Genomic DNA, 144,179 nt, shown 5'->3' with positions numbered 1-144,179 from the left:
GCACAACATTCACAGGGGGCTGGATTGTTGTTCTTCTAAAAGAGCCATTGGTAGAGTAGTGGGGAAGGAAAGGGAGGAAAGGAGTTATGGGAAATTAATACATTTACTCACTTATTCATTTAACAAATTGGGAAACATGGAAAACCGTTGCTACCTTCAAAAATCTACGAGAGAAACAGATAGTGGGGTGGGAAGGGATCATGGAAGGCTTTGAGAAGGTGGCTCCTGCAATAATTAGGAATCATTACAATGCAGAGGAAGAGGGCTGAGGTGTTAGTTCCCACAGAGGGGGCAGCACTGCAGAGGCCAGGGAGGGAAGACTGGGACAGTAGGCAAGGAATTACTAGGGAATAGTTTGACAAAGGAGTTGGAGTTTATCCTGCAGGCTGTCAAGAAAGTCCTTGGAAGGCTTTAACAAAGGAAGGAAGCGATATTCATTTTTAAAACGAATTCTTATTTTTATTATGTATGAGGAGGTTGACTATATGGATGGGGACATGGAGGGGGGCCTGCGGAACGCTGACTGTGTTTGTTAATGTAGGCTCTGGTTAATGGGTGTGTTTGGCTAAGGAAATTCATCAAACTGTATGCTTACATATGTACTTTTATCGGTGGATATTATACTTTAGAAAAAAGTTTCTAAGAAAAAATTATGTCATTAGTAAAGAGTGAGTTCGGTAAAAACAGGGTAAGAGTAGGGGTGTGATGTTCAGTTGGAATGTTATTGCTGTAATTCAGATGTGAAATAAAGAGGGCCTGAACTGAGACAGTAGCTGTGAGGATGAGGGAAAAAATGAAAGGAGGATAGATTCAGAGAGATTTAGGAGGCTGGTTCCTTTCTCCAGGAAGTCTTTCTGGATACCCACAAACATATATCCAGGGTAGTTTACATGGCCCTCCTGTGCACTGTCACACGTGCTGCATCGTGGGACATCCAGAGATCATGACTGTTTCATTCATAACTCCATCCTGAGCACCCACCATGGAACCAGGTATCTGGTAGTGTTCATCATCTCAATGAATATTTGTTGAATGAATGTATGCTCTTAAGGTATTACCAAAATTATCTGTTGGTATCTCTTTCCCCACTACACAACGGGAAGGTATCTGGAGATCTTGGCTATCTGAATGACTTGCTATGACCTTGAAATGTCCCTTAAGCTTTCAGTGGAAAATATTGTACATGTATTAAGCATAGTCCTGGCGACAGGCATCAGAAATGATATCAAATTAGGCTGCTCTCATTGGCCAAACCCGGAACGAGTGCTCATTCTTGAAGCAATCACTGTGGTCAGGGAATGGGTACGCTCTTTAGACCCTCCTCTGGAGCTAGAATCAGTCCCATCTGAGTAACAGATGTGGAATAATCTGTTATTCTTGAATAACAGTGCGGGGAGAGAAGTTACCCAAAAGAAAAAATGAGGTGGTATTACCTGAAAAAGAGGGAAAGAATGCTAGGTGGGCAAAAACATGTCTGCTACCCATGTGGAAGGAGATATTACTATTCTTTTTTTTTTTTTTTTTTTTTTTTTTTGAGACGGAGTCTCGCTCTGTCGCCCAGGCTGGAGTGCAGTGGCCTGATCTCAGCTCACTGCAAGCTCCGCCTCCCGGGTTCACGCCATTCTCCTGCCTCAGCCTCCCGAGTAGCTGGGACTACAGGCGCCCGCCACCTCGCCCGGCTAGTTTTTTGTAGTTTTAGTAGAGACGGGGTTTCACTGTGTTCACCAGGATGGTCTCGATCTCCTGACCTTGTGATCCACCCGTCTTGGCCTCCCAAAGTGCTGGGATTACAGGCTTGAGCCACCGCGCCCGGCCGATATTACTATTCTTATAATGAAGAGGCTGGACTAAATGAACTCTAAATCATCTTAGATTTAGAACATGGAAGAAGAGTCCATGATTCTTTTACATTTGGTGACAACAAATGATTCTTTGTGCATTTAAGGGCCTCTCAGTTTCCACAAAATATTGCACAGAAATAACTGACTTTCAGTAGCAAACATGAAGATGAGATCAGGCATGGAGAAGGATCTTTGGACCCTGAAGGTTGCAAAAGTAGTGTAGAAGAAAGCTCCATAATTCAAGACTCAATTTATGACACTGAATGAGCAATACACTCACAACATGCCAAAAGTGACGTATTAGTTTCCAAAATTTTATATTGGACAGAATTCTTTGGGAGCAAGAACTAGACCAACTGTGGTTCCTAAAATTTGAACTCATTCGTTATTCTTTCTCAAGGAAATAGTTCATTTGATAATACGACTATTCTAGTTCATTTTAAAGCCTCTCCCAGTGTTACTCACTGGAGACAGATTTGATGTTTCCTATGGAAGCCCCAGAATGGGTTCTGACTGCGGTTCTGACTGCCTAGCTTTCCAGGTGGAGCCAAGCTCTGTCAGCATAAACTCCCTGAGATTCAGGCTACCCTCAAATGGGTTGTTACCCTTGGTTGGATCTGAGATCTCTGTGTCTGAACATTGGCCTGCTAAGTATGTTTTAAATTTCTTTCCTTGAAGAGAGAAAAAAGCAGCTGAGTCCCTTTCTACATTGTGTACTTACCAGGAAATGCTGAGGGCGTCAGTGAGCAGGTGTGGTTGGAATGGCTAATCTGTGCGCAAATAGGTGGAGACAGTTTCCTTTGTCAGGAACAATTAATTGTTTAACCATGCATAATTGGACAGATAAGTATGGAATGGACTGTAGGTTAAAAATCAAAAATTGTGTACAATCAACGACATCCACAATCTATTATTCATTGTCCTGCTAAATCCTTTATAGAAAAATAAAACTGCTGTGAGTGGTGTCTCACACCTCTAATCCCAGGACTTTGAGAGGCCGAGGCGGGCAGATCACACAAGGTCAGGAGTTAGAGACTAGCCTGGCCAACATGGTGAAAACCCATCTGTACTAAAAGTACAAAAAAAAAAAAAAAAAAAAAAAATTTAGCTGGACGTGGTGGCGCATGCCTGCGGTTCCAGCTATTCAGGAGCCTGAGGCATGAGAATCGCTAGAACCTGGGAGGCGGAGGTTGCAGTGAGCCAAGATCATGCCACTGCACTCCAGCCTGACTCTGTCTCGAAAAAAAAGGAAGAAAAATAAACCTAACACAAATTTATAAGTGCTTTTCTTTTTATCTAAGTGTGAAAATGTACGGGCCTTAAAAGAAATTGTTATAGATAGTCAATATGGGAATTTATTTTATTTACACTAATGTGTTGTACTTTTTATGCACTCAAGTTCTTCCTGTACACTTACTTGACAGAATAGGAAATGCAAGAATTGTGGATGCTCAGAAAAATGGACATAGTGAAGTTTTGGTTAAAATCAGAAATGCAGTCGTCCCTCCATATCCATTTGCACAGAAAGAACTGGCTTTCAGTTGCAAGCATGAAGATGAGATCAGGCATGGAGAAGGGTCTTTGGACACTGAAGGTTGCAAAAGTAGTGTAGAAGAAAAGCTCCATGGATATCAAAATCTCTAGATGCTCATGTCCCTTATATAAAATGGTATAGTATTTGTATATAACCTGCATAATCCTCCAGTGTACTTTAAATAATCTCTAGATTACTTTATAATACCTAATAAAATGTAAATGCTATGTAAATAGTTGTTACACTCTATTGTTTAAGGAATAATGACCAAAACCAAAAAGGTGTGTACATGTTCAGTATAGACAGAACCATCCATTTTTTTCCCGAAAGTTTTCAATCCAAGTTTTTTTGAATTCAAGGATATGGAACACACAGATATGGAGGCTGACTGTAATTTCATGATATTTTAAATGTTTCAAAATTTTACCTCTACATTCTCGTTTTTAAACTACCTTTTCCTAAAATAGAGTTTATTTTCAGTCATGTGGAAAAAATTATACAATACAAGGCTTACACAAAATAAAATTATTTTGACATTGAGATAAACATGTTAACATCACACAGTGCAATGCCTGGCACATGCCTGTCAAATATTTAATACATATTTATTAAATAAATTAATAAATGAATGAATGAATAAACATCACTATTTATTTTACATTTCTTGAGGTACTAATGAAACAATGTAATTCCTGCACTTATGAAGATTTATATGAAAGAATTTGGACTATTAAATAATGATTAAGATAAATATTATGGTACCGAAGTATAGGGTAAAAATGGTAAGTATCACATCAGACTCTCCAGATCTAATCCACATTCACCAACACTGTTCCTTGCCACCATCCCAAGTCTACTTGAATCCTCAAATGAGTTAGCACAAATCCTGTACAGTTTCAGAAACTCAAATACATGTGGTCTGGGCTTACTGTGGTACCTGTTCTCAGTACTTCTATGTGGCTGCACCCTAACTCAAGGTAGCCAGAGTTTAACTCAGAGAGGTAGACCAACTCTCTTCAGATGGAGGAAGGGATCTTGAGTACCCTCTTCCTCCCCTTTTCTGGTCTCGTTTCTTACACAGACCCAGGATGTGCTTCATGGAAGAAAACAGAGAAATGATGTCTTTTCCTATAGGTAAGGTAATTATTTGACCACACCAACAGCCAATTAGCACAGAACAGTGGTTCTAACTGGGCTGGTCACATTACTTCCTGTAATTCTTCCTCTAAAAGGGCCTGGGGCACTTGTAATATTAAGAAATACTTGTTGGATGGAAGTGGACAAAATTAGGGACAGATAGTAGATTTTTGACAAGTATAGAAAACGAAAGGGTAAATGCATGTTACTTATGTTACAAGGAAGAAAACATGCCTGAAGTCGGACAGCCAATTTTATGGTTCCAGATCATGCTTTCTGTGGCCAAATAAACCACAGCCCAGAAGTCTTGCACAATGTATAACGATGAAATCACATTAATAATGCTGGCTATAATAAGATTAATTTTAACCACCCTAAAGAAAATGTTTGCTCTGTATTTAATCTTAGTAATGTTTAGTGCAAGTCAATAAACTTTTGGTCTTGGGCTGGGGGAGGGAGGGAGAGAGAGAGAGAGAGAGACATAACTGCATTGCAGGAATAACTGTTCTGGCAGCACCACCGGGCACTGCATGAACGGATAGCCTCTTTCTTGAGTAAGCTCACTGTTCAAACACTTAGTTTCCTGGATCATCCAAGACAGCAGGGAAATAGCGGCAAGTCTTCAATGAAAAACGTAGATGCATTCTGACCACCCATTCTCTGAGCCCACTCTTCATCATTTCCACCACTGAATAGCTGTTTAGCTTCCTTGGCTCCTTTGAAGCGCTCCCATTTCCCGATTCACAGTCTGAGAAATACTGATGAAGGTTGCTAGTAGAGATTTTGATATGATGACCCCAGTATTTGCTGAGTTACTTAAAAATATACAATATTTAGGTTTCATTTACTTTTATATAAAAGTAAATTAGCAGGCTTATGGTGCTATTTTCAAAGTGTTTCCAAGCAATACAGGACTGAGAATTGTTCTATGTTGATATTTGTAGGGGTACATTAGGGTCAGATCTTATTTGGGCTTACAAATCTGCAAAAGCTATAACTTCATTCAGTAACATTTATCGAATGCCAATTATGTGCCAGGCATATGAGGTGTAACTGAACAAACAAAAAATATCTGCCCTTGTGGGACATGCTAGCTATCATACTCAACCCACCCATTTTAATTATAACTTCAAAGTAATTCCACACCTGAGTCCAAAGGTTGATGTCAGAAGTTGTGCTTGTGTTAGACTTTCAGTAACCCTGACCAATTGCCTTTTGAAACCATATTTCCTTGATTGCCTTATCAATTCATCCTTTATGACTTCTGTATTGATCAAGTGTCATTGTCAGAGTACAAAATTAGACACTTGTCTTTGCAACTTTCTCATCCCCATTTACCATTTGTTAGGCAAGGCTTTTCAGAATGTAAAAAAAAAAAAAAAAAAAAAAAAAAAGAAAAAAAAATTCAAGTTAAAGGGAAGCAAATTTCCTTCCGGGGAAGGAGGTAGACATGAGTCCCTCCATCCAATCTTTTCCACTCTCCTTTAGTTATGGAGGCATGATGTGGAATTATAAATTAGAAGGAAGCTATTTAGCCCACAAACATGTGCTCCAAGCAAGAACTGTAATTAAGTCAGATAAAACTAAAGGTAGCTGTATTAATTAGGATTTTTTTTGGTTACGAACAGCACATATAGAGAAAACCACCCATCACAAGCCCTGCTCTCTAGACACAATGTTCAGCAGATCTCTAGAGCTTATTCACCTTGCACAACTGAAATTTTATGCTTTTTGACTAGCAATTCCCCTATTCTCCCCAGCAGTCCCCAACCCCAGCCCCTGGCAACGACTCTTTGCTTCCAAATGTTTTGACTGCTGTAGATACCACATATAAGTGGAATCATGTAGTATTTGTCCTTCTGGAACTGACTTATTACATTCAGTGTAATGTTCTCCAGGTTCATCCATGTTAACTTCCAAGCCCCCATCTCTGTGTGTGTGTGTGTGTGTGTGTGTGTGTGTGCGCGCGCGCGCATGTGTGTGTTGTTTTGATAGGAGCTGAAACATTCTGGAAACTAAGGAGGCATAGTTCTTAAAATGGACCATGTTGACTACAAAATTGATCACCCTATTTTCATCCAAAGTCCTACTGATTTCTTCCTTCCAGAGTGTAAACTTGCAGATTTCTGTCAGGATTAGGGAGAGAGTAATCTAGGCTATGAAGAACGCATAAGCAGTTTCATATGTGTTGTATGGGAGGAGGTGGAAATACTCCTTAAAATGTCAAGTTTAGAAAAATTGGATACAAATGAATGCTAATCAATAAGGCTGAGGTTAAGTAAATTTTGGTATAGCCATATCATGACATATAACCTATAAAATCGTAATTTAGACAAATATTTTACATAGGAAAATGATCATAATGTATGGCTAAGTGAAAAAACGAGGGCTACAAAATGTATATCATATGATAGCACTTTTATTAAAACCAAAAACCTCTTCATTTTATAATTTCTATCTCTATAAATATTTCAGTTGTAAGATAAAGGATGTGTTAATAAAATAAACCATAGGCTAGAGCTCTTTAAAAATGAGATTAAAAAGTTGTCTTTAAAAAAAAAAAAAAACTGTCCCAACAGATGCAGCTGTAAGAAAATAGTTTTCCCAATCAATTTGTTTTTTTATTTTCTACTTTTAATCTGTGTACTTCAAAGATGCTTTTGCCACGACTATTTGGCCAAATTAATTAGTGGGCTGTGGTCAGGCATGGTGGCTCATGCCTGTAATCCCAGCACTTTGGGAGGCCAACGCAGTTGGATTGCTGGAGCCCAGGAGTTTGAGACCAGCCTGTGCAACATGGTAAAATCTCATCTCTACTAAAAATACAAAAATTAGCTGGGCGTGGTGGTGCATGCCTGTAATCCCAACTACTTGTAGGAGTGAGGCAGGAGGATCGCTTGAGCCCAAGAAGCCGAGGCTGCAGTGAGCTGTGATTGCGCCAGTGTCCTCCAGCCAAGGCGACAAAGTAAGAGAAAAAAAAAGCAGGCTGTAAGCCCTTATGACACCAAGTTATCCAGTATCTGCAGTGACTGTTTCTGGCATGAATTGAGGAAACTCCGAGGAAACGGAAACTGAGGACCCTAAGACAGAAACAGAAACTGAGACAGAAATAGAAACTAAGGACCCTGAAACTCAAGGACACTGGAGCCAGGAGGCAGATAAAATGAAAATGGAAAGTGAGCAAGTTGCAAACATGTTTGGAAAAAACAGCATTTTTGTTTTATTCCAGATCACAGTAGGAGTGTTTCTAGGGTATTACATCATTAAGTATGAAAATGACTGTTGGCTTAAGATTGCTGTATATTTTTATAATGTTAAAGAAACCTCCTTGTAATTCTGCTTTATTAAGAGAATACTGATTGAGTTAAGAAGCAAAACAAAACAATTGCATCATATTATATAATAACTTTAAAAATCATCTCCTATTTTAGGCATTTTAGGTGGTTTCAGTTATTCACTATTATAAATAATTCCTATACGTGAATCCAGTTGGGAAAATACGCAGTGGTGCAATGAAGAACGGAATTCAACTACAAAAGGAACCAGGTCCCCAAAGTGGAATAAGAATGAAACTTTAACACAGAAACAGTGCCATGAGAACAACTCTAAGTAGTATTAGAGGATGGTCAGGAAAGGAGAGACCAATTCAGAGCACCCAGCCCAGGCAGCAAATCTGAAAATAAATGACAGGGAGCTTGTCATTGGACAATTGGGAGGAATATAGTGGAAGTGAGAAAGGAAATCCCTGAGCATGTTTATAAAGTCATACTGGGAACTCAAGTAAGAACAGGATATCATTTCCAATGGATTAACAGAAGTCCCCCACCCATTGCACTTTCTGTGTGACATCCTAACATACACGCAATGAGGTTGGGAGTAAGAATTTTTAGAAGCTTAAGATTTTAGATTTCTACAAATAGTAAATGCTTTGCCCTAACTCTAGGCAGTTTTGGGTGTTATATTTCTTGACCAATTTCAGATGTAATCCCTCAGTTTTAGGCATTGCCCTGCAACACTGTTTTGAAGTAGCCAGTGATGAAAAAGTTCCATAAACAAGGTGGTGGCTGGAGTTGGCTTACATGTAGGATCTCATCTAGCAGGCAGTAACTAAATGGAAATTTTTATATTAAATCTGGAAAGGTTTGGATCTTGACTCAAGATTACTGACTGTTTCACAGTGTAAATATTTTTAAGTAGGGAAGGGACATACTCAGTCAACAAATCTGTTGACTAGATTTGTTACATTAGAAACAATTATGAACTTGGGAACAGGGAACTGAAGGAAGTTTTATGAGCTGAGCCTAGAGAGGAAGGAGAATGAAAAGTGTATAACCAGAATACTAGAAAAAAATAACTTTGTAAGGGGTAGGGGCTGGGAGTGTAAACAAATCACAGCAGTGTAAGGGGTAGGGGCTAGGAGTGTAAACAAATCACAGCAGTTATGTATAAAATGAAAAATCAGAAAAACCCAAATATTAAAAAAAAGAGTAATAAATAAACAAGTTTAGAACAAATATATAAAGAATTTATGTAATTATTTAACATGATATTTTAATGAATGGGGTATTATGTAATTCAATAGTTGTTTCTGGAAATAGAATTGCAGATGACTTTTTTTCCGTTACATATCTTCATTTTCCAATTTATCTATATTGCACATATATTACTTCGACAAATGGTGGAAAGGGAAGGAGTTTTTTTCTTCTTTTTAACTTGGCAGTATTATTTAAATACTTTTTTTTTTCTTTTTGAGACAGAGTCTCACTCTTTCACTCAGGCTGGAGTGCAGTGGTATGATCTTGGCTCACTGCAACCTCCGCCTGCTGGGTTCAAGCGATTCTCCTGCCTCAGCCTCCCAAGTAGCTGGGATTACAAGAGTGTGCCACCATGCCTGGCTAAGTTTTGTATTTTTAGTAGAGATAGGGTTTCACCATTTTGGCCAGGCTGATCTTGGACTCTTGACCTCAAGTGATCGGCCCGCCTTGGCATTCCAAAGTGCTGGGATTACAGGTGTGAACCACCGTGCCTGGCCTAAATACTTTGCTTTTTTTTAGATCTTACCATAAATTTCCTGGCTCCCTACTATTTATTGAACAAGTTCTAGAGAAATGATTAGCTCTACCAAGGTTAGCATAAAAATGTTTGTCTCTGAGTCACAGACTTTTCTTCTGTCATTCATTTACTCACCATTATCTGTATCTGGATTTAGTTCTGTTTTTTAAAAATGGGCTAACACATTATGCTGTAGTAAAGGGTTAAGGTTTATAATGTTTGCCTTGAAGTAAATACTCAGTAAACGTGCCTTTCTTTCATCATTGTTTCACTTATTTAATAAAATAAGCTGAATTAGAAGCCAAATGAATTCTAACTGTGACAACTAAAAATAAGTATAATATTTTCCTTTATTGTTTTCAGGTACTTAGTGAACTTTACCAATAGTCTTTCATTACTTTGGATTAGTTTACAGATAGGTATTAGTACCAATAATAGTAATTACAGGCTATCATATTTTTTGCACACATCTTAAATCCTGAAACGAGCTTGAGTTTCTTCTCCGTTCTTCAGACATCAGCAGAAAGAGGTTCCTCCTTAATGGAAAATCTAATTCATCTTATCCTAGAGTTAAAAGAAAAAGTGAAAAAAAAAAGTGTTTTACTTTGGGGAGATGCTCTTTAATCTCACTCATTTTAATCTAAATTTGACTTAATGTTCCCATTTGGTTGAACAGAATGTAAGAGCCATACCCACGTCATCCCAGTAACTGGAAAAGCCACTACTCAGTCTTCCAAACTCTCACGACTGACACATAGTTTCCAGACAAGGAGCATCAGCATCACCTGGGAGCTGGTTGGAAATGCAGAATCTCAGAGCCTACCCCAGACCTATGGCATCAGGTCTGAATTTTATTGAGATACCACGTGATTTGTAGGCACATTCAAGCTTAGTACCAGACTAGACAACGCCTTTTTTTTTTTTTTTTTTTTTTTTCTGGCTTGTTTTATGGCACAGAATAAGAAGGAAACGATAAAAGGTTTTTTGTCATCAACCATTACCATTTGTTTGTTTGTTAGAGACACAGTCTTGCTCTGTCACCCAGGCTGGAATGAAGTGGCTCAATCTTGGTTCGCTGCAACCCCTGCCTCCCGGGTTCTAGTGATTCTCATTCTTCAGCCTCCCGAGTAGCTGGGACTAGAAGCGTGCATCACCCCACCTGCTAATTTTTGTATTTTTAGTAGAGACAGGGTTTTGCCATGTTGACCAGGCTGGTCTTGAACTCCTGGCCTCAAGTGATCTGCCTGCCTTGGCCTCCCAGAATGCTGGGATTGATAAAAGTAAATGAATAAAACCTCTTAGTGTGATGAAAGCAGTAGAAGATTCACAGTCTCTAATGGAAACATGCTTTAGAACTACAGTTGGACGATCATAATTCTAAATTTAAACTTTAAATGATGTGTATTATATGTTGGAAGAGTCCTAACTACCATGATCACATTGTTCATGAGAAAGAGAAAAAAAAAAAAAAAAGCACGAGTGAATTGTTTAAATTGACCATGAGATTTGACTGAAGTATCTAACTGAAGCATATTTTATGGGAGAAGTTCCTGGAAAACTCATTGTAAGCCACAGAAGACCTCTCTTTGAAAGTGTTAGTTCCAAGATGTATTTAAAATATATGCAATTTTTCATGATTCATACACTGAAAAGAGTAGGTTGCATTGATTGTCCCTCTATTGTTTGCATTTGGTTTAGTTTAGCAGTCTCAAGTAGAGAAAACAATATACTTTTGAGGGAGCGGGGGAGGTATGTGAGTTAGCAGCAAGAAGATTCTAAACCTAAAGAGGCATTTAACATATACTTACTGGTTCATTCATTCATTGGTCATTCTCATGACTAATAGCAATTGAGCACCTGTTGTACCAGGCACTGTGCTAAGTGCCAGATACACAGTGGTGAGTAAAAGACAGTCCCTGCCTTCATGGAGCTTGTGATAGTGTATTAATTACTACTGACAATTTTAGAAAATTATCTGTGGATTTTGTTCATCTATGATATTTCTGTGCCTAGCATCTTCCTTTTTTCACTGATAACGAGAAAGGTCTAATTCTTGGTTATCAGTCTGACATCTAGATTGATCAATTGTGACTGTACAGCAGATAGTAGCAGCTCATATGATATGACAAAAATGCAGCTGGCAACCTAAAGAGGTGAAGCTAAGCTATCTGTCAATAACAGTTACATATTGTAACATGACCACTATAAGGGCTTGGCACCAGCTGGAAGTAAATGGAGGGCCGAGGGCTCCTAGGAATGCAGTGTGGATGAGTAAAAATGAGCGGGAGCCATGAAATGTCTCTTAAATTGTATGGATGAAAGGAATGCAATTATGGTCAAAATGAAACCTGAATCTTTTATCATATGTCCCTAATCGATAAATTGGGTAATTTATTGGACTTATATGTCTTTAAATAAAGGAAATTTGTTATTCAATAGGTCTCATAATAGGCATGCAGAAAACCATTCATCTTTAAAACAAATTACTTAGTGAGTTTTCTTGGAATGATGGAATTACCTACGATAAGTGGAACCTAAGAAATTGAGTGGAAAGTTGAGATAAATAGCTTCCAATAGACAAGTGGCCCAGACTCTGGTTGAATCAACCATTACTGCAGGACACTAGTATCTTTGTGGATTATGAAGGTAGCTGCCTCCCAGATTCCTAAAACCCTGTGTTCCCATATCCCTGGCATTTGTACCTATTTAACCACAACACTACAACTGTTGCTTGTTGCACAGTGACTAGATTATCTGCCGTGATGGTCCAGTAGTCTTGGGCCATAGTCTTGGAACTGAGGGCATAGTCTTGGAAGCCAGATGGACATGGGTTTGTAGTTCGGGCTCCACTACCTCCTAGACATGGGATTGTAGGTAGTGAAGTGTCTCTATGCCTTAGTTTTCTTACCCAGAAAATGGAGATTATAATCCTCAACTCATATGATCATGTGGATTACATAACTATATAAAACACTTGCTGCCATGCCTGGCACATGATAAATGGTGGCTACTACTACTTTATCATCATTAAACCGAAGTCTTCCTAACTGGTTCCTGTTTGCTACATGAATCCCCTTTAGTAACAAGTTTTGTTTTTTTTTTTAACCTCTTGTCTCAGTTTCTCAGTGGCTGTATTTTCCCCCTTACTGAGCCCATATCCCAGAGGCTGCATCCCTGGCCTCCTGGGGCCCCTACTCCTGTGTGACACTTTTATTGAGCTCTCATCTCACTTCAGGTTTAGTAGACATCCTAGCTTGTGGGCACTTGGCTCAGAGACGCAGTAGTGTCTAGTGGTTGAATGCATGGACTTTGGAGACAGACTGCTTTGGTTCAAATCCCAGCATTCTACTCTTCTACTTGCTAGCTGAGCGACCCGGGGTACATTATTTCACCTCCCTGTGCCTCAGTTTCCTTATCTGTGAAATGAATTATACTTGTTTCATGTAATTGTTGTAGACATTAGATAGAATATTATATACTATTGTGTGTGCATATATTATATAATATATAAATATATAATACATAAATATTATATATAATATATACATAGTATATAATACATAAATATTATATACTATATAATTATATAATTATTATATAAATATATACTATATAATTATATAATATATAAATATTATATACTATATAAATATTATATATAGCATATAAATATTATATACTATATACATATATAGTATATATAGTATGTATAGTATACTATATACATATATAGTATATATAGTATGTATAGTATACTATATACATATATAGTATATATAGTATGTATAGTATACTATATACATATATAGTATATATAGTATGTATAGTATACTATATACATATATAGTATATATAGTATGTATAGTATACTATATACATATATAGTATATATAGTATGTATAGTATACTATATACATATATAGTATATATAGTAGTATATATACATACATATATAGTATATATGTATATCATATATAATATTTATATCATATGAATATTATATACTACATAAATACTATCTATAATACATAAATATTATGTTATACATAAATATTATATAATATATAAATACTATATATAATATATAAATATATACCACACAAATATTATATAATACATAAATATATGATATATAAAAATATATAATATATAAATACTATATACTATATAAATATATAATATATAAATACTATATACTATATAAATACTATATACTATATAAATATTATATACTATATAAATACTATATAATATATAAATATTATATAATGTATATTATATACTATATAAATAGTATATAATATATAAATATTATATAATGTATATTATATAATATATAAATATAGTATATAATATATAAATATTATATAATGTATATTATATAATATATAAATATATAATATATAATTATTATATAATGTATATTATATAATATAGAAATATTACATATATAGAAATATTATGTATTATATCAACATAATATATATTAATTACAAATTATATAATTATATAATATATAAATTACAAATTATATTATTATATAATATATAATTATATAATTATAATATATACTCTGTCACCCAGACTGGAGTGCAGTGGTGCGATCTTGGCTCACTGCAACCTTTGCCTCCCAGGTTCAAGGAATTCTTCTGCCTCAGCCTCCCAAGTAGCTGGGATTACAGATGCGTGCCACCATGCCCGGCTAATTTTTGTATTTTTAGTAGAGATGGGTTTTCACCATGTTGCCCAGGCTGATCTCAAATTCCTGACCTCAGGTAATCTGCCCATCTTGGCCTCCTAAAGTACTGGGATTACAGGTGTGAGCCACTGTGGCCAGCCTATTATTGTATATATTAAGAATCTAGACTAAGCAATGCTATATAGCATTGCTATTATGATTCATATCTTGGTTGAGTACCAAGCTTGAATTTTATCTACTTCTCCCTTTGGACCCAGGGTAATCTCCCAATTTTAGGTCTATTTTAAGGACTTATGTACCTAGCTGCATGACCCTAGATTATCTGGACACTGTGCTTCCATATGAAGACCTCTGTCTTCCCCACATCCTGCTACAAATGTTCCTGGCAGACACTGGCTATGACAGTGAGGAATGAGTAATATTTTGTTCCAAAGTTTATGTCTGCTGAGGAACAACAGTATCCTGGGCCCAGTCTGGTGGCCTCATTCCTGGAATAAGGTGAAACTAAGAGTGCCAAGCAAAGTAGCTGCCATGTTCTTCCTTCATTCCCTCATTTCCCTTTCCTCATTTCCACTGGGAAACAATGATCCTCTATCTAGAAGAAAAGACAGTGCAGGATTCCTCTTCACAAAGGCCGACTGTGTGCTAGAAAGTCTTGTGTAGATAGAAAGTAAAGAAAAAAGTCATAAGTGTATCCCAGAGGATGAACTTCTGTTGTATCCATGGGGGTAAATTGGTTAGATGAATTGTTACAGTTTGAGTTCCATAGTGACATAATATGGTCAAACTAAAAGCAATCCAAGAGAAACAAGTCAAAGGAAGGTTGAATTCTGATTGAGATCTTTAAACAGAGCATATACCACTTGTCTGTAAACTGCAAAGTCCCCTCAGGGGCTTCAGTGGAAGTCAAGGGCATCAGGGTCTTACTTCTCAGTCCTCCGTGCCTGGAATAGTACTTGGCTTGTGGCAATAAACTGTTTCTGCTCGGCAGTCCTGGCTTCAAGCCTTCCACAGGGAGATTCCTTTTAATGCTCCAAATCCCTTCCAGGGCCACTGTCAATATTTTTTAAAGCAAGAAAATAATTATTAGCATATTCTCTTTTTAGCACAGTATTTTAAAGATTTTAATTGGTGATTTTTTTTTTATTTATTTGGGTGTGGGTTTATTTGGTTTGACTAATCAAACCACCCAAATCTTTATCATTTGTTTAATCTTTTATTCCATTTCATTCATTCAACTATTCTCTATGCAATTAAACTTCTACAGTGCTCTTAGATCATTTAACTTGCCCCTAAACAAACAGATAACAGAAACATCCATAACAAAACAGAAAGGGATCAGGAATAAATAACAGTTAATAAATAGAATTCATTTAGTCAACTTTATCTGATTCTGATTTAATTCCTACAGTAAGAGAAAATATTTCTAAAGATAATAGGACCAAAAATCACTACATTAATTCATCCAATAGTTAATTCATCCAATAGATCCAAGAATCCTCTAAAAGCCACAAACTAGATGCTGTCTAATCTCCCCTTGAAAAAGAGCAACAATAAACTCACTGGATCCTGCGTTTTAAAAATCATTGCAAAATACCTGGAAAGTGATGTTTACCCATTGATAATTACAGTTCTTGGACCCTGATGCCTTTCAATAAGGTTTAGCAAAGATTGGCAGTTGGTTATCCTCCATATCCTAAAATCACCTGGTTACATTTTGAGACTCAGCAAACAAGCACGTGGTGAATGTCCACTGTGTAGAAAACTGCAACCCAAGTCTAGTAAGTTGGTGAATTTGGGTGAGTTGCCGTAAGTTGTTTTTCCCATTTCTAAGGCTGCAAATATTAATGCCAAACATTCTTCATAGATCCAAGGCTGCCCACTGGCGTCCTCACCGATATTTGATCCCTCTCTAAAGGGTTCCATAGCAAGTAATTACTAGCAGCATAGTCTCTGGGTTCAGAGGAGATCTGGGTTTTGATCTTAGTTCTACCATCTATCAGTTATTTGATTTTGACCAAGTTATGTAACCCACTATGTCTTAATTTCCTCAATTTTGAAATAGGGATGATAATATCTACTTGAAGGATTATTGTAGGATTTAGATGAGATGGCTGTAAAGTGCTTTGTACTCAATGAATGATAGCTTTTTTTTACAGGGAGAATGATTTTACTATCCAAGCATGGACTAAGATTCCGTGACTGAAGGTACAGTCATTGAACTGACTTGCCAAACTCTATGTCAATACCTGCCTCTCCTTTTCCACTCCTGAGTGGAGTAGCTGAAGTTATCTGTCGAGATTAGTTTCTCTCTTCTTCAAAGACCTTCAAGGAAGATTCCACAATCTCCTTCTGTTTAAGACCTTAGAAAGTTTAAGCTGTACCTTCTATCTAACCTAAATCTTCCCCTGCCATGCAAGCCAGTTTCCTCTTCTATCCTGTTCAGAGATACAAAAGGGCTGCTCCCGAACTGAAGGAGATAGAGACACAAACCACCCTTCAAAAAATTCATGAATCCAGGAGCTGGTTTTTTGGAAAGATCAACAAAATTGATAGACCACTAGAAAGACTAATTAAGAAGAAAAGAGAGAAGAATCAAATAGATGTAATAAAAAATGATAAAGGGGATATCACCACCAATCCCACAGAAATACAAACTACCATCAGAGAATACTATAAACACCTGTATGCAAATAAACTAGAAAATCTAGAAGAAATGAAACAGTGTGGTCATTCCTCAAGGATCTAGAACTAGAAATACCATTTGACCCAGCCACCCCGTTACTGGGCATATACCCAAAGGATTATAAATCATGCTGCTATAAAGACACAAGCACACGTATGTTTATTGTGGCACTATTCACAATAGCAAAGACTTAGAACCAACCCAAATGTCCATCAATGATAGACTGGATTAAGAAAATGTGGCACATATACACCATGGAATACTATGCAGCCATAAAAAAGGATGAGTTCATGTCCTTCATAGGGACATGGATGAAGCTGGAAACCATCATTCTGAGCAAACTATCACAAGGACAGAAAACCAAACACTGTATGTTCTTACTCATATGTGGGAACTGAACAATGAGAACACATGGACACAGGGTGGGGAACATCAAACACCAGGGCCTGCCGGGGGTAGGGGAAGGGGAGAGGGATAGCATTAGGAGACATACCTAATGTAAATGAGTTAACGGGCGCAGCACACCAGCTTGGCACATGTATGCATATGTAACAAACCTGCATGTGTGCACATGTACCCTAGAACTCAAAGTAAAATAATAATAAAAAAAAAAAAAAAAAAAGGACTGCTCCCCAGCCTCTGGATAATAAACTCTAAAACTTAGTGGCCCATGACATTTATATTTAATACCCCCAGTGCATGATACCCTGTGGGAGACCAAGGAAATAGATTTGGACTTGTGGTTGACACTTTGTGAAGATCCAGTATGTGGAAAGCAGTATAAAATCAGGAAGCAGAACCGTGCAGACAAATCACATCAAATTAGATGGAAGAATTGTACTAGTTAAGTGTAAGTGTGCTCTTTCACATGCAATCACAAGAATGTCATAGAGAAAAACAGCTGAAATATAAATGCCGATGCCCAGAAATGCATTAGAAACTCTCAAAGCAAAATATGGTTATGCATAAATATTTGCTATATTCAGGGATAATGGTTGCGGGAAAAAAATAATAGCCCTTCACACATGTGAAGTGATGTTTGGGTGAAGAAGTTCCAGAAGGTGATATATTTGACTGGATAAAAGCGGGTCTAGAAAAAACCATGGATGCTCTCTGAGGCAGCTGCTTCTTTTAAGAGAAACTTAACTCCCTCAGCTCAGGGCATGTGCATTCCAGAAGGAGGAAGGCAGACAAAGCCAGAAAGACTTCAAGTGTCGACTCCTCTCAACTGAAAAAGAAAAGGGCAGCAGGCACAAAGGGAGAAGCTAGAAGAAAAGAATCAAATCTGTTCTTGAGGCTCAGAATCCTCTAGAGATTCCTCTTCTCTCTTCCCTTCTCATGCTTCCAACACTTTCCACTCAGAAACCTTTATAGGTGTATTTTTATACTGAATTTTAAAATGACTAAAGCATGCCTTTATGCCCAAAATTTTAGCCAGTAGGACCTGGTCTGGTTTTATAGGGAAGGTAAGCTCACACCTTAAAAATATTTGAGTTCCTTTCAGCTCTCTCTGGACTGTAAATAATGAACATTGGAGCTTGAAAAGCCAGTTTAGAGCCATATCATCTGTACTTTTCTTGTGCAAACAAGGTCAGAGGTTTGACTAGAGAAAGAAAAATATAAGTACTTTTAATTTATGTCTGGCGACTCCTAGGCTCTATAATTGTCTCGACATGCCTTTGGTGTCTAGCAAATTCCTCCTATATTGTAGGTGCAGAAAACATTTTAATTGAATGAAATAATGAATAACTCGTGTCTAGTAAATTCCTCCTATATTGTAGGTGCAGAAAACATTTTAATTGAATGAAATAATGAAATATATCCACACTTGCTTGGCAACATTTTGCACTTTCTAAGCTTGTACTTAATATAGTAAATAAACTGGATTCAAAATTAAGTTTCCATGTATTAAGGCACATGTAGAACTCATTAATGTATTTGGCAATACACTTCTGAAATTCATTGGAAAAGGAAGTGTTATGTAAGGGGAAAATTAATAAGTTTATTAATCAAATTTTTCATGACTACTATAACCTTTGTAGGTTTTAGCCAGAAAAATACAAAAGCCCTTGCAACTTGAAAACATTAAATTAATACATCACTTTATTTCTGCAAAGTCCTTTATAGAATAGAAATGCAGAAATAGTTTTAAAATAAACAATACAATAAATGTACTAGTTCCATAATGAATGTCTCACAAGCCTACATTTTTCTTTTCTTTCTTTCTTTCTTTTTTTTTTTTCTTGAGACAGAGTCTTGCTCTGTTGTCCAAGCTGAAGTGCAGTGGTGAGATCTCAGCTCACTGCAACATTCGCCTCCTGGGTTCAAGCAATTATCCTGCCTCAGCCTGGAGAGTAGCCGGGACCACAGGCGCACGCTACCAGGCCTCAGAGTCTTGCTCTGTTGTCCAAGCTGAAGTGCAGTGGTGAGATCTCAGCTCACTGCAACATTCGCCTCCTGGGTTCAAGCAATTATCCTGCCTCAGCCTGGAGAGTAGCTGGGACCACAGGCGCACGCTACCAGGCCTGGCTAATTTTTGTATTTTTAGTAGAGACGAGGTTTCACCATGTTGACTGGGCTGATTTCGAACTCCTGACCTCTTGTGATCGGCCCACCTCGGCCTCCCAAAGTGTTGGGATTACAGGCATGAGCCACTGCACTCAGCCAATTCTACATTTTTGTTTTCGAAAAGTTGTAAGGAAAGGAAAATCTTCAGGAAATCACTGAGAATATATGAATGATGGACATTAGCTAAATTCTTCCTTATCCAGAAAGTTCTATAAGTTGGCCAAATTCCATTTTATCTGATTAAAAGATCTGATGAGAAAATTACACTCCTTTTTTTTTTTTTTTTTTTTTTTTTTTCAGTATGAGGTTAACCTTTTCAAGTAGACCCAGGTTGTTTGTCCTTATCTGATAGGAATGTGGAAAGCCTCTGAAACCCGTTTTACCTCAAATTTGAACCTGGAGGCTAAACTGAAACTGAACTTAGAGAAAACTAGCAACATTTCTTTTTTTTTAACTGAATAGAACACTATTTGCTACTAAATCAATTTCAAATCTCTGTTCTTCTCCGAAGGCATAATCTTATGTTTTAAAGAGAGATGGAAGAACCCAATGACTAAGAGCAAGAACATTAGCTTCTGACAAATCTGCATCCAGGTATCAGTGTGACATTGGACAAGTCACCCCCTGAGCCTCAGCTTCAAGTTCTTCAAAATGTGAATCAAAAGAGCATATATCTCACTGGTTATTGCAAGAATTAAAAGAGATTATTTGCAAAAAATGTATCATGTGCAGAAGAAACTCTGTAAATGATAACCATTATCACTATTATTATCACCATAATTCCCAACATCAACATCATCATATAAAAAGACATCCCTAACTCTCACCCTGGCATCCAGTGCTTCTAACTCAGCCCATGTATCACTGCATCAAGAGCCTACAAGGAATCAAAAGTCCACAGAAGGGAGGACAAGAGGCCTGTCAGCCCATTGTTTCTATTGTCACTAATGGCATTCCCTAGACCCAAGAATAGAGTGCAAAGTAACAACCACGTGAGACACCTTGTCCATTTCAGTGTCTTCACAGCCCTTATTAGCTGTAGTCACAATATGACCACAAGAACAAGTAGGACAGCTCATTCAGATAAGAGCCCCAGTCTGAACAACTCTTTCTCCTGAGTCTCACTAGCTGTGCAACCAATGGTATCCCCAAAGAAATATAATGTTCATTCTGTTCAACATCCATAAAACTCAACTTCTGAAACTTTTGATTTTTTTTTACTAATTTCATTCAACCAAAGGAGAAGAGAAAAAGCACAGAAATAAACACACGGCTTCTGGGTACTTCCATAATTGTCACTGTCAACTCATTCGAAAATAAAACATGCTATGATTTAAGTTGTTTACCTCCAGGACAGATTGCACTCTTAACAGACTCTTCAATAAGTTCACCTATGCTTTGCTACATAGCCCAGTATTGCAGTATTTTATCTATGGTTAAGGAAAATCCAGTCTGGACTCTTACTGAAGTCTCACCTTCAACAATCAATTACTTTGTTGTGAGAGTATATGGAGTTGATTGTCTTAAAATTCAAACAAACCCAGCTAATTCATACATAGCTACAAATATGCTGAGATCCATGCATATGTGTTGGGGTCCCTAGAATTTAGACAGGCTTGGGAATATCTGCAAAATAGTATGTAGTGTTTATCCAAAGTCACAAATTCAAATATACATAGGAAGAGGCCAGGCCAGTAATATAAGTAAAGCTGGCCAGGGGTAAGAAATAATTGGTTCTCCCAGTCTTTCCCTTTTTTACTACTTTTGATGAAGGCATCATAAAAGAGAAACAATTTTTTCTATTTCTACAATGAGAAGAAAAAACCTGCAGTGGGCACGTGAACATACATAACTTGTGATGTTTCCTACTGGAGTAGGGAACTTGGTGTAGGATGCTGAACAGTGGAGTGGGCAGGTCAGCACGGGGCATTGTAACCCAACCCCAGCCACTGTTGCCTGATGCAAATGGTGCCTTGGTATTGTCAAATCATCCTTTATCCTCCCTGCTCCATCACCACTCAAGAAAATCTAGACGTCTAGATTTGTATATAAAATTTCTATTTTAAAATATTGACAACTGGTTCAAATATTTAAAAAATATACTGCAGGGCAAATAAATATGTTTGCAAGGTGAACCTGGCATATGGGTCAACATTTTGGGATCTTGAGCCAAACTAAGGTACCTCTCACAGTCTAATTAGATGTGGAACATGGTGGTCTGGTGTGGAGATAGGGGATGGCTCTGTGGTTTTGCATTTGGACCTTAGGCCATGCTATTCATTGGGATGGGTGATATAAGGGAAGCAGCAAGTCGGGGAGAGGTGTGAGTTTTTTGTGTGTTTTTGTTTGTTTGTTTGTTTTAAGACGGAGTCTCACTCTGTCTCCCAGGCTGGAGTGCAGTGGCGGAGCTCGGCTTATAGCAAGCTCCCTGGTTCACGCCATTCTCCTGCCTCAGCCTCCCGAGTAGCTGGCACTACAGGCGCCCACCACTGCGCCCGGCTAATTTTTTTTTGTATGTTTAGTAGAGACGGGGTTTCACTGTGTTAGCCAGGGTGGTCTCGATCTCCTGACCTTGTGATCCACCCATCACAGCCTCCCAAAGTGCTGGGATTACAGGCATTAGCCACCGTGACCGTCCCAGAGGTGTGAGTTTTGTTTTGGTCATGTTGGGCCTGAGTTATCTTACGACTTATGGGATATCCAGGAAAAGAAGTTTACCTGCAGGGACACATTTCAGAGGCATCCTAGAGAGGCCATAGTGGAAAGTCTGAGAAAATCCCAGGAAACCTAATGGAACAAGATTACAAGACTGTCGGAAACATTCTGATAAACATCAAGATTTGGAGAATGGAGTGAATAAAAAGAGTGCTTAACAGAGGGTGAGAAAGGAGTAGAGGGAGAACCAGGACAGTTAAGTATCATGGAATTTGAGAAAGGAGCAACGTTGAAGGAGAGAGCCATCAACAATGTCAAATGTTGCAGAAAGCTCAAGCCACCTAGAGGCAGAACAGTATCCACTGCATTTAGCCATAACGTGTCACCAGAGACACCATAGTGAGTAGAAAGTCTATGGAATTGGGGGTCAGATCTGAATTTGGATCTGGTTGTGCTACTTAATGCATAACCTTGGGCAAGTTAAAAACCTCCCAAAATCTCAGTTTACTCATCCTAAGATGGGGATCAGAATATCAATATCATATATCTTTGTGAGGATTTGGGGTAAGCAAAATTAAGCCCCTATCCTCAGATAGCTTGTGTTCTAGTGGGACAGATAGCCAAAAAAGAAGTATATAAAGAAAGATGGATGCTCCTCGACTTACAATGGAGTTACATCCTGAAAAACCTATCATAAGTTGAAAAAAAATTCTAAGTAGAAAATGCATTTCATACACCTAACCTACCAAACATCATAGCTTGGCCTAGCCTACCTTAAACATGCTCAGAACACTTACATTAGAATGGCTAACTAGAAGCTGCAGCTCATGGCCACTGCCCAGCGTTGCAAACGAGTGTCATATGGCATATCGCTAGCCCAGGAAAAAAGCAACTTTCACACCATCACACTGAAAAATCATTAAGTTGAACCGCGATAAGTTGGGGACTGTCTGCATAAAATTTCAGGTAGCAATAGAAAACAGGAGAAAGAAGAAAGCAGTGTAAGGGATTAGAAGGTGACTTAGAGGACAGTTTCTATTTTGACCTGCTGGAGCGGAAAGGCCTCTCTGAGAAGACGGCATATGCAGTTGAAGCCTGAATGAAGAGAGAGGAAGACATCTGAATGTCTGGGTGACATTTAAATGTCCCAAGGGGTAAAAATGGGTTTGGCATGTTCCGAAATGTCAAGAAAGCCTATGTGGTTAAAGTGGAGTGGGAAAGTATAGGAGATGAGATCAGAGAGATGAGCTGGCCATGGAAGCATGAAATCTAGTCTCAGAATAATAAAAAGCCATCAGACAGCTTTAAGCATGGAGGTGACATGTAACAATTTATGTTTGTAAAAGATCCCTCTGGTTTCAGTGGAGAGAATTAACAGTAGCAGGGGCAGTAGTAGAGGCTGTTATAGGATGCTATTGCCAGGCCTGCAAAAGGTGACAGGGGCTTGGCAACCGTGCTGGTGGGGGATTTAGGATATATACTGAATTCAACAGAATTGGCTGATAGACTGGATATGGAGTTTAAGGAACTGACTTCTAGGTGTTTGGTGGTACCATCTCATGATATGGGAAAGACCTATGGGTTTTTAAAAGCCTGGGGGTAGAGAATAAGAGTTCTGTTCTGGACATCTTAAGGTTGAGAGGCCTATTCGACATCCAAGTGGAGAATCAAGTAGGTTTTGGGATTTAAAGGGAAAAGTATGGGGTAGAAATAAAAACTGCTGGAGTCATTAGCCCAATAGGGCTAGATCTCCCAAGGTGTGAGGGTAGGTAGAGAAAAGAGCCTGTGACTGAGCCCTCTAAATTATACAGGCTAGGAGGAGGGAGAGCCAGCAAAGAAGATGGAGAAAGAATAGCTAAAGAGGTAGGAGCAAAACCAGGAAATTGGAGCATTGTGACCTACAGGCCAAGCTAAGAAAGTGTTTTTAGAGGGAAGGAGAAAACAACTACATCAGACGTTACAGAGAGGTTGAGTATGTTGGAGGGATCATTGGATTTGACCTTCAAAAGGAAGGCTATTTGCAATCCTGGGAAAGAACAGTTTCCCTGGACCCATGGGAGCAAACGCTTAATTAGAATAGGTGAAGTAGCAAAGGAGAAGTAAAGGGATGGAGAAAATGGTTAACATGTACTTATATTTTAAAATAGTAGCTATAGGAACCACACAATTCTCTAAAAGTCTTATGCAAAATTCTGCATGTATGTAACAAGATGTGTCTTCCAGGAAAAGAAGCCATGGCTGTCATCAGATATATAAAGGAGGGGTCACTGCAAACTGAACTAGAAGCAAAGGTTCAATGACTGGCCTCTAGGCTCTGAGGCTGGGCTGGAAGAGTGTGGCACCCTCGCTAGATGCTAATTCCCTGTTCTGGCCAATCGTATGTGGCTTCTAGCCATGATATATATTTTAAAAAGAGCAGGATTTCCCACAAGTATATCATTTAAAAACCCAAATTTATAGAATCTATTCTCAGCATTGAAAGATTTTTCTAGGCTAAAATAGTACCTCTGTGCCACCTCTAGTGGATGTTATTTTAAAAAGCAGCCAGACAGTCTTCATTTTATATAAAGGATATTTGAAAAGATTGCTTAGGAAAATGAATTTTTATAAACCAAATGATACATCCTATTCACTCAGACTGTCTTACAATCTAATGTATCCAATAAGAATAATACAACACACAGCTAGTGTATAAACTAGCTTTTATATAGATTTTTAAAACAATGAAGATAAATCCAAAATATAACGGTATAGACTTAGAAAAAAATGTTAAACACCAGGAAAATAGTACATATAGGCAGGGCTTCCAGCTGAAATCTAGTAGGTCATTCCGCATCCATTCGTTTAATTCAAAATAGACTTTTTTTTTTTTTTTTTTTTTTTGGCGGAGTCTCGCTCTGTGGCCCAGGCTGGAGTGCAGTGGCCGGATCTCAGCTCACTGCAAGCTCCGCCTCCCGGGTTCACGCCATTCTCCTGCCTCAGCCTCCCGAGTTGGGAACAGGCGCCCGCTAAGATTTTTGTATTTTTTAGTACGGGGTTTAAAATGGTCTTGATCTCCTGAAGATCGTGATCCGCCCGTGGCCTCCCAAAGCAAAGGCTTGAGCCACCAAAATAGACTTTAAAACTTTCCTTGAAGATATTGTGGGAGCAAATTGCACTATTTTATTGGTCTCTCCTTTTATAAGAATGGGTCATACGAGAAGACCCAAAGGAGTTTCTATGTCTGCTTTAGAAATGTAAAGTGGGGTCGGACACGGTGGCTCACACCTGTAATCCCAGCACATTGGGAGGCCAAGGCGGGCGGATCACTAGGTCAGGAGTTCCAGACCAACCTGACCAACATGGTGAAACCCCATCTCTACTAAAACTACAAAAATTAGCTGGGCGTGGTGCTGTGTGCCTGTAATCCCAGCTACTCAGGAGAATGGGGCAGAAGAATCGCTTGAATCCAGGAGGCAGAGGTTGCAGTGAGCAGAGATCGTGCCACTGTACTCCAGCCTGGGTGACAGAGCGAGACTCCGTTCCAAAAAAAAAAAAAAAGTACAGTGGGCACAACATACATCATGTAATCTGAAATGATGGACTTCTGGTCCTGCAGCCTCTCTCTTAGGAATCCTTAGTGAATTGGGACCTCACTCGCAGGTTGACCAACAATTCTCCATAAAAAATGTCAAGGTCTCTTAATGAAGGAGTCTATGCAATACAATAGTTTTGTTATTTCTTCTAGCAACTGCTGATACCTAAGAGTGTCACAATAAAAATCTGATGATTGGGAGAGCATGAAATATACATCTAGTAATTGTTGAGAAGGAACCATGAAAATGAAGGGTGTCAGCAGTTTCAAACTAACATCTGGGATTCTGGGGCTCCTCGAGCATCTCTTGCACACATGAACGATCAATAAGAGCTATCAACGCTCAGATCCTCTGTGGGATGAAATCCTTGGATGATTTGACCATGTAAATGACTTAGGTTCTGCTAAGTCAGTGATTTGCAAAGTCGGGTACTGGACCAGCAGCATTAACATTATCCGGTAATGTTGTAGAAATCCAAATTCTTGGGCCTCACTGCAGACCTACTGAGCCAGATATGCCAGGGGTGGCGCCCAGCAATCTGCTTTTAACGAGCTCCCAGGTAATTCTGATGCAAATCTAAAGTTTGGAAACCACTGTTACTTGTCATACGTATATTGATAAAGATTAAATATATTATTGTGTTTTTCAGGCACTTGGAAAACATTGTACATGTCATTAAATAGAAATAACTCCACCAAGAAAGTGGGACAGCAAAGTACATATTGATATCTACTTCTTCTTTTTTGTTTGTTTGTTTGATATGGAGTCTCGCTCTGTCACCCAGGCTGGAGTGCAGTAGCAGGATCTCGGCTTACTGCAAGCTCCGCCTCCAGGTTCACGCCATTCTCCTGTGTCAGCCTCCCGAGTAGCTGGGACTACAGGTGCCCACCACCATGCCTGGCTAATTCTTTGTATTGTTAGTAGAGATGGGGTTTCACTGTTTTAGCCAGGACAGTCTCGATCTCCTGACCTGTGATCCACCCACCTCGGCCTCCCAAAGTGCTGTGATTACAGGCGGGAGCCACCACGCCCAGCCTATTTTTTTTTTCTAGATATGAAGGTTTATTTGGACATAAGCAAATTCATTATAAACTAGTTCAAGAACTTTCCAAAAACCTATTTTTACTTCAATAGTATGGTTTTATAATAAAATACTCTGTCATCAAATAGGCAATTTCATATTAATTTCACAAATATACTTCATCACTGAGATTACCTGCAGCTGGATTTTTAATGTGGCATTCATCTCTCTTAATATAAAGTTCTTCTTCCAGTACTTCCTTAATTCTCTTATGTGGTTCACAATATAAAAATTTCTTCCCTATAAAGGCATTAACAAAATCAATTACTTAGTATAAATTCTGCCCAATCTTCTAGCCATTATATCTATATGATAACAATTTTTTAAAAAGAAGACATGTTATTCCATACAAATATCAGACAATTTGCCCTGAAGGCTCTATCTTGGAAAGATCTCTTCCATGGGAACTTTAGGTTCTTTTGGGACTTCACGTTTTCATGTAATTCCTGAACTTGTAGAGTAAGTTTCAGGTACCTCTTTTAGGTGTTAGGAAGAAATACATAAAGTGTGACAAGCATTTGGCTAGGGGCTGAAGACAGAACAATGAATAAGACAGATGTGTGTATGGAGCTTACAATCCAGGTACAGAAGAGAGAACAAAATCTCAGCATTTTTAAATCGTCATTTTAAAAGAGTGAAACTGAATTGTAGTAGTGAACCACTTATGGACATAGGACTTTTCCCTGGCCTCTAAATCTGGACCTATAGGACATGACTACTATAGTCAAGGACTGAATTGTTTGTTCTAAACACCGTAGCTACATTTCTTCTGCTCAGTCCAGATGTCAGAACTCCAGAGAAACAGAAGAGCTCTGTGCTATTGGGCCTACCCATATCCGCAGTCTCTCCTGTCGGCCTCTCTCTCTTGCTCTCTGAGCTCCAGCCACATGGCCCTTCCGTTCATTCCTACCTTTGCACATGCTGTTTTTGCTACCTGAGCTGCCTTTCTCCTGGTTTTGCCTATATAACTTCTACTCAAATTTTAGGTCTTGCCTTAAACATTAGTTCTTTAGGGAAACTTTCCCTTACGCCACAATCTGGAAAGGACTTTTTATCATGGCACCCTACTTTATTTTTCATTTTACTTATTGCATTTTGGATACAGCTTCATTTCTTTATATACAATTATTTGTGTAGCTATTCATTTAATATCTGTCTTCTTTACCAGATCACAAAACCCATAAGGGCAGGGATGTTGCCTCTTCAGTTCATCAGAGTCTTAGAATAGAGCTTGATGTAATAATAAATGCTCAACAAATGTGTGTCCAGTTAGAACTAAGCACTGTGAAATTAGAGCTCTGACTAAAGACTATTCTGTGTGCATGTCTGTCAATGCAGTTATACAGTAACTGTGAATGTCAGTGAACCGGTAGTTCTAATCTCAGTACCCAAAAGCTCAATTCAAGGAACCATTGAAAACCTAAACAACTGAGTACTTTAGTTGTTTATGATTTGATTTTAAACTCCCATATATATGGGCAGGTATCTCATCTTTTCCAGACGAATCAATAAACAACACAAGTGAGTCAATTTGACGGGGATGCAGACTGGCACAAATGGGGCAAGAGACCTGCTGCTTCCGGCAGTGATCCCAGGTCATTCCCAGTCATGAAGATCCAGACACACCCTCAGACATGAAAAAGTTAGAATTATATACTTTCAGGGTCTCATTCTTGTTTCCCCAAAGTTGGAAATCATATGAATAAAATATGGGAACAGCATTACTGAAGCCTAACTTTGGTTTAATCTGTTAAATCATGATCTTCAAGCAGAAAAAGGGTTCACAAACTTGGCTAGGAAGAAAACTAAGCCTATAACAGAACAACAGAAAGGAAAAGATCACCTGCTGTCAGTTCAGGTCTCCTGATAAATTTCAGTCCTGCTGCTAGGAAAATGTACAGAAGAAATCACTAAAGGTGATTTGAAGAATTGTGGTAATTGGGAGAGTACTAAGGAGCTAGTACGAACAAATATCTCCTGCTCAGGAGAAGAAAGAAAAGGAGGGGAGAGAAAGGGAGGGGAGAGGAGAGAGAACTTTCAGGCAGAAAAAGTTTTCACAAACTTGGCTAGGAAGGAAGGGAGAGGAGAGGAAAGGAAAAAGGGAAAGAAAGGAGAAAGGAGAAAAGAAAGGAAAGGAAAGGGGAAAGGAAAGGAGAAAGGAAAGAGGAAAGGAAAAAGGAAAGAAAAGGAGAAAGGGAAAGAAAAGGAAGGGAAAGAAAATTAAAAAAAGAAAAAAGGAAGGAAGGGAAAGAGAGAAAGAAAATTCTACAAACTCTAACATAGCAGTTTGATGTTGATCTTTACCAGCATTTTGAGTGGATTTGTCGATAGATGTCTTGTTTATATAGACATGAGGAACTGTGATCACTGAGAAGGATAACTAAGAACAATGTTATTCCAGAATTTCTTTTGAAACAATATTATTCCAGGTTTTTGGGATTCTTTGTTGTTGTTGTTTGTTTTTTTGCTGAGAGCTAATAACAGTTGCATCTTACATATATTACTATTTCCCTTTCTCACAATGACCTATTGGCAAGTATAATTATTCCTGTTTTATAGTTGAGAAAGTAGCTTCCTTAAGTCATAAAACTAAAATCATGAAAATGAGAAGCCACACTTACCTGAGTCTCCCAAGCTCCTAGGGTTATTAAAAATTGTTTATAGTTTATTACAACCCATAGTTATAGATCCACTGCACTCTACTAATCAGTTCATACCTAGAATACAGGTTTCAGTGATTTGATACATTGGAGATTGTTGGAAGAAGTGGCCAGCCAGCCACGTTAGAGCACTACAAGTGATCTTAAAGGTGACATTGGCCAGGCACGGTGACTCACACTTGTAATCCCTGAATTTTGGGAGGCTGAGGTGGGTGGATCACTTGAGGTCAGGAGTCCAAGACCAGCCTGGCCAACATGGTGAAACCCCATCTCTATTAAAAATACAACAATTAGCCAGGCGTGATGGTGCATGCCTGTGGTCCCAGCTACCTGGGAGGCAAAAGAATTGCTTGAACCCGGGAGGGGGAAGTTGCAGTGAGCCAAGATTGTGCCACTGCACTCCAGCCTGGGTGACAGAGTGAGGCTCCATCTCCAAAAAAAAAAAAAAAAAAAAGCAAAAATTAAATAAAATAAAGGTGACATTAAGTCTATGAAAGATTTGGTTGGTGCTCGAATAGCCGCCTTTATATAATTCAAGGATGTTTACGTGGGAAACAACCACACTTCGTGTTTGAGAGCAGGCCTGTGATTAGGGAGTAGAAGCTGTAGAGAGACTGAAGACTTTTCCAATAATTAGAGACATTTGAAAATTGACTGAGTACTTTGTGCTTGTGCGAACAGCCTGTCTCTACTTAGGCTGAGCCCCTAAAAGGAGGTTCTGAGGGAGGCTGAGGCAGGAACTCTTTCATTTTCCCACTCCAACTTTGTGAGCTTGTGAAAGTTTGGACATCTGCCTTAAGTCATTAGTCCTTTCCCTGAAACTTGTCCAATGCCTGGCATGTAGTAAAGACTCAATATATGTTAAATTGATGAGTGAATGTTAATCCCACCTTTTACTCCTAGAGCCACAGGACGAAAGAAACTTAGATACTAGCATCTTTAATGGGGAAGTTTCCTGATAGAATTTGAAGTAGGAGGCCGGGCGCGGTGGCTCATGCCTGTAATCCCAGCAATTTGGGAGGCTGAGGCGAGCGGATCACTCGAGGCCAGGAGTTGAAGACCAGCCTGGCCAACGTAGCGATACCCTGTCTCTACTAAAAGTGCGAAAAAATTATCCAGGCATGGTGGTGTGTGCCTGTCATCTCAGCTACTCAGGAGGCTGATGCATGAGAATTGCTTGAACCCAGGAGGTGGAGTTGCAGTGAGCCCAGATCATGCCACTGCACTCCAGCCTGGCAACAGAGCTGTCTAAAAATCATAATAATCATAATAATTTTAAGTAGGAGTAAAGAATCTCCATTACCTAAATATACTGAATTTATGTGGGTAATCTCCATTACCCAAATATACTGAATTTATTAAATATATCTAAGCAAGGCCTCTGCATGCTGCTGATAATAACACAAGGAATGACGTTTCATAGTCATACTGGAGCTGATGCCCAGGGAAGAGGCCCCTTTCACCAGGAGGCAGTGGTTCTGTAACTCCTTGATGAGGTCTCTGGGGAGGAGAGTGTGTGGTCCACCAAGGGAGGTGCTTCGGCCCAACCCTCTCTCCTGGGGCCCGCCAGCGCAGAGGAACCGTGGAGAACCCCAGTCTGCTCTCCAGAAAGGCAATCAAGGAGGCGCTGCAGAAGGGCTGGAAACTCCTCTGTTCCTCTGGTCTATTATTCTCACCATCATTCCTTAGCACCTACTCAAGACCTGGGGTGCAAGAGGCTGTGAAATATCTGTTAATTCATGAAACAGTATGGGTGAGTAACAACCTGGCTAGGACCCAAATTACAGCCACTTGCACTGTGGCTGTGGGCCAGAACTGTCTTTACCTATTTGAATATTGTGTGTTTGGCAGGGCAGAGAGCAAAGAACAGTGCGTTAAAATGTGACCCATAATTATGAGATTCTAAAAGGATTGGGTAGTTGTAGACTGAGAGTCCAAGAGATGGAAGTTAAAAGTGATTTAAGTATTTCACCTGCACTGACTGACTGTGGCAAGTCACTTTCTTTCCTCTGGTCTAGATCTCAATTTCCTCATCTGTAAAATGAAATAACTGGCACAATGAGCTGCGTGTTTCTAAGGGTGTATACGCATGCATACATACACATACATATACATATATAAATGCATGTATAAAATGGTATACATATAAATGTGTGTGTGTGTGTGTGTGTGTGTGTGTGTAATTCCTTTCAGAATAATGCAACTACCGATTAAATCGGAGCTGATGTCCAGACTCTGGGTTCAGGCAGGCTATCGGGAAGGAGGGCTTGGAAAGATGAACCGATGCTTTCTGCCACAGTGCCATCATCTCTGGCTCTGTCAAAAGCAGCAGCTCCATCTCCCCTGCCCCAAACCTTCTCAGCCAGTTCCACTGCGGTTTCCCCCAGCTGCCCCGTCACTCGTTCTCCACGCCCCTCCTCCCGGTAGCGTCCGCGGCGGGAGCTGAACTCACACTGCTGGCGGTGCTCTACGCGGCCGCGGCCGGGCTCCTCTGGCGCCTCGCACCCCAGCCCTGCCGGCGGCGGAGGCTGCTCCTCTTCGCGACCCGCCTCGGGCGCCACCACTGCGGTCACCACCACTGCCTCCTCGCCTGTCATGCCGCAGCTGTCTTCTGAGAGCCCCGGGCACTGTTTCCTTCTCAGCTCAGTTGCAGGCCGCCCGGCACGCGAGGCGTCTCGGGTTGCCATAGTGACTGCCGATTCTCCCCGCCCCTAGCCCGCCTTCCGAGGCCCTAGGTATCTCGCGCGCCAAAGAAGGCGCTGAAGTTATGAGGCTGGGGTTATTATTATCATTGACCTAAGCAAAGGACTTTCCATTAATTTCTCGTTTATTTCTCACACGAGCTCGGCAAGAGAGTCTTCACTATTCCCAGATACAGAATCTGAGATTCAGAAAAAGCGAAGGAAACTGCATGAGGCCTCATAGCGAGGAAGCGGCACCGTTGGAATGTGGACTCAGAAGTCTGGTCCCAAAGCCGACAGAATAGATCACTGCCCAGAACAGAAAAGTTAGAAGTGGAACCGGTGTGCAGGTGAGTACAAGGCACCGTTGCTGGTTTCACGCAGCCTTGTGCCTGTCGCATCCCGCTCCCTGCTACACACACGCAACATGATTGAATAAGTAAATGCTGATGAATCCCAACTTTCACGTTGTAAATTATTACTATTATTAAGCAAATTGTAGTTTCCAAGCTCTTTTGTATTCACAAAACTAATAAACTAATAACTAACTTTACAGATGAAATCAAATTCAGCAAATTTTAATTTGAAGAGCAAGTAGAAAAATTCAGGGTTTTATTTGGAGCATAAGGTTGCTTTTGTCTTGGTTTTGGTTTTGCAGTCCTTAAAAAATGGATTACGTTGTGGTGTTAATTTTATGAAAGTTGAATGTGCATTGTTTTATAGTATTAAATCGTTCTACAAGGCTTGCAACCCAATACAGGAGACCTCCTCTGTCTCCATTGTACCCCAGAGCCAAACACTTTTAATACCAAATCCTTATATTGCTGCTTTTTATGTTTTTCAATTTTAGATATCATGTTGATTTTCATACTCCCTGTGTCACATATACTTACTGCTCCTTTATACTACTATTATAGATAAATTGAAATTTTGACTAGAGTAATATTTAATGTTTACATTACTATCACATTTATATTAGGCTAGTCTTGCATTGCTATATACTTGAAACGGGGTAATTTATAAAGAAAAAAGATTTAATTGGCTCACAGTTCTGCAGGCTTTACAGGAAGCACGATGCTGGCATCTGCTTGGCTTCTGGTGAAGCCTCTAGAAACTTACAATCATGGTGGAAGACAAAGGAGGAACAGGCAGCTCACATAGCAAAAGCAGGAGATCGTGCTCTCTCTCTCTTATTCTTTCTCTCTCTCTCTGTAGAGACATATCTATCTATATTTTATGTATATAGAGAGAGGCAATTGAAAGGTTGTGTGGAAAGGTTGTATTCCTTTTTTATATCTCTGTATTTTTGCACTATTTTCTGAGAGATTTTCTGAGAGATTTTTCTTAACAGGAGTTTCAATTTCAAACTGCTCCCCAGTACCCACAGTGTTTCTCCAGGCAGTTCAGGCACTCCTCATTCATTTAATACATATTTACTGAATGACGGCTTTGTGTCAGGAGCTTTTATATGTGCTAAGGATGTAACCATGAGCAAAACATACAAAAATCCCTGCCCTTATGTAGTTGAGCTCACATTCTGCATAAGATTTGATTTGAACAGAGTTGTTGATGTGTGTGTATGCGTGTGTATAACTTTCACCTAATATGTTTGGAGTGAATTCATCGCCATTCTTACCCAGCTATGTTACTGCCAACATGCCTTGGCTTTTGCTGAGCCCTTCACCTATCAGAAGTCCATATGGCTGAAATAATTTGACAGGTGAGTTATGGCAACTCAAATGGCAGAAATAATTTCCAAAAATTTATTCTAAATGACTTATACTCATTATATCCTTACCTAATATGGGTTTATATAATTTGAAAGCAAAAACACCTAGATTTCATTTGATTGACTCATGATGCTATTTTAACATTATATTCTTAATTTTTATCAAGAACCAATGGGAAAAAGTCAAATAAGAAATATTTCTGAATTTTAAGCGAAACTATTTTTAAAGATGCTGTTCATTCTGTCAACTATCATTTGTTAGTTTTCACAGACTAAACTTAAGATTAGTTTCACCAATATCAGAAATGGTAAATCTATACCTAAAGATCTCTCAGGCATTAAAAAGATAGGAAGATATTTTGAATAATTTGATGCTAGTAAATTTGACAATTTAAATAAAATAAATTACTTAAAAGGTTTCCAAAAGAGACACAAGAAAAAATATATCTTTAATAGAAGTAGTTATAAAAATATAACCACTAAAAATATGGAATTTAAAATTAAAACACATTCCACAAAGAAAAAGCCTCACTGGTACATTCTTCCAAACATTTAAGAATGAAATAACACCAATTCTATCTAACCTCTTGCAGGAATTAAAAAAAAAGTTAACACTTCCCAACTCATCTTTATACCAAAATCTGAAAGAACATTACTAAAAATGAAAATGATAGGTCAGTGTCTCTCAAGAAGATCAATTCAGATATTAAATAAAATATTAGCAAATGTAACCCAAATGTAACATGTTAAATAATGGATAATACATCACAATCAAGTTTTGGTCATTGCAGGAATGCAAGGTTGTTTAAAATCAATACTGTATAACTTACCACATTAAAAAAATTAAAAAGGAAGAAATGAAACTGTTATTAGCTGTCAACATGGCTGTATACATAGAAAATTCAGGCCAGGCGCGGTGCCTCATGCCTGTAATCTCAGCACTTTGGGAAGCCAAGGCGGGTGGATCACGAGGTCCAGGGATCAAGACCATCTGGCCAACATGGTGAAACCTCGTTTCTACTAAAAATACAAAAATTAGCTGGGTGTGGTGGCGCATGCCTGTAGTCCCAGCTACTCGGGAGGCTGAGGCAGGAGAATCGCTTGAACCTGGGAGATGGAGGTTGCAGTGAGCTGAGATCACGCCACCGCACTCTAGCCTGGCAACAGAGAGAGATTCCGTCTCCAAAAGAAAAAAGAAAAGAAAAGAAAATGAATGTACAGGTAAGCTATTGGAATTAATAAATTTATCAAGGCCAGTGGACACATGGTCAATAGAGAAAAATAAATGTTACTTTTATATAGTAAAAAAAATTAAAAATGGAATGTAAAAGACAGTAACATGTATAACAGCATTGAGAGCCAAAAAATACATTAAGAATAAATCTTTAAAAAGAGAGAAAGAATTCCAACAGAATACTCTAAAACATTATCAACAAAAAGTAATACCTAAATAAATGCGGAAATATATTACAGTATATTCAAGAACTGTAACACCGAATATTACAATGATGTTAATTTTCCTCAACTAGATCTAGAAATTTCATGTAATCCCAATATGAATCTCAGCAGGGTTGTTTAAAATAGATGTTGACAAGGAGATTCTAAAATTAGAAAGTAAATGTAGCACTTTGGTAGGCTGAAGCAGATGGATCACGAGGTCAAGAGTTTGAGACCAGCCTGGCCAACGTGGTGAAACCCCGTCTCTACTAAAAATACAAAAATTAACTGGGTGTGGTGGTGTGTGCCTGTAATCCCAGCTACTGGGGAGGCTGAGGCGGGAGAATGGCTTGAATCCAGGAGGAAGAGGTTGCAGTGAGCCGAGATAGTGCCGCTGCACTCCAGCCCGGGTGAAAGAGCAAGACTCCGTCTCAAAAAAAAAAAAAAAAAAAAAGGTAAATGTAGTGGGCAAGAATGGTCAAAACAACCTTGAAAAATAATAGTGAAGTTGGAATATCTACACTACCACATAATAAGACTTACGATAAAGCCAAAATATTAAAACTGGGGTATTGGGGCAAAGATAGCTCAATGAAACAAAATAGAGTCTAGAAACAGACCCAACTAAATATGATCACCAGATAAATGACAAAAGTTTCACTGCAATGTAGTGTGTGTGTATTTGTGTGTGTGTGAGGGGCTATTCCTTTTAATAAGTGGCATTGATAAATTGGATATTAATATGGGAAAATGAACTTTGACTCCTACCATGTGTCAAATGCAAATATCAACTCAAAATAGCACTAAAGGTAAAACACAAAAGGTTCTAGAGTATAACTATGAAAAAACCCTTCATGATCTTGGGGTAGACAAATATTTTTCAACCAGGAAACCAAAAGCACCAATCAAAAGAAGGCAATAGATAAATTAGAGGTCATTAAAATTAAGATATTCTCAGGCCAGATGCTGTAGCTCATGCCTGTAATACCAGCACTTTAGGAGGCCGAGGCAGGAGGATGGCTTGAGCCTAGGAGTCTGAGAACAGCCTGGGGCAATATAGCAAGATTCTGTCTCTACAAAAACAAATACATGAATTAGCTGCACATGGTGGCATGCACCTGTAGTCCTAGCAACTTGGGAGGCTGAGGCAGCATTGCTTGAGCCCCAGAATTTGAGGCTGCACTGAGCTATGATCACACCAGTGCACTCTAGCCTGGGCAACAGCACAAGACCCTGTCTCTATAAAGTAAATAAATAAATAAAATTAAGATATTCTCTTCATTAAAATCACCAGTAAGAGTGTGAAAAGGCAAGCCACAGACTGAGAGAGCATATATCCCAAAAATAACTAGTATTGAGAATATATAAAGAACTTGTAAAAATAAGAAATGACACATCCCAGAAAGAAAATGGAGAAAGATGAAGCACTTCATGAAAGAGGAGATCCAAGTGGTCAGTCAGCACACATAAAAACATTGCTTCACATCATTGGTCACCAGGATAATGCAAATTAAACTACAATGAGCTAATACTACAGGCCCACTAGAATGGCTATTTAAAAAAAAGAAATGAAAATCAACAAACCTGGCAGTAACAAGAGCCATGGGCATGTGGAGCAATCGTAACTCTCATTTCCTGCTAAGAGTGTAAATTGGTACAACTACTTTGGAGAAGTGTTTTGGCAGTTTTTACTAAAGTGGAATATAAGTACATCCTGTGGCTCAGCAGGCTTTACTAGATATGCACTGAAAGGTATAGTACGTACACCAAAACCATGTACTAGAATGTTTATGGCAGCACTATTCATAAAATCCCCAAACTGTAAACAATGCAAAATCCCACCAAAAGTTAACAATATCATGTATATATAAATTATTACATATTCGTATAACGGAATACATCAATAAAAAGAACAAAACCCTACTACATGCAGAAATGGACAAATCTCATAGATGTAATGTTGAGTGAAATAAACCAAATGCAAAAATATACATAAGTTACTATATTTATGTAGGCAAAACTAAATGATGGAAATAAAAGTTAGATTGTAGTTACCTTTGAGGGAACACTGAGCAGAAGCACAGAGTAGCTGTTGGAGGTGCTGATTATGTTCTAGATCTTGAGCTGGGTGATAGTTACATAACCCTATTCACTTTGAAGAATTCACGAAGATTTCTGAATTTTACTTTGTGTATGCTATAGTTCTATAAAATTATACAAAAATTAAGAATATTTTATTTAGAAAAAATGTCTAAAAATATTTTTACTCATAAAAATGTGGTTTATTTGATCAAATTAAAAAATATGCACAAAACAAACATAAAGAAAGGCTGGGCACCATGGCTCACACCTATAATCCCAGCACCTTTGGAGGCCAAGGCAGGAGGATTGCTTGAGGCTAGGAGTTTAAAACCAGCCTGGTCAACATAGCAAGACTCTGTCTCTATAAAAGAAAAATAAAAAAATTAGCTGGGCGTGGTGGCTTGCACTGTAGTCTTAGCTACGCAGAAGGCAGAGGCTGGAGGATCAGTTGAGTCCAGGAGTTCAAGGCTGCAGTGAGTCATGATCGCACCACTGTACTCTAGCCTTGGTGATAGAGCAAGACCCTCTCTCAAAAACAAACAAAAAAAAGCAATTACCGTCTTCCTCTTTTTTCTTCATTACCAAAAACCTTAAAGATAATCTATCAATTTTAGTAACAATATTGATTTAGGTGGTTTATTTCCTTCTTTCTCCTTCTAAATGGCTTTTGATTTTTTTTATTTCCAATCGTTATATGTGTGTCTTCAATTATATACCAATGCATATTCTCTTGAAAGAAGTTACTGATGCAAATAAGTATGAAAGGTACTGTTTTAGGTATGAACTGTGGTTTCCATTTTTCTCTTTTTAACTTTTTTTTAGGTTCAGGGGTACATTTGCTGTATGGGAAAATTACATGTTGCAGGAGTTTGGTGTACAAATTATGTCATCACCCAGGTAATAAGCATAGTACTCCATAGTTTTTCAATCCTTACCAAAAAAACTAAAAATGAACAACAAAAACAGAATGAAAAAACCCCAGGATAGTTGGCTTATCCTTTAAAAATTTCAATTACACATACGTCACTTAATGATGGGGGTATCTGAGAAATGTGTTACTAGGCAATTTCATCCTTGTTCAAATATCAGAATGCACTTACACAAACCTAGGTGGCGTAGCCTACTACACACCTAGGCTACTTGGTATAGCTTATTGCTCCTAGGCTACAAACCTGTAGAACATGTTACTATACTGCATATGTAGGCAGTTGTAACACAAGGAAAGTATTTGTGTATCTTAAGAAATCTAAACATAGAGAAGGTACAGTAAAAATATGGTATAGTTGACTTTAAAAGGTACACCTGTAGACTGTGTACTTCATAAATGGAGCTTGAAGAACTTGGTGTTTCTTTGAGTGGGTTAGTGAGTGAGTGGTGGGCAAATGTGATGGCCTAAGATATTACTGAACACTACTATAGACTTTATCAACACTACTGACTTAGGCTGCACTAAATTTATGCAAACATATTTTTCTTTCTTCAATAATAAATTACCCTTAGCTTACTGTACTTTTTTGACTTTATAAACTTTTAATTTTTAAAAACATTTTAACTCTTGTAATATCACTTAGCTTAAAATGCAAACACCTTGTATAGCTATGCAAAACTATTTTTTTCTTTATAGCCTCATTCTATGAGCTTTTTTGTATTTTCAATATGCATTATTTATATATTTTTTTACTTTTTAAACTTTTTTGTTAAAAACAAAGGCACAAACACATACTTAGTCTAGGCCAACAGAGGGTCATCATGATCACTGTCTTCTCCCTCCACATCTTGTCCTCTGGGAGGTGTTCAGGGGCAATAACACTCACGGAGTTACTCCTATGTCATCTCCTATGGTAATAATGCCTTCTTCTGGAATACCCCCTGAAGGACCTGCCTGAAACTGTTTTACGGTTCACTTTTTTTAATAAGTGGAAGAATACCATAAAATAATGACCAGAAGTATATTATAGTAAATTCATAAACCGGTAACATAGTTGTTTATTATCATTATCCAGTGTTATGTACTGTACATAGTTGTATGTAAATATGACTGGCAGTGCAGTAGGTCTGTTTACATTTAGCATCACCTCAAACATGTGAGTAATGTGTTGTGCTATGACATAATGACAACTACAACATCACTAGGTGATAGGATATATTTAGCTCCATTATAATTTCATGAGATCACTGTCAGTGTAGGCGATGCATCATTGACCCAAGCCTGACTGTAAATGGAAAAGACCAACATGACCACTAGATGGAGACAAAACCCAAGACTAAAGTTTTCTAATAAAAAGTTACACATTCATGTAAAAAAATGAAGTCTTAAAGAAATAAAAAGTTTTAGTATATTACCAGAGTAAATAGGTTACTTCATGTTACTTGTGCTTAATTCTATAGATCTAAAACAAGTCTCAAGAAATCATCTCAGTTTGTCTTACAGCACAACCGAATAAACAATGGAATGTTGAATGCTACCGTTTTTCTTCGGAAAAGTAGATGCTAAAACCACTTTGGTAGCCTCTTCTAGGTTCTAACAGTCCTGATTTAAATTAAAAGCCAGCCAAATCCTTCTTATATAGTAATAAACAATGGGACATTGAATGCTATCGTTTTTCTTTGGAAAAGTAGATGCTAAAACCACTTTGGTACCCTCTTTTAGGTTCTAACAGTCCTGATTTAAATTAAAAGCCAACCAAATCCTTCTTGTATAGTAACTAGCTATCTTTTCAAATTTCTTGAATCCTGCCAAATGGACTAATTATTTTAAAGCAATTATTTTGTTTCCCATTCTGTCATTTAATGGAGAGATTGCACCTTCTGATTATAAAGGATGTGTTACTAGGAATTTTAAAATTCCAGTGTATTGGTGAAATGTATTTTTTTAAATAACAGGCCCCCCCTGAAGATATATCCCTAGAATTTGAGGATGAGTTCATCTTATGCTTGCCATGGAAAATAATAAAAGAATAAAATGAGTTATTTCTGGATATCTATTTTTAAAAATCAACTTCATAAAAATATAATTTATGTACAAAAACCCTACATTACTCTTTAAAACCCAGTGACTTTGACAGTTGTGTACACCTGCAAAATCATTACCACAATCAAGCTATGGTGTATTTCCATCACCTCCAAAAGGTTCTCTCTGCCCTTTTGTAGTCCAACCTCTGTCCCTGTGACCAAGAAACCACTGAACTGCTTTCTGCCTATAAATGAGTTCATGTTTTTTCCAAGAAGATATTCAGTTGTTCCAGCACCATTTGTTTAAGAGAACGTCCCATTGAATTCCTTGACACCTTTGTCAAAAATTAATTGATCATCTATATCTGAATTTATTTCTAGACTGTATTCTGTTCTATGGATCCACATGTCCATCCACCAATACTACACTGTCTCAATACTGTTGTTTCATAGCTAGTCTTAAAATCAGGTTGTAAAAATCCTGATTTTAACGTTTTCTTTTTCTTTTTTTTTTTGACACGGAGTCTCACTCTGTTGCCCAGGCTGGAGTGCAGCGGCGTGATCTTGGTTCACTGCAGTCTCCGCCTCCTGGATTCAAGGAAAAGCAATTCTCCTGCCTCAGCCTCCCGAGTAGCTGGGACTACAGGGGTGTGCCACCATGCCCGGTTAATTTTTTTTTTTTTGTATTTTCAGTAGAGATGGGGTTTCACCGTGTTGGCCAGGATGCTCTTGATCTCCTGATCTCGTGATCTGCCCACCTCGGCCTCCCAAAGTGTTGGGATTACAGGTGTGAGCCTGTTTTCTTTTTAAATATTGCTTTGGCTCTTAGGATTTTCAACTACTAGGATTTTTGCTTATCTATGTTTGTGTGCCATAAAATGCAATTCTCTCCTTGTTGCATGAGTCCTCTTATATGAGGTGTCTAAAATAGTCATGCTCCTAGAAACAGAAAGTAGAATGGTGGCTGCCAGGATCTGGGGCAAGGGAAAATGGGGAGTAGCTATTCAATGAGTATAAAGCTTTAGTTATACGAGATGAGTAATTTCTAGAGATCTGCTGTACAATCTAGAATCTCTGTAATTCTAGAGATCTATAAGCATTGTGCTTATAGATAAAAAAATACTATGCACTAAAATTTTAAGAGGGCAGATCTCATGTTAAGTGTTCTTCACACAATAACAAAACAAGAAATTTGCACACATGTATGGAATCCTACATGGAAGGGGAATAAAATTAATAGATTTAGTGGCCAAGCATGCTGGCTCACACCTGTATTCCCAGCACTTTGGGAGGTCGAGGCCAGCAGATTACTTGAGGCCGGGAGTTCGAGACCAGCCTGGCCAACATAGTGAAACCCGGTCTCTACTAAAAACACAAAAAATTAGCTGGGCATGGTAGCACACGCCTGTAATCCCAGCTACTTGGGAAGCTGAGGCATGAGAATCACTGGAACCTAGAAGGCAGAGGTTGCAGTGAGCCGAGATCGTGCCAGTGCACTCTAGCCTGGGCAATAGTGAGTCTATCTCAAAAAGAAAAAAAACAAAAATTAAAAAAAAATTAAATAAATTTAGTTATAGCCGATGTACAACATATACTTTATATGTGGATAAATGGCAAGCATATTTAAAAGTAGATATAAGTAACTAAATTCAAAAAATATAAACTGCACCTTTAAAAGCAAACGCAGTTGCTTTTGCTCCTGATAGTAATTTTTATGTCCTCAAACCCTACTGTAAATAAACTACATAAAAATAATATTTAAGAAAATGGAATTTTGGTTATTATGATTGACAGACTAACTGGTGGTATATCGATAATATTCAAAAACACCACAGGTAAAAAGTTGTGATATTTGAACATGAGCTTTCTGGGAACGTAAGAAAATACACTACACATGCACCAAATGATGCATTCTTTAATCAACTTCACAAATACATGTCAAATACTAGTGTGTGGTGAAGAGGAAAGGTGGTAGAACCAGATAGACAAACCTCCATCATGCGCACATAGCATGACAATGGGCAATCCGTGTAAGTTCTATAAGCCTGATTTCCTTTTTGTACAATGATATGTATCTCAGAGAGTTGTTGTGAGGCTCACATGGTATCACACACGTGACGCACATACAGCATAGTTGGCCTACAGTGAGCACTCAGTTGTTAGCTATTGTCACAGAGGTTTGGTGTACCAATAAGAACGTTCATAAAGATCAGATGATTTCATTCATGCATTACATAAAAGATGACTGGAGGACATTGATAAACACATGTAGCTTTTTTTTTTTAAACAATATGATTTCAATGTATTTCATATTGAAATTTATTTTTAAAGTATTAAAGAAATTGACAAAATAAATTACACCATATGATTTTTACATTTAAATAACAAACTAGCCTACAACAAGATAGACATTATCCCTGATTTACATATGAGAAAATTGAGGTTTTTTTTTTTTTTGCCCAAAGTCACCCACAGGTGGCACTGAGGATTTGAACTCAGTTTGTCTCACTCAAAGTGTAATGCTCTGTGTAACCATCCTTCTTTGCCTCCAGGGAATGACTCAGGCATGTAGATCTGTGCTTTCAATGGACTAGCCATTAGACAAACATGGCTGAGAACTTGAAATGTGACTAGTCTAAATTCAGATGTGCTTTAAAATACACCCTGCATTTTGAAGATTTACTATAAAAAAAAAATCTGAATAATTTTAAAATATTTCTCTCATATTTTGGATGTATTATCCTAATATATATACATATAATTAATTTTACCTGTTTTTGTTTTAATATTGCTCTTATGATTTTCCACTTCTAAGATTTTTGCTTATCTATGTTTGTGTGCCATAAAATGCAATTCTCTCCTTATTGCATGAGTCCTCTTATATGAGGTATCTAAAATAGTCATGCTAAAAACATAAAATTACATATGTGGCCCACATGTTTCTATGTGTTGGCACTGATTTAGATCATTTCCATTTAGGTTCTGAGAAGTAAAATTTTGGAGTTTCAAAGGGAAATTTCCAGGAATTTAAAACATCAATCAGCTACACTTAATCCTTCTTGGTTTACTCTCTTCTGAACTTAATAAGCATAGACCTTAAATATCCTTTAGAGAAAGCATTTCATATTGAACAAATTGAGTGGTCATCTAGCAACCCTACAGATGGACTGGAGCATCTTATGATAAACAAATTACAGGAAAGACATAATCAAGGATTTGGTGATCTTATTTCGTAGGTAGTTGCATAAATTCCTAGAGCCAGTGCAGGTAGGGTCAAGATGGTATATGTGTTGATCAGGAATCAAGAGTTGATCCAGAGATTTCATTTTGGTATAGGACATAAATCTCAGAATAGTCTCTGGGCTTCTTTTGATCATGATTTTCCAGCATAGTGTTAGATAACATAATAGATGTCAAATAATAAAAATAAATGTCTTCATATTATAGTATAAAGACTTTAAATCCCACCACTGTGGTAGGCTGTGGGTTGGAAGGCTCCCTGGAAAAGCGTATTTAAGATTCATAAAAGCAAAGCCAACTAGTTCCACTTTAGGCCTAAGAATTATGATATGAACCTTGAACATTCACAAAAATTATCTCTTCCTCAAGCATAGGTTAATCAAAATTAAGCCCTTAGTTATGAAAAACTCAGATTTCATTTTTTAATAAGTCTTCATACAGGCTTTTCAAGATTAGAGAAAATTCTGTTTGCAAACTGAGCTATTTAGCCTGCCTACACTGGAAAGTAGAAGTAATCCTTTCAAAGCACAATTAGTAACTGCCTTCTGTGGACAGAGCAGTCTAGTAAATGTTCTGGAAAGTATAAATGAAGCAGACAATACAAATTCTGCCCTCAGGGGTGGGATTTGTCTTATATGTAGAATTTGCTCTCTAGCATCAGTGAGTGTTGAGGTCTGAAAACAAGGGAGTAGACACATCTTAGGTCCTTATTGGAAACAAGACTTCTTTGGCTTCATACTTAAATGGAAAGTTTACATGGAAAATCATGGGTGCAATCCATTCTCAAATGAGAAAGGAGCCATCAGCTCTGTGACTTTCAGGCTAAGCAGCCTCATTCAGCAGTCTGCTTGGATAAATAAGGTCTTATTCTATCATCACTGCCTGTCAGCTGTACCTGTCATTTGGTGTCACTAACTTAGGCCAGATCAAACAGAAAGCAACCTCTTTCTGCCACAAAGCATCTCCCTAGGCAGAGCTCACAACATAAACTAAAGCACTAACTCTCAAGAGCCTGTTGCCACGATGATTCAGTTCATGTATTATCTCTGACTTTTCTGAGATCATCTAATAAGTTCTAACCAAAAATAAATATTTAATATTTCATTAAATAACATTATTACTTAGTCTAGGGTGACTGGGTTACATAGGATGGCTTGAAAGAGATAAGCCTTGGTGGACATTTAAAAAATTAAACTGAAGTAAAGAGCAATTGGTTTAGTTCTCTTCCCCTAGAGTGTTCTCATGTTGAGAAGACAAAACTTTGGGAACAATCACAGAGGGGCTAGGTACACAATGCAAAATTGCTGCTGGAGAAACTGAGAGAGTAGATATTAAATAACTAAGTGCACGCTGGATGAATAATGTTCTGGATCCAAGAAAGACATACACAGGTAAAAAATGAATTCATGCCTTTTGTGTTGTTCAAAACTTCTACTTTATTTTTCTCAAATATTTTTACTTATGCTTTTTGTCGTTATCCACAGTGTTTTTTTTTTTTTTTAAGCCTGAGCCACTTTGTGGTTTTAGCCTCAATATAATCATCATCCCCTTACTCTTAGACTAATTCCTTTTCCCTTGTCACTTAGGCTTTGTATAGTTTGTAAAAATGAGGACCTTAGAAAATCAACATTTCCTGTGAACTTGAGAGACTATATGAGCAGTGCCCCAATCAGTAGGATTAGGCATGTAAAACCAGTTGGATAGCAGATATATTATGATCTGTTGGACAAAGGTATAGTTGTGTGCATGTCTACAAGGTCATTGTGATTTGCCATTAGCATAAGGATCATGTAGGTTGACCAGGGTGAGGTAGGACTATCCACAGGATTGTGTAAATTGTGGTAGGGGAGGCAGTATACAATATTCATGAATTAAACACCTAGCTAACTGCTTTCCTGAAAATGGTCTGTGTTCTAAAAGACAAAGATCTAGCTTTTTTGCTGTTTTTTTCTTTAACTTATGAAGATGCAAGCCACTAATACGTTACTTGCTCTAGTTTAAAGTGAAAGCAACTGGCTATGGTAAGGTAGAGAAGACAGCTAAATTGTATCAGAATATTTAAGACTTCTAAATTAAGTTCTGAGTTACCTCACCTTATAAAAATATATGTCAATATACTAAGTACTCAACAAAGATCCAGGATGTGGGATATTTAAAAATACATCTCTCTTGGATCAGCACCAAAAATATCAGTTTCTGTACAACCCGTGTCAAGTTTTTAAGTATACACACATTAAAATTAGTTCTGATAAAAAATCACGAACTCCACAGAAATCATTAAATATATATGCAAATTACTTTTAAATACATTCTGACATCAAAGTCAGGCAATTCACTTGGAAGAATGTTATAATGAATATCACTGAATTTTTGTAGTAAGATGTTTGACGTCAACTTTGATTATGGGAATACTTTACATCTCACACAAAGGAGGCACTGGTACTTAGAAACTTAAGAAAATTACTAGAATTGTTAAGACTGAGGTGAAGAATTTGTACAGCCTTCCACAATTTCAAAGAGGTAGTGATAGATACTTGTCCTCCTGGCAATATCACATGCAGTTTCTTCCAGGTTGTTTTTCAGCCCTGGTTTGACGTAACGGTTCATCAAGAGGAGTTCTAGGGTATCCTTGCTGTCTCTGTTTCCAGCAGCAAGATGCAAGGGGGTCAAGAGGCCTTTTGTTTGGGCATTGATATCTGCATCATGCTGCAGTAAGAAAGAAGCCACTCTGGTATTATTCCACTTACAAGCACTGTGCAGGGGCGTCCAGCCATCCACAGTCACTGCATGAACGTCTGCCCCCTGTGCAATGAGCTCCCGGACAATATCTAAGTGTCCACTGTAGGCTGCGCGATGAAGAGGGGTATACTCATCTTCATCCCTAGTGTTCACATGAGTGGCCTTTTCAGAAAGTAGTCTCCGCACTGTAGTCAGCTGAGAAGAAAAATGGAAATCTTTCAACTCAACTCAAACCAAAACAATAACCAAAACAAAATTTTCTTGTGGTGTTAGATTTAATTAGGTTGAATAAAAACTTGTTAGCAGATGACTTTAAAATGAAAATAATTTAAGATCTCTTTTTTGGGAGGAGAGGACTACTGGTGTGAGAATGAACAAGTTAGTGTTAACTATACTTTGTTGCTTCTAAGAATGAGATTCTCTGAATATCAAACCATACCCTTACTCCTGGTCCAACTAAGGTTCATTGCATAAAAGCTTCAGTCCAATGAATATCATAGGTTTTAATTGTATTTAATATTTTATATGTTATCTGTGAAGAAAACATAACTGCTTGATTTTTCTATTGGATTATCACACCAATATATACACTGTATGAAACTTTTAAAAATAAAGCTTTTAACAAAAGAATAAAGTATTAATAGGGAATTCTAGGGATTTAAGAGCTCAATTCCTTCTCAATACAACCTTAGAAACATCCTTTTAGGTTGTAATTTTTAGATTGTTCTATGGGCCTCTGGTTAAATGTGGCATGCTCTTGGGTTAAAAAGCTATTTAAAATGCAAGACCCTTTTAGTTATTAGTTTACTAAAACAGACATGGGGAAACTTAGTAAAATTAGGTGGAAGTGGCCAAGCAGAGGGAATAGGCTTTTGATGTTCATTCCACTTGGATGATCCTGGGCAAATTAATATTCCTGAATCTCAATTTCTTACTCTATAAAAGAGAAGAGTATTACTTATAGAGATACATGAGGATTAAATAATGTAATAAGGTACCTGGTATAGTTAGTATTTAATAAATGTTAGTTTCCATCCTCTTTCCTAAATGATCCTAATGACTTTATATAAATGATTTTAAAATATAGATGATTGCTTGCTATCTTTCTAGATAATTATCCTTAAACCCCCAAATAATACCTAGCATGACACTTTGCAGCTTAATATGTGCTTTCATGTACATTGTCTCATTTGGTCCTCATAATCAAGAGATAGGTATGACGGCCATAACAGTAAAGGCAGGCCTTCTGGCTTGAACCCAGTGCTATTCCTACTGTCACACTTCCTTCTGTAATCTTTTTTTTTTACCCGATTTTTTTCAGCAGCCCAAAGAAGCAATTTGCTTGGGTCTTTTTCCATTTTTTTTTCTTGCAATCGATACCACTCTTCATTTTTGTCATCTTGCTCCTCATCTTCATCAGAATTGCCTACCCAAAGACTTTGAGTACCAGTAGGAATAAGGTGTCCATGTGTTTCCAACAATTCAAGTTGGTTAAAGTGTTCAGAAAAATCCAAGGAATTCTCTTGGTCTGGTATTCCATCATCATTTCCTTTTTCTTTTTCCATTTTTACTACTATTCTAAATAAAAAGCATTTCAAATGCCAGGGTATAATCTTCCTAGAGATAAATTATGACTGCTTTATTCATCAAGACCTGAAAACACAAATACAAAAGTTATTAGTAAAACAATAATTCAGGCTTTATCAACTGCATAGATAAGTCTCGCAAACATATACAATTAAACCCTGTGTAAACTCTTGTTTTTCTTATGGTATTCCTTACATACACTAAATACTGGTGTTGACAGAAAACAACGAAAGAAAGAAGCGTTAGACCACTATTAGATCACAGATGATCTTTAGTGGTCTAACGCTTCTTACTTTCGTTGTTTTCTTCTAAGTCAACTATATTATTATATAACTATTATTATTATTATATTATATATATATTTTTTTGAGACGGAGTCTCACTCTGTTGCCCAGGCTGGACTGCAGTGGCCGGATCTCAGCTCACTGCAAGCTCCGTCCCCCGGGTTCACGCCATTCTCCTGCCTCAGCCTCCCGAGTAGCCCGGACTACAGGCGCCCGCCACCTCGCCGGGCTAGTTTTTTGTATTTTTTAGTAGAGACAGGGTTTCACCGTGTTAGCCAGGATGGTCTTGATCTCCTGACCTCGTGATCCGCCCGTCTCGGCCTCCCAAAGTGCTGGGATTACAGGCTTGAGCCACCGCGCCCGGCCATAACTATTATTTTTAATCTACTGGTTTAGGTATGATGGTATTATGCTAAGAGTGATGAATGCTTGAAGGTTTTGAAGTATAACTAATACAGTGAAGAAGGTGCATTCAAGATTTTTATAAACTAGACACACAGATAATATAGAGCAGAAATAAAAACTTCTAATTCCTAAAAAAACTACTTGGAAGAATCAGGGATTCTTGAAGATGTTAGCCCCCAAAAGGACATCTGTCCCAATCTCTCATTGGAGCAGATATCTTTATCACAACATCTACACTAATTATCCTATGTCTACTTTGATAATTTCAGGCCTAGGAAAATTCACTGCTTTAAAAAGTAGTCCTATTTATTGATAGGCAACTATAGTTCTTAGTTGGGTCCTTGTTTTCAACTGAATTTTGGCTGTCATTCATTCCTTCATTCAACTAATATGAATAGAATGTCTGGTATGTGTCAATTTCTGGGTACTGGGATTCAATAATGAGCAAGATCCTCAGGAAGCTTACTCTAGTGTAGGTGACTGGCAAAGACGTCATGTGACTGGCAAAGACAACATGGTAAGTACTACTACAAGACTTTATCTAGAAACCATGAGTATACAGGAAGTTCATAATTCCCCTAGTTCTAAGGGATTAAAGAAGGCTTCCTGAAGGAACTGATGTTTATTCTGTTAAGCCGTCATATTAATTTATAAACCAGTATCAGCTTAAAGAGTTACACAGCATATAAACCTTAATCAATTACAGAAAAGGAGAATAACCAATAGATAGTTTAAAAATACCAGTTCCCAGCCTCCCAACTCTATTTGTCGAAATCTTATCAGTCTTTCAAGGCTCTTCTCAGATGTTATCTCTTCCATTCTTTCTTGATCCTCTCATTTAGATCACTTTCTGCTTTCTACTTTTTTTGGTGCTACATTGTATTTCACCACTAACTTTGTTCTTGTTTTTGCCCCTTAAAAGATTATAAGTTTAAAGATAATGACCACATTTAACTTATATTTATATCTCCTACTTGTCTATAGAAGGCATTAAGTATGTGTAGCATTATATTTAATTAAAGTCTTGTCGCTTGATTTTGCCTGGAATGGATTCTGAGAAGTTCCAGAGTTAGGCATACCCCCAAGATACTGATTTCTGGTACCTAATCTCACAAGTTTAACAGTATACAATCTTAATGTGGTATTAAATTTTATTACTAGTGGCAATAGCACTAAACTCAAGTTTAAATCTATTACTCACATCCAGTAACTTTTCTGGACCTGTTACTTTATTGTAAAATGTAAGAATTTTACTAAAGTGTTGCTAAGGTCAATCCGGCTTTTCAGTTGCCCTTGGAATCAGGGACACCCAATCAGAATCGCTTTGTATTTTATTAATTCTCCTAGAGCTTCCACTTTTTCTTTGATTCTCAAACTAATTCCTGAACCTTGCAACACAAAAGTGACCATACATCAATTCATTAAACACTTAACAGAGGCTAAAAAATAAAAGTTCACTTGTAACTATATCAAATATAGTAACCTTATACCACAGATCTTATCCTCTTCCTCAACATGCTTTTCCTTTTAATAAAAACTCCCTTTATATAAATTTTGAGTTTACAGATTCAGATACAACAAATTATATATAAAATTTTACTGGTATATTTAGTTTAAAAAGCCAAACCTAGGCGCATCTACCCGATTCACAGTTAAAAACAAAACTGATTACTTGATGATGATATTCCTGATATTCCATCAGGAATATCAGGGTACGTTTCCTAACTTAAAGGGCATATCCTATTTTGAGAGAGATCCGAACTATGTCAACTCCTTACAAACAACTCAGTGATGGGGGTGGGGGGAGTATAAACCTTACAGATGAAGGAGGTTCAGATAGATAAAACAACTTGCCCTAGATCAAGGACCCTTCAGTGGAACTGAAAGGGCAGACGTTCTAATTCAAAAGTTCCACATTATTTTTCGCTGCACTATACATCTTACTGTTATCAGCACAAAGCAATGCAGCTGTGCTGAACTCAAGGACCTATGGGTGACACCTGTAGAGAGTCTGGCGAGTGGGAGGGAGGGAGAGGGGATCCAGCTTCGACACTCTGCCACGGGCCGGGAACTCACAGGCCCGCGAGCTCCGCCTGAGGCCTTCTAAATAGCCAATAGCGGAGAAGCGGCTTCAGCCCTACCTGGGGACCAGGACGCGGCCTGACCTGCAGGGCTCGGCCTGTGTCCACAGGCTACCCACCCGCACTGGCTCAGGAGTTCTTAGATGGCGCGGGTCCACCAGAAAGCGCGGTCCGGGACAGGGAGTAACTACCCACCTGACAGAAGGGAAAATCGCCGCCTTGCATCTCACTTCCGGGTTTGTCTCCTCGGCAGCTCAAGATTGGCTCCTGCGTGAGGGCGGGGCCTCGCCGCTACTTTCCCCGCCCCTTCACGGCGTGCGATAGCCAATGAGAACCGAACTGGACTTGAAGCGTCTACGTTTCCCATGAAGTGTCGCGAGAGAAACGGACGCCGTTCTCTCCCGCGGAATTCAGGTTTACGGCCCTGTGGGTTCTCAGAGGCAAGTTTGGACCGTGTTGTTTTCTTCTCACGGATCCTGCCCTTTCTTCCTGGAAAGAAGACAGCCTCAGGTCCCTATTGTGGGGCTTTGAAGAGTCCAGGAGTGGGGTAATTTAGGAATCGCATTCGTCTCCTGTTTCTGCAGGTTCCCAGGCTGAAGCCCAGAGTTAACTGGAACCTCGGAAAGAACGGGCCGAGTGGGCCGGGGAGGGGTCCTGGCGGGCTCTGCGTTCTGATTTCCAGGCGCCGGGCGGTGAGGGCGTGTTGAGGCTTGGAATCCCGACGGAATCTGGAGCTCCAGATGTGGTGGGGGTTGTCTCGCGGTGGCAGCCACTCTTCCCCAAACCTGGCTGTTTTCAGTCATCCTGCTGGTGCCTAAAGATGTTCCTCCGCAGACCACGTGTTTGTTTATTTGCACTCGCTTTAAACGCGGGTCCCTTCCCTTTTCCAAACTAGCCAGGTCCTTTAAAAAAAAAAAATCGTGTGTTTGAGCAGGAAATACAGGATTGCCTCCGTTCTCCAGAGTAACCTATGCCTGCAACTTAAAAATATCTGCACATCTAGAGTTGTTTGTGTGTTGAACCACAACCATATGTGATCCTTTTTGCCCATTTGTTTAGCATACATTAATTTCCCATAAGAGCACGGGAAAGGAAAATAGGAGTTTAATCATCCTGGTGAAATTAGGATGGCACTGGAGATGTATTATTTCTATGCTTAGTTCATTAAAAAAATTAAAGTATAATGGGTGTTTAGATGAAAATGAGACTTCTAGATTTGCCAGTCTGCTTAAGACGTCTGTACCTTGTGCAGCGTAAATCATGTTGGTTAAATACGTGCAGGCTTTTAAAAAAATGTGTTTTATAATGTAATTTTGTTTTTAGAATTTCTAGAATTTGGAATCGAGTGCATTTTCTGACATTTGAGTACAGTACCGAGGGGTTCTTGGAGAAGAACCTGGTCCCAGAGGAGCTTGACTGACCTTAAAAATGAGTACTGCAGATGCACTGTAAGCACCAGACTTCTGGAATCCCTTGTTATTTTGGGTTTCTAAAGCTCGTCAACTGTGATCACAATAAAATAAAACTTATTTAATAAGCAGTAAATAAAGAACCTGCTTATGAACAGAAATACTAGTCATCAAAAAGGATATTTGGAATGTTTTTAATATTTATCTGTTTAGAAACTAATATGCAGCGATAGATTGGAGTCTTGCTGTAATTTGATCTATTGATATAGTTTTAAGTTTATGTTCTTAGGCTTTGTCTTAAATTATTGAAGTTATTCAATTTTCCTGACAAATTCTTATTAGTCAATGCAGTTCTGTTTAAGATTTTTAGAGTAAATCCTCTAGTATTAAATAAGCTGGAAATGAATTTGAATGAAATGGGAATAAATAAAAGGACTATAAAAGTTATGTGCACTTTGGGAGGCTGAGGCTGGCGGGATCATCTGAGGTCGGGAGTTCGAGACCAGCCTGACCAACATGATGAAACCCTGTCTCTACTAAAAATACAAAATTAGCTAGGCACGGTGGCGCATGCCTGTAATCCCAGCTACTCAGGAGACCAAGGCAGGAGAATCACCTGAACCCAAGAGGTGGAGTTTGCAGTGAGCCGAGATCATTAAAAAAAGTTATGTGGGAAAGACTTTAAACTTGTAGTCTTTTATCCTAGTTTCAAGTCCTTGGACGCTACTAGCTGTGTGATCTTGGGCCAGTCAGCAATTCTCTGAGCCTTGCCTCAATTTTGCCATTTGTAAAACTGGAATAATTATACTTTTCTCAGATTAATTTTGAGGCTTAAATGAGAGAATTCATGTGAAAATACTTCATAAATTGCTACAGAAACGCGTAGTATTGTGATTTGAAAAGTATTCTGACCTACCTTTTTGGAGATAGCGGTCAGAACTGTGTGCATATCATTTTTGAAGTTTTTGAAGAGGAATCGTTTCTGGAAATATCTTTTATTTGTAAAGATTTGAATTTTGGAGATATATGCAGAGATTTTTTAAAAAATTCATTGTGGTTTATTGAAAATAGCCTGAGTTTTCATCATGGATTTTAGTCCCGTTTCTGTCACTAGTTATGTAATAAAACAGTTAATTTCTCTGGGTTTAGCCTTCTCATTTGTCAGAGATAATAATGCCTGACTCTTCATCTATGAGGGTTGAGATGAGATCATAGAAATAAAAGTATTTTATGCAATTAAAGTTAAGTTTAGTGTAACTTTAGTGTAAGTAGCAATGTAATAGTTATTATTATACATAATAACTATTACATTGCTACTTCACATTAAAGTACCTTTGAATATTACCAAATTCAAATTGAAACAATTCTGTTTTGTTACTTGGCCAACTTTTTTAATGAAATCTAACTCTGTAGAGAGTAGAGTCAAGCAAGTGTCTTCAGGGGCCTGAATGTAAGTTATTAGCGTATTAGTATAAAATTGACTTATAAATTTAGAGGAAGGCTTTTAAAATTAACTTTGATTTTCTTGGAAGAGTACAAAGTCAGGTAAATAACAAGTTTAGATATAGGTGTCAAAACCTCTTTGGTTTTCTAAGAAGAGGAAAACAAGCAAACTTTCGGACATGGGTTACATGAGTTTGTAAAACTGGTTATAACAAGGTTGTAAATTTTTGAAGCAGTTATAGAACCTTGTAAAGATTTATGTACATTTGTTCTATATTGAACTAGTGGTTAGGAAAACTAATGTTAATATATGTTGAATACTTCAGATTTTCAGATGAACTCTAAGGCTGAAAAAAAGATTTTACTCCATAACTGTTATTATTTATTTTATAAGTTTCAGTCTCAATTTGTTTGAATATCCTTTTAATGAATTATTAATATATTAAATGTTTTTTCTTTCTTAATATAGTGATGATGAAAACACATTTAAAATCTTAGTTGCAACAGATATTCATCTTGGATTTATGGAGAAAGATGCAGTCAGAGGAAACGATACGTTTGTAACACTCGATGAAATTTTAAGACTTGCCCAGGGAAATGAAGTGAGTGTGGTTTATATTTGTGCACTTTCTACCGTATTCCCTTGGTCAACAAATTATTTTTCCTTCTAAAATTACAGATTTGTTTTATAAGCTCAGGTGCTTACCTTGCCTGCTTGAGTATCAATATACTAAAAGCTCAAAGTTGATTTTGTGTGCTTTGTGTCTTAAATTCAAGTAGGAGCTACTTTTGTAGATAGTCTGTTAAATTTTACAAATTTTTTGGGGTGTTTACTGAATGCAGGATCCTGTGGCAGTGTCTACTTGAAATGTAAGGTCAAAACTTCTGCTTTCAGTGGACATAGAAGAAAACTAGTGTGAAAGACATATATCCACAATCCTCAGATGCAAGGTTGTATGTGATAGGAGCCCTAAGGAAATTCTAAGTAGCATTTCCTGTGAGTTTAGAGGCAGAAAAGATCACATTTAGATTATAGCAAGATGAGGGCTGGGCACGGTGGCTCATGCCTGTAATCCCAGCACTTTGGGAGGCCAAGGCGGGCGGAACACGAGGTCAGGAGATCGAGACCATCTTGGCTAACACGGTGAAACCCCATCTCTACTAAAAATACAAAAAAAATTAGCCGGGCGTGGTGGTGAGCGCCTGTAGTGCCAGCTACCTGGGAGGCTGAGGCAGGAGAATCGCGTGAACCTGGGAGCAGAGGTTGCAGTGAGCCGAGATCACATCACTGCACTCCAGCCCAGGGAACAGAGCAAGACTCCATCTCAAAAAAAGAAAAAAAAATAGCAAGATGAGCTTAATGAAAAAGGTTGTGTTTAACTTGGGCTTTGGGGGAAGGGTAGAGTTTTGGCCAGTGGGGAGCATAGAGAATGTACATCCATGTGAAGCAGGAGTGAAGACACAGGTAAGACAGTATAAGGTATGTTAGGGGCCCTGTAGTCAATTTGGCTCACCAGCAGGTCATAGTTAGCAAGCATGCTGAGAGACTAAAAGTAAAGATTTGAGCTACATTAATGAGGACTTCAAATATCAGATTGAGAAATTTGTACCCAGTGCAGTAGAAAGTCTTCTGGCAGCAGAGTATAATACCATGAATTAGAGACCAGTTTTTTGAAGTGTTGACCTTAGGGATGGGAAAGAGGAAGTGAATGCAAGAGGTACTGCAAAAAGAGGATTCGTGTACTTTGGTTAGTTGTAGCGTGTGGGGATAAGGGCAAAGGGGATGACAGTGACTCTGAAATGTGTGGAGTTTGGGTGAATAGTTGTACCAAAAATAGAAATAGGTAGATAGGAAAGAGGTACTTCTTTATGTGGGAAGGTGACAATTTCTGATTTAGACATTTAGAGTTGGAGACTACAATGGGACAATCAGGGAAAAATTTCAGCAGGCAGTTAACACGTCAGCCCAGGAGAGAGTTGGAGAATGAACATAAAAGTTGACTTGCAAATTAACACCTCCAATCTTGACTTTTCTGCAGAGTTCTCTTCAGTTTATCTGCTAGGTCCTTATTTCTTCCTCCCAAATATATATGGTGCCTCTCTACTACTCTCTTCACGCTAATAAACTTAGTCCAAAGCTTGATCACGTTTCACATGGCCTGCAGGAGGTCCCCTTCCATCTTTCTGCTTCCATTCTTTTTTGCTGCATCTACTCAGCATACATCTACTCAGCATAGCAGCCAAAGTGAACTTTTAAAATAATAAATCAGATCATGGCACTCTGTTGCCTAAAATTTTCCAAGTGTCATTCCATTGAATCTAGTATAAAATTCAAACTACAAGGTTCGACTCGATCTTTGCCCCTGCCATGAAACTTCATCTCCTACTACTCTCTGCCTGATTTACAGTGCTACATCCACACCGGCACATTCTACTCTGAGGCCCTTACATATCTAGTTCTTTCTGCTTGGAGCACATTGATCTTGGCGGGGCCTACTTCTGAGAGTTCAAGTCTTACATTTTTGGAGACGTCTTCCCTGATACTTTCAAGCACTCTTTTATCACATTTCTCTGCTTTATTTTTTTCATAGTGTATTTTTAATACCACTATCCGAAATAATTTATTGAATTATTTACTTATTTTTTATCTGTTGTCTTCACTAGAAGGAAAACTCCATGAGAGTGAAAATCTTTTGTTTGTTCATGCTATATCTTAGTGCTTAGAAAGAATCAGAAAGCAGTGGGTATACATATTTTAAGTTTCTTAATTAAGTGAGGCAATGGCTGGATTCTTTCATTTTAGGTTCAGGGGTACATGTGCAGGTTTGTTATATAGGTAAACTTTTATGACAGGGGTTTGTTGTGTAGATTATTTTGCCACCCAGGTATTAATCCTAGTACCCATTCATTATTTTTCCTCATCCTCTCCCTCCTCCTGTCATCTGCCCTCTGGTATGTCCTTAGTGTCTGTTGTTCTCCTCTTTGTGTCCATGTGTTCTCATCATTTAGCTTCCACTTATAAGGGAGAAGTGGTATTTGATTTTCTATTCCTCCATTAGTTTGCTAAGGATGATGGCCTCCAGCTCTATCCATGTCCCTGCAAAGGACATGACCTGGTTCTTTTTAATGGCTGCATAGTATTCCATGGTTTATATGTACCACATTTTCTTTATCCCATCTACCATTGATGAGATTTAGGTTGATTCCATGTTTTGCTATTGTGAATAGTACTGCAGTGAACATATGTGTGCTGTGTCTTTATGGTAGAAGGATTTATATTCCTTTGGGTATATACCAAGTAATGGAATTGCTGGGTGGAATGGTAGTTCCATTTTTAGCTCTTTGAGGAATCGTCACACTGCTTTCCACAATGGTTGAACCAGTTTACACCCCCACCAGCATTGTATAAGTATTCCTTTTTCTCCGTAATTTCACCAGCATCTGTTCTTTTTTGACTTTTCAATAATAGAATGTAAGGTGAATTTTTCCTTCCCTGAAGGCACAAAAACTTGTGGCCAAAGGTCTGTTTCCTGCTGGAGAATCCTGCATGTGCTCTTTCTTTTTTAACTCTTGAGCCCTAAAACAGAATCTTCTCCTGAGAGTAAGCTACTTACTTCTACTTTGCCCTTTCCTTCACCTCTGCTTCCACTGTTTCCCTTCCCTGCATTCCTTAGTCTTAACTGTTCCAGCCCCCATAACCCCTAGGGACTTCTAGATGCGTATTATGTTTACTCGTTTTCTTGATTTGTATTTAGTATTTCTTATTATTGAAGTCTAAATTCTTCCTGACTTTTAAGTCCCTTATTATGTTGGCCCATGCCCACTAACCAGTCTTAGTTCTGTTCCCTAGATTCTTGGAGTCTTTTTTAAAAAAATTTTTTTATTTTGAAGCAATGTCAGTCTCACAGAAAAGTTGGCAAGAATGGTGCATAGAATGCCTTACCTGTCACCCAGGTTTTCTAACATTTTGTCACATTTGCTTTATCCTCTCTTCACAAATACACATGATTTTTTTCCCTCAACCATTTGAGAGTAAACTGCATGTATAATCATGGAAAACCAGGAAAGTAGTATTGATTCAGTGCTATTATATAATGTTAAGATGTTGCCAATTGTTCCTATAATGTCTGTTATAGCTCTTTGGAGGCTGGTTGGTGGCATCCAGGACCCAGTCCAGGTTTACATATTGTATTTAGTTGCCATGTCTCTTTGTCTCCTTTAATCTGGTATGTTTTCCTGAATCTGCCTTGCCTTTGTTTTTCATGACCCTGATATTTTGAAGAGTACACAGGCCAGTAATTTTATAGAATCTTCCTCAAATTGACTATATGTGGTATTTCCTCATGATTAGGTTCAGATTCTGCACTTTTGGCAAGAATACCACAGAAGTGAGTCGTGTTCTTTTCAATATTTCCTAGAGTCACCGCCAGCCAGTTTAAAAAAATTTTTTTTAATGTTCAAATGATGGCAAAATATATTAAATACATAACATAAAATTTCCCTTGTTAACCATTTTCAAGTGTACAGTACAGTAGTGTTAAATATGTTCATATTGCTGTGCAACCAATCTCCAGAAGTATTCTCATCTTGCAAAAATGACACCCATTAAGCAACAACTTCTTTTCGCTCCAGTATATTTTTCATTTTTTTTTTGTTTTTGTTTTGTTTCTTCCATGCCTTTGATTGTGATCATTTTCTTCCTTTTACTCAAATAGTGTTCATTCTGGAAGGCCTAGCTTAAATCTCACATTTTTATTAAAGTTACCCTAACTACCATACGCACAGTGATCTATACCTTGTGTTCTTTTGTATGATTAAGCACTTAAGTTTCTTTAGGTGCATCGTATATGTCTTGAAAGCCTGTGTTAGACTTTTTCTGTATGATTTCCCTCCTTCACTGAAGTTATTCCTAGAATGTCCTCCTCAAAATCATTTATCTTTCCTAGTGCAACTAACATGCCATCATGTTAGTTCATCCCTTCTAGACTTTGTGTCCGCAAGCGAATTGTCCTGCCTTGAGTTCAAATTCGTCGTAGTGTCATCTCTGCTGCTGGTTGCTTACATGTCCATTCTAGTACACCCCAGAGTTTGACTTATGTTTAGATGTATAACAGTTTGCCTCTTCCATTAGAGTTTGAATATATTTAGGATAGGGATGATATTTTATTCATCATTGTATCCTCAGGACTCAGCAGAGGGTCTTGCATAGAGTCAGTATTTAATGAGGGCAGGGATATAATCTGTTTTGTAGATTGCTATTTTTTTAGCTTCTGGAACCTGTAGGAATTCTAAATAAATGCTGAATGAATTAAATGAATGATTTGGATTGAATTTGGTATCTCTTCCATACGTTCTGTTAAAGTGCTAAGTTTATGTTTGATTCGAATAATAGAAAAAACATGATCACCTTGTGTAGCTTGAATCAGAGACCTGGTGTAATTGGAAGAGGGCTTTTTTTTAAGATAGCTTAGTCAGCTAAATTAGAGTCAGATTAATTACCAGATTGAAAGTCCCTTTGAATAAATAAAATGTAAGTTTTTAAATTGCCATACATAATAGTGTCTTTTGTTTTTTTAATCTCTTTCATCTGCAGTTTATAAAAATGTTACTTGTAAAACATACTAATTTTAACACCTTTTTCTGTTGATCAGGTGGATTTTATTTTGTTAGGCGGTGATCTTTTTCATGAAAATAAGCCCTCAAGGAAAACGTTACACACCTGCCTCGAGTTATTAAGAAAATATTGTATGGGTGATAGGCCTGTCCAGTTTGAAATTCTCAGTGATCAGTCAGTCAACTTTGGTTTTAGTAAGTAAGTATATTTATTTACTTGAGTGAATGATTACTTGTGTATGGTATTTTCTGTATAAGACGCACAAACACACAGTTAACCATTTTGCTTTCCATATAAGCTATTTTCTTAGTAAATATATTCTTTGAATTTTTTGTACATCGTCATATTAATTTATATTTTCCTAATTGATAGTGGGACTGACCCAGCTACTCGGGAAGCTGAGGTGGGAGGATTACTTGAGTCCCAGAAGCAGAGGTTGCAGTGAGCCGAGATTGTGCCACTGCACTCCAGCCTAGGTGATAGAGCAAGACTCCATCTCAAAAAAAAAAAAAAAAAAAAAAAAAGTTGGGACTGAATATCTTCTCAGGTTATTGTACATTTTGGTATCCTCTCCTGTTCATATCATCTGCCTATTTTGAAAACTGAGATTTTTTTTGTTTGTTTGTTTTTCTACCTGAATTGCAGAAGTTACTTATATATTCTAGTTAGTAAACCTTTGTGATACATATATTTTTTCCCAATTAGTGGCTTGTGGCTTGTCTTTTAACTTTGTTTATGGACTCTTGTTGACAGAAATACTTAATTTTTATGTAGTTAAATCTATTGTTTTTTCTTTTTTTCCATTTGTGCCTTTGGGACTACTTATGATATTCGTCAATCCCTGTATTATAAAAATATCATGTGTTTTTTCTTTTTCTTTTTTTTTTTTTTTGAGATGGGGTCTCGCTCTGTTGCCCAGGCTGGAGTGCAGTGGCATGATCTTGGCTCACTGCAACCTCCGCCTCCTGGGTTCAAGCAATTCTCCCTGCCTCAGCCTCCTGAGTAGCTGGGATTACAGGCGCCCATCACCACACCTGGCAAATTTTTGTGTTTTTAATAGAGATGGGGTTTTTGCCATGTTGGCCAGGCTGGTCTCGAACTCCAGACCTCAGGTAATCCACCTGCCTTGGTCTCCCAAAGTGCTGGGATTACAGACGTGAGCCACCACTTCCAGCCCATCATGTCTTAAACATTGTACAGGATCTCACATTGCATTTAGTAGAAAAGTTTGCTTAGTTTCTTCAGCCCGTGTCAGGTTTTCTGTTGTCTTTCGTGACCTTGATACTTATAAAGAGGTCAGGTATTTTGTAGACTGTCCCTCAATTTGGGTTTTTCTCTTGCTTTCTATGATTAGATTGGGATTACAGGTTTCGGGGGAGAATATTCAAGAAGTGACCCTTTCAGTCATCACATCAGGAGGTGCATGACATCAACCTGATTTATCACTGGTGATTTTAACCTTGATCACTTAGTTAAGCCGGTCTCTGCCAGGTTTCTCCAGTGTAAAGTCATTATTTTTTCCTTTCCATATGCTGTTGGTTAGAATTGAGTCTCTGAGTCCATCTTACTCTCAAAGGGAGGGGAGTTAAGTTTCCACTTCTGATGGACATAAAACCACCAAAGTAATTAATAAGTATTTTAGGGGAGATATTTTGAGACTGTGCGACTTTTCTATTCCTCCTTAAATTTGTTCATTAATTTTAGATTCATCAGTGGATCTTACCTACAACAGTTATAACTGTGATATTCTAATTGTGATTTTCTATTTCCTATATTCTTTCTACATGTATTAATTGGGATTCTTTTGTAAGGAAGATTTGCCCCTTGTCCCACATTTGTTTATTCAATTTTCTATATCAGTTTATTCAGTTGTCTGTATCAGTTTATTCAATTGTCTGTATCAGTAGATACAGACATTTTTTTTTCTTTGGGTTATAATTTAATACTATCATAATTTACTTGTGTCTTAAATTGTTCCAGCTTTAGCCATTGGGCTCTTTTTGAGATTGGCTCCTGTATCCTTTTGATGTACCCCCATATCTCACCCTTTCTTCTGATTTTTTTCACTGTAAGATGTTCCAGGCTGATTTTGTACTTTCTCTTTCTTAGTTTCATACTCAACCATTTCTTCAAGGAGCCCTGGTTCCTTTTGGAGAATGGTATTTGGAAAACAAGATCTGGATGTTAGATGTGCACATTACTATTGTATTGTTGCTTCTAGGCTTTCAGTGGACAGAGCTAAGAAAAATATTTGTACATACTAACCCATGAGAATAGACATACTCATGTTTATTTATTTATTTATTTATTTAAATTTTGCTTTTGAGACAGGGTCTGGCTGTCTTGCCCAGGCTGTAGTGCAGTGGCATGATCATAGCTCACTGCAGCCTCAACCTCCTGGGTTCAAGCTATCTTCCTGCCTCAGCCTCCCAAGTAGCTGGGACTATAGGCATGTGCCACTGTATTAGTCCATTTTCATGCTGCTGATAAAGACGTATCCAAGACTGGGCAATTCACAAAAGAAAGAGGTTTAATGGACTTACAGTTCCACATGGCTGGGGAGGCCTCACAATCATGACTGAAAGCAGGAGGAGCAAGTCATGTCTTATATGGATGGTGCCAGGCAAAGAGAGAGGTTGTGCTGGGAAACTCCCATTTTTAAAACCGTCAGATTTCTTTAGACTTATTCACTATCACCAGAACAGCACAGGAAAGGCCTGCCCCCATGATTCAGTTATCTCCCACGAGGCCCCTCCCACAACACATGGTAATTATGGGAGCTACAAGATGAGATTTGGGTGGGGACACAGAGCCAAACCATATCAGCCACCACACCCAGCTAATTTTTAAGAAATTATTTTTGGTAGAGATGGGGTCTCACTATGTTGCCCAGCTGGTCCTGGGCCCAAGCAGTCCTCCTGCCTTAGCTTCTCAAAATGCTGTGATTGCAGTTGTGAGCCACCATGCCTAGCCCATATTTATTTCTTACTTATTTTTTAAAGTATGACTTTATATTGGTAGGTAAATTTTTTTTTGAGGTTTTGTCTACATGAAAATATGTTTACTTTCCCCTTGATTGCTAGTTTGGCTGCATATATAATTGAGTTTTAAAAGATTTGTATAATACTTCGTCCTTGTTTTTAAAAATTGTAATCAGTGTCTCTACCCTCCTTCTATTCAAATCTAAAACTCGAGACATTTTTTATTTTTTGAGAAGGAGTCTCACTCTCTCGCCCAAGCTGGAGTGCAGAGGCACGATCTTGGCTCACTGCAACCTCCATCTCCCAGCTTCAAGCAGTTCTCCTGCCTCAGCCTCCTGAGTAGCTGGGGCTACAAGTGTGCACCACCATGCCCAGCTAGTTTTTTTATGTGTTTTTAGTAGAGATAGGGTTTCACCAGGTTGGTGAGGCTGGTCTTGAACTCCTGACCTTAAGTGATCCTCCCACCTCGGCCTCCCAAAGTGCTGGGATTATAGGCGTGAGCCACTGCACCCAGGCGGGACATTTTTTGACTTTAGTGTTTTCTTTCTTTTATCTTATTTTTAAACTGCATTCTGTTTTGAAAACTGTTTCCCCACCCTATATACATGTTTACCTATTTCTTTGCTCACTGTCGTTTCTTGTATTTCATTTCTTTTCTGTAGATTCAGTTTCCTTCTTTCTGAAGTACAGTTTTCAGTAGTTTTTTCATGGAGTGTCAGTGGGTGGTAAACTCTTTTTTTGTCGTTGCTGTTGAGGAGTCTACTGTGAGTTGAGTTGCTAGAAAGTTTAGCATAGTGATTAAGAGCGTGGGTTCCGGTATAAAACAGTCTGAGTTCAAATCCTGGTTCTGTCATTTAGTAGTTGTAAAACTACGTTAGTCACGTAACTACTCTGCCTTAGTTCTGTCATTCATGACATGGGTAAGAAATGTGCCAGTCTTACAGAATTGAGAAGATTGAGGTGATAAGAAAAATGCTTAGAGTAGTGACTAGCATAAAGACAATACTCGGGTAACTATTAAGATTTTCTCATTGTTCTTAACATGTTGCAGTTTTACTTAGCTGTGGATTTACTTCTTTTTGTCCCGTGTGGGCTTTATCATATATTTAGTGTAGTATTATTGTTTTTCAGCAACTTGGGGGAATTCCTATTCATTATATTTTCAAATATTGTTTCCCTTGTCTTTCTGAATATCATTTATATATCATACTGTTCAAAAAGAATTGCCCATAACTTTACCCCTTTGTGTTACATTTTGGATAATTTCATCTTCCAGTTTACAGTTCATGTAGAAAATAGACAAAGATAGGGAAATCCCGAAAAAGAAGACTACTAAGGAGTTAGTAGCCAATTAGATTTGAAGTATAACAATGCTACAATAATTGAAAATGTGGTATGGCTTATGAATTGGTAGATAGGTAAGTGAAAGAGAATGGAAACTCCAGAAATAGCCTCAAATACATGTAGGAATTTAGTATTTGATGAAGGTCACTGGCTCATAATGTAGGGGAAATAATGGATTCAGTAAAACTACTAGGAGAAACTGTTAGACATATTTTAAAAATCTAGATGTTGGAAAGGCTTCTAAGTATGATACAAGATCCAGAAGCCTTAAAGATTCATACGTTTGTCTTTGCAAAAATAAATTTCTGTATGCCAAAAACTGCCTGAAGCAAAGCCAGAAGTCAGAGTTCAATCAGGAGGAATATTTGCAACCAATTGCAAATTAAGGCTGAATTCCCCAATAAGCAGTTCTTTCAAGACAATAACATTCATGAGTTAGTAAGAAATAAAGAAGATGGACATCCTTCACAGAAAAGGAAATAACATGACATTTAACCTTTTTTTTTTTTTTTTTTTTTTTTTTTTGAGACAGAGTCTTGCTTTGTCACCCAGGCTGGAGTGCAGTGGCTTGATCTCGGCTCACTGCAAGCTCCGCCTCCCAGATTCAAGCACTTATGCTGCCTCAGCCTGCCAAGTAGCTGGGACTACAGGCGTGTGCCACCATGCCCGGCTAATTTTTGTGTTTTTGATAGAGACGGAGTTTCACCATGTTGGCCAGGCTCATCTCGAACTCCTGACCTCAGGTGATCTGCCCACCTCGGCCTGCCAAAGTGCTGGGATTATAGGCGTGAGCCACCGAGTCCGGCCTAAATGTATTTTTAAAAGTTTGATCTAACTCATAAGAAAAAGAGCTATACTGAAATATTTTTCTCCTATCAGGTTGGCATAGGTCTGTGACTCTCAATCCTGAGTGCACAGTACAGTTACCTCAGAACCTTTAAAAATATGGATGCCCCGTCTCCAGGCCAACTGACTTAGAGTCTCTCTAAGTATGTCATGGGCATTGGCATTTCTTAAAAGATCCCCAAGATAATTCCAACATGCTGCTAGCATTGAGATCTACTAGCATAGATTTAAGAGCTGGATAATAGACTATGTTAGTGAGGTAGGGGGAAACTGTCCCTCTTGTGCATTGCTATTGCATTATGTGTAAATCTCTATGGTGGGAAATTGGCAGTGCCTATCAAAATTACAAATGCACATACTCTTTGACTTAACAGTTCCCTTCCAGGTATCCCTTTACAGGTTGACTCACAAGGGCAACAAGATTACTCACTGTACAAGATTACTTTGTACAAGATCATTCCATACAAGATTACTTTGTACAAGATTACTCACTGTAGCATTGTTTATAAAACAAGACTGCACAAAATCTAAATGTCCATTGGTAGGGAACTGCTCAAACACATTGTGGTAATCCATGTAATGGAGTACTGTGTGGCTGACAGAGCAGAAGAAAGGTCTTCATGTACTGATGTGGAATGATTTCTAAAATATGTTGAGTAATAAAAGCAGGATGTATTTTTGTATCATTTATGTAAGGAGGAAGAAAATCTGTTTGTGTGTATAGGTATAGGATCCTTTTGAAAAATGCACTAGGAATTGCTGACATTGTTTGCCTCTGAGAAGGGGAGCTGGATGGCTGGGGGCAGGGGCTGACAGGAGACTTTAATTTGCACAGGTAATAATTGATAGAGCTGGGAGTTTTAATTTACCTCTTTGGGATTCTAAAGTATATGGGTTTTCTTCCCTCCCCCCACTATGAATAAAAACCATATGCTAAGTTTTTAAAATTTTGAAGGCCTATTAACTTTTCATTAATTAGATGTACTACTCATACATACCGCAAGCACTGTTTATTATAGTTGGGGTTTCTTTAAAATGTAGTACTTTGAGATATTTTCAAACTAATTGAAATGAATTGTCACCTACGATTTTATTTTTTAAAGCTCTAAGCTAGTGATCATATGCCAATGTACATTATGCAGTTTGCCTATGATTGCATTAATATTTTGGAGGAGAATCTGAGGGAAAACAGCTTTTGTCCTTTGTAGAAATTTTAAATAACTTTTTTTTTTTTTTTTTTTTTTTTTTTTTTTAAGATTTCCATGGGTGAACTATCAAGATGGCAACCTCAACATTTCAATTCCAGTGTTTAGTATTCATGGCAATCATGACGATCCCACGGGGGTAATTATTGTTTTCTTACGCTTTGTTGGAATTTTGGAAATGATCAGTTTAGTTTGTCTGTGGAGAGCATGCCTCCTCTTTTTCTCTGTGTAGTAGTCAAATTGAGTTAAAAAGTCAAGTTGACTTTTCACATTCATACAAACTTTTATACTGCTTTTTAGATTTTTTAAAAAATCTGGAATAAGAATTAGTGTATGAGCGATGCTTTTATTTCATTAGTGCTGATGTTAACAGTAAGAAGCCAGGAGTAGGAGTGAACACCTAACATTTGTATAGCGCTTTACAGTTTGCCAGCGTTTTTATAACTGTCTTATCTCACTTTTAGGAAATGATTGTTTCATCAACATCTTTAAATCTAAATTAGATTATCTTAATTTAGATGATCTGTTAATCTAATCTTAATTTAGATGATCTGTTAGATAATCTAATCTTAGATTATCTGTTTAATATGGAGGTAAGACTAGAGATCCTACCCTCAAAGTATTTTTTCATTTTATCTGGTTATTAATATTATGAATCGCTGATGAGCTATGGTCTTTTTTCCCCAGGCTTTAAGAGGTTTGCTTAATATTACAAAGCTTTTGTCTCATGGCTGATTTTTATTTTTTTGTGGCCAAGACATCCTAAGTTTTGGTGAGATGTTAACCTTGCATTTGGCATGTGATTCCAGTTGCTGTAGGTGATTTGTAGTACAAAAAAATGTAGCAAATACTTTTACTTTTGTAATTTTGTTTTGAGAAAACACTGTCCTCATCTATGTTTTTGTAAGTAGTATATGGAGTATGCTTTTAACAGGTGATATGATACTCATGTAGATACTTTTACATACACACTAACATTCTTTGAAATTATTTTACGTAGGCAGATGCACTTTGTGCCCTGGACATTTTAAGTTGTGCTGGATTTGTAAATCACTTTGGACGTTCAATGTCCGTGGAGAAGATAGACATTAGTCCAGTTTTGCTTCAAAAAGGAAGCACAAAGATTGCGCTATATGGTTTAGGTAAGACAGTTTTATTTTACTCTTTATGTCCATGTGTGATTCTTCAAACAATTGAGAAGTAAAATTTTGGATATAAGTTTGTATCTGTTTGGAAAAAATGGGGCAAACCTTATTATTATTTATTGGTGACTATAAAAAATGATGGATGGTTTTGGTAAAAACTTTTGGTGAGAAAATGTCTTTTCATTACTATTTATTATTTTGGGATTTTTTAAGACTCAGATGTAGAATCCTGAATGTTAGAATTATAGAATAATTAGCACTTTGATATCTTGGAAGTCTTTGAAAGGTCTAATGCTTCACTGTACAATACCGCTAGCTTATAATTTTGTCAAGCTTTCATAACACCCCTGGCAAGTAGAAAAGCATCATGTTTATTTATATTTTAGAGATAATAAAAGTGAAATCTGGATATTATATCTGATTCAGCAAGTGATACAGCAGGAAGTGAAATATACTTTTCTAAAAAAAGCTATTAACAGTTGTTTTAATCACTGCAGTGTTATTAGGGATCCTATCTCCAGAAAATTGCCTTTCCTCCTCCATTCACACTAAGGACAGATTTCATTATGCCTCAGTCACCACCAGAAGCACATCTCCCCAGTCATCCATTTTCTCCCAAACTTTTATCTTATCCTGTTCTATTATACCTTCCTTAACTAGACTCTGTCTCTACCCTGCACCTCTCCTTGTCCCCCAACCCTTCATTATAAACTCTAGGAACTCTTTTTATAATTATCAGATTCCTCATTATTATCTCTTCTTGAATGTTGTCTCTACTTTCTAACCTTCAGTGAAGCCCAGCTGACCCCTGAGGTTCCTGTGTCCCATGCAGTTCTCTTACCCCTGGGCTTTTGGACAAAAGTGGGAATCACTGTTCTCCTTGCTCCACCCACCGCTTCCTTGTCTGCCTGCAAACACCCTGTTCCCTTTAAACTTCTGCCATCTGGCTAAACTGCATTGCTTTTTCTCTCAGACTTTTTACTACTTACCCACCTTCAATTTTGCCAGTGTTTTCAGTGTTTCAACACTGAAGTAGATTAATCTTCTAATGCCTTGGGCTTTGTGTGCCTTGACTTTTTTGTCTCCAGTTACATGTTCTGCATTCCACCTTAGCCATTTATTCCATTGGCCACTCCTGTGGAATTCTCCTTGGGAGCTAGGCCACTTCTAACTCCTAGACTTCTACATTGTTGGCTTTCCTTCTGAGACCCTCTCTAATCCGTATATAAAGTAGCAGTGTTGTCCACCCTTTTAATTCGATGGTGTTAATTCTCCATCTTAGCATCCTGGCTTTTTCTCCTTTCATAATATTTAATGTTTGTAACTATTTTGTTGACTTGTTTTTGTTAGTTTCCTTCACTAGATCAAGATGAACTTATGGAATATGAGAATTGTTTGAAAGTCATTTAATTATTTAAAAAGCACAATATATTTTATTTAAAACAATATAAGAATATTGTTTTTAAATACACTTCTATCATCCCTTTTAATACTTATTTCTACACATGTTATAATATATATGTTAGATCAAAAGAATATATAATTTATAACAAAGGGATGGTGAAAAATAGTATTACTAGAAGTTTTAATAAGAATTTAAGCATAGGAAACTCACATTTTTATTCTACATTTTGTTGGTTTTGAACATATATATGCCTGAAATGGAAATTTTTTTTTTAATGCAACTAACTACTGTTTATCAAGAACCTGGAACAGGCTGGGCATGGTGGCACCTGCCTGCGATTTCAGCACTTTGGGAGTCCAAGGCAGGTGGATCACTTAAGGTCAGGAGTTCAAGACCAGCCTGTCCAACGTGGCGAAACCCCATCTCTACTAAAAGTGCAAAAATTAGCCAGACGTGGTGGTGCATGCTGCAATCCCAGCAACTCAGGAGGCTGAGGCACGAGAATCACTTGAACCCAGGAGGTGGAGGTTGCAGTGAGCCGAGATCATACCACTGCACTCCAGCCTGGGCAATAGAGCAAGACTCTGTTGAAAAAAACAAAACCCTGGAACAGCCAGGCATGGTGGCTTATGCCTGTAATCACAGCACTTTGGGAGGCTGAGACGAGAAGATTGCTTGAACCCAGGAGTTTGAAACCAGCCTAGACAACATAGCAAGACCCTGTCTCAATTAAAAACAAAACAAAAAAAGATAAAAAAAAGAACCTGGAACATACCCATTTATAAATGATTCCAGAATTCAAATGTATCTGCCAACAGTAAAGTGAAATACTTTGAGAAGGACATAATTTAGAAGCAAAATAGATTCATTTTTTAAGCCAAAGTAAGAAAACAATTTAAAAATAATGTAATGTCCATTTCAGGATCCATTCCAGATGAAAGGCTCTATCGAATGTTTGTCAATAAAAAAGTAACAATGTTGAGACCAAAAGAAGATGAGAACTCTTGGTTTAACTTATTTGTGATTCATCAGAACAGGTAAAAGTTTTCTCTGAAAAAGTTTGAGCCAAGTGCTGAGGTTTCCCAGATCTGTTTCTGAACTCACCTATTTCAGTGAAATGCCCTTAATCTTTCAGTGTTGTCAGTGGAGGATCAGACAAAATATAGATTTGCTTTGTGTGATTTCATTTTGAAATTGTCTTTAGTATATATTAATACCTGCAAGAATATTTGCAACATACAGATGAGGCATACACCATGAATACTCCTCAATTTAACAAAAAGGTAGAATCTTTTTGTTGGATTATCCATTCCATTATCCCATTCCTTTTCCCTGATCCCGCCTGCTTCCCCTTATCCCAAAGGGAAGCATTATTAATTTTGAATTAATTATTTCATTGCTTTTTTTTTGCTGTTTAATCACATGTATACTCATATTATGCTATATATTTTACAGCCAACTTATTTTCAGCATTACATTACTGAGATTCATCCATTTTGATGCTTAGAAATGTAATTTATTTTTACTGATGTGCACAGTTATGCTTTGCCTCCTGTCAGTGAACAGGAGTTTTTTGCTTTTATAAATCTTGCTGTTATGAACATTCTTATACATGTTTCCTACTGCATATATGCAAGTGTTCTTCCAGAATATACAAATATAGCTAGATTACCTTTCTTTTGTTAGTAGTTTTAAGAAGTTTAATCTGTTGGCAGGGTATAGGATTGATTGAAAAGAAGACAGACTTGAAGAAGCAAGATTTATTATCTGATCACTGCAGTAAAAATATGAGGTGGTGACGGTGATGGCAATGAAGCAGAAATGGGAGGGACACACCTGAGAAGTTGTAAGGGAAGAACTCAAAGGATTTGGGGCCTGACTATATAATTTATTACAGTTGTCCCTTGGTATCCACGGGGGGTGTTGGGTCCAGGACCTAAAATCCTGGGATGCTGAAATCCCTTGAATAAAGTGGTATAGCATTTGCATATAACCTACATATATCCTCCTGTGTACTTTAAATAATCTCTAGATTACTTGTAATACCTGATACAATGTAAATACTGTTTAAATAGTTGTTATACTATATTACTTTAAAAATTTATATTTTTCATTGTTATTTTTTATTGTTTTTTCCCCGAATATTTCAGTCTTTGGTTGGTTGAATCCACGAATCTGCCAATACAGAGGGCCAACTATATTTATTGAACACATTTATTGAATGCAGGCTACTCTGTGCATTCAGTGAATGCAGACTTATGTTAAATACTCGGTAAAAGAAAGGGTTTAAGAGGCTGACTTGTGTTGTCTTATGTGTGAGTTCTTGAATAAACTGTGAGTTTCAAAGGAGGAGCAGGCCAGAGTTCAGATATGCGTGGTCTTCATATAACTTTGCACCACTGGGATTTGTTCCTTCTCTTCCATAGAGCTTCCCAGGTCTACCACTTTTTTGTACTATGTCAAAGTAGGGATGATGAGTTAAAAGGAAAACTCATAAGTAATTCTAAGAATTTAAGCAAGAATGAAAGGTAGAATGGCAGCATTGGTAAGGGGAATGGGTAGTCACCATATGATGTTGATTTTTCTCATTGCCCCTCTCATCATTTGATTAAGGGGATGTATAACAGGTGTCTCTCCTGTAAAGTTTCCATTTTCTACTTTTCAATTAATAAATATTTTTGGGAAAATACTTTGAGACTATGCAAATATCCCATTTCACCTTAAACTTTTACCCATTAATTTTAGCATCCATGGGTGATCTTATTTCCAATAATTAATACTGTGGTATTTTAATTGTAAGTTTTGATTTCCTTCATTCTTTCTATATTTATTAATGGAATTCTCTGTAAGGAAAATTTGTCCCTTCTCTATTTACTTATTTATTTATGTCATTATGGACTTGAAGATCCAGTACTATCAGTTTTTTAGTTGCTACTGTTCCTCAGATTGTTCCAGCTTTGACCATTGCGTTCTCTTTTATGTTGGCTGCTGTGTCCTTTCAGTGTCTCCCCACATGTTTGGGGGGATGACCTTAGCTTTTTGGTACCTCAAGATGCTCAAGGCTCTTGGCTCTTATAATGGCAAAAATCGTAATTACTTTTGCACCAACCTGATATTTTCCTACCTAGCCCTGGAATCAACCATTTCTCCAAGGTGCTGTGATTCTTTTTGTTGGAGAGTGGTATTCAGAAACCCACAAATGGGTGGTAGGTGTGCTTACTGCTATCAGGACTTGCTCAGCACTGAATAAACAGAGTTATGGAAATAGATATATGTGTGTATAGTAACCCATACCTACATACACGTCTATATATGTGCTTAAAAAACCAGTGATAAGTTCAGACTGATTCTAATCCAGCCCTACAAGGTCCATTTTTGTCTTCTCCCTTTCCTTACTTGTGACTTCTTTGTCTAACAGAAGCCTGGATCATATTATAAATGTATATATTTACTTATTTTTTCAATCCTGGTTTAATGATATTTCCAATTCTAGTATAATTTGAAATTATAAAGTAATTTCAAAATTGCTAACTCATATCCCTGTGCAAAACAACTTTCCCAACTAGGTTACAATGTTTATGTAAGTTATTTTAGTCTTTGGCCTTTCTGTATCTAATTGAAACATAATTTTCCAAACTAACTTAGCTCCTTTTCTCCCCACCCCATTCGCTGTGGTTATGTGATTCTTTGGTAATGCTGTTAGATTCATTTGTCACCGTGTGCATTCTTAAGATGCTTCTGCTTTTGTAAGAGTTATTTGAAAAAAAAAATAACTCAGATTGAGTAAGAATCTTGAGCCTTCTGCATTTTGCCTTGTTTCCCATTTGTTTCTCTACATCAACTGTTTTTTTCTCTTGTTTCAAAGAAGAAAGAATCTGAATCTGCAGATGACTTGGTCATGCAAAATCTTTCAACAAGGATATTGTTGATCACTTCTAGGTCACAAACTACAGTCAGCCTACCAGCATCATCCTCCCTTCTTCTAGGAAAGAACCAGCACTCAAGGCACAATGGCATCATTTTGTATTTGGGAATTATTCTGCTTTTCTTTAGTAGTTGTGATAATCTCATACCTTAGATTTATGTTTTTTACATAAAAACTTTCCTGGATGCAAAAGCCTGTGTACTCTTTGATTTTATTTTCTGTCTTTCTGCATTTATTCTACTTAGCCCTTCTGTTTTCCTTGCTGTTCCTTGAATTCATTGAACACATTCCCACTTCAGCACCATCTGCTCTTCTACTGCTTAGGACTTCCTTTCTCTGCGTATTGATGCTTCATTTCAGTTCTGTGCTCATTTGATGCTAGTCAGAGAGGACTTTCCTGACTACCCTGTATATGTAGAGAGGAGTATGCCACTTCTATGTCACTTTTCCCTTTATTTTTCTTTATAGCACCTATCACTAACTGACAAGTTATGCGTGTGCATACATACACACACGCATATACATATTGTATTACACCTTGAGTATCCCTTATCTGAAATGCTTGGGACCAGAAGTGTTTTAAGATTTTGGAATATTTGCACATATGTTGGGGATGGAACCCAAGTCTAAATATGAAATTTGTTTACATTTTTTATATATCTTACACACGTGGCCTTAAGTTAATTTTATACATGTTTTAAAATAATTTTGTGCATGAAACAAAGTTTGTGTGAAGTATCTATGTGTGGAATTTACCATTTGTGGTACCATGTTGGCACTTAAAATATTTTGGATTTTGGATTTTCAGATTAGGGACTCAACCTGTATTGCTTGTTCCCACAGTGGAACAAGGACTTTGTTCACTGCTGTGTCTTCCATATCTGGAGAAGCCTGGGACATCTGACATAAAGTAGACAGTGTTTGGGTAACAGTATTTGTTGGGTGAATGAAAGAATATTGGGTTGGATTAAATGAATGCTCGGGGTTAAAGTATGTGAACACTTTTACTTGAATCTCCAATGATGTAAGTTAATATTAGGGAAAACTATTCCTTCTTGTCTTCTCTCACCTTGCATTTCATGTATCTTTAAATAATAACTGATATATTTATAAGACCATAGTTTGCAAATCACTTATTTAATATTTGATATTAAAAACTCTTAGCATTTATGTGAGATTGACAGTTTTACTCCCATTATATTTATTAGTAAAAAAATAATGTTAAGAAATTACTGGACATATTTATACTTAATTTACTTTCATTTTCTGTATGTTTTCTCTAGTGTATAGTTAGACTGATTTATAGATTTCTACTATTGATAGAGTTCATGCTTTTCTGATTGACCAAAGGGGAAGTCCTTCCTATGTAAAACCTTTCATGTTCTTCCTCCAAATGTAGAATTGACTGCTTTCTCTTTTAGGGTTTCTACTTGTCTGTGTCCTATAAGTTTGTAAAGCTCTCAAGGTCAGGAATTAGTATTGATGATCTTTACATTCCCAATCCTGTGCACACTTTCTGGTACATAGAAGGATGCAATAAAATCTTTAGTGAATGGAGAAAGAAAGATCTGTGTAGACTTCATTAATATGAAATTTTTCTAATCAAATTTGTATTTTTCAAAATCTTGATACAGGAGTAAACATGGAAGTACTAACTTCATTCCAGAACAATTTTTGGATGACTTCATTGATCTTGTTATCTGGGGCCATGAACATGAGTGTAAAATAGCTCCAACCAAAAATGAACAACAGCTGTTTTATATCTCACAACCGGGAAGCTCAGTGGTTACTTCCCTTTCCCCAGGAGAAGCTGTAAAGAAGTGAGTGATTGTTATATATTTTGAGCCAATTTTTAAGAAATATTTGGTATAATAACTAATCATCTGATAGGTTTAAGGCCTATGTTAAGGTTACCGCTAACTGGCAGTATTGTAATTTATATGATAGATTTATTTTTGAAAATTGATCTTCCTATGTAGTCTTATTGTTTTTCCAGATTTTAAGCCATTTTCAAAAAGAGAGCATCCAGTTGGTGTTATTTTGCTGCTCATTAGGCAAATTCAAGATGCACATTTTTATTATATTTCAAGTTAGATGCTTTAGGTTGATGATTACCAATTTCACAAAGTTCATTTATAAAAAATTCTCCTAAAACCAATTAATTGAAAATTTTCTGATTATAAGTGCAATATCGTGTATCTCATTTTAAAAACATTTTTGGGGCAATAATGTGATTTTAAGAAGTAGTTAACAGTGATTAAACTCAATTTTTATCATGGGCTTTATCCTTTGAATCACTTGTTCTGATTGTTATAATAGGGTTAAGGAATATGGTAGTAGAATCTATGTTCATTGGTTTTTTTTCTTCATGAGTCCACTGCAAAATCATTTTGTCTATATGTGTACATGTATGTACATATACATAGGTATATAGATGTAATACTATAGTCTACATATGCTACCATCATAGTCCTGATATCATTTTATTATACTTATTATGTCTGTCTTTCCTTATAAGACTGACCAGACAGGAATAATAATGGATGAGTTGATTTTACTCTGGGGAAGGAAAATGTCTACCATCTTTTCCTGTGATGATAACATTAAGGTTAAATTAGCAGAAACATTTATTTTTAAGAGTATTATTTTATGAAGAAACATTTTGTAGAAACTAAGAAATATGGAAGCTTTCACATGCACGTTTTCTTGAGGAAATTTACACTGTGACGCGGTGTTCATTTCTCTCCATTTCAGGCACATTGGTTTGCTGCGTATTAAAGGGAGGAAGATGAATATGCAGAAAATTCCTCTTCACACAGTGCGGCAGTTTTTCATGGAGGATATTGTTCTGGCTAATCATCCAGATATTTTTAACCCAGATAATCCTAAAGTAACCCAAGCCATACAAAGCTTCTGTTTGGAGAAGGTAATTCTTTTTGATAAAGTCAATGAGATCTACTTTAGTTGAAGAATTATTCACCTTCAATTAAGTAATTTAATAGAGTAGAGGGAAGCCTTTATGTTGATTACATTCTCCTGAAGCCTGTAAGGACACTGTTCTTCAGTGAATGTGTTTAATTGTGTCCAAGATTTTTTTTTAAGTCATTGAGGGAGGAATACTGGATGTTAAAAAAACCTTTAATTAAATCTCTCTCCTGGTTTCTTTCTTCCTTTTCAAAAACATAATACATAATCTTTTCTCCTTTTTAATCCCAATTTGATGATTTGTTCATTTTATTTATGAAAGCAGGCAGCAACTTTGATTGAGGAATGAGGGACTATCATGTGTGGGAAAAGCCTTAGCTTCTAATAATCTGTATTAGGCGTCCCTTTCGCCCTGAAAACTACCCCAAATAAAATGTGAAAAATGTGTTTGCTGTCCACCCTATTGCTGCAACGCAAGTCCCAAACCTCCCTCTCTGTGCACATTGCCACCCCTAAATCTCTGTAGAAAATTTCAGCCATTACTGAGGTTGGGTGGATTAATGCATTTCATAATATGTGGGTTGACAGCTTAATTAGCATCACTTGCTGACACTCAGTTCTTACTCTGTGTCAGCTGTCCTACTATGTTTTATTTTCATGAAAAATCATGTAATATAGTAACAATGATAATAATTATGACCAGTGATACCGATTTACTGTATGTGATGTGCACTGTTGACAGCATTTAATCTAGCAGCCAACAATGCTGTATGTGAGTAGATTCTACCATCTGTAGTTTAGAAGAACTGAATCTTAGATAAGGTAATTCATTCAGTGTCACAGCTTTTTGAGCAATGTGTAACTCACGTAACTAAAAGTGTGCTTGTTTCAAGATGATTGACTCCAGAAACTTAAACGTAGGTTAAGATTCTGGCATCCCTAAATCCAATCTCTCAAGGCAAAGAGATAGAAAATGCATTACTTGCTTTTGCATTGATTGATCCAGGCCTGAGTCATGTGCCCTTCCCTGGAGTCAGCCCTGCGTTTTTCAACCTTGGCTTAGTTGACATTTTGTACTAATAATTCTTTATTGTGGGAGGCAGTTCTGTGCACTCTCGGATGTTTAGCAGTATTCTCCCTGATTTGTACCCACTAGATGCCAGTAGTACCCCTTCTTTTTTTTTTTTTTTTTTTTTGAGACGGAGTCTCACTCTGTCCCCCTTGCTGGAGTGCAGTGGCCGGATCTCAGCTCACTGCAAGCTCCGCCTCCCGGGTTCAGGCCATTCTCCTGCCTCAGCCTCCCGAGTAGCTGGGACTACAGGCGCCCACCACCTCGCCCGGCTAGTTTTTTTGTATTTTTTAGTAGAGACGGGGTTTCACTGTGTTAGCCAGGATGGTCTCGATCTCCTGACCTCGTGATCCACCCGTCTCGGCCTCCCAAAGTGCTGGGATTACAGGCTTGAGCCACCGCGCCCGGCCAGTAGTACCCCTTCTAACTGGTCGTGACAATCAATGTTTACTGACCTTGCCAAATGTCCTTAGAGAAGCAAAATCACCTCTGATTGAGGTCCACTGTATGAACTTCACCTAAATCCTGTGGGCTTTGGTGACATGAATCCAGGGAGGAAAGTAGATGCTGGTGACGTTAAAGTAATAGAGGTTCATTTTAAACACCAGGTGTGCACATAACTTTCTGTTGTCACTGTATTTTATGTACCTTTCTATTATTGTACTTAGTTAAGTTATATTATTATTTATAAGCATGTGAGTCTCTTCTGAACTCTTTGAGGACAGGGCCCATGTCTTTTCTGTCTCAGCACTTGTCCTAGTACCTGGCAAAAAGATGCTCTATAAATGCTTGTTGGATTGAAATAATTGACCTAGGAGATCATGTTCTTATAGATTTTCTATGTGCTGTCTGATATGGTAGTCACTAGCACATGTGGCTGTTTATATATAATTAATCACATTTAAATTTAAAATTCAGTTTCTCACTTGTACTAGCCACATTTCAAGTAGTCTATATCCACATGTGGTTTTGGCAGCCGTGTTGAATATGCACATATAAAAAATTGAATGTGCACACATAAAAACATTACAGAAAGTTCTGTTGGACTTCATTGTTACAGACAGTTTAAAGGACAAGATTATAAAATCTTAGATGTGAAAGAAATCTGAGTACAGAAACACTTGTTCTGTATTGTTCTTGAGATCAGAACCAAGTTATAAGAAGGCAGTTTTTGTTCCAACACAAGAACTTTCTGAGAACTAGAATTGTTCAACTATGAAGTTGGCCATCTGAAGATATCTAATCACTATGCACACAACCATTTATGAAAAGAATCTAATACTGTCTCCTTGTAACTTGGTTTTCCCCTTAAGAACAATATAGAACAAGTGCTTTTGTCTTCAGATCTCTTTCAAGTCTAAAATGTTATAATCTTGTCCTCTCAGAGTATGAGACAACTCCAATATTTGAAAACATCAGTCTTATTTTCTTTTACCTTGAACTCTTCCAAGATAAATAATCCAAAGTCCTTGCTTATAGATCCCTAAGTCTTCTGGTGAGTCTCCCATGGATCATATGACTGCAAAAACTAGACTTACTTGGTTTTAAGTTGGTAAGATGAGGAAAGCCTTATTGAAACATGAGTAGAAAATTGAAACATGAGTAGTAATATTTTAAATTTTATTCTAAAAGAATTACTTTAGAGATTGAAAAATTATAAAGAATTTTCATGAAAGTAAAACATTAAGGAATAGTATTAAAGGAGCATTACAAGAAGGTATATTTGAAAAGGTGTCGTAAAGATGATTATGTAGTTCAGAAAAATTCCTGTGGTAATAAGCTGCTATTCAACCAAGCTAAACTCAATTTACTATTTTATTTTTTAATCTTTTTAAAATTTTTGAGATTGAAGAAATGCTTGAAAATGCTGAACGGGAACGTCTGGGTAATTCTCGCCAGCCAGAGAAGCCTCTTGTACGACTGCGAGTAAGTCCTATTTATACAGATTGAGTATTATTAATTCTCAAAGCATAGTAATGTACAGTTTACATGGTTTCTTTGAAAAGTAGTGAGGAGAATGCTTATAGTAATCAGAAGAGCAATCACCATTGGAGGCAAAAACAAAGGTATAAGGATTTGAGTTAATCACAGTTTAAGTGATAGGTTTGGTTACTTTTCTCATTTTCTAAATAATTTGTTGTTATATTTAATAGATTGGCTGAGCTCTCTGACTTCATCTTTAACTACCTCCTCTACTCACTTCATTCCAGACACCTTGGCCTTCTCGCAGTTTCTTGGGCATGTGGCATGTGCTCTTATCTCCCTTTAGTCTGCTTCCGTGTCACCTCACTAAGGCCCTACCATCAAGATTGCAGCCCCTACCTTCTCTCCTGAGTGAAATCAGGAGAGTGGGAAGACACTTCCCACTTCCACTGAGTGAAATCAGTGCTCCTGATTTCACTCACTTTCTTCTGCTTCCTCTTCTTATTTTTTTTTCCCCATAACACATCCTTCTAATCTATGTATAGTTTATTTATTTTGGTTATTGTTAGGATTGTTTCCTGTGCCTATAAATCTGCTTATCCTTTCTATCGTGTTATAAACAAAGAAACAACAACAGACCTGTTCTTTACCACTATGTTTTTCCCTTTTCCTAACTCCTACCCCATGTTGCTTACTCTCTTTCAAAGCAAAATTATATGACCTATATCTCTCATCTAACTTTCTCTTCTTCAGTTCACTATAACCAAGGCTCTGACTTCACCATATCCAGTGGAAAAGATGACCTTTAATTGTTAAATCCAATAGATCATGTCTCATCCTGCTGAATTACCTTTGGACATTCTCTGAGTTATCTGTATCCCTCCCATCTCATAGTTAGCTGTCTTTTCAGTGTAGGCATACAGCTTTAATGACCACCAGTAGAGTGATGACTTCAAAATCTTCATGTAGACTTCCTTGTTGTTCTATACCTCCGGGCCCCTGAGGCCTGGTACCGAGGAGTATAGTCTTTAAACCAGCAATGTTGTTGTCACCTGGGAAATTGTTAAAAATGCAGAGTCTCAGACCCTGCATCAGAACCCACTGTATTTTAACAAAAATCTCCAAGAAATGTATAGGTTCATTAAAATTTGAGAAGTCCTGGGATGTAGACTGTGGAGGTAAAGAGTATAGTCTAGAGCCAGACTTCCTGAGCTTCATTCTGGCCCAGCAACTAGTTGTATGACCTTGAGCAACTGCATCTCTTATCCCTTGGTTTGTATTAGGTTGGTGCAAAAGTATTTGCGGGTTTTGTCATTGAAAGTAATGGCAAAAACTGCAATTACTTCTGCACCAACCTAATGCTTCATAGATTTATGAGATCTAAATGGATTAAGTAGTGTCTGGTGCACAGTAGGTAATCTGGTCCCGTTTCTTTATCCCACTGTTGCTGGCATAGTGAAGCCCTTATTAACACTTCCTGGCCTATTGCTGCAGCCTCCTACCAGGACTCTGCCTCCAGTCTCCTTCTGTCTCCAAACTAATGCCAAAATGATCTTTGTAAAACACAGTTTTGCATGTCTTTTCTGCTAAAAATAACGTAATTGTTCCCTAGCACTAACAGGAAAAAGTCTAAACTTTTTTAGGTTAGCATTCAGGGGTCTACATGATCTGATCTAAACCAAACATTTCAGCTCCTCCTTTTCCTTCCATCACATCGAAAGCTCAAGTCTCAGTGGACCAAAAGCTACTGTTCCCTGGGCACAGTGGAGTTTATTTCACCAGAACCGTTGTCCATGTTGATCCTGCTGCATGAGACACACTTCCCTTCTCCTTTCTCTATATCTTCTTCAGCACTCACCTAAAGCTTCCCTCTTCAAAGAAGCCTTTCTTGACCTCCCCACAGAGAACATGCTTCTTCCTTTGTGTCCTCATTCAACTTTGTTCATACCTTTTATAGCACCACTCACTCACATTCTGCTTCCAATGATCTGTTTACATGTTTGTCTTCCCAGTCAGTTTGTAAATTTCTTGGCAGCCAGGATTGTATTTATTTATGGTTGTATCCCTGGCCCTGAACAGCATACCTAGAACGTTGAGGAAATCCAATAAAATTTGTTAATGACCAAACATTTATAAATGAGAAGTTTGAAGGGGAGACCTAATAGCTTTAGCATTTAGTATTTTCTTTTTTATAACATGGTAGCTGTAGAGATGATCTGAGTAAGGCTGGGCATGGTGGCTCATGCCTGTAATCCCAGCACTTTGGGAGGCCGAGGTGGCTGAATCATCTGAGGTCAGGAGTTCGAGACCAGCCTGAGCAACATGGCGAAACCCCGTCTCTACTTAAAATACAAAAATTAGCCAGGTGTGGTGGCGCATGCCTGTAATCCCAACTACTTGGGAGGCTGAAGCATGAGAATCGCTTGAACCTGGGAGGCAGAGGTTGCAGGAAGCTGAGATTGTGCCACTGCACTCCAGCATGGGTGACAGAGAGAGACTCCATCTCAAAAAAAAAAAAAAAAAAAAAAGAATGGTTTGGGTCATATAAAAATAATTACTTTAAGGGAATCACATAGTTCTTTTCATTATGGCAGACGATCCCAATTTTCTCATCTGTGTCTGCCTAACAGCATTAGAACTAACCAGACTTTAATAGAAAATTGGCATTTCTTTTCCTAAGCACAGTAAATTACGAATTCATTCATAAAACAGCACATACTGTCATATAAGTAATATTACAAAACTGCATTGTACTGACCAAAAGACATTCGTGAATTCATTGACTAAATCCTGTTGAGTACCTGCTATTATGGATGCTACAGGATACAGGGATGATAAAACAGATGAGGTTTTGAATTCGTTGAGCTTATAGGAGGTAGAGATGTGAAGAGAGACATAATACACAAATATCAAATAAATGAACAAAAAACGTTAGCGATAGTGATGATGAGTGAAAGCAGGAGCACTTCAGTTAGGGAGCAGTCTGGATAAGCTGTGAGGTGGTGCAGTGCTGGTCCCCAGAGCGTGCTTTGGGAACAGCTAGTTTAGAAGAACATATCTCTGAGAAAGAAAGGTGATATTTGTCTTTGTAAAGGTCTGTTGACTACTACAGACTTCTGTAGAAAGAGCCTACCTTGAGAAAAGTTCTCAGTTTCAGTGAGATACCATGTTTTGGAGGTAGTCATTTCTCAAGGCTCACAGATTTGATTCTTTATTACCTGGATTTTCCTAGCATTCGTCGTTACTGTGAGGCACATCTCTAAGATGATAGACCAATTTACTAATGTATCTAGGGCTAGTATTTTATTTTGGTGTGTGTTTGTTTGTTTGTTTTAAAAGTTCAGAGAATTGTTTAGAAATTCTGTCTCCTTTTCAGATGGTTTGCCCGGTAGGTACCTAGACTATTAGTGTTATCAGAGGGAGATGTAATTCTGCATTGTGGAAATTATTGCAATACCTTGATTCTGTCGAACAAAGTATTTTGCTTATGCTTATAAACTTTTCAAACATTAGTTTCTCAATAGGATAAATGATATAGCTCCACCATGAGCTACTGTAGAAAATTAATTCATAAATTTGAAAGTATCAAGCATAAACACTGAATACTGAAGGATTAGTATGTATTTTTAAAATTGGCAAATTGTTGTTTCCTAGCCTTCATAGATTATTCTGTGTTTTCAGGTGGACTATAGTGGAGGTTTTGAACCTTTCAGTGTTCTTCGCTTTAGCCAGAAATTTGTGGATCGGGTAGCTAATCCAAAAGACATTATCCATTTTTTCAGGCATAGAGAACAAAAGGAAAAAACAGGTAAGCTAGTTATTTTTACAAGTTAAAAAAAATGTTCTTATAGGATTTGTGAATGAATCTTTAGGAAAATCTGTATCACAGTAATGGAAGATGTTTTAATATGATCGTAATGTCTTAAATTGACAGTTGGAATAATTCTCTTGTCTTCTGAAAATTAGATAGCAATCTTTTTTTATTATTATACTTTTAAGTTCTAGGGTGCATGTGCACAATGTGCAGGTTTGTTACATATGTATACATGTGCCATGTTGGTGTGCTGCACCCATTAACTCGTCGTTTACATTAGGTATTTCTCTGAATGCTATCCCTCCCCGCTTCCCCAACCCCACGACAGGCCCCGGTGTGTGATGTTCCCCACCCTGTGTCCACGTGTTCTCATTGTTCAATTCCCACCTATGAGTGAGAACATGCAGTGTTTGATTTTCTGTCCTTGCGATAGTTTGCTCAGAATGATGGTTTCCAGCTTCATCCATGTCCCTACAAAGGACATGAACTCATCCTTTTTTATGGCTGCATAGTATTGCATGGTGTATGTGTGCCAATTTTCTTAATCCAGTCTATCATTGATGGACATTTGGGTTGGTTCCTAGTCTTTGCTATTGTGAATAGTGCCGCAGTAAACATACATGTGCATGTGTCTTTATAGTAGCATGATTTATAATCCTTTGGGTATATACCCAGTAATGGGATGGCTGGGTCAAATGGTATTTCTAGTTCTAGATCCTTGGAGAATCGCCACACTGTCTTCCACGATGGTTGAACTAGTTTACAGTCCCGCCAACAGTGTAAAAGTGTTCCTATTTCTCCACATCCTCTCCAGCACCTGCTGTTTCCTCACTTTTTAATGATCACCATTCTCACTGGTGTGAGATGGTATCTCATTTTGGTATTGATTTGTATTTCTCTGATGGCCAGTGATGATAAGCATTTTTTCATGTGTCTGTTGGCTGCATAAATGTCTTCTTTTGAGAAGTGTCTGTTCATATCCTTCACCCACTTTTTGATGGGGTTTTTAAAATTTTTTCTTGTAAATTTGTTTAAGTTTTTTGTAGATTCTGGATATTAGCCCTTTGTCAGATGGGTAGATTACAAAAATTTTCTCCCATTCTGTAGGTTTCCTGTTCACTCTGATGGTAGTTTCTTTTGCTGTGCAGAAGCTCTTTAGTTTAATTAGATCCCATTTGTCAATTTTGGCTTTTGTTGCCATTGCTTTTGGTGTTTTAGTCATGAAGTCCTTGCTCATGCCTATGTCCTGAATGGTATTGCCTAGGTTTTCTTCTAGGGTTTTTATGGTTTTAGGTCTAACATTTAAGTCTTTAATCCATCTTGAATTAATTTTTGTATAAGGTGTAAGGAAGGGATCCAGTTTCAGCTTTCTACATATATCTAGCCAGTTTTCCCAGCACCATTTATTAAATAGGGAATCTTTTCCCTATTACTTGTTTTTGTCAGGTTTGTCAAAGATCAGATGGTTGTAGATTTGTGTTGTTATTTCTGAGGGCTCTGTTCTGTTCCATTGGTCTGTGTCTCTGTTTTGGTACCAGTACCATGCTGATTTGGTTACTGTACCTTGTAGTGTAGTTTTAAGTCAGGTAGCATGATGCCTCCAGCTTTGTTCTTTTTGCTTAGGATTGTCTTGGCAATGCGGGCTCTTTTTTGGTTCCATATGAACTTTAAAGTAGTTTTTTCCAATTCTGTGAAGAAAGTCATTGGTAGCTTGATGGGGATGGCACTGAATGTATAAATTACCTTTGGCAGTATGGCCATTTTCACGATATTATTCTTCCTATCCATGAGCATGGAATGTTCTTCCATTTGTTTGCGTCCTCTTTTATTTCGTTGAGCAGTGGTTTGTAGTTCTCCTCTAAGAGGTCCTTCACATCCCTTGTAAGTTGTATTCCTAGGTATTTTATTCTTTTTGTAGCAATTGTGAATGGGAGTTCATTTATGATTTGACTCTCTGTTTGTCTGTTATTGGTGTAGGAATGCTGTAATTTTTGCACATTGATTTTGTTTTTATTTTTATTTATTTTTTTTTTTTGAGACAGAGTCTCGCTCTGTCACCCAGGCTAGAGTACAGTGGTAGGGGCTTGGCTCACTGCAAGCTCCTCCTCCCGGGTTCACGCCATTCTCCTGCCTCAGCCTACCTAGTAGCTGGGACTACTGGCACCCACCACCACCCCCGGCTAATTTTTTGTGTTTTTAGTAGAGACGGGGTTTCACCGTGTTATCTAGGATGGTCTCGATCTCCTGACTTTGTGATCTGCCCACCTCAGCCTCCCAAAGTGCTGGGATTACAGGCGTGAGCCACTGCGCCTGGTCTGCACAGGGATTTTGTATCCTGAGACTTTGTTAAAGTTGCTTATCGGCTTAAGGAGATTTTGAGCTGAGATGATGGGATTTTCTAAATATACAATCATGTCATCTGCAAACAGGGACAATTTGACTTCCTCTCTTTCTAATTGAATACTGTTTATTTCTTTTTCCTGCCTGATTGCCCTGGCCAAAACTTCCAACACTATGTTGAATAGGAGTGGTGAGAGAGGGCATCCCTGTCTTGTGCCAGTTTTCAAAGGGAATGCTTCCAGTTTTTGTCCATTTAGTATGATATTGGCTGTGGGTTTGTCATAAATAGCTCTTATTATTTTGAGATACATCCCATCAATACCTAGTTTATTGAGAGTTTTTAGCATGAAGGGCTGTTGAATTTTGTCAAAGGCCTTTTCTGTGTGTATTGAGATAATCATGTGGTTTTTGTCTTTGGTTCTGTTTATATGATGGATTACGTTTATTGATTTGCGTATGTTGAACCAGCCTTGCATCCCAGGCATGAAGCCAAGTTCATCTTGGTGGATAAGTTTTTTGATGTGCCGCTGCATTTTGTTTGCCAGTATTTTACTGAGGATTTTTGCATCAATGTTCATCAGGGATATTGGTCTGAAATTCCCTTTTTTTGTTGTGTCTCTGCCAAGCTTTGATATCAGGATGATGCTGGTCTCATAAAATGAGGTAGGGAGGATTCCCTCTTTTTCTGTTGATTGGAATAGTTTCAGAAGGAATGGTACCAGCTCCTCTTTGTACCTGTGGTAGCCTTCAGCTGTGAATCCATGTGGTCCTGGACTTTTTTTGGTTGGTAGGCGATTAATTATTGCCTCAATTTCAGAGCCTATTATTGGTCTATTCGGAGATTCAACTTCTTCCTGGTTTAGTTTTGGGAGGGTGTATGTGTCCAGGAATTTATCCATTTCTTCTAGATTTTCTAGTTTATTTACGTACAGGTGTTTATAGTATTCTCTGATGGTAGTTTCTATTTCTGTGTAATCGGTGGTGATACCCCTTTATCATTTTTTATTGCGTCTATTTGATTCTTCTCTCTTTTCTTCTTTATTAGTCTTGCTAATGGTCTATCAAGTTTGTTGATCTTTTTAAAAAACCAGCTCCTGGATTCATTGATTTTTTTGAAGGGTTTTTTTGTGTTTTTATCTCCTTCAGTTCTGCTCAGATCTCAGTTATTTCTTGCCTTCTGCTGACTTTTGAATGTGTTTGCTCTTGCTTCTCTAGTTCTTTTAATTGTGATGTTAGGTTGTTGATTTTAGATCTTTCCTGCCTTCTCTTGTGGGCATTTAATGCTATAAATTTCCCTCTACAGACTGCTTTAAATGTGTCCCAGAGATTCTGATATGTTGTGTCTGTCTTCTCATTCGTTTCAAAGGATATCTTTATTTCTGCCTTCATTTCGTTATTTACCCATAGTCATTCAGGAGCAAGTTGTTCAGTTTCCATGTAGTTGAGCGGTTTTGAGTGAGTTTCTTAATCCTGAGTTCTAGTTTGATTGCACTGTGGTCTCAGCGACAGTTTGTTGTGATTTCTCTTCTTTTCCGTTTGCTGAGGAGTGCTTTATTTCCAACTATGTGATCAATTTTGGAATAAGTGTGATGTGGTGCTGAGAAGAATGTATATTCTGTTGATCTGTGGTGGAGAGTTCCGTAGATGTCTATTAGGTCCGCTTGGTGCAGAGCTGAGTTCACATCCAGGATATCCTTGTTATCCTTCTGTCTCGTTGATGTGTCTAATGTTGACAGTGGGGTGTTAAAGTCTCCCATTATTATTGTGTGGGAGTCTAAGTCTCTTTGTAGGTCTCTAAGGACTTGCCTTATGAATCTAGGTGCTCCTGTATCGGTGCATATATATCACTGATACCCTTTCTTCCACTTGATCGAATCGGCTACTGAAGCTTGCACATGTGTCACATAGTTCTCGTGCCATGGTTTTCAGCTCCATCAGGTCATTTAAATTTTTCTCTACACTGTTTATTCTAGTTAACCATTCATCTAATCTTTTTTCAAGGTTTTTAGCTTCCTTGCGATGGGTTCGAACATCCTCCTTTAGCTCGGAGAAGTTTGTTATTACCGACCTTCTGAAGCCTACTTCTGTCAACTCGTCAAAATCATTCTCTGTCTTGCTTTGTTCTGTTGCTGGCAAAGAGCTGTGATCCTTTGGAGGAGAAGAGGCGCTCTGATTTTTAGAACTTTCAGCTTTTCTGCTCTGGTTTCTCCCCATCTTTGTGGTTTTGTGTACCTTTGGTCTTTGAAGATTGTGACCTACAGATGGGTTTTTGTGTGGATGTCCTTTTTGTTGATGTTGATACTATTAATTTCTGTTTGTTAGTTTTTCTTCTAACAGTCAGCTGCAGGTCTGTGGAGTTTGTTGGAGGTTCACTCCAGACCCTGTTTGCCTGGGTATCACCAGCAGAGGCTGCAGAGCAGTGAATACTTCAGAACAGCAAATGTTGCTGCCTGATCCTTCCTCTGGAAACTTCATCTCAGAGGGGCACCCAGATGTATGACGTGTCAAAGGGCTCCTACTGGCAGGTGTCTCACGTTAGGCTACACGGGGGTCAGGAACCCACTTGAGGAGGCAGTCTGTCCATTCTCAGAGCTCAGACTCCATGCTGGGGGAACCACTGCTCTCTTCAGAGCTGTCAGACAGGGACTTTCAAGTTTGCAGAAGTTTCTGCTGTCTTTTGTTAAGCTATGCCCTGCCCCTAGAGGTGGAGTCTACAGAGGCAGGCAGGCCTCCTTGAGCTGCAGTGGGCTCCACCCAGTTCGAGCTTCCAGGCTGCTTTGTTTACCTACTCAAGCCTCAGCAATGGTGGACACTCCTCCCCAAGGCCACTGTACTAGCAGTGAGCAAGGCTCAGCGGGTGTGGGAGCAGCAGAGCCAGGCGCAGGATATAATTTCCTGGTGTGCCATTTGCTAAGACAGTTGGAAAAGTACAGTATTAGGGTGGAAGTGTCCCGATTTTCCAGGTACCGTCTGTCACCGCTTCCCTTGGCTAGGAAAGGGCTAGATAGTCATAATTTTTCAACCTGTGGATATCAAAAAAGAAATGGAAGACTTTCTCTGAAAACTTTTTTTTTGTTAAGAGGTCTATTGTTGTTTCTTTGTTTATAACATGATAGAAAGGATAAGCAGATTTATAGGCATAGGAAACAATCCTAATAATAACCAAAACAAATAAACTGTACATAGATTAGAAGGATGTGTTGATTCAAATAACAGCTGCATTTGATACCTATACATGATTTTCTGCCTTCTTTGAAAAGAATTAATTGCTTTTTCTCTATGTGTTATATTCTCGAGAGCACTTACCACCTTGTATTATAGTCATTTTTCTTATGGGCAGGGATCCTATGTTTTTACATGTAGACATTTAACATGCATTTACCTGACAAGGGTTATTGACAGAGCAAATACTGGACTCTGTGCTTCCTAACTTCCTACCGAGTGCTCTTTCTAGTCTGTGCCTACTGTTTTTGAGACAATCATCTTGCTTAGTAATGCAGCAGAAGTGCATTAAACATACTTCCCCTTTGTCTCACAGGATGTTAAAAAGATATGTGCTCAAGGGCTGAGATTTAATTAAATTAATAATTTTAGCTGTTAAATCAGAGACATTCTTAAGTGAAAATGGTGTTGTGTATTGAGCTATGAGTACATGGTCGTGTCTACTGTTCATAGTAGAGTTTTATGCTACTACCTTGACCCATCACAAGGCACTAGCAGTACCCACGATTGCTTTTTGCATCATCAGTGTAGCAATGATGGCAGGTGGCAAAAAGGCAAATAACATCTTAGGATTATTATGAAAGTATTTTTGACGTTATTACTTCCTGAATGGGTCTTGAGGACCTCCAGAAGTCTGTGCTTCACCCAGTGAGAACAGCTACAAGACACCTATCTTGGAGGTATGGACAAGAAATACTGACTGTGGAGAAAAGACTGTGGCTATTAACAAAAATGGCTTGTTTTGCCTCAAAATTTACCATGTTGAGCAAGCTGGCAGTTGATAAAGTTTGGCCTTACCTTCTCCACTGTCAACTGCAATGAGTATGGGCACTTTAACATTATGATAGAAGCTATTTTTTGATATACTTCTTTTTTTCTAGGAGAAGAGATAAACTTTGGGAAGCTTATCACAAAACCTTCAGAAGGAACAACTTTAAGGGTAGAAGATCTTGTAAAACAGTATTTTCAAACTGCAGAGAAGGTAATTTCTTACAGTTCACATTTTGAAAAATGGCTACCCTATAGTAACAGATTTTAATTTAGGATATGTTTAGTTGACAGTTTAAACAAAATGAATCCTCAGAATGTTTCTATGAAGTAGGGTGACAATTAATTACATTCAATTGCAGTTGCCGCACAGCAGGGATAATTAGTGGTTAATGTTAGTTATTAATACTGTTATTAATATAGCTGTTATTATTGATGTTGTTATTCTCTTTCTTTGTATCTCTGTTGCAATTATTAAACTAAATGAATAATTTTAACTTAAATCAGGGACATTCTTAAGTGAAACTCAGGGTGACATTTACATTCATTTGCAGTTGCTGCACATCAAAGAAAATTAGTGTTTAATTAATGTTAATTATATCTCTATTGCAAAGATCTCAATCCAGATTTAGTTTTCTCACATTTGGATGTAATTTCAGAATTATTCTACAAACAAAGACAGCCACATGATGGTGAAGCCACTGAAACTTACTGTCATGAGTATATGCCACTCTAAGATCCTCCAGTTGTATTAGTTTCCTATTGGTGCTGAAACAAATTTCCACAAACTTAGTGATTTAAAACAACACAAATTTATTATCTTACAGTCGTGTAGGTCAGAAATCTTACACAGGACTGAAATCAAGTTTTGGCATGGCGGTCTTCCTTTTTGGAGGCTCTAAGAGAGAATCCATTTCCTTACCTTTTCCAGCTTCTAGAGGTGCCCACTATGTTCCTTGGCTCTTGATCCCCTTTTATCTTCAAATCTTGCAGTGTTGTATCTCTCTAACCATTTCCCCAGAGTTATTTTTCCTTCCAGCTCCCATCTGCCTCCCTCTTCTGCTTTTCAGGACCCTTATGATTACACTGGGCCCACCTGTATAGTCTCTGATAGTCTTCCTATTTTACAGACAGCTGATTAGCAACCTTTATTCCCCTTTGCCATGTATTCACAGGTCCCAGAGTTTAAGACGTGTACATCTTTAGGGGGCTCTTATTTTGCCTACCACACTGGTTAATTTCATCTCTATTCATCATAGCTGCCATTTTTGAACTCCATATCCTAGCCATCAGGCCTCTACATTTCACCTGTCCTGTACTCCTCTCCCTTTTCTGGTTTTGACTTTGCTTTTTCTGATTCCTGATATTAGTAGGCTTAACTACAACTGTTCATTATAGTTTTTCTCTGGTAACATACTTGGTAATTTTCCTTGCTCATCTATAATTATTTTGTAAAGAATAAATACTATTTCTGCATCCAGTGATTTGTATCTTATAGAATGTGCAGCTCTCACTACTAACAGAAAGAGGGATGGGTGAAGCAGTACAAGAATTTGTGGACAAGGAGGAGAAAGATGCCATTGAGGAACTAGTGAAATACCAGTTGGAAAAAACACAGCGATTTCTTAAAGAACGTCATATTGATGCCCTAGAGGACAAAATCGATGAGGAGGTAAGTAGCTAATTTGAGTGTCTAGGTGTATTTAAATAGTCTCTCTTTAAGAGTAGCTCTGAGATTTTTTTCTGGTAAATCACTATTTAACCTCTCTGATTTGTTTAGTTTTTCTCATTTATAAAATTGAATTGATAAAATGAAGATTAAATTAGAAAATGTAGAAAATGCCTAGAACAGAGTCTTGCATATGGTTGGTACTAAGTAAGTGTTTTGTTCCCCATGGGTAGTATCTTCTCTTGAAGATCCTGAAAGGGCTTTAAAATGAACCTTATAGGATGCTAACTTTTGTTCATTTTAATTTTTTTAGTAAGTTTTGATTGAGATCTTGAATTTCATCTAGAAAATTTCTGCTAAACAAGATGCAGTGGAAGAATTACAGGAAAAGCTGTCTAGACTTGACTACATAGAAATTTTAAATGTTTGCATATCACATTGTCAAAAAACAAAATTAAAAGATATTGACATGAAAATATTTGTATGTGGGCAAAAAAAGGTTAATATTCTTAATATAATATTAATGAGCTCTTAGAAATCTTACAAATAATTAAACATTTTGATAGAATAATGAACAAAGGACATGAGTAGGTGGTTCATAAAAGAAATGTAAATGGCTAATAAGCATATGAAAATGGTGTTTAGCCTAGGATAATCAAAGAAACTGAAATACATCTTTTGTTTGTCAAGTTGGCAGCAATTTGAGAAAAATAGTATCTAGCACACTGCTGGTAGTAGTATTACTTTTGAATAGCTTTGCTGAAAAGCAGTTTGGCAGTGTATATTAAGAGACTTAAGATTTACCCTTTAACTCAGCCTGGGAAATTTCCCTACGAAAATAGTGAGATAGAGATTTGTGTATGGAGTGATTCATCTCAGTGTTGTTCATAGTGGGGAATAATTGGAAATGTTTTGGTACAATAAATGTTGGTGCATATACCATATAAAATTTTATACAGCCCTTAAAAATGACATTTTGGAAGAACATGAGAAGATATTTCTAATCTAATGTTAATTGGGAAAAGAATTTCAAAGATGAACTGCGTAGTATAATCTCAATTATTTTTATTTTATATGTAATCGTGTATGTTCATGTAAATAAAGAAAATATCCCAGATATATTATCAACAGTTATGTCAAGGTAGTTTTATTACAGGGGATCACTTTCTGTATTTCCCAGATTCTCCCTAAGCAGAAGAACAAAACAACATTATTTAAAAAAAAACAACTCATTCCCTTGTTTTAGTGCTTTTTGTTAACATGGTTCTCTTAAAGCCTTATGGTGTCAATGTGTTACTAGTATTATTTAATACCAAGTACTTCCAGAGGTAGGACAGGCAGTTCACACTCTAAAACCATTCACTCTATGACTCTGAATGTGTTGGGTTTGCTAATTTATAGCATAAATAGATTTCTCAGGTACATACCAGATATAAAACATGACCATCCCCACCTGGAGTGACATCATGACTCCTGAGCAGCAAAGTCTGTGTGGAGTGTGTGTGTGTGTGTGTGTGTGTGTGTGTGTGTGTGTGTGAGAGAGAGAGAGAGAGAGAGAGAGAGAGAGAGAGAGAGTGTGTGAGTCATGGTGACTCTGGACCAGACACCCATGTTCAAAATCAAAACCCTTATTAGCTGTGTACCCATCATTGAGTTATCTAAACCCACCTATCCCTCAGTATCCTCATCTGAGGATAAAATGGTGATGGTAATAGGCCCTTCTTCAAGGTTGTTGTAAGGATTAAAAGAATTAATCCATGTAAAATCCTTAGGATACTGTCGGACACATAGCGCCTGTTCAATGTTTCCACTCTGACTCTCATTTCTCTTCTATGAATGGCTTAGCACCTTTGGTATGCTACATATTACGTAGGCACTGTTAAATGCTGTGTGATCTTTTAAAATATTGTTATTCTTGTATTTTTCCTTTACTGAATCATAACGAACATGCTGTTATTTCTTTCAGCTTAAGAAACAAAACTCTCAATCCCATTTTCCTTTAGTTACTGCTCTCTGTTCCTCTTCTAGAGCAGAATTGCTTCAAAGAGATTTCTGTATTTGCTGCCTCATTCTTCTCTCTCCGTTTTCTGTTAAATCTATCCACTCAGGCTCTTGATCCCATCATTCTAGTGAAGCTGCACTTGTCAGGATCACCAGTGACTGCCATTGCTAAATCCACTGTCAGTTTTCTATCTTACATCTCACTTGACCTTCTCTTGAAACTTGTTTTTTATTGGATTTCAGGATACCAGACTCTTGTTATCTTCCTGCCTCACTGGCTGCATATTTTCGGTGTCTTGTTGATTCCTCTCGTTGCTCCAGTCTCTTACATTGGAGTCTTATTTGCTGTTCCCTCTCCCATGTAATCAGTTGATTATAGATTCCATGAGAGCAGGTTTTTGTCTGTTTTGTTAATAATTGTGTTCTCAGTTTCTGTGGTAGTATGTGGCACATTGAAGGTGCTCAGTAAATATGTGCTGAGTAGATTATTAAATAAATAGGCTTAAAGAATGTAAACATAGCTGTATAATAAGAGCCTTGTGAGCAGGAACCATTAAAAAAGAAACCTGTAGTCTCCTTCTTGATACCAGGACCATGGTCAGCAAACCTTCACGAGTTAACTGTTGATAAAAATGGATCTTCAGGGGCCACCCACTTCAGATCCCATTTCACAGAGCCTCCTGGATGTCTTGCAGCCAGGTGCATGAGAGTGATTTGCAATGTAATAAATATTTCAAGCCTTGTCAAGGAGATATTTTTGTTTTTAACTAGTTTACTGAAGTGTAACACCCATGGGGTATTAGAATTTTTCGTCTACAGTCAGAAAGACTTTTTCAGTGGTGTGAAACATTTTGGCAGCAGGTAATACAATTTTGCGTCTGGTCAATATGAGTTTTTTTTTTTTAAGAGTACATTGTGCAATTTTAATGTTAATAATTGGAAAAATATGATTTATTTACTCTTTTGAGACAGGTTGTTAAATTTGCAAGTTTTATAACATAAAGCATTTCTTAATTGTAGCCCCTTGTTTTATATTTACATAACTGGAATAGGCAACATGTTTGTGATTTACTCTGTTATGATCTAGGTACGTCGTTTCAGAGAAAGCAGACAAAAAAATACTAATGAAGAAGATGATGAAGTCCGTGAGGTAATTATTCTGCTGTAAATTCCTGTGTTTATATGTCACTTTCTTAAACTAGAATAACCAGTAGGTTTAATTAGAATAGTCAGTCCATAGGTCTGGTGGATAGGAGTGAGCTGGGGTTGGCTTAGGATGGCTGCCTTTGATTGATTTCGGTTCACCCTACAAATATTCTGCTCTCTTTTTCCCTTTTGCTTTTGTCTAAAACCTGTTTAGCAAGTGCAGTGGCTCACACCTGTAGTCCTGGCTACTCAAGAGGCTAAGGTTAGAGGGGATTGCATGAGCCCAGGAGTTCAAGGCTGCAGTGAGCTATGATTGCACCACCGCACTCTAGCCTGGGCAACAGAGCGACATCCTGTCTCTAAAATAAATTAATAAAAATGAATAAAACCTATTCAATTGTATGTGTGTGGGGATATATACAACAAAAGCCCCTATTACTCAAAATAATATCTATTCGTTAGCAGAGCATCTTATAGATAAAATCTTATCTTACTGAGCTGATATTATTTTGGGCAAAAAAGAAACTTAAAGTGTTTTGGTTAGCAATGTTAACCATGACTAAGCAAGCATGGATAAATAGACAATTTATATTATCTATTCTAAAATATTAAAATTAGCTTAAGCACCATCATCGCTGTCTTCTCAGTCTCGTTGCAGGTTTGAAACTACAAGTTAGCAATCATTAACTTAAATTTGGGGCTTCTACCTGGTACTTGTTGAATTTATGATTGAAATGTATTTTCTTATTTTCCGATTGCCCTTCGTGTTTTATGATTGCTGTCTAGTATTTAAAAGTTATCTTATAAGTGATGTACTGTTAGTTTTGTCTTGATTGCTTTCATTCAGCAAACATTTTGTGTAGTCCTTGTTATGGGTTAGATATTCTGCCTTATATTAGGACTGTACATATAAAAAAGCTATGGTCTGTATCCACAAGATTTTCTCATTTTAGTAGATAAGAGACATTTGTGTAAAGAAGATATTTGTTGAACTACTTTTCCTAGGTGCCCATTTTATAAATGAGGATTCAGACCAGACTCAAGGTCATATAGAGTGGGGCTAGAATTTGAACATATTTCTGACTCCAAGTGTAGACTTTTCTATCATCCTGTGTCCTATCAGAATTTTAGATTATTATAATATTAATTTGGTGCGTTGCAAATGGATGGTTTTCTAAAAAGGAAAAACTTCTAAAACTGTCATGCAACACATCAGAATCACTGTTGAAATATGCATGGTTGCAACCACTGTATCTTTTACAGGTTGTTTTTTGGAAGCTAAGGAAAAGAAGCTGTAGATTAGAAATGCCTTAACATGTTTATTATATTTGTATTCATCTTATAAGGTGCACTTAAAATAGAAATAGTTTGCCAAATCGCAAGAATAATGCTAGGAAGAAATGATTCCTGGTTCTTAAATATCCAGCTTAAATTTGATTAACCCTTTCAATTTAACAGGGTACAGAAATATTTCATTATGTTTGAATGAGTTCTTCATGTTTGAAGCCACAAACCTCAATTTTTCATTAAGCTTTTAAAAGAGTAAGAGTGAACGTCTTATACAAGGAAGGTAGGAGAGGCTCTGGCAAATTTCAAATGGGAGTTTTACAGAAGAAATAACATATGAGTTCAGACATTCAGCTTTATTTTAAGACTAAAATGTAATCGGGGCTTCCTAGGTAATTTTTCAGCATACCATAGGATATTATATATATTTTTTCGTTTTCAGCATACTATTTAGAACTTAGGTAATGGAGTCTGACACTCTGCCAAGCTGTAATTCACAGCTTTGCAGAGTCATTGGGCTTAGAATATGAATCCTAGCACCATGCTTAAATTACTTACACTGACAAACAAGACTATTAGCTCTCCTATTTGGAGAAAAAACATTATGCTTTAAAGTCTTTTAGGCTGGGCATTGTGACTCAACTGTAATTTCAGCACTTCGGGAGGCCGAGGCAGGTGGATCTCTTGAGCTCAAGAGTTTGAGACCAGCTTGGGCAACATGGCAAAACCCCATCTCTACAAAAAATACAAAATTAGCCAGGCATGGTGTCTCCCACCTGTAGTCCCAGCTACTCAGGAGACTTAACTGGGAGGATCACTTGAGCCCAGGAGGCAGAGGTTGCAGTGAGCCAAGATGATGCCACTGCACTCCAACCTGGGTGATAGAACGAGACCCTGTCTCAAAAAAAAAAAAAAAAAAAATTTTGTTCACATAGAAAAACTCTCAAATTTTTTTTTTAATGATAAATTTGTGTTTGAATAAAAGAGCAAACAATAACCAGTAGGCTTTGCAGGCCATGTATGGTCTTTATCACATATTCTTGTGGGTTTTTTTTGTTTGTTTGTCTGTTTTTTTATTAATGGCCCTTTAAAAATATAAAAACTGTTCTTGGTCTTATCCATAGTCCTTAGTTTACCTGGCCTCTGATTTTTTATGTTCTACCTGAATTTGAGGTGGGTTGATACCTTCTTTCAAAATACAATACCAGGCACTATCAACAGTGAAAAAGTGACCCACAGAGTGGGAGAAAATATTTGCAAATCATACATCTGATAAGGGATTAATAACCAGAATATATTTTTAAAACTTCTAAAGCTCAACAGTAACAATAACAAAAAAACCCAATTTTTAAAATGGGCAAAGGACTTGAATAGACATTTCTCCAAAGAAGCTTTACAAATTATAGCACATGAAAAGTCACTGAAGATCACCAGACATTAGAGAAATGCAAATCAAAACCACAATGAGATACTACTTCACACCCGTTAGGATGGCCATTATTAAAACACCATAAAATAACAAGTTCCGGCAAGAATGTGGAGAAATTGGAACCATATACATTGGTGGTGGGGATGAAAAATGGGGCAGCTACTGAGGTAAACAGGATGGCAGTTCCTAAAGTAATTAAACATAGAATTATCATGTAATATAGCAATTTCACTTCTAGGTATATAACCAAAAGAATTGAAAGCAGGAACTCATTTGTACACCAGTGTTCATAGCATCATGATTCACAATAGCCAAAAAGTAGAAACAACCCAGTTGATCATGAACAGATAGATGGATAAACAAAATGTGGTATGTGCATGCAATGGAGTATTATTCAGCCTTAAAAAGGAATGACATTCTGATACATCCTACAACATGGATGAAACTCTGAAAACATGAGTGAAAAAAGCCAGATGCAAAAGGGCAAATATTATATGACTCTACTTATATGACTACCTAGAGTAGTCAAATTCATAGAAACAGATGGTAGAATAGTGGTTACTGGGGAGAGGGAGGAATGCGAAGTTACTGTTGAATAGGTATGGAGTTTCAGTTTGGGATGATGAGAGTTCTATAGATGGATGGGGGTATGATTGCATAACCATGTGAATGTACATAATGTCACTGTACTATACCTAAAAATGGTAAAAAAAAAAAAAAGAGTAAGTTTATGTTGTGTATATTTTACCACAATAAAAGTGTAACAGTAGGATAGTATATTTTCAAATCTCACAAGGTATATGGAAACATTTTTGCCATTGGCTCTAGACCTGCACTCATGAATTAAGCTCTTAGAAGTAATATATTCTAAAGATTACAGTAAACTCTGGTTTTCATAGGAAAGGTAGAGTTAAAATACAATTTGAATATAATATTTGAGATGATAAAAAAGAAGATACAGTATTTAGACAAAGAGAAAATACAAAATTTAGAAATGATGGTTAGTAATTGATTCCAAGAAGTCATCATAATAGGGCATATTTATTTTAAATTTTGCTAGATACTGCCACATTAGTCCAAAGATGTCTTAACTAGTTTATATTCTCACCAGTAGTATTTGGGAGTGCATCTTTACCATCATGATGTATTACTGTATCTTTTGATCTCTACAAGTCTAAGGGGTAAGAAATTATTTCCTACTGTTGTTTTTAATTCATAACTACTTTTTTAAACTAATGAGTCTGAGTAATTTTTATGTTTATAAATCCTTTGTATTTATATGAAACACATGGTCGCGTTTTCTCTTTTGAGTGGGTATTGGTCTTTTTTTTTTTTGAGGCAAAGTCTCACTCTGTCACCCAGGCTGGAGTGCAGTGGCGTGATCTCAGCTCACTACAACCTCCACCTCCTGGGTTCAGGTGATTCTCGTGCCTCAGCCTCCCAAGTAGCTAGCGTGTGCCACCATGCCCAGCTAATTTTTGTATTTTTAGTAGAGTCAGGGTTTTACCATGTTGGTCAGGCTGGTCTGAAACTCCTTACCTTAGGTGATCCACCTGCCTCGGCCTCCCAAAATGCTGGGATTACAGGCGTGAGCAACCGCGCCCGGCCAAGTATTGGTCTTTCTCTAATTAATTTGTAAGAGCACTCACTTGAACACATTTGTGTGTGTGTGCCCTCTGTTTCTCTCTCTGGATACATACACATCATAATATAGCATGTTTAGGGTTTTTGACACATAAAGAAAGTATCCACTTATTCCTCAGCTTATTTGTTTAAATCAGGAATGGTTGGTGAATTACATGGTTCTGATTTTGTGGGTTTTTTTTTTCTTTGTTATATTAATATAGTGAATTATATTATTATGTGCATAGCTTATTATCGACATATCTTGGTATCACTTTGTAAATCCCCTGGTAATGGATATATTGGTCTTTCCATATGCTTCTGGAGTCTTTGTTTGCTTTCATAATCATAAATAAGATTCTGTAATTTTCTTTTTGTGTATGCAGTTCTTTGTCAGTACTGAGTCATGCTGGCATTGTGAAAACAGTTTGGAAGCTGCCTTTCTGTATGCTCTGGCACTATTTGAAATAGCAGTGGGCTTATCTGTTTTTTTAAAGTTTGGTAGAATTTACCTATGAAACTTTCTGATTGTGATCCTTTTTTGGGAGTATTTTTCTTTTAATAATTTTCTCAAAATTTTCTTTGATAATTGGTTTATTCCCCCTCTTGGATCAGATTAAGTTATTCATTTTCCAGATTGTTTAGAATTGACTATTCTCTCATAAGTCTTGGGTCTTCCCTCCCGTTCTTATTTCTTTTTTTTTTCGAGACAAGATCTCGCTCTGTAGTGTGCTACCACTCCCAGCTAATTTTTAAGTTTTTTTTTTCTATAGACAGAGTCTCATTATGTTGCCCAGGCTGGTCTCTAACTCCAGGGCTTAAGTGATCTTCCTGACTTGGCCTCCCAAAGTATGGGGATTAGAGATGTGAGCCTCTACACCTGTAGGGCTAGGATTAGAGATGTGAGCCTCTACGCCCATCCCCTCTTATTTCTAATGATGTGTATTTGTGTTTTCTTCCTTTCTTTAAAGGTTTGTAATTTTTATTAATATTATTATTGTTTTGTCCCAAAGGACCAGTGCTTATATTTATCCATTCTAATGTGTTTTTGTTTAAACTCTATTAATATATGGTTTTATCTTCATTCTAATACTTGGATAGGCTTTATATTGTTTCTCCTAACTTTTTGAATACAGAATTAACTTATTTACATTCATTCTTAGCAGGCTATAGCTTTCTTATAAGCATTGCTTTAGCTCTCTCATATGTTGTGATGTGCAATATTCTTGTTATGATTTTCTAGATGTTCCACAACTTTCATTTTGTTTTATAGTTTTGACTGGTTTGTTTTCAGGAAGCAGGTTTTTACTTTATTATTATTAATTTTTTATTGCAGGATGATTAGACATTGTGATAAATTTATTTCTCCTCTCAAAAATGTATTGAGATTTTTCTTTGCACCCTGTTATATATCAGCTAAAATGTTTCATGGGGTCTTGAAGTATATTATTAATTTTCAGTGTATAGAATTCAACATTTATCAATTAAATCTATCTTATTAATTATGTGATTTAGGTCATCTTTTTTTCTCTTAAGTCTACTTTCTAAAAACATACAGCTGGTTCCTGTTATTTGTGGTAGTTTTGTTGTATAAAGTCACTTTCAGCACAGAATTAGCAAATAGTGAATCATTGCTCCTAGGGGAAATACAAAATTAGGTTTCTGTGAGCCACTGGTAATGTTTTCGTCAGCTGATCAATACATGATCTTTTTAATGTGTTTCTGTTTAAAGATACTGTATTTAACGTATGATTCATTAGCATCGAACTTACAGGCAGTAGCACTTTGACTTATACTTGAATGAAGTTTATCTAATGTACATTTTTTCCTCCAAAAGTCATATTGCAGCCTTTTTGCATGTAGGAATGAACACTAAACATGTTGTGGGGAGGTCATTTTAAACACCACGTTACCAAAGCAAAAGTGCGAAAATGCAAAAAATGCAATAATGTGCCACATACATCATTTTGGTCAATGTCAGACTGCATATCCAGTGGTGGTCCCATGAGATTATGATACCGTATTTTTACTATATCTTTTCTTTTGAGATATGCTTAGATATACAAATACATAGCTATGGTGTTATAATTGCCTGCAGTGTTCAGTATAGTAACATGTTGTACAGGTTTGTAGCCAAGGAGCAATAGGCTATCTCCTATAGTCTAGGTTTGTAGTGGCCTATACCATTTAGCTTTGTGTAAGTACATACTATGATGTTTGCATGATGATGAAATCACCTGATGACACATTTCTCATGAGGCATCCATCATTAAGCAGTGCATGACTGACTGTCACAGAAAGAACCCTTATTTAAAGTACACAAGTGGAAACAAGAAGGCAGAGTGGCTCATTGTTCAGCCTCAGCTGGGAATGTGTGTGTCAAGCAATTCAAAATATTTACTGCTCTGTGCGTCTCCACAAATGATGCCAAAAGTATCGTGAGTATTGATTTTTAGGGTTACAGATAAATTTTGGCAAGTAAGTGAATTTGCAAATATAGAATTAATGAATAATGAGGATTAACTGTATTTTATGTGGGACAGGAAAGATGAATTGAAATCACTGTTGTTTCTTATATTTTTTGTTGTATTTCCTAAAGTGTTTTCCTTTTGGCTTGTAATGCCATATTGAACCCTGCATGTAGTGAGTTAGCTGTGATTTCACCTCAACTGAGATCATCTCATCATGAAGTTGCCACTTCACTCCCACTTTACGCTGCCCGCCTTGTTCACATCTCCTCATTTAGCCCTGGGTCTCCTTACTTCATGGTATCACAGAGCTTAGCAATGTTCTGGTCAACTATTCTTAGACCCAGAACTGCCATTCCAAGCATGAGGGACTGCTGTCATGTCCTCTTGGGATTTATATATCAATTTTGGAGAGCTCTACAATACCTGAAACTCTTCTCACCTTTCTCCCTTAGCCAGGTCAAATATTTGTCATATTCATTAACTCTTCTTTATAGAAGAGTTTGTGTGTTTGGGGGTTGGAACTGTTTTCTCATTTTATGGAAATTGTATTTTGTTTTTATTCTCTTATTACCTTTTGATTGGTTTAAGGGAAGATCAAGGCAAATTTGCTTTTATTTATATTTTATTTTATTTTTTGGAGACAGTCTCGCTCTGTTGCGAGGCTGGAGTGCAGTGGCGCCATCTCGGCTCACTGCAACCTCTGCCTCCCGGGTTCAGGCGATTCTCCTGCCTCAGCCTCCCAAGTAGCTGGGATTATAGGGCACGTGCCACCACACCTAGCTAATTTTTGTAATTTTAGTAGAGACAGGGTTTCACCATGTTGGCCAGGATGGTCTCAATCCCTTGAACTCATGATCCACCCACCTCGGCCTCCCAAAGTGCTAGGATTACAGGCTTAAGCCACGGCGGCCCCCTATTCTATCTTAAGTCTCTATTCATTTTAGAGTTAGAATATTTGGTTAAGTCTCAACCTTGTCTTTTCTAAATGGATTCTTACCAAATTAAGAATGCATGGCATGTTCTTGGTCCTAAGGTGTTTATTCCTTCTTAGGCTTTCAATTGATGTATTCTCCTTAATTCTTCCGTTTCTTTCTTTTTTTTTTTTTTTTTTTTTTTTTTTTTGGACAAGGTCTCACTCTGTCACCTAGGCTGAAGTGCAGTGGTGCAATCTCAGCTCACTGCAACAACTCCCCTCCCCGCTGCTTCCCCCAGGCTTGCACAATCCTCCCACCTCAGCCTCTCAAGTAGCTGGGACTACAGGCGCATGCCTTCACACCTGGCTAATTTTTTTGTTTGTTTGTTTGTTTTTGTATTTTTTGTAGAGACAGGGTCTCGCCATGTTGCCCAGGCTGGTCCCTAACTCCCGATCTCAAGCAATCCACCCACCTAGGCCTCCCAAAGTGCTGGGATTACAAGGTGTGAGCTGCCACACCCAGCCCTTAATTCTCTTTACCATATATTTGTGAGAGATTGTTGCTCATGTTTTTTCTGATTATAAAACTAGTTTTTTAGAAAAAGCGTAATATAGAAAATATGTAATACTCAAGAACAAAAAACAAAAGCATCCTAAAATTTTACTGCCCAGAGATAACAGCTATTTTTTGTAAGTTTTTTTCTTATTATTTCCTAGGAGCCAATTCTAAAAAGTAGCTCAAATTTCCTAGGAGCCAATTCTAAAAAGTAGCTCAAAGTAGCTCAGTAACAGTCTGTTACTGTCAAATATGGTATTGAATTAGGGATGATTGCCAGTATTCCTTCTAGTTCTGAAAATTTTGATTCTGTGAAATTTTGTTTTTCTTGGTAAATCTTTTCAAAGGGTCTCATGGGTAGTATGGTGGATTGATCTGACAGGATAATAAGTATTAAATTTGATTGGTGGGGATGTTCTCCTTTACACACATATAAGTATTTTTTATTTTTATTTTTATTTTTGAGACAGGGTCTCTCTTTGTCACCCAAGCTGGAGTGCAGTGGTGTGATCATAGCTCACACAGCCTCTATCTCCTAGGCTCAAGTGATCCTCCTGCCTCAGCCTCCTGTGTAGCTGGGACTACAGGTGTGCACCACCATGCCTGACTAATTTTTTTTTTTTTTTTTTGTAGAGACAGGGTTTTGCGTGTTGCCCAGGCTTGTCTCGAAAGCTTGGGTGCAAGCGATCCTCCCGCCTCGACCTCCCAAAGTGCTGAGATTACAGGCGTGAGCCACTGTCAGCCTCCTTTATGTTCTTATAGTATGATTACTTCATGTCAATGCCTAAATTAATGATTTTTAGGATGATACATTATCTCCTTGTGTGTGCTTTCTCTTTCTTCTCCCCCTTAGGCTATGACCAGGGCCAGAGCGCTCAGATCTCAGTCAGAGGAGTCTGCCTCTGCCTTTAGTGCTGATGACCTTATGAGTATAGATTTAGCAGAACAGATGGCTAATGACTCTGATGATAGCATCTCAGCAGCAACCAACAAAGGAAGAGGCCGAGGAAGAGGTCGAAGAGGCGGAAGAGGGCAGAATTCAGCATCAAGAGGAGGGTCTCAAAGAGGAAGAGGTGAGCGCTGAGTTCAGTCCTGTGCATATTCACACTTGGCAGTTGAGTGGAAAATACAGAATTAGATCTCGTCAGAGTTGAATTATGTTTTTATTTCTAAAACATGGTTCTTTAAAAAATCTATTTTTAGAATATATAAGACGGTCTTTCAGGCAGTTCTGACACGTGTCTTTTACTTAAATAAATTTTGAATGGCCACATGCACTTAGGGTTTTAATTGTTCTTAGCACATACCTTATAAAAGCTTCATTGTATTTGTCACATAGTACCTTTTGGGTACATTTAATGTCATATGTATTCTCACATATACAAAGTAGTAGGCAAATATGAGTTGTTAAAGAAAATAGTTAGCTAAAAGCCTTTGGCAACAGGAGGAAAACTCCAGATCATACAATTATTATGTTTGTTACTGTCATAAGATACAAATACCCACATGCTTACCAAGTAGTCTTTATAATAAAGTCGATTTAAGAAGGAAAACTGCCCCCAATTTGATTTCTAAAACTAGTCATTAACATTGTCATCATTGTATTTACTGTGAGACTATTGTCATTAAATAGTTCATGCCAGTAGAAAATGGTCATTCAGTGACTTTCTCACACATTATGTCAATTCATCTCTAAAGATTTTTTAAAATTCTTTTTATTAAATATGCATCCATAGGAATTTTAAGCTGATGAAATGAATATTAATTTGGTTTAAAATCTCCAGGGAGAGAAATCCTCATCTTTTACTGATGATTATTTTCACTATTCTCATATTTACAAAATTTTTCCTTAAAAATTTTTATTTTTGTTTTTTAATTTTTTTTGAGATGGAGTCTTGTCTTTGCTCTGTTGCCCAGGCTGGAGTGCAGTGGTGCGATTTCAGCTCACTGCAACTTCTGCCTCCCGGGTTCAAGCAATTCCCCTGGCTCAGCCTCCCAGGTAGCTGGGATTACAGGGACCCATCATCACGCCCAGTTAATTTTTGTATTTTTAGTAGAGATGGGGTTTCACCATGCTGGCCAGGCTAGTCTTGAACTCTTGACCTCAAGTGATCCTCCCACCTCTGCCTCCCAAAATGCTAGGATTACAGGCGTGAGCTACCACGCCTGGCCTATTTCCTTACATTTTAATTGGATAAATTAAATTAGATAAACTAAAGTGTGGCCTAAAAGAATAGTCTCTGAAAATTGGTCAGACTCTAGATGTTTGTTCTTATATATATGTCTAGCTTTTTACAGACAAACTATTTGACATAGACTTATTTAACTTTCATTTTTTGTTGTTGTATGAAATAAACCTTAGCTGCTGATGGGCTTGTACATTGACTGTTTATTTTTCTAACAGCAGACACTGGTCTGGAGACTTCTACGCGTAGCAGGAACTCAAAGACTGCTGTGTCAGCATCTAGAAATATGTCTATTATAGATGGTGAGTATAGACTGCAAGTGATTATTTATAAATTCCAACATTAGGAAGACCAAGGTAATCACCATTAGTAGCCCTTATTTGTGTTGCCATCATTGGAAAGTTAAAAGGGCAATTAGGATCACAGGATAAATTATTTTTTAAAAGATGTTTGCTATGCATTAGAGTTACTGAAGAGGGTAAGCTTTTAAAATTATGTTTTATAGGCCAGGCACGGTGGCTCACACCTGTAATCCCAACACTTTGGGAGGCCGAGGCAGGCAGATCACAAGGTCAGGAGATCGAGACCAGCCTGGCCAACATGGTGAAACCCTGTCTACTGAAAATACAAAAATCAGCTGGGCGTGGTGGTGCATGCCTGTAGTCCCAGCTACTCAGGAAGCTGAGGCAGGAGAATCGCTTGAACCCAGGAGGTGGAGGTTGCAGTGAGCCAAGATTGTGCCACTGCACTCCAGCCTGGTGACAAAGTGAGACTCCGTCTCAAAAAAAAAAAAAAGACAAAACAAAACAACAAAAAAATTAGGTTTTATAATTTCTTACTTTCAGACAAATGTTGTTTCTGTTTGGTGGAGAGATCCTGGAAAGAGGAAAGTGAAGTAGTTGGTCGCTATATGGACAGTGGTCGAAAGAGAGAGGAGCTGTCTCTACTGTTTCCTTGCTTCCCCCATGCTGCCCTATCAGTCTCTGCTTTCCATATAGAGAAGTCATGTGACCTATACTTAAGAGAAATTATGGCTAGGCCCTTGGAATTAATTTCTGTATAATCCTATGGTCTAAAAATTGTCCTCAAGGGGATCTGTTTAACTGTTTTTGATATTGTAGATTATGAAATCAGCCTAAAATGTTAGTCATATTTACAAAAAGTATGCGTTAAGATAGGTGGTGATACTTTTTTCTACCTAGCGTTTAGAATATATTCATATGTATATTATTTATATTTGTTATTTGAGGTTGTTTCACTTTTATAACATTTATAAATATTAATTTATTAAATATTATAATGTTTATAATCTTATAGCTAGGATTAATTGTTGACAAACTGGGGAGCTGAACTAATTCTCAGAAGATGAAGTTTCTCAAGGGCAGCATAAACCGCATTTATGTCCAAAAAGACAGCTGCACAGATAGAGCTGTGAGAGGTATATGAGTTTAACAGCAACCCAGGTGAAAAAGACTTAGGTCAGTAAGAGTTATGCAGGAAGACCCAACTGTCCAAATCTATTGATGTCTTAAACAGTATTTAATGAGTCTTGCAGGGGTGTCCAAGGGAGAGAATACAGTCATGGGTTCTTAGTTTCTCTTTCTGGTTGGGCCAGTAAAGCCCTTTTCTCATCCCTCTTTTCCTCGTATCACTAGCGACAGAAACTAAAAACCATGGCTTCAGGCTGCTAAAAGCCTAAAACAAAAGAAAATGGAACAAAAACAACAAAATGAGGTGGGTTGGACAAGCTTGCACAGCAAGGAATTCTCCCTATGTACTAAATTGGACATAACTTGCCAAGAATACTGTACTCCTCTTTGGAATTATATTTCAAAGAGACTGTCAACTATATATGATCATTCAGAAGAGATACCAAATAATATAAGAAATGGTTGGCCAGGCGCAGTGGCTCGTGCCTGTAATCCTACCACTTTGGGAGGTTGAGGCGGGTGGATTGCCTGAGCTCAGGAGTTCGAAACCAGCCTGGGCAACAAGGTAAAACCCTGTCCCCTACTAAAAATACAAAAAATTATCCGGGCATGGCAGCATGTACCTGTGGTCCCAGCTACTAGGAAAGCTGAGGCAGGAGAATACTTGAACCAGGGAGGCGAAGGTTGCAGTGAACTGAGATCATGCTACTGCACTGGGTGACAGAGCATCTCAAAAAAAAAAAAAAAGAGGTTGAAGAAACTTAGGATATCTAACCTGGGAAAGATTCAGATCTTTATGTAGATAATGTTCTATCATATAAAATGTGGAATGAATTAGATTTGATTTTAGTCCCAAAGGCAATGCTTTTTAATCTATTTTGGCTTATGGATTCTCTAAAAATCTGATGAAAGCTATGTCTTCTCTCCTTAAATAAGTACTCACATGCAGTTGCACCCAATTTCAAAGGGTTCAGCCACTCCCATGAAGCGCATTGTGTTCTCCAGCTTAAGAACTTCTGGCCCAATGGGGATGGATGGGTATAGCTAGACACATACTGATTTAAGTTTCTCATAGAATGGACCTAAAAGATTTAAGAACAACTGTGTTCCCCTGTTTTATGTGTGGGGGAACTAAGCCAAGCAGTTTTGCCCTGAGTTGATAAAACCACTAATAGTAGCAATAATGGCTAATATTTATGAAACTGCATGCCTCTTAACAGGTCTGTGGAGCAGGTACTTACTATATTATTTATGTTTTACAGAAAAGGAAACTGAGGCTTTACAAAGATGGGTAGCTTACCCTAGATCTCATAACTTGTCAGTACCAGATCTGAGAATGATCTCACATTCTCTGGACTCCACAACCAATAGCTGACCACTGTACTAATTTCCAGAACAAGATAAGATTAGAGACCTAGCTACTGGTTCTCCATAGAGGAATTTTTGCATTATACATAATAACCTATGTAATTAATGTAAAGATGGACTAATTTGCCTTGGAAGTAAGTATCACTCCATTAAAGGAATTTTCAACATTTATCAAATGACAGCTGATATTGAAGAAAAGATATAAAATCAGGTTGATTAAATGACTCAAACCTTACCAAAAAATTCCATTGCTATATTTTTACCCAGTATTATTTAGTACTTCAGAAGAGCCAGCTAAGATCCTTAGCTTTTTGCTTCACAAGCATGTTGTCTTTATTGCCATTTAGGAAATGGTGTCTGGAAAGATGCTGTTCCATTCTTGGTAGGTTTAATATAAAAGCAGAGAGGAAAAAAGAAAGAAAGAAAAGGCAGCCTGGAAAATTGTAAAGGATTCATGCTGAGTTCAACCTTGCATTCAGCAAATGACAGCTTTGTGACTTGAGACAACTCAGTCACTCTCCTAGTTTGTTTAGATATGATTGGGAATAATAACCTCTATTGTATTGGGTTATTCTGAAGATTAAATGATCAAAAAGCCTGGCATGTAGTAGGCATTCATCAAGTGTTATTAGTATTAAAAATGAGGAAACAGGAACATAGAAAAAGAGTGAATAAAATAATGAACACTTCCATGTTAAACCACCAAAATTGGTTAGCATGCAATCGACAGTCATAGATGTGGATTATCCACCTTTACCTTAGCCCAAATCGCCTTTTTTTGTCCTGTCTTGTTTTTGTTTTTGTTTTTTCTGCCCTGTGGAATCCAGTGTCCTGGCTTGTTTTATGTGACGTTTTCCTTGACTTCAGTGGGTAGACTTCATCACTTAAAGTGAGTCTTTGAGTTTCCATTGTAATTAAGAAATCAGTTATTAGTTAAGCTTGTTGGTTTTTGTTTTTTTTTAAAAAAAAATGTTTTTCCCTCCGCTTGCTGTTTTTGGTGTTCGGCAGTATCACTGTGATCAATCTAAAGACAGTATTCTTGTTTATCCTGCTTAGGATTTACTGGGCTTCATGAATCTCTGAACTGGTATCTTCCATCACTTCTAAAAAATCCTTAGCCATTATCCCTTCAGGTATTACCTCTATGCTATTCTTATTCTCCTTCCTTCTGAGTCTTCAGTTAAATATAAGACCTTTTTATTCTGTCCTCGCATGACTTGTATTTTCTGTTTTCTCTTTCTGTGCTACATTCTGAGTAATTATTTCTGATCACTTTTTTTTTTTTTTTGAGACAGAGTCTCTCTCTGTCGCCTAGGCTGGAGTGCAGTGGCATCATCTTGGCTCACTGCATCCTCTGCCTCCTGGGTTCAAACAATTTTCCTGCCTTAGCCTGCTGAGTTGCTGGGATTACAGATGTGCACCCAGCCTATTTGGTTCTTTTAAAATATGCTCTGTCACCGCTGGATACATGGCTCACGCCTGTAATCCCAGCACTTTGGGAGCCTGAGGCAGGCAGATCACGAGGTCAGAAGATCAAGACCATCCTGTCTAACACAGTGAAACCTAATCTCTACTAAAAATACAAAAAAAAAAAATTAGCCGGGTGTGGTGGTGAGTGCCTATAGTCCCAGCTACTCGGGAGGCTGAGGCAGGAGAATGGCATGAACCTGGGAGGCAGATCTTGCAATGAGCTGAGATCGTGCCACTGCACTCCAGCCTGGACTACAGAGTGAGACTCCGTCTCAAAAAAAAAAAAAAAAAAAAAAATCTAAAAGTTCTATACATCATTGTCAGCTGGCTTCATGTCATGATGTCATGTTAGCTTTAATTAAAATATGCTTTGTCACTTTTAATACTTTTTAGAAGTTTTCTGAAGATATTTTTAGGCCTGTTTTTAATTTTTCATGTGTACACAGTAAGGATTGTTTTTGTTATTTTGTATCTAATAACCTAGTGTCTGAATGTCTTTGGCCTCTTTCTGTTGTCTGTTTCTGTTGGTTCTCGTTTATGGTGACTTATTTCCTTTCATGCTTTGTTATTTACTGTCCCTAGAAAATTATCAGCAGGAATAATTTGAGACCTTGGATGAAGCCATCTTCATCCAGAGAAGATTCATGTTTGTTTCTCTAGGTTTGTAGGGCACCACAGGTCTTAGACCACTTTAAGCTAAATTTGAGGGTTTCTTGGACCAATCAGGTGATACACGCTTGTAACTAAAATGCAGGTTCAGTCACTTGCTGCTTGCAAAGTCCAATTAACAAGAGCAAGGTGTGGTGTAAAGAAAGTGACTTTTTATTCCAAAGCTAACTTAGGGGAAGAAATACAGGCTTCCTACCTTAAGGGTACTGCTTCCCCCTTTGCGGCAGAAAGTGGAGGCTTTTAAAGGGGACCTATCAGGAAGGGCATGCAGGGGAGGAAGCGAGCAAGTAGGGGGTCTGCGTGTTAGTTTTATCTACCAGGCAGTTGAATTGGCATCTTCATGGGAAGAAATAGGCTATAAAGGTGGCTGAAAACTCTTTAGGTTGGAGAGAGTTTCATACTGGGACTTTGGGTTGTAAATTGACTGGTATCTCTAGAGGCAGCCCCCTGGTGGGTGACAGTTTCACTCTGGAGCTTCCAAGCACATAGTTAGATGAACTGCCCCTTTAGGGAGTGTCTGATGAAGAGGAAGTAATAGACTATAATTGCATTTCTAAAGAACTAAGTAGAAAGTGGGGGAAAGGAGAAAAGAGAAAAGAAGAGAGAGAAAAAAATAATTGAACTATCTCTTAGAAAAATGGGGTATTCAGTTACATGCTTATGAAATCCTGTTTACCTCTGCTTCTCTCTTTAACCATTGGGGCTCCACCTTAGGAAGGGAAATGCATCAGGGTTTTCACTTTGGGCAGGCTGTGGGATATGGTAGCCCTCTCTCTTTTTCTTCAGGATTCTCAAAACCAGTGTTAACATTTTCCCAATTGAAAAGGGAACTCAGGGAAAGGACTTAATGTACCTCTCTGAGTTCTAGCTTTTCTTCAGTTTTGGCCTGGTAATTCCTTGCTATGTGATCAGCTCTTCAATGCCATTGAGAATTTTTTTTTTTTTTAATGTTTAAGGTACTAATTTGGATTGTTGTCAGCAGAAGTGAGTTTGAAGACAATGAGAGATCATGTTGTCTGAATAGCCTAGCCTGCAATGACTGTTACCCATTGACAACATAGAATAAAGCTTCTATTTGTGTAGAGAGGCTGGAGACCAGTTATGGTGCCCTAAAAGTTTTACAGATTGGCTTGACTAATTTTTTTAAGGAAACAGTATTCATCCATGAAAAGAGGCTATGTAAATAAACTAAATACGAAACGTCAGATTTCCTGAATTATGTTGTAGGCAAAAATCTTATTATGGTACCTTTTGCAGCAGAGCATGATGGTTAAGAATGCAGGCTCTGAAATCAGGCCCCTTGGGTCAGCCATAGCCAGCTCTTTACTGCTGGCTCAGCACCCTTGCACTGTAAGTGCTGTGAGAAAGGGGTCTGCATCGTTCCTGCTCATCACTGTATCCACTGTGCTTGGCACATAACATAGTAGATGCTTGTTAAATACTTGACAATGACCCAATAAAAATTACTTAGAGATTGTGTAGCATAAGGGTTAAAACCATGGTTCTAAAGTCAGGAAGATCTTGTTTTGGATCCTGACTTCTCAATTTTACTAGTTGTGTGTCCTCCAGCAAATACGTTAAGTTTTTCATCTTTAGGAGTGAGTGTTCTCATCTGTAGGATGGGACAATGATTGTGTCTTCCTCATTGCATTATTCTGAGGATTAATGAGAACATGTATGTGAAGTACCAGGCAGTGTCTATACATATTAAGCCCTCAGTAAGTGCAAACTTGTGTTATTCTACAAGCATCAGATCCCTTAGCTATAAAATTGACAATGTTATACTGACTTCAGAGTAATTATATTAAATGAGCTTAAGTGTTTACAGTACTGATCACAGCACCTGGTAAAAATGTGATAGATGATAGCTGCTATTAGTATTAGTGGTAGTGTTTTGCAATAAGGTTATAAAGATGAATGATGTGAATCATTGGTCTAAATTTGTCTTTTATCTAATTGATTTGATATAATGGTTTTGCTAACTTAACTGATTACCTTCAGTACTGGTCTTTTTTTTGAAAATGAACTGATTTTTAAAGTATAAATTTGTAAAACATTTTTATCAGGTTGGATTTGGTGTTTTTTTTTTTTTTTTAAGCCTCTGACAGAATACCTGTGGAGTAGTAACTATACTTGTCATCACTTTGGAACAGAAGCAACAAATTCAGACTGTAACTTCTAGATCCCTGTTTTAAATGAAGGAGTGAAGAGATAAATAAAGGTCAAATTCTCTTATAACAAGGTCCATGGAGTACGGAAATTTATGTGCTGCAATTTTATTGGAAAAGATAGAAATTACACTTACAGCCACAGGAGTTGTAAATAAGAGTTGACAGCCCAGATTTTTCCATTGAAGTTAGTCAGCAGAGGATAGTGACTAAGTGAATGAAAGTACCTCTGAAGCCACTGCCTTTACATTTCACTTATACCACTGTGGGTACCACTGCTGCTACTATGTTTGCTACCACAAATAGCTACATGTATTTGAATGCTTTCTATCTGCTAGACACTTCTTACCCTCTCAACAGTTTTCTGCATGAAGTATTAACATTGTTTTACAGGTGAGGAAATTGAGTCTTAAAGAAGCCAAGGAGATTGGCCATAGTCAAGCTAGTAAGTCAAAATGAGTCTAACTCCAAAACCAGAGCTTTTAACCATCACACCGTATTGTCTTCCTAACAGAACATAGTGCTTAGTTTTCTGGTAAAATTATTTCACAAACATTCACTCATCTTTTGCCTTCCACTGGGATAAAAAGAAACGTATCTTGTTTTCTAGGATCTCAGAGTTAGAGGAGTCACTGAATAAATATTGAACAGAAATATTCTTTGAAATCATCATGATCTCTGGCCTTTTTATTCAGTCGCTGTGTCTAGCCTTTTGAGTAGAGTAGGATGTGAAACCAGTAACTGAGTAAAGCAGATAAGAATATTGTTTCTGCCTCTCATTTCTCCTCTTAGATATTACAAGTTTGGAGATAGAACCTAGAATAGGAAACATGTACAAACACAATAAATTTAGGTTAGATAGAAAGATTCATTAGTTTTGTGACTAGGAGAATTTTGGACTTTGCAGGATTTTTTGAGTATTTCTTTGTTTTTCTGTGCCCTATTTAGTTTATGAGTCATCTTGGGGAAGATATTTTTAATATCAGCAAACTGGTAAGACGTAGGAGAAAATAAACCTAAATTAGATGTTTGAAATTTATTATAGGTTTTTGTTTTGTTTTGTTTTGTTTTGTTGAGACAGAGTTTTGCTCTGTTGCCCAGGCTGGAGCACAGTGGCACAATCTCGGCTCACTGCAACCTCTGCCCCCTGGGTTCAAGCGATTCTCCTGGCTCAGCCTACCGAGTAACTGGGATTACAGGCACCTGCCACCATGCCTGGCTAATTTTTGTATATATTTTTAGTAGAGTTGGGGTTTCACCATGTTGGCCAACCTGGTCTTGAACTCCTGACCTCAAGTGATCCACCCGCCTCGGCCTCCCAAAGCGCTGGGATTACAGGTGTGAGCCACTGTGCCTGGCTTTATTGTAGGTTTTGATGTCAAGGAAAAAGAAAGGGAAAGATAAAGAGCTAGCTAAACTTCAAGGATCTAACCAAGTTTAAAAGGAAAAGAGGTGTGGATACAAAGGAATTTTTATCATAGAATAAAATATATGCTTTTTTCTAAAATTCTCCTCTGGAATATTTCTTAGATACTGAATATGGCTACTAAGGTAGAGGAAAATGAGAAACTACTGGAACCCGATGGCTCCTAATGTAGCAACAGGGATAAAGGTGTCATCAACAACAAAGAAGGGATTTGGAGGCTTTCCTTCAATACATCTGTAGTTCATTTGGTTAGGTGATTAGATTTTATCCTTCAGGTATTTTTCTATGAAATATTTTTAGTGTGTGCGTATTTATAAACACAACAGTATTCAAATAAGCTGGGAAATAATGAGACTGACAGTTGAGCCTTGAGTTATGTGTACCTATAATTCTATCTCCCTTTAGATTTTAAAAAATATCAAATAGTTTTATAATTAGGCAGCATGCAGTTTTGCAGATAGGACTCAGAAAGTCTTTAGCTAAAGAAGTATACAAGTTTTTCTAAATTATTTTAAGAATAACATAATGCACATTTCATCTTTTTCATTCTAGCCTTTAAATCTACAAGACAGCAGCCTTCCCGAAATGTCACTACTAAGAATTATTCAGAGGTAAGAAAAAAAGTTTTATATTTGTGTATTAATAATTTATGTTTTCTGCATTATAAATTGTCAACTCTCTGATTTACAAAGTAAATAAAAGAAGAACAATTATGGAACATTAAAGCTGGAAGGAGCTTTACCAGTTATCTCTAGGGCTTCTAGGATTTGATTTTTTTTTTCTTGGTTGCTCTCTTTGTTTAAATAATGATTATTATAGAAATCCATAAATGTTATGTATACAGTAATGTTTTCAAGGATAACAGTGTTGAACCAAAAGAGCTCATGCATGGAATACTAATATTGAAGGTGAGTTCAATGGATATAGAGGTTTTATCTATACCGGGTTTCCTTTTGTTACTTACCTTCCCAAAATACTAGCTGTGCCTTAACAGCTGATGGTAGACTTAAGATGAATGAAAAGGCTGGAGTCCAGTGATCCATGTGGTTTGCCCTAGGTTTAGCCTGGGCCTTCTGCTCTTCCTTTGGATTCCAAGAAGAGTCCAATATGGGCTTGACTCTCCTATTACTTCACTTTCAAAACTGTATCTCCTGAGCCAATACTCTTCCCTCTACATCAGGGTTTCTCCATAATGGCACCGTTGACATTGAGGACCAGATAATTTGTTGTGAGGGATTGTCCTGTGCATTGTAGGATATTTAACTGCATCCTTAGTCTCAGGGGCTGTTCGTTCAGTATTTGGTCTTTGGCTTCATCCTCATCTGTACTTAAGTTAGATGAACATATGGCAAATGTGTGTATCAAATGTCAAGATGACAGAAAATGTAGAGAAATAGTATTTTGGATGATAGAATCAACAGTCAGAAATATCTTTATTGAGTCTTAACATTAACAAATGGTATTTAAGAGGGACAGATTTAACAGAAAGATACCTAGTATTTCCCACATGGTCTGATACCTCATTTAAAGCTGGAGATGGAACACTGATGGTCTCACCTCTCATAAGAACCAAGAGGAAAGTCACAGGGTCTGCATACGAGCCTATGCAAGTCATTCACCAATGTAACTGGGTTTCCTTAGGTGCTCAGGTTCCTGGGATGACCAGGAGAGAGGTGAGCAAAAAGTAACATTTGTGAATGAAGAGGGACATTGGAGGGAGGTCAGACTGAGTGTTAGTTTTAATGGTTATAGCTTTCTGTCTCCTTTTTTGTGGCTCATGTATAACTAAGATTTAATCGTTTAATTCATTTCTTCATTTTCATGTTTATTCAGAGAGTCAATTCTCACAAAAACCATTTGTTGCTTTGTTTCCTTGCCAGGTGATTGAGGTAGATGAATCAGATGAGGAAGAAGACATTTTTCCTACCACTTCAAAGACAGATCAAAGGTAGGTGCAGTGATATTCTGCAAAAAGAAACATCTGAAAAAAATTTTAAATTATCCAAAATTCCATAGTTACACATTTTTCTATGCCATATAAGTTTAACAGACTTACTTTCAACTAGTAAAGTATATAGAGGAATGAAAACAGACCAAGGGCTAGTTTATAGAGTTGATGCAGCATTAGTAAAAGGATTTTCAGTGAAAATTGAAATAGCCTGTAATTTTTTTTCCTTTTGACTTTATTAGTGCTTTTCTTTTTATTTATTATTTATTTATTTATTTATTTATTTATTTATTTATTTATTTTTTGAGACAGTGCCTCACTCTGTCACCTAGACTGGAGTGCAGTAATGCGATCTTGGCTCACTGCAACCTCCACCTCCTGGGCTCAAGCAATTCTCCCACCTCAGCCACCTGAATAGTTGGGATTACAGATGTGCACCACCACACCCGGCTAATTTTTTGTATTTTTGGTAGACACAGGATTTTGCATTGTTGCCCAGGCTGGTCTGGAACTCTGGAGCTCAGGCAATCCATCCACCTCGACCTCCCAGAGTGCTTGGATTACAGACATGAGCCACCGCGCTTGGCCTCAGTGCTTTTCTTAATGGAAGACTATGTTCTTTCCAAATAACAGAAAATAATTTTGTATTTTGCTAACATTTGATTTCAGCTTTTTGTCATTGTCTTATTTTTATATTCTTAACTACACATGGTGCTGTACTAAACACCAAAAAGGGGATCACACAGAGTCACTCTGTCTTCAGAGGACTTGCATGCTCTTCCTGTGTGTTGTGGGATTTTTGGCCTATTGCTGTTAAGCTTGACTTGATTCACTATTACCATTTGCTTTTATACATTAACATTTTGGTTGAATACTGCAAAGCTCGATTAATGAGAGTTTCTACTTAATAAAGTAATCAACTGCCTTATTTTGTACTTATTTTCTGTTTGAGCATTATATTAGGTCTGATGAGAGAGGGGCATAGCAAATGCTTTAATATGGCCTCTGTCTTCAGGTAACTTCAGTTGTAGTGGAAAAGAGAAATGAACATATTTGAATTCATCAAAGAATGATTTAGTACATAATTAGGTGTAGAATTTTATATTACAGACCCATAAGCGTGAGTGCTTGTGGGCTGGTGAAAAAAGGAACAAGGAATGTGGGCTAGAAGAAGCAGCTTCATGGAGGGAGTAAAACTGACCTGAGGTTTCAAAGATAAGATTTGGTTTAGTAGGGTGGAGAATGGTGGTCCCAGCTGAGAGTAAGGGCATGAACAGGAACTCCAGAAAGAAGGGTGATTGAGGAAAAACCTTATATTAGTGTTTCTCAAGCTTTTTTTTCATGATCTCAGCCATTTCTTGATTATCCAAGGAGAAGAATTAAGTAACTTAGATGTAATTCAATTTCTCCCTAACATTAGAAATTAAATACTTAAAGAATGAAATTTTTGGGGGTAGGGTTGAGTTTGAGAGGGCCAAAAACTATTGTAATAGCTACGATTTTTCATCCCACTCTATCCCCTGGAGCCAATTTTTGTTTTTTGTGATATTGACCCCACTGAGAATATAAACTCTATGTGAGTTAAAGGTTAATGTTAGAACAAGTGTAAGTATAGTTCCATGTTCACTTATTAGGTCCTTTAAACATCATGCTAGGTTCTGGGGATAGAAAGATAAAAGAAATGTTTCTTCCTTCAGAGAATTTACACTTTAGTGGTATGCTAATTACAGGGCACTGCTAATCCACCAAGATAAATGTTTTATTCAGGTGTAACGAAATCTAAGGGATGTGCCAATATCTTCCTGGGAAAGGTCACTGAAGGTTTTACAAAGAAGATAGGTGACATCTGAGCTGGTGATCAGCCGATCAGTTAGCATGCATTAAAGGAAATGATCTGGTGTAGAGAGAAGAAACAGTGGCACAGGACACAGGCATCTACTTTGAAGGATGGTCAGGGAAAGCCTCTGAGGAGGCTACATTTAAGCCGAAATTTTAATAAGGGAAACGTGGCCTTGCGTAAAGCAGAGGGACAAGTGCATGCAGCCTGTATTAGTCCATTTTCTTGCTGCTGATAAAGACATACCTGAGACTGGGCAATTACAAATCAAAGAGGTTTAATGGACTCACATTTCTACGTAGCTGGGGAGGCTTCACAATCATGGCAGAAGGTGAAAGACATGTCTCACATGGCGGCAGACAAAAGAAGAGAAAAACAGCCAAGTGAAAAAGATTTCCCCTTATAAAACCATCAGATCTTGTGAGACTTATTCACTACCATGAGAATAGTATGGGGGAGCTGCCCCTGTGATTCAATTATCTCCCACCAGGTCCCTCCCAGAATACTTAGGAATTATGGGATCTACACTTCAAGATGAGATTTGGGTAGGGACACAGCCAAACCATATCACAGTCTATTGAAGAAGCAGGTTTAATAATGTTATTTAGGAGCCAGTGACTCAAGTGTGGTGGAAAAGGAGGTGGTTTGAGATGAGAATAGAAAAGAGAGGCAGGGTAAATCATACTGCAGGAGCAGGTGAGCACTACAAAGGTTTTGAATGTCCTTATAAATGCAGTGGGAATCCACAGAAGGATTTTAAGAGAGGAGTGGCACCTTCTGATTTACATTTACAAAGGATCACTGTGGTTGCAGAACAAGTGTAAATAAACTTAGCTGAAAGGAGGGTGCTGCAGGGAGTTTGAGCTAAGAGAGATGATGGAGGCTTGCACAGGCTAGTGGTAGGTGAAATGGAGAAAACAGATGGTTTCAGGATATATTTTGAAGATAGACATGACAAAACTTGAGTATGGATTAAATATTTGGAATGAGGGAAAATAAGGAATCAAGATTGATTTTCTGGTTTCTTGCTTGAGCATTCACATTGTGCCATATATTGAGAAGGGCATAAAAGAAGAAAGAACAGATGTGTTGTAGGGAATGATAGGCATATAATTAAAAGTTCCACTGTAGATATGAAAAGTTTGAGATGCCTAGAAACTTACATGAAGGGAGGTTATAGGCAACTGAATGTGTGAATTCAGAACTCAGATGAGGGGTTTGAAATGATACTTAGATTTACCTCTGGACAGCATGCAGATGGTACTTAAAACCGTGGGGATGGATAGGATCACCTCAAAAAAGAAGGCAGAGCAGAAGAGGGTTTGTTTTCCTAGCCTGCAGTTTTAACCTTACCCAACCTTTGGGTAGAGTAGAAAAAAACAATAAAGACATGAGAAAAGTCCAGGAGAGTATAAAGTTGCAGAAGGCCATACTGGCCTTTATAGGAGTAAAAAATACCAAGATGGGCACAGATGCAAGTCAGTTTCTATGTTTCTGGTAAGTAGTGGAGGGACTTATTTTAGCTCATGAAGGTTTACTTGAATTTCTCAGGACTCCTTTGGTTCCAGCTGATAGAAACCTAACTCAGATTCTCTTACAGAAAAGGAGATGTATCGGAAGATTATCAGGATACCTCAGGTTTTGGAAGGAAGTCCTTGTTTGGTTGTTGTTGTCTTTGTAAATTGAAGCACACACAAATCAGATCTAGCTTTCTAAGTTTTTTTTTTTTTTTTTCCCAGAAATGGGTCAAAATACTATTTTGATATTTTTGATATATGCTTAAGGATATTAAAGAAAAAATAGTTTGCTTTTGTTATCACAGTAGATTGTTTACTCTTTAGCTGTATAAATGTCTGCCGACTTCTTTAGACATGAAATAGTAATATAACTCACCATTGTTTGGCACTTCCTGTGTGCCAGACACTGCTCTGAGCATTTTACATGTGAGTTAGCTTGTGTGGTGCTCACAGCTTCCCCAGGAGATAGAGTATAGTTATAACTTTATCATCCCCATTTTGCAGATGAAGTATGAAGCACAGTGGCTAAGTAACTTACCTAAGGTCACCCAACTAGTCATACAAGCAAGGCATTCTGACCCCAAACTCATCTCTGTTGTTGCTGCTTGGTATGGTAACTAACTTCTCTGACTATTGTGCAAGCAATAAGAATCATTTAAGTTTTGAGAGGCTGTTTAAAATTTTAGAGGCAATTTCCAAAATTGACATTTTGAAAACACATCAGAAATCAGCTTTGGCAGATTGGTGTTTCTAATTACAGCATCAAAATGATAATTTAGACTGTTTTGCAGAATTTTTTAGTAATTGCAGGTTATGCATGGTGTTTTATTTATAATTTAAACTATTTAAGCTCTGCCATCTACTAGAGTGGACCTTGATAAATGTGCTGATCTGCTACCTCTGAACCTTAGTTACTCTTCAAGTTTGCCTGATAAATCCTTCTGTCCTTTCCTTTTAAAGGACCTGCGAATTTTTCTATTTACTTCTGACATAAGATCTCATGATTCTCATTCTTTTATGCAGATAAGACCTTTGGACATATTTCTTTTGCTATAATGACATCCCAAAGCATGTTAATAAAATTGTAGACTAAGAATTTATAAACACTGCTTTTATTGAAGACAGGAATCAGCAGACTTTTTCTTAACGGGCCAGATAGGAATTATTTTAGGCTTGGCAGGTCAAGAGGCAAAACCAGGGATATTATATAGGTAGACACTTGTATAACCATTTAAGATGTAACCATTTCAAAATGTGAAAACCATTCTTAGCTTATAGGCCATAAAAAAAAAAAACATGGTGCTGGGCTAAATTTGCTTACTAGCCCCGATCTAAAATGACTTAAATTTCTTATTAGTTAAAAGGCATAGGAATTTACTGCAAGTTAAGCTTTATAAGAGTAGGAATCAGCTGGGCGTGGTGGCTCACGCCTGTAATCCTAGCACTTTGGGAGGCTGAGGTGGGCGGATCACGAGGCCAAGAGATAGAGACCATCCTTGCCAACATGGTGAAACCCCGTCTCTACTAAAAATACAAAAATTAGCTGGGCCTGGTGGCGTACTCAGGAGGCTGATGGAGAAGAATCACTTGAACCAGGAGGTGGAGCTTGCAGTGAGCTGAGATCATGCCACTGCACTCCAGCCTGGAGACAGAGCAAGACTCTGTCTCAAAAAAAAAAAAAAAAAAAAAAAAAAAGGAGTAAAAAGAGTAGGAATTATGATTTTCTTATTAACTGAGATTTGAGTAGAAAATATTTCAATGTTCCCATGGTTTTCAGAAATGGAAGATGGTAATGGATACATTTTTGTATATGATAAGTACTATAATAATGTAAGTAAGCATCGTTGTAGTACTTAATGTGTGTCAGGCACTGTTCTAAGTGTTTAAGCATATTAACACATTTAGTCTTTGTAAAATTATTATCCCCATTTTACAGATGAGGAAATTGAAGCACAGAGAAGTTAAGTAACTTGCTCAAAGCCACACAGGTAGTAAAGGGCAAAACCAGAATTCAAACCTCAGCCCCAGAGTCCTTTTCCTTGTAGTTTTATTGCCTCTGATATAGATTTTAAGGGAACTGTGTGTTATTTATATTCATGGCAGCTGCTAGACTGAAAAACTTAGCCAGAAAGGCACACTTGATGAATCATGTAGTTCATTGTGTTCGTTTTTGTTTTTGTTTTGCCTCAGGTGGTCCAGCACATCATCCAGCAAAATCATGTCCCAGAGCCAAGTATCGAAAGGGGTTGATTTTGAATCAAGTGAGGTAAATAAGTAATATTGTTAAATTTTAATTAATTTTTAACTTTATAAAGTTTAAATAGAGACTGCTAGCTAGTTGCTGAACTTTTTTTTTTTGATAAATAACTTCATCTTTTAGGTTCAGGGAGTACATGTGCAGGTTTGTTACATGGCAATTGCATGATGCTGAGGTTTGGTACAGATCTTATCACCCAGGTAGTGAGCAGCAGACAGTTTTCCAACACACATCCTACTGTCAGCCTCCCCTCTCTAGTAGTTCCCAGTGTCTGTTGCTCCCATCTTCATGTCCATGTGAACTCAGAGTTTAGCTCCCACTTATAAGTGAGGATAAGTGAGGACATGTAGTGTTTGGTTTTCTGTTCCCGTGTGAATTTGCTTAGGATAGTGGCCTCCAGCTGCAAAGAACATAATTTTGTTCTTTTTCATGGCTGCATAGTGTTCTGTGTTATATATGTACCACCATTTTCTTTATCCAGTCCATATTGGTGGGAACTTAAGTTGATTCCATATCTTTGCTATTGTAAGTAAGTGTTGCAGTAAACATGAGTGCATGTGTCTTTTGGTAGAATGATTTCTTTTCCTTTGATGATATAGCCAGTAATGGGATTGCTGGGTCGAATGGTAGCTCTGTTTTAAGTTCTTTGAGAAATTTCCAAATGGCTTATAATGGCTGAACTAATTTACTTTCCAACACTGTATAAGCATTCCCTTTTCTTGACAACCTCACTAGCATCCGTTGTGTCTTGGCTTTTTAGTAATAGCCATTCTGACTGGTGTGAAATGGTATCATTGTGGTTTTGATTTACATTTCTCTGATGATTAGTGATGATAAGCACTTTTTCTTGTTTCTTGGCTGCTTTATATGTCTTCTTTGTAATATGCCTGTTCATGTCCTTTGCCCATTTTCTGATGAAGTTATTTGATTTTTCCTTACTGATTTATTTACATTCCTTTTAGATTCTTGACATCAGACCTTTGTTGGGTGCATATTTTGTGAATATTTTCTCCCATTCTGTAGGCGTTTTGTTTACTCTGTTGGTGGTTTCTTTTCTTTTCTTTTTTTTTTTTTTGTGAGATGGAGTTTCGCTCTTGTTGCCTGGGCTGGGGTGCAACAGTGCGATCTCGGCTCACTGCAACCTCTGCCTCCCGGGTTCAAGCGATTCTCCTGCCTCAGCCTCCCGAGTAGCTGGGATTACAGGCGCCCGCCACCACGCCTGGCTCATGTTTTGAATCTTTAGTACAGACAGGGTTTCACCATGTTGGCCAGACTGGTCTCAAACTCCTGACCTTATGATCTGCCCCCCTCGGCCTCCCAAAGTGCTTGGATTACAGGTGTGAGCCACCGTGCCCGACCCGATAGTTTATTTTACTGTGCAGAAGCTCTTTAGTTTAATGAGGTTCTACTTGTCCGTTTGTGTTTTTGTTGCAATTGCTTTTGGGGATTTAACCAAAAATTATTTGCCAAGGCCGATGTCGAGAAGGGTATTTTCTTGGTTTTCTTCTAGGATTATTATAGTTTGAGGTCTTACTATTAAATCTTTAATTCATCTTGAGTTAATTTTTGTATATGGTGAAAGGTAGGATCCATTTTCTTCTGCACATTGCTAGCCAGTTATCCTAGCACCATTTATTGAAGAAGGAGTCCTTTCCCCTTTGCTTGTTTTTGTCAGCATTGTCAAAGATCAGATGGCTGTAGATGTGCAGCTTTATTTCTGAGTTCTCTGTTCTGTTCCATTGATCTGTGTCTCTTCTTGTACCAGTACCATATTGTTTTGGTTACTATAGCCCATAGTTCAAAGTTGGGTACTGTTATACTTCTGGCTTTGTTCTTTTTGCTTAGGGTTGCTTTGTCTATTTGGGTTCTTCTTTGGTTCCATGTGAATTTTAGAATAGTTTTTTTCTAATTCTGTGAAAAATGACGTTGGTAGTTTGATAGGGATAGCGTTGAATCTGTGGGTAGCCCTGGGCAGTACGGCCATTTTAATGATACTGATTCTTCCAGTTCCTAAGCATGGAATGTTTTTGCATTTGTTTGTGTTATCTGTGATTTCTTTCAGCAGTGTTTCATAGTTCTCCTTGTAGAGATCTTTCACCTCCTTGGTTAGCCATATAGCTATGTGTTTAATTTTTTTTGTGGCTATTGTAAATGGGATTGTGTTCTTGATTTGACTCTCAGCTTGAACGTTATTGGTGTATAGAAATTCTACTGACTTTTGTACACTTTTTTTTTTAATTATTCTGAAACTTTGCTGAAGTCATTTATCAGTTCTAGGAGCCTTTTGGCAGAGTCTTTAGGGTTTTCCGGGTATAGAATCATATCATCAGCAAAGAGAGATAGTTTGACTTCTTCTTTTCCTGTTTGGATGCCTTTTCTTTCTTTCTCTTGCCTGATTGCTCTGGCTAGGACTTCCAGTACTATGTTGAATAGGAGTGGTGAGAGTGGGCATTCTTGTCTTTTTCCGGTTATCAGGGAGAATGGTTCTAGCTTTTGCTTGTTCAGCATGATGTTGGCTGTGTATTTTCATAGATGGCTCTTATTATTTTGAGGTATGTTCCTTCAGTGCCTAGTCTGTTGAGGGTTTTTATCATGAAGGGATGTTGGATTTTATCAAAAGCTTTTTGTGTGTCGAGGTGATCATATCGTTTTTGTTTTTAGTTCTGCTTTTGTGGTGAATCACATTTACGGATTTGCATATGTTGAATCATCCTTGTATCCCAAGGTTGTACTTGATCATGGTATATTAACTTTTTGATGTGCTGCTATATTTGGTTTGCTAGTTTCTTGAGGATTTTTGCATCTGTGTTCATCAAGGATATTGGACTGAAGTTTTCTTTGTTTTGTTGTGTCTCTGCCAGATTTTGGTATCAGGCTGATGCTGGCTTCATAGAATGAGTTAGGGAGGAGTCCCCCTCGATTTTTTTGGAATAATTTCTGTAGGATTGGTACCAGTTCTTTGTATGTCTGATAGAATATGACTTGAATTCATGTAGTCCAGGGCATTTTTGGTTGGTCAGTTTTTTATTAGTTATTAATTTCAGAATTTATTATTGGTCTGTTCAGGTTTTCACTTTCTTCCTGGTTCAATCTTGGGAGGTTGTGTGTTTCGAGGGATTTATCCATTTCCTCTAGATTTTCTAATGTGTGTGAATAGTTGTTCGTAGTAGTCTCTAAAGATCTTTTGTATTTCTGTGGGGTCAGTTGTAATGTCATCTTTGTCATTTCTGATTGTACTTATTTGGATTGTCTCTTTTTTTCCTTTGTTAATCTAGCTAGCAGCCTATCAATTTTGTTTATTGTTTTAAAGAACCAATTCTTGATTTCATTGATCTTTGGTATGGATTTTTGCATCTCAGTTTTATTCAGTTCTTCTCTAATTTTAATTATTTCTTTTCTTCTGCAAATTTTGGGGCTGGTTTGTTCTTTTATTTCTAGTTCCTCTGGGTACAATGTTAAATTGTTAATTTGATTTAAATTAACACATTAACAAATTAAATTGTTAATTTGATTCTCTTAATGAAGGCTTTTAGTTCTGTAAGTTTTCCTTTTAACAGTTTTAGCTGCATCCCTAAGATTTTGTAAGTCGTGATTCTATTTTCATTTTCATTAATGAAATTAATTTTATTAATTAATGAATTTTTATTAATTTCAAAGAATTTTTTTTATTTCGGCCTTAATTTCATTATTGACCCAGGAGTTATCCAGGAATAAATTGTTTAAGTTCCATGTATTTGTGTAGTTTTGAGAGATCTTAATATTGATATCTCTTTTTATTGCACTGTAGTCCAAGAGTATACTTGGTATGATTTTTATTTTTTTGAATGTATTTAGACTTACTTTATGACTGAACACGTGATCTATCTTAGAATATGTTCTGTGTGTAGATGGGAAGAATTTGTATCCTTCCATTATTGGATGAAGTATTTTGTAGCTGTCAATTAGGTCTAATTGGTCAAGTGTCAAGTTTAAGTCCCAAATTTGTTAGTTTTCTGCCTGGATGGTCTTTCTAACACTGTCAGTGGGGTGTTGAAGCCTCCCACTATTATTCTGTTGCTATCTGAGTCTTTTTTTAGGTTAAGAAGTACTTGATTTATGAATTTGGGCATGTATATATTTGGCATAATTAGATCTTCCTGTTGAATCAAACCCTTTATCATTATATAATGCCTTTCTTTGTCCCTTTTTACTGTTGGTTGGTTTAAAGTCTGTTATATCTGATAAAAGAATTGCGACTCCTGCTCTTTTTTGTTTTTTATTGCATGTTAGTTCTCCATTCCTTTACTTTGAGCCTGTGTGTGTCGTTACATGTGAAATGGGTCTCTTGATGACAGCAATCAGGTCTTGTCCTTTTATCCAACTTTTCACTGTATTCCTTTTAAGTAAGGACATTTAGTCAATTTATATTCAGAGTTAGTATTGATATATGAGATTTCAATCCTGCCATCGTATTGTTAGCTGGTTTTGTAGACTTGATTATGTAGTTGCTTTATAGTGTCTCTAAGCTATGTGCTTAGTGTATTTTTGTGGTAGTAGGTGGTGGTGTTTTTTTGTTTCCATGTTTAGCACTCTCTTAAGGACCTCTTGTAAGGCTGATCTAGTTGTAATGAATTCCTCAGCATTTGCTTGCCTGAGAAGGATTTTATTTCTCCTTTGCTTATGAAGCTTAGTTTGGTAGGATATGAAATTCTTGGTTAGAATTTCTTTTTTAAGGATGCTGAATATAGGTCCCCAATCTCTTGTGGCTTGTAAGGTTTTTGCCGAGATGTCCACTGGTAGCCTGATGGGGTTCCCTTTGTAAGTGACTGACCCTTCTGTCTAGCTGCCTTTAAGATCTTTTCTTTCCTGTTGACTTTGGTGAATCTCATGACTGTGTGCCTTGGGGATGGCCATCTTATATAATGTCTCATAGGAATTCTCTATATTTCTTAATTTGCATGTCAACCTTTCTAGCAAGATTGGAGAAATTTTTCTGGACTATAGCCTCAAATATGTTTTCCATATTGCTTATTCTGTCTCCTCTCTCAGGAATGCCAATGAGTCAGATTTTGCCTCTACATAATCTCATATTTCTGATTTTTTTTTCATTCTTCTTCCTTCTTTTTCTTTATTTTTCTCTGACCAAGTTGATTTGAAGAACTGATTTTCAAGCTCTGAGATTCTTTCCTCAGCTTGGTCTGTTCTGCTGTTAATACTTTCAGTTGTATTATGACATTCTTGTAGTGAATTTATCAATTCCAGAAGTTCAATATGGTTCTTTCTTAAAATGGCTATTTTGTCTTTCAGCTCTTGGATTATTTTACTGGATTCATTGGATTGGGTTTTAGCTTTCTCCTGAATCTTGATGAGCTTCCCTGCCATCCAGATTCCGAATTCTATGTCTGTCATTTCAGTAATTTCAATCTGGTTAAGAACTATTGTTGGTGAACCAGCAGGCTCATTTGGAAGTAAGGGGACATTTCTGGCTTTTGGAATTGCCAGAATTCTTGCACTGATTCTTTCTCATGTTAGAGGGCTATTATTCCTTTAACTGCAGTGTAAGTTGAGTATATTCAGTAGGCCTTGTTTCTGGGTGCTTTCAGAGGGCCACAGCTGTATATAGATCTTTACCGTGGCTAGATTCTTGCCCGGGGTGTCACAGAAATGTATATTGGCGAATTATTTTGTTATAATTTTGGCTGTGATCCAGTAGCTGGCAGTTAACATTAATGTCCAGTGGATAGGCTCTTACTCAGCTGCATATTTCTTTTGTATTTCTGTGTGTTCGCAGCCGTGCTCTGTGGTGGGGATGGGGAGAGAGATGACCACTCACAAGGGCCACTTCTGGGCCATGAATGAGGCCCCTCCTATCACTGGCACCACACCTGCATTACTGTTGTTTGGTGTCCTGGGTTGCAGGGCTCCCTCAGACAGAGGCCATGGCTGCCAGACAGGCCACACCCTTCCCAGACCAGCACTGTGGAGGAAGGCATGTCCATTCCTGCACTGGCCCACGAACCCACATGTCTCACTCCTGTCAGTGTTCTGAAAGTGGGATTTCTCTCCAACTTGAGTGCCAGCAGCCCAAGCTGTGTGCTGTAGCCCTGTAGCACTGGGACCAGCCTGTGGCTCCATCGTTTGGACCCTCAGGTCAGGCACCAGCAATCTGAAATGCTCCCAGGCTACCAGGAAGGTACTTAGGTGAAGCTACCAGCAAAAACAAGGCTGGGCAGCAGAGGCTGCCCTGTGCACACATTCCTGCAGGGCAGCTTGGCAAGGGCCCTGGAAGGGGCTGTAGCGGAGGAGGGCCTGCAGAACAGGTGTTTCTCTGTCCCACAGGGAAGCTGGCCCCACTCTGTCCTGCCCCAGCATTCTGGTGGGGCAACTCCTACTCGAAGGGAAATAAGAAGTCTTGGGGGATGGGCGCCTACGGCCACCTTCTGCTGCAGCTCCCTTGCGTGTAAAAACCCCTGGGCTCCATGCATTCTAGAGCTCTGTCTCTGCCTACTGTTTGGGCAGATCCCCCGCCAGTTGAAATGTCTCCAGGGGGCATGGAATCTTGTAGCTAGGATCTCTGAGGTCCATAGTGAGAGTGGACTGCCCCATTGTCCATTCACTCATCCCGTCCTAGGAGACTTTCAAGGCCAAGAACCAGCCTTGGCAATGGGCAACCCCCCCACAAGATTCCCAGCATCCTCCCTCTTCAGCTTCCAGTTCGTATCACCTCTCTATCAACTCTTGGTGTTTTTTCTCCAAAGATCTGCTCAAAATATGTTGTCTTACTCGATATTTTGGTCTTTATCAGTGGCAGTGGTGCTTCTTGGCCCTGTCTAATTGGCCATCTTGTCCTTCTTCCACTAAAAATTATTTTTAAAAATAGTTTCAGGCCGGGCACAGTGACTCACGCCTGTAATCCCAGCACTTTGGGAGGCTGAGGCAGGCGGATCACCTGAGGTAGGAGTTCGAGACCAGCCTGACCAATATGGAGAAACCCCATCTCTACTAAAAATACAAAATTAGCCAGGCACGTTGGCACATGCCTGTAATCCCAACTACTCGGGAGGCTGAGGCAGGAGAATTGCTTGAACCCGCGAGGTGGAGGTTGTGGTGAGCTGAGATTGCACCATTGCACTTCAGCCTGGGCAACAAGAGCAAAACTCCATCTCAAAAAAAAAGTAGTTTCATTGATAACCTTCCTTTGAACTATAGTTAATGTTAAGAATTAAGAAGTAGCTTTGTTGAGTGTCCATCAATGTAATTACCTCAGATATAAAAGTCCTGTAGATTTTTAAAATATGATATTCACTCAGCTCTTATTTGCCCAGTTAACAGTGGGATCAGAATTTTTTTAGCTTCTTCCATTTACTTATATTTGGAGAGATGATGATGATGATGATGATGATGATATCTCAAGAGCTTTTAATATTACTTTAATGAATATTTATTAAGTACTCACTATATACTCTACAAGTGTCATGTAGAGGGGGGCACATGGTGGTAATTTCATGACATGGAGGTATTCAGGCATTGTCTGAAATGTTCTCTGGGAGGATGTCTGGAAAAACTCCAATTCCAGATCATGTCTGCAACCATGATATCTCCTCCACCATGAATGAGGAGGAGGAGGAAGAGGAAGAATTATAAGTCAGGACTTGCCTCTTGCCTTTATTAATTTGCTGTTTCAATTAAGTTTAAATAAAACTACATGACTGAAGGATACTGCCCTTCCCCTTTCCTTCATGGCTACCATTTGAAGGGCCTTTGCTCGTTTTTGTTGAATTGCTTGAAGGTGTTTCTCTTAGGCCCATCACCCCTTTCATTTATTTTTTTTTATTTAAAAAATTGTTAATTGTAGCAAAAGCATAACATAAAACTAACCATTATTAAGTGTACAGTTCAGTAGTGTTAAATAGATCCATATTAAACAGATCTTTAGTACTTTTTCATTTTGCAAAATTGAAAATCTGTATCCCTGAAATAGCAAGTCTCCATTTCCCCATCTTCATCCCCTGGTAACTACCATTCCACTTTCTCTTTCTATGAATTCAACTACTCTAGGTACTTCATATAAGTAGAATCATAGAGTATTTGCCTTTTTGTGACTGGCTTATTTCACATAGCCTAAGTTCCTGAAGGTTTATCTATGTTGTAGCCTGTGACTTACGCCTTTCATTTTTAGCTTTGGCTGCTGCTGCCATGTTCCCTATATTTCAGCTGTGGTTTAAAACAGCTTGAGAGGACTCAACTCCGGCAGCCAAGAAAAATGGCAGCAAGAGCTCATTCTATCTATTAAATACTAACAAGTTGCTTCCAGGAGGGAAGTGAGCAATTATTGTTTGTTTATTCGAGAACATCTGGATATACATGTGGTTATATGTTACAGTTAAAAATTTGTATACTAGTTCATGTTAACTGCAAAGACAAACTATTAGCAAATTATCTATTAGACTTCATTTGGATTTGTCTCTGGTTTATTTAAGTTTTGCCTTTATAGTAGCAGAAAATGAATCAATAAATGCAAATGAATTTATATTTCTTAAGGCATCCATTTCTCACTAGAGATAGTTAATTTAGCTAACATTTGGAAGTGCTGATACCACCAACAAAGCCTAGCATCAAATAATTTCTTTTTTTAATGTCTTAAACACAAATTAAAAATTTACAAACAAATTTGCTTTCTTTTCTGAATATTTAGAGAATACATAAGAATTGGTTTTATGTTGTCTTCATAAAATTGTATAATTGGGCTTATCTGAGGTTTGTTTTCATTCTCTTTAATTAAATTATTAGTTAATATCTCATATTCCTATTTATTCTTACCATGCATACAATCTGTAGCCCATTGGCATGGGAACTCTTGAAATACTGCATGTATTTCTTTTTTTATCCAAAAAACTATTTGAAAGCTTGCTTTGCTAGGTTGTTTTTTACATGAGTGTGAGAGTAGCTAGCTATTTCTAGCATTAAATGGGTAATGGGAAATAAAAATTACAGCTCTTTCTGAGTTAGATCTCCATGTGGCTTCATTATTTTTTTACTGTGAATTTCCAGAAGAGTAGATGCAACTGTAATAAAATGTAAATGAGAAAATCTATTCAAAAACCAAATATAAAATGACTTGAGGAATTTTTTTTCTGGTTTACCTATACTTCATTTGTCTTTATTAAGGGTAGTGAGAGAAATGCGTGTGGTTTATATTGTAGATACATGCACACACAGCAGGATAAATTTTCATTTTAATGCCAATTAAGAATTTAATTGTACTTACATATTTCACAGTTATAAAGGAAATAGAAAAATAAAGTCTACCCCATGTGAAATGACTCTCACTGGTATTGTTTTGCCCATAAGAACTTCTGTCTTGTTTCAGTGAAGCAAGGAACAATCACTAATACAACATTTGTATCTCATTTCAGGATGATGATGATGATCCTTTTATGAACACTAGTTCTTTAAGAAGAAATAGAAGATAATATATTTAATGGCACTGAGAAACATGCAAGATACAGGAAAAATCAAAATGTTACAAGCTAAGAGTTTACAGTTTAAGATTTTTAAGTATTGTTTCCTGAGCATGACTCCATAAGTAAGAAATTTCTAGCTCAAGGACATATACAGTAGCATTGATTCACCTTGTTTTTTTAATCTGGTTGTTATAGTAAGAGCTTTGTTTCAGTATCATTCTTGAGTAAAGATTAAAATAAAGCTACCATTTTACATTTCTGCTTCATGATCAAAAACTATGTCAGTATTTTAATATGGTTACATTTAGCCAAAGTTGAGGGAAAGAGCTTATAAAATTTAACTTCTTCGTAATTTTAGTAATTTCCTAGAGGTTCCGGGTTTCCTGAAAGTAAAACAATTTATGTGAACCTGTGCCTAAATTCACTGTTTGTTAATATGTATGTTTTTTTCTAATGCTTCTTAAAAGACTAAATGATTAGATGTACCTAATAGTTTGAACAGATATGTTCTTATTTAAAAGAGTAGAATAACCTGTCAGAATTACTGAGTTTTTTATTCCAGTTGTAGCAAAGATTTCAAAAGATTATGTTCCCATTAAGTGGTAGTAATTTCCTTTATTGTTCTGTATCCTTAATGGTGTTCTCTGTCTCTCTCTCCCCCATTTCCCCCTCTCCCTTTCTCCCGTTCTTTTTCTTCTCTTTCATACATATGTGTGTGCCTATTTCTAGGAGGAAAAGGGTTAAAAATTGTTTTAAACTACATCCTGAAAATATTAAAGAATTTGTTTTAGGTAGCGTGGTCAGCTGAACCTTACAGTAAAGTATAGAAATATATTTAATGTGGAATGTCAATTCCAGGATTTCTCATTAACAATTTTTATCTTAACTTTGGTTCCTGTGAAACATTTCTGAATGGGTAATTCCAGAAGTCTTAGTAGCTCATGTTAAGTTTCTGTTTTTTACTTGTTTTCAGGGAGAAATAAGAATTAGGTATCTTCAGATTTAAGTTAAATAATCCCAATCTTCTTCATAATACTCTGTAAAAAGATCCCTGAGATTATTCCTTCTTTTAGTCTTATGCAACAGCTTTACTTTAAAATTCTCTAAGGAAGTTATAGATCTTGGGAGTACAACAGCCCGACGACATTTCTTCATAGGTAGAAACAAATACTTGAGTCATTGATACTCATGACCGTTAGAATAGTCATACCTGGAATGTGTCAAATTATAAGAGACAGATGTTTGGTTAGTGGCTGCCTCATATACCACTTTTGAAGAGGCCTAAGTCAAAACTTGCAATATAACATTCTATTGACTTTCTTAAAAATATTTTTTCTGTACCTAACTTGAGCATAAGGGTTATTTGAGCAAGTACCATTAACTTAGTGGAAGGCATTGTCCTGTGAAATATTCTCAGGCAGATCTGCCCACATCTTTATTGCACTTGAAATTTAATATTTCTAGTATTTGATCAAAGCAGAGGGTTAAGTCAGGGGAGAGCAGTGCTGTCCATGAGGGAGTGGAAGCTACCAGGGCAGGCAGTGTCTGGGTGATACTGTGCTACCTACGCCTGCACAAGCCATGCTGGCTCAGACTGAGCTGTGGGCCACATCAGCTAGTGGCTCTTCTCATGCATCAGTTAGGGGGGTCTGGATGAGAGTAATAGTGAGGGAATGGTCACTAAAGTATCCTGACAAGTTCCTAGGAAAAAAGGAATAGGCTTTTTTCCTTTAAAAAAAAAATTGCTCTTGGCTGTGAAAAGAGGTACTAAATGTGATTCACTTCACCACTAAGGAAAGTGATGCCATAGCAGTTACAGAGGGTGAAAAATCTCTCCAACTAATTCAGATCATTTTGTGAATAGTATGTATCAAGCCCTGAAAATATGGTAAATAAAACGTGACAGGGAAGCCTTTCTTTGATTGAATATTGTTACATAGTTAAATGTGCTATATATCCTTAATATTTTATATTGATGTTGCAAATCGGTTGGTTTTGGGGGAGTTTCATTTTTTGTTTCTAACAATTTTCAGACCTGTTGGTATAGGAGTGTAGAGGTCTTTCAGATGATTTGAAAGCAGCTGCATTTGCTCTTGGAGGCTTTGGGGGAGCAGGAATGAAAATATTCAGAGGAAAACATCTGTAGGGAATTCTTCTGTTGCTTACCAAAGAATAAATATCTTTCTGGTGTTTTGTTTCCTATCATAAAAATACAACAGTGCATTTACAAGGTTAAAGATTCCTCGAAGTTCTAGGAAATTCTAGAAAATATAAGTGGTGCTTAGAAAATTCAAGCATTTAGGAATGTGACCTTTTAATTCAGGTACGTGAAAGACTTTTTTCCCCAAACTTTTAAAAGTAGGAAATACAATAAATACAGAAAAGTCATATGGTTGAATAAATTATTATAAAGTGAGCACTGATAGAATCCCTATACAGGTCAAGAAATAGCGCACTGTCCTGGACCCCCATTATATTTTCTCCTTTCTGGGTAACCAGCCCTGACTTCTGTAATTTAAAAGCTCCTACTTTTGCCACAAGGTGGTGCTTCTGCCATTACATGCAGTTAGGAGGATGCAACTGCAAATCTAAAATTAGGAAGTTAGTGTAGTTGCAATAAACTTAGAACATATGCATTAATACTAAACCTATACAGTAATATCATAATTAGCCTTCTAATCATGTAAATTGCTTTACTTAGGAATTTCATTTGGTTTAGCCTGTTATGGAATTTACCAGCTTGATAAATTTTGCATATCAAGGTTTATAAAGAAAAGGAAAATTTTATGTTTTCATAAAGAGAAAGATCCATTCTTAGAAAAAAAAACTGAGTAAAAAGTATCTCAGTGGGCTGGGCATGGTGGCCCACGCCTTTAATCCCAGCACTTTGGGAGACCAAGGCAGGTAGATCACCTGAGGTTAGGAGTTCGAGACCAGCCTGACCAACATGGTGAAACCTCGTCTCTACTAAAAATACAAAAAATTAGCCGGGCATGGTGGCATGTGCCTGTAATCCTAACTACTCAGGAGGCTGAGGCAGGAGAATCGCTGAACCCAGGAGGCGGAGATTGCAGTGAACCGAGATTGCGCCATTGCACTCCAGCCTGGGCAACAAGAGCGAAACTCAGTCTCAAAAAAAAAAAAAACCTCAATGTAAAATATCTTATTTGGAAATATAGAATTTAAAAGCAACTTTCCCCCAAAGTAATCTGATGTCCTTTTTGTATCTGTCATATATTTAATTCATAGTATTTTGTGTTTTTTTTTAAAGCTAACTAGCACTAAGATCATTATAGAAGTTTGGTGTAATAAAGATTTGGGTTTTTCAGCCCAGTGAGTTTCCATATTCTTGAATGAAAAAGATCCACATTTCATCATTTGCCTGTTTCACTTTCTTTTAGTACTTTTGAACTTAGTTTGGTCAGAAAATACTAGAATTTTAGTTTGATCTAAAGAACCAGCTTACATAACTTGCTATTGCAATGTACATTTGTATGTTTTTGGTGTGTCAAATAACTGGATCTGATTTTAGCTCTTTTTAAGTGGTAAAAACAATGCATTTTTATTCTTCAAATTCAGACATTGAATACATATTAAAATGTGTATGCTTACCTGTCATCTTCTCCCTATCAACAATTAGGAACATGTTTCTCCAATTACTGTTGGCACGACTACCAAGAAAAATTGTTGAATTAGAACCCCAGCGCCGGGCATGGTGGCTCATGCCTGTGATCCTAGCACTTTGGGAGGCCAAGGCAGGCGGATCATCTGTCAGGAGTTTGAGACCAGCCTGGCCAACATGGTGAAACCCCAACTCTACTAAAAAGACAAAAATTAGCTAGGCATGGTGGTGAGTGCCTATAATCCCAACTACTCAGGAGGCTGAGGCAGGAGAATCACTTGAACCTGGGAGTTGGAGGTTGCAGTGAGCCAGTATCACGCCATTGCACTCCAGCCTGAGCGACAGAGCAAGACTCTGTCTCAATCAGTCAGTCAATCAATAAAAACCCCAGATTGTATAGCTACATATTTTAGTCCCCTTATCAAAGTATATGTTCTCCTTGGTACTTATTTTGATATTCTGATTTTTCTACATATGCTTTATCAACCTCTTAATTAAACCATCATTGTCTATTTTGAGAGATAACTGCACTGCTTCCCATTGTGTGTTTTAAATGTTGTTCTTCAGTTTGAGTCAAATAAAAGGATATTTAATCTATGGTGCCTTGACATTAAAAGTGGTAAAGTGATTTTTAAAGGGCTCTTGGCTGGTTGTTGCACATTATGGCTGATTAACAGCAGACATTTAATGGATATTAGGCTGGTTGGCCCATGCAAACTTTCTTCTGCCTCTGAGCCACTGTGTAGTCAAGATGGGTCACGTACAAATACCCAAAACTAGTGCATAAGTGCCCTTGATCACAGTGCCTGTTTAATATCAATACCAAGTGTTTCGTGTTTATATTTTATGTAAAAACCAGAATTTTCTACACAGAAGCTTATAACTGCAGTCTTCCTGTTAGTGCATTTGAACTGATTGCAAGGTATATCTGACTTTGAGTACATTTTGCTAGAGGCAAAAGGCCATTGCTTAATAGGCTGAGAGGCCCAACTGCATTTCCATTGGTTCTTGGGTAGTCTAGAAATGAAGGCATATGAACTGAAGGCATCCATTTTACACTCATTAAAGTGTTTTACCGTAAACAATGAGATAAATAAGTAAACCCATCATAGGTATACCTGAAAGTTTCTAGTGGTTTATCATTCCAATACTGATTTCTGAAATTTTCAGTAGTTTTAAGTCCAGATTATATTTTTAAAACTTGAAATAGTATCAACTTTACAGAAATTTGCAAGAATAATGGAGAACTTTTTATCCTTTTTTCAGATTCACCAATTTTTGACATTTTTGTCATTTAAAAAATTCTATATGTACATATATGTATATGTTATATACATATATTTTCATATCAAATGTGAACACACACATACAATTTCTTAATCTTTTGTCAGTAGGTTGGAATGCCATGTTCCTTTACTCTTTAATACTTCAGTGTATGTTCCGTAGGAACAAGAATATCCTCTTATATATATCCTTTTATAACCACCATACTGTTCATCTACAGCCCATTTTCCAATTTTGTTATTTGTTCTAATACTTCCCTTATATAGCATATTTTTCTCTCTATTCTAGGATTTAGTTTTATTTTGTGAATATGTAGAGTATCAATGTGCTTCCTGAAGTCTAAATCATTCAAATGCACACTCAAGTCTTACTCCCTTCCCTATTCCTTTCATCCCTTTTTGCCCCACCCATTGTAGGTGACCAATTTCATTTTTGTTTATTCTTTCTGCCAAAATATGCAGATTTGTACATTTTTTCATGTCCCCTATCTTCATACATAAAAGGTTTTATGCTATATATACTCTTTTTATCTGAACATTATGTCCTACAAACTACTCCATGTCATTTTACGGAGATCTTCCTTACTTTTTTATAGCCTCGTGGTACTCCATTGAGTTTAAATGCCATAATTTATTCTGTCCTCCTATACTTGTGCCTTTTGGTGGTTCTGATATTTACAATTACAAATAATACTGCAATGCTAATACTAGTATTTTTAATACTGCAATACTAATACTAGTATTTAAAAATTTTTAGAAGTGTTATCTTCAGAGTAAATTCCTGGAAGTATGATTATTCAGTAAAAGAGTAAATGTACATGTAGTTTTGTTAGGTGTTGCCAAGTTCCTTTTCATAAAAGTTGTATTCCCACCAACAATGCGTGAACTATTTATAGCCTCACCATCAGAAGAATGTGTTGTCGTCAAATTTTTTATTGTTTGCCAAACTGATGGACAAGAAATGGCATCTTAGTGTAATTATAATTTGCATTTCTCTTATGAATTAAGTTGAATTTGTAAAAATTCGCTTAAGGTACATTTTTACATCCATTTTTGGTGAATTGCTCATGTGTCTTACTCATTTATCTAGAATGTCTGGTCCCCTTTTTCTTCATTCAATATAAAAAATATTTTTAAAATATTAGATATTAACCCTTTGTCTATGATATATTGTAAAATTTTTTCCCAACTTCTTGTTTGTATTTTTATTTTGCTTATGGTGGTTTTTTTGCCGTGCAACTGTTTGTTTTTAATGTAGTCAGATTTATCTGGTTTTGTATCTGGACTTTTATTGTATAAATGGTGTCTAATTGAACAGAGGGTCTTTTAAGGAACATAACTTTTTTATTTTTATAATTGCATAATTGGACTTTATGAAGTCCAACTTACATTGATTAAGGTGTAACACTTTTGTGTTCTGTTCAAGAAAAGCATTTCTTATGCTAAGGTCATGTAACTTCTTCTGTGTTATCTTCCAGAACTTTGTGTTTTGCCTTTCCAATTCAGCTCCACAGTCCAGCTGGGAATTGATTTCTATGCTCTTAATTGCTATTGGGCTATTTTTTTCTATTTTGTTTCTGCTATGTGCTTTGTTTCAAATCAGATCCTCAGAACATGAAAGAAAATAATTATCTGTTAATTTAAGCCATTGATTAATATTGCATCTTACAGAGGGGGAAATAATGATTAAAGTGGGTTGTTTTTGTTTTAACAACAATACCACGTAAAAATGTCTTTAAGGATATTTCTAGAAAGCATCACCAGATCAGCAACTCATTTTCACACGATGCAAGCAATAGCTATCATTGATCTTACATGCTTTTAAAAAATGCTTCTAATAAGATTTTTTAAATTGCCATTTGAGGCCATTATTTTTGAGCATCAGAGAAAGAAAAGTTGTATTTTTTCATACTGATTCTAACTGCCTTGTGTTTCATAAAGTTCATGCTATGATAAAGACAAATTCTATCAATTACAGTTGAAGACGCAGCTTGCAGGCAGTGAAACAGGGAAAGCTGTGGTGATCATATATCTCAGGGGAAAAATCTGTACACAGTGAAGGAAACATGTAGGATCTGAAGGTGAAAGTCTGTTCTTGACCCACCAGTTAGACTATTCAGCAAAATCACATGATATTATAAAAGGCTGAAATTAAGGGCAGAGTGATAAAAATCTAAATTGTGTGAAGAAAGTGACCATGCCTTTTGTTTTGTTTTGTTTTAAGTTCGGGAAAGTCTTGCTCTGTTGTCCAGGCTGTAGTGCAGTGATGCGATCTTGGCTCACTGCAACCTCCAACTCTCCAGGTTCAAGTGATTCTCCTGCTTCAGCCTCCCGAGTAACTGGGATTACAGGCATGAGCCATCATACCCAGCTAATTTTTTTCTATTTTTAGTAGAGATGGGGTTTCGCCATGTTGGCCAGGCTGGTCTCGAACTCCCAACCTCAGGTGATCTGCCCACATTGGCCTCAAAGTGCTGGGATTACAGGCATGAGCCACCATGCTCGGACCATGCCATTTATGCTATACCTACAAGTTTAATTGCTAAATAACAATTCTTAACAGCAAGTGCCTTCTGGCAGCTGTGGACTCCCAGCCTGGATTCATCCTGAATTCACCTCTTCCACAACCTTTTATTATGTGATGCCATAACTCTCGACACTGCCTTTCCCATTAAATTGAGTTTCCTTAAGGGAAGGCCCCTTGCTGTTTTTGTCTCTTAAACCAAGCCTAGCATGGTGCCTGGCACATAGCAGGCTCTTAGTAAATACTTAATGCGTGACTATGTGAAGACATAAATAGATTTTGTTAAAAAAAAATTCCAAAGCACTCAGAAATAAAGCAGAGCTGTTAATTTCACCCTCACTCCTTGACAATGGAAATACCTCTCGTAAACACAAATGAAGTAAAAACTGTGTTATGCGGTAGAGGCATTAGAGTCTTAAGGTATGAAGCCAACGACTTGATTTCCAAACAGCTACTTACCCAAAATTGCCACCCTAGTCAGACTGGTTCAGTTGACTGATCAGACCAGTGACCCATCTCTGACAGTGGCAATAATTAGGAACCTGTTACAGATAAAGATGGATTGTTTTCCTCTGTAAACTACTGAGTTTTTTCGAGTATAAATAGTATTTGCGAAAAATGCAAAAGAATATGAAGAAAAAGGATACCATAATCCTGCTATTAACATTTCACTGTGCCCCCTTAACTCTTCACATAATTGTAATGAAATTGTATCAGTTTGTGTCCTGCTTGTGTTATTCTGAAAGCATTTTCTATGTTACTAAATTTTTCTCAAAAACATTTCTTTTAATGGTTGCATAGTGTTTGGGGTCATGGTATGCCACAGCATAATATATTTTTTCACTATAATAAGTAATGCTTGATGGGGTCATCTTTTTACATGAATATTTTTATACTTTTTATGTGGAGTAGGGTGTGAGAAACCTACATGTATCCATCATCCTGCTTCAATCCATTTCTCTTCCCCTGGTCCAGATGATTTTGAAGCAAATTCCAGACATTGTGTTACTTAATCTGCATGGATATATGCACATGTGTATATACAATAAACAACAAGGACTCTTTTTAAATAAAATATACTGTCAGTTGTATGTAAATCTTTAACCACATTTTAAAAATTATATCCATAGGCTAGGATCGAGTAAAAAATAGCATTTCAGGTAAAGGAGATGAAGATATTTTAAGGCTTATGACAGTTTTACCAGATTGCTTTGCAGAAAGGATATATCCATTTATACTCCCACCAGCACCTCTTTCACTGCACCCTATCCAACACCTAGTCATTTATTTGATTTTGTGAACTTCACAGTAAAAGGTTTGGTTTTAGGCTTTAGCAGTATTCTTCACCCAGAAGCTAATAAGATTGTTGATCAGTCAGACCTGGGCTTCAGTCTTCCAATCCTTTTAGCTGTGTGACTTACACCAGTCAGTCTCGGAACATCTGCTTCCCTATTCAGTAGACAAAAATGCCTACCTTGTATGTTTTGTGATTAGATGCAGTGATACTTATGAAGTGATTAGCACAGTTCCAGCGTATAAAACCTTCCATGGTTCCATTGGCTGCAAGCTGCATCTTCAACTGTAATTGCTAGAATTTCTTTTATCATAGCATGAACTTTATGAAATAGAAGTCAATGTAAAATTAATATGAAAAAAAGACTTCTTTTTCTGATGCTCAAAATTAATGGCCTCAAGTGGTAATTCAAAGAAATAAAAAAATCCTATTAAAGCATTTTCAAAAGAGCCTGAAATCAATGATAGCTATTTCTTACATCCTGTGAAAATGAGTTGCTGATCCTGTGATGCTTTCTAGAAATCCTTAACAATTTTTTTACTTGGTATTGCTATTTAAAAAAAAAAACTTTAATCATCATTCTCCCTCTGTAAGATGCAATATTAATCAAATAGCTTAAATATCATGACTAATTATCCTCTTTCTCATTCTGAGGATATGATTCAAAACAAAGCACACAGCAGAAATGAAAAAGAAATAGAAAAAAAAATAGCCCAATAGCAATTAAGAGCATAGAATGAGAGCTGATGTTAAGAAATGTAACTCAACCTATAGAATTATAGAAAATTCCCTTGAAATATTAAATGCACAGCTCTGCTCATTAGAGGAACTGTATCTTCCTTTTGCCCCCTCTGAGAGCTAATGAAGAAATTCTCATTTCATGAGAACACTTGGACACAGGGCGGGGATCATCACACCCCGAGGCCTGTCGTGGGGTGGGGGGAGGGGGAAGGAATAGCATTAGGAGAAATACCTAATGTAAATGACAAGTTAATGGGTGCAGCAAACCAACATGGTACATGTATACCTATGTAACAAACCTGCACGTTGTGCACATGTACCCTAGAACTTAAAGTATAATTTGAAAAAAAAAAAAATCTCATTTTAAATGGTTATCCAGCAATAGAACCAGCAAATTGTTACTTTTACAGAAGGTAGGTTTTATTGCATATACAAGATGGATATTGATATCATTTTAAATTAGATATGTCCAAGGTAAACGATCATATCATCAGCAAACAGGGACAGTTTGACTTCTTTACTGATTTGGATGCTCTTTCTCTTTTGTCTGATTGCTCTGGCTTGGACTTCTGGCACTATGTTGAAGAGGAGTGGTGAAAGTGGGCACCCCTGTCTTGTTCCCATTTTCAGAATGCTTTCAACTTTTCCCCATTTAGTATTATGTTGGCTGTGGGTTTGTCATAGGTGGCTTTTATTACATTAAGGTGTGTCCCTTGTATGCCGATTTTGCTGAGGGTTTTAATCATAAAGGGAAGCTGGATTTTGTCGAATGCTTTTTCTGCATCTATTGAGATGGTCATGTGATTTTTGTTTTTCATTCTGTTTATCTGGTATATCACATTTATTGACTTTTGTATGTTAAACCATCCCTGCATCCCTGGTATAAAACCCACTTGATCATGGTGGATTATCTTTTTGATACGTTGTTGGATCCACTTAGCTAGTGTTTTGTTAAGGATTTTAGCATCTATGTTCATCAAGGATATTGGTCTGTATTTTTCTATTTTGGTTGTATCCTTTCCTGGTTTTAGTATTAGGATGATGCTGGCTTCATAGGATGAATTAGGGAGAATTCCTTCTTTCTCTGTCTTGTGGAATAGTGTCAAAAGAATTGGTACCAGTTCTTCTTTGAATGCCTGGTAGAATTCTGATGTGAATCTGTCTGGTTCTGGACTTTTTTGTGTTGGTGATTTTTAAATTACCATTTCAATCTCACTCCTTGTTATTGGTCTGTTCAGGGTATCTAATTCTTCCTGATTTAAGCTAGGAGGGTTGTATTTTTCCAGTAATTTATCCATCTCTTCAAGGTTTTCTGGTTTATGTGGGTAAAGGTGTTCATTGTGGCCTTGAATGATCTTTTGTATTTTGGTGGCGTCAGTTGTAATATCTCCTGTTTTGTTTCTTAGTGAGGTTATTTGGATTTTCTCTCTTCTTTTCTTGGTTAATCTTGCTAATAGTCTATCAATTTTATTTATCTTTTGAAAGAACCAGCTTTTTGTTTCGTTTATCTTTTGTATTTTTTGTTTGTTTCATTTAGTTCCACTCTGATCTTGGTTATTTCCTTTCTTCTGCTGGGTTTGGGTTTGGTTTGTTCTAGTTCTCTAGTTCTTTGAGTTGTGACCTTAGATTGTCTGTTTGTGCTCTTTCAGAATTTTTGATGTAGGCATTTAGGGCAATGAACTATCCTCTTAGCACCACCTTAGCTATATCCCAGAGGTTTTGATAGGTTGGGTCGTTAATTGTCTTTCAGTTCAAAGAATTTTTAAATTTCCATCTTGATTTCATTTTTGACCCATAGCTCCTTCAGCAGCAGGTTATTTAATTTCCAAACCCTAAGGGTTCCCCTAGAAAGCTACTAGAACTGATAAAAGAATTCAGCAAAGTTTCAACATACAGGATTAATGTACACAAATCAGTAGCTCTTCTACGCATCAAGAGCGACCAAGCGGAGAATCAAATCAAGAACTCAACCCCTTTAAGCAGCTGCCAAAAAAAAAAATAAATAAAGTAAAATACTTAGGAATTTACCTAACAAACGAGTTGAAAGTCCTCTACAAGGAAAACTACAAAACACTGCTGAAAGAAATCATAGACGACACAAACAATGGAAACACATCCTAAGCTCATGGATGGGTGGAATCAATATTGTGAAAATGACCATACTTCCAAAAGCAACCTACAAATTCAATGCAATCACCATTAAAGTACCACCGTCACTCTTCACAGAGTTAGAAAAAAAAAATTCTAAAATTCATTTAGAACCAAAAAAGAGAGCCCACATAGCCAAAGCAAGACTAAGCAAAAAAAAATCTGGAGGCATCACACTACCTCACTTCAAACTATACTATAAGGCCATAGTCACCAAAACAGTGTGGTACTGGTATAAAAACAGGAACATAGACCACTGGAACAGAATAGAAAACCCAGAAATAAACCCAAATACTTACAGCCAGTTGATCTTCGACAAAGCAAACAAAAACAAAGTGGGGAAAGGACTAATTCTAGAAGATAACATTGGAAAAACCTTTCTAGACATTGGCTTAGGCAAGGATTTCATGACCAAGAACCCAAAAGCAAAAGCAATTAAAGATAAATAGCTGAGACCTAATTAAACTAAAGAGCTTTTGCATGGCAAAAGGAACAGTCAGCAGAGTAAACCCACAGAGTGGGAGAAAATCTTCACAATCTATACATCTGACAAAGAACTAATATCCAGAATCTACAACCAACTCATGTCAGAAGAACAAAAAGGCCCATCAAAAAGCTGGCTAAGGACCTGAATGGACAATTCTCAAAAGAAGATATACAAATGGCCAACAAACATATGAAAAAAATGTTCACCATCACTAATCATCAGGGAAATGCATCAAAACCACAACGCGATACCAGGTTACTCCTGTGAGAATGGCCATAATCAAAAAATCAAAAAACAGTAGATGTTGGCATGGATGCGGTGATCAGGGAACACTTCTCCACTGCTGGTGGGAATGTAAACTAATACAGCTACTATGGAAAACAGTGTGGAGATTCCTTAAAGAACTAAAAATAGAACTACTGTTTGCTCCAGCAATTCCACTACTGGGTATCTACCCAGAGGAAAAGAAGTCATTATTCAAAAAAGATAGTTGCACATGTATGTTTATAGCAGCACAATTCACAATTGCGAAATTGTGGAACCAACCTAAATGCCTATCAATCAACAAGTGAATAAAGAAGCTGTGGTGTATATATATACAATGGAATACCACTCAGCCATAAAAAGGAATGAATCAAGAGCATTTGCAGTGACCTGGATGAGATTGGAGACTATTATTCTAAGTGAAGTAACTCAGGAATGGAAAACCAAACATTGTATGTTCTCACTGATATGTGGGAGCTAAGCTATGAGGACACAAAGGCATAAGAATGATACAGTGGACTTTGGGAACTTGGGGGGAAGAGTGGCAGGGGGTGAGGGATAAAAGACTACAAGTATGGTGAGGTGTATACTGCTTGGGTGGTGGGTGCACCAAAATCTCACAAATCACCACTAAAGAACTTACTGATGTAACCAAATACCACCTGTCCCCCAATAGCTTATGGAAAAATAAAATACAAAAATAATTAAATTAGATATGTCGCAGGAACTTACTACACAGATAGAGTATTTAGAGAGATAAAGACCTGCCTCCTGGGTTTTCTGATTCCAGAGCCAGTATCTCAACCTCAGTACTGCCAGTTTTCCCTGTCTTAGTACTAGGCTGTAGGAGACAACATTAGGAAGACAGTAGTTCCTGGCCTGGTAATGCTGACAATTTCATAGGAAATACACGTGTAGCAAATCATGAGACCCCAACAAGGACAGTACAGTATCAGAGAATGAATCAATGTTATGGGAGTACTTTTAAAAGAGCAGATTTGGGGACATTGACTTTGCTTGTTCTGGGGTTGTGGCAGTCAAGGGAGTCAGTCTTCAGAGAGGAGTTAACATTTCAGCTGGGTCTTGAAGAATAAGGAGTTTTTCTGGCTCGAAGGTGGTGGAGAGGATGGCTGTAGGCAGAGAAACAGCATCCTCAAATACACAGTGTCATGTAATTGGTGATGTATGAGATGACCACAAGATTCTAACCGTGGTGAACAAGTGAACAGGAAAAAGAGCAAGTACAAGAATGTGAGGGAAGAGCAGGATAATAATGAACTGAGTTTGGAGCTTGCTGAAGTGGGTGGGTATTCCAGGTCAAAATGTCTAATCAACAATGAAATGTTACATAATACAGATTTGGAGCTTTTAACAGGTGGTAAGTGAGGTACAGATCTTGGAGTCATTGGTGACTAATGGATGGTTAAACCAGTGAAGGTGGCCGAGATCACCCAGGGGGACGTTTAATTCAAGAGGAGCAGATAATGAAGCATAACACCTTGGAGCCCTGAACTTTAGCTAGCAATCCTGTGGTACCATTTATCCATATATGGGTTAAATGGGTTGTTGGATTTGGCTTAAGACCCTAGCCACCATTTAGAAAAGTTTCTATGTAGAAGTGCAGAGTAAGTTCAAGCAACTTACAATTTAATTTGGGGCCACAAACTGAAGTTGGAGCTTGGTTGTGCTTCTTTTTACATATCCTAAATATACCTTTTTACTCTATGGCTCAGTGTGCTGGAACTTGGAAAGCAATTCCTGGCATAGCCTGCCTACACACTTTGCATTTTTATTGCATTTGAGCATATCTTCAGCTGTACTTGGTATTTGAGGCTTACTTGGTTCATTTGTAATTCAAGTATGATGACATACAACTGGTACAATTAAACTAGGAGTGACTGTCATGTGCCTGGCACTGTGTTGAACTGCTGTTTGTTCGCTTCTGCCACTGTGATTAGTACCCTAAGGAACTGGGAGTGTGGTGAGTTTTTAACTCAAGTAGGGCCTTTTCAGAGAGTAATATTGGAGTTAAAAAGGCATTGTTTGCAGTGTCAGGAATATTGATGTGGCGAGGCTCTCAAAACCTCTTTCTTAGACCTCTGTGATGTTACAGTAGTCTCACTTTATCCAAGGTTTCGTTTTCCAGTTTCTGAAGAAATCTCGCACCACCCTACTCTGTCCACTCAGGATGTGAATCCTCCCTTTGTTCAGCATATCCATGCAGTACCTGCTCCTCAGTCACTCAGTAGCCACCTCAGTTGTCAGAGCTCCCGTAAAGGTATTGCAGTGCTTGTGTTCAACTAACCTTTATTTTACTTATAATAGCCCCAAAGCTGCAAGAGGAGCCATGCTGGCAATTAGCATATGCCAGCTAGAAGCTGTAAAATACTTCCATTATGTGAAAAGGTGAAAGTTCTTGATTTAATAAGGGGGGAAAAATCGTAAGCTGAGGCTGCTGAGATCTGTAATAAGAATGAATCTTCTATCCATGAAATTGTGAAGAGGGAAAAAGAAATTCATGTGTAGCCTGTATATGGTTTGGTACTATCCACAGTTTTGGGCATCCACTGGGAATCTTGGAATGTTTACCCCATGAATAAGGGGGGACTACTATATTCTATAATTCTTAGTCTCATTTTTATTAAAATAGTGTGAAGTGTTTTATTTTTGTTGTTGTTTCAAGTACATTTGAGAGAGTGAAACCCTCTGCTCTTTGCTGTGTTTACTATGTGTGACTATTATTAGAGATCTAGGACTATACTTACTATTTGGCACAAACTGACTATTCAGTGTCCTTGGTTTTATTTGTAATATACAAAACAAGAGGCTGGTTCACTGTAAGAGCTGCTTGTGTCTTCCTGTAACCACTTAGTAAGAACAACAGTGATTTACAGTACCCATAATGCCTCTGAGAAAAGA

The 144,179-nt window shown here is 37.5% G+C and overlaps 3 protein-coding genes across 5 annotated transcripts; 1 reads left to right on the top strand and 2 right to left on the bottom strand.

Annotated features, from left to right (window-relative positions):
• Window positions 1–9,896: 9,896 nt before the first annotated feature.
• C14H11orf97 (chromosome 14 C11orf97 homolog) lies at window positions 9,897–32,193 on the bottom strand. Its single transcript, XM_050758933.1, has 4 exons — window positions 31,941–32,193; window positions 26,964–27,068; window positions 15,191–15,316; window positions 9,897–10,128 (listed from the first exon to the last, which is right to left on the bottom strand). The coding sequence occupies exons 1-4, from the start codon at window positions 32,173–32,175 to the stop codon at window positions 10,124–10,126; spliced, it is 471 nt and encodes a 156-aa protein (XP_050614890.1). The 5' UTR covers window positions 32,176–32,193; the 3' UTR covers window positions 9,897–10,123.
• Window positions 32,194–45,025: 12,832 nt separating this feature from the next.
• Window positions 45,026–51,066, bottom strand: ANKRD49 (ankyrin repeat domain 49). The gene is made up of 3 exons (XM_050758932.1): window positions 50,901–51,066; window positions 47,656–48,001; window positions 45,026–46,543 (listed from the first exon to the last, which is right to left on the bottom strand). The coding sequence occupies exons 2-3, from the start codon at window positions 47,911–47,913 to the stop codon at window positions 46,082–46,084; spliced, it is 720 nt and encodes a 239-aa protein (XP_050614889.1). The 5' UTR covers window positions 47,914–48,001; window positions 50,901–51,066; the 3' UTR covers window positions 45,026–46,081.
• Window positions 51,066–129,167, top strand: MRE11 (MRE11 homolog, double strand break repair nuclease). Of its 3 annotated transcripts, none has more exons than XM_050758905.1 (20): window positions 51,066–51,145; window positions 52,029–52,153; window positions 54,027–54,159; window positions 59,209–59,369; window positions 65,599–65,686; window positions 66,548–66,689; window positions 69,020–69,134; window positions 73,657–73,842; window positions 74,777–74,948; window positions 77,862–77,942; window positions 81,621–81,747; window positions 88,197–88,297; window positions 89,582–89,755; window positions 92,841–92,903; window positions 102,032–102,251; window positions 103,583–103,666; window positions 112,448–112,506; window positions 113,776–113,843; window positions 119,388–119,463; window positions 128,850–129,167. In XM_050758905.1, the coding sequence occupies exons 2-20, from the start codon at window positions 52,134–52,136 to the stop codon at window positions 128,904–128,906; spliced, it is 2,127 nt and encodes a 708-aa protein (XP_050614862.1). In that variant the 5' UTR covers window positions 51,066–51,145; window positions 52,029–52,133; the 3' UTR covers window positions 128,907–129,167. The 3 variants fall into 3 exon arrangements, with proteins under 3 accessions (XP_050614862.1, XP_050614863.1, XP_050614861.1); XM_050758906.1 differs by lacking the exon at window positions 51,066–51,145 and adding an exon at window positions 51,156–51,252 and having other exon boundaries at window positions 103,586–103,666; XM_050758904.1 differs by lacking the exon at window positions 51,066–51,145 and adding an exon at window positions 51,156–51,252.
• The last annotated feature ends 15,012 nt before the right edge of the window (window positions 129,168–144,179 follow it).

The sequence above is a fragment of the Macaca thibetana genome, chromosome 14 (genome assembly GCF_024542745.1).
Source record: "Macaca thibetana thibetana isolate TM-01 chromosome 14, ASM2454274v1, whole genome shotgun sequence".
Lineage (NCBI taxonomy): Eukaryota > Metazoa > Chordata > Mammalia > Primates > Cercopithecidae > Macaca > Macaca thibetana.
Note: the sequence above shows the minus strand (reverse complement) of the source record. Positions and strands in the feature narration are given on the sequence as shown.

Bases quoted from the DNA above. Each gene is read 5' to 3' on its own strand.
- ANKRD49 (XM_050758932.1), bottom strand. From the start codon at position 47,913: ATGGAAAAAGAAAAAGGAAATGATGATGGAATACCAGACCAAGAGAAT. The intron at 46,544-47,655 runs GTAAAAAAAAAA...TTTTCTTCTCAG, and splicing joins GGGCTGCTGAAAAAAATCGG to CTGACTACAGTGCGGAGACT.
- C14H11orf97 (XM_050758933.1), bottom strand. From the start codon at position 32,175: ATGGCAACCCGAGACGCCTCGCGTGCCGGGCGGCCTGCAACTGAGCTG. The intron at 27,069-31,940 runs GTGAGTTCAGCT...ATGCCTTTATAG, and splicing joins CGTAGAGCACCGCCAGCAGT to GGAAGAAATTTTTATATTGT. The intron at 15,317-26,963 runs GTAATCTCAGTG...AAATATTGACAG, and splicing joins CATTAAAAATCCAGCTGCAG to TGGCCCTGGAAGGGATTTGG.
- MRE11 (XM_050758905.1), top strand. From the start codon at position 52,134: ATGAGTACTGCAGATGCACT. The intron at 73,843-74,776 runs GTGAGTGATTGT...TCTCCATTTCAG, and splicing joins CCAGGAGAAGCTGTAAAGAA to GCACATTGGTTTGCTGCGTA. The intron at 88,298-89,581 runs GTAATTTCTTAC...TGTATCTTATAG, and splicing joins ATTTTCAAACTGCAGAGAAG to AATGTGCAGCTCTCACTACT.